We start from the raw sequence: 125,867 nt of genomic DNA on the forward strand, positions 1-125,867 counted from the left end.
ACAGGAACTATGCATATCACGCTACGCGGAAACTTATAGAATGTAACATTAATTTCTTCCTTTACTTTTTTTCCCGCCAAAAGACGAGGAAGCGAGAAAAATGAGTCACATGACTCGTCAACTTCACATCATCATGGAGCTTTAGATTTGCGCTGGACGTTCTCCTCTTTTCCTGCGTCGTACTGAAAAGTAACTTTAGATTTCGCTAGGTCGCAACCAATAAAAAATAAAATGGCGCCCCCATGATCGGTGCATCAAAAGTAGCTCTCTGCGTCGTGAACTGAACCACGGACCTAATACCCATGGACATTCATCACATCGTTAATTAATTCATGCATCCGTACATCTCAAAAGCGCCACAAAGACATTTTAGCATGCTTCACTGCTTTGATCCCATGATCGTCACTGCCAGCAAGCCGAGAGAAGAACAAGACGGAGATTTGAGAAATCTAAAACTATATGCGCAGAAGAAAATAACTGACAAAAATCAGGTAAAGTAAACGTGCAGTTGTGGTGTATGTTTGGAAATCATACCTCAAACAATTTTGCTTGGGAGAAGCAGGCAGTTTTAAAAAGAAGGCTAACATTTCGGAGGAATCATTGTCATTTGTAATCTCAATATTTCACTTTTCTCCAGCTTATTCCAGAGCAAAAGGGGACGGTTATGGTAGAGAACAGATATATGTTGACATTAGGCAAGGTCTTATGTGTGTGCGAAAATGTGCGAATCAGTAGTTACCCATCTTTTGACACAAAATTTGTCGTGATCTCAGGTTTGCTGCTCCTTATCATCTGCATTTATTCAAAGACATTGCTGTCTGAAAAAAGGCACCATCGGCGAAACAAAACTGAAAAGAGGGAAAAGATTCTTTTGTTAGTGACGATACATGATCACAAAATCGTTATTGTCCAGACACCTGAATGCACTCATTAAGATGCACATAATGAGGTGTCGGCGACGATCATTACATCAAAGAAAGACTGTAGTGAACAGTCCATGTATAATAGGTTCAAGATTGAATGGACGTAAAAATAACCCAGAACGAGTAGCGAAAACTAAGACGACGCAAGCAATAAATCGATCAAGGGGTTAGTTTGATAAGCGATTTTGCGCATGCTCAGAACAGTTTTTTTCCCCTCCGAACTTCCCCGTCGCGAAAATCTACAGCTCCCTATTGGTTCGGAAGGCCAGAAAGCAAGATTCTCTTTATTAATATCTGACTTGCTTATTTTACATGTCTGTACAATTCAAGAGTGACTTTAATCAATATTAATAGTCAAATACTTTGCGGAGGAAGAAACCATTTTCACACCAAATTTATTTTCCTGACCTGATGCCACTGACCAAAATTGGCAGCAGTCATCAATTGAGGAAGCTAATTAACAGTTGGTTTGCTGTATTAACCTCGGATTTTATATGCAGACCTTATTTGTTTTCATAAGTTTGAAAATTTATCTTCTCGAAAACTAGTGGGTGGACTTTGCCTACCTAAAAAAGAATCGTTAATATGGAAGGAGGGGGGGGGGGGGAATCGTACAATAATCTATATAAACAGTAGTGGTGTCCACAGGGACTGTAGGGCGATCTCCAAATATCCGAAAGTGATAAAGTAATTATTTCTGCAGGGGGTCTGCAGGAATTACACTGTCTCAAGATGTTTTTTTTTGTTTTGTTTGTTTTTGTGTTTTTGTGGGTTTTTTTTTTGGGGGGGGAGGGGGTCATTGACTTGTCTCAAGTTTAGTGTCATTATTTAGTGCTCTGCTCATCCAGGTAAGCGTAAGAGGCGTAGGTCTCTTGTTCGAAAGTGAGACAGGGACAGACATCAGTCTTTTTCATTAAGATACTTTTGTTTATATTGCAATATTAGTCTCAAAAACCCGCATGAGATTTTCGCCATCAGATTCAATAAAAACAACAAAAATAGCAATTATGTGACAAGCCTACCGGTATTTATTTTATCAAACAGTATGGTTATTATCATATGCAATCCAAATGTCAGGATTTCGATCATGAGAAAACAATAAACAAGTGTATAACGATTGTATTACAAAATCTGTCTCTATATCACCCCCCCCCCCCAAAAAAAAAATATATATATATATCAAAGATATGGAAGATTGACGTTTGTAATGCGCTACAGTTTCAGGAGCAATTTTCCAACACTGTACAGTAATTGGCACACAAATTTTATTTCTGGTATTTTCTCTTTTTTCCTCAGAACGTTTTATTTTCGTAGATTTGCATGTTATTTAAGAATGTCTGCGGTTTCTAGCCTGCATCACGGGGCTTAATGTGTCGACCTCGTGGCTTTTTTTTAATAGTGTCGAACTTGTGGGCCTTGTTTGCCAAGTGTCTGACTCATGGGCCCCATTTGCCTATTGTCGAGGTCATGGGCTTTGTAACTCGTGAGTGTGGAACTCGGGGCGTGCACCTGATGGTTCGTAGCTGAAGTTGATTTTGAATATTTTCATTGGTATATGACTTTGTTATTCTCTCTGTGATAGCACGATAACTATATTGTACAGTAATGAATCATGACCATAACTTTGTTTGTTTGTATATTCATTTCAAAATACGAGTCTTGGCATTATTTCGAGTAAAAGCTACACTCTTTCGAACTTCAGATCAGATCACTTCATGTGTAGGCCTACTGATGGCATAGGGGCTTAAAGGGATAATACACTATTGGTGGAGATGAGAATTGGGCTTTTTACTTTTTGCGAGGTACCAAGAAAACACTTATGATATAGTACAGAGCACACCATTTTAAGAGGAATTCAAACTTAATTTGATGAAAATCGGGTGTGGAATGAATGAAACATCCAAAAACAAAGTAAAACAAAGCGATCGTAATAAAGTGTGGGTCCCACACTTTACTATATTAGAATCGCTCTTTTTTGGATATCTCAGCCATTTCAAAACCAATTTTCATCAAATAACCGTTGAATTCCTCATAAAATTACATGCTCTTTCATATTTCATAAGAGATTTCTCATCTCACCAAAAAATTTTAGAAACCTGAAATTAGGTCTCAACCAAAACCGTACGATTCCTTTAATGAATCGGCATACAAAACCATTCTCAAATTGTCATCTTATCACATGTAATCACTTTTGCTTAATAATATTTGATGCGAACAAGCTTTTTGAGAATAATGAATGGCTCAAGGATGGGATTGATTTCTTTGATACGTAGCTTTCCCTCTTTTTTGACACTTTTCATGTATTCATTATGTTTTTTTTCCAGTAAAAGATGTTTTAACATCCAGCTCCTCTTGTACTGCCTATGAAGTTGCTTATTTATCTCGTATTTGAGCTTGATATTGCATCTCTACTGCACTGATATATCATGTAAATACATCCCTTATGATTTCACGATTGTTATCTTTAGCTGTATTTAGTTTGATTAATTTTTCTTGTAAAAGTATAGTTGATATAATTGTAAATAGATGGCAATTCTGAATAGCGAAATACAAAATATTACTTCTTTCTTCGGCTTTTAGGACAAACAACTTTAGCTGCTTAGGCTTTGTTTACCTTCCGTGATTGGATACTATCAAGGAAATGACACTTTTCTTAGGATTTTTCCTAGTAAAAACACTTTTTAAAAATTTTTTCCCGTGTTTTAGTGCTAGGTGGAGTTGTGATCATGACGAACAAGGCTAGAATTGATTTCAGGGTAAAGTGAGGTAAGTGGAACACTTAAGCCTTTATTCGTAAATCACACGCACACACAAAAATAATAAAACGCGCCAACAAATATTCAGGCATCACAGTTTGACCATTAACACAATACAAGTATGTGATATTGTTTTGGGCAAATATTCATGATTAAGGTCAAGATAACTACTCCATTGTCCCACTTGCCCCGACGTACTGGGGTAAGTGGAACAGCATCGTACGCATAGGATTGTCTACACAAAATGAGGAAGGTGAAAGTACGCGGAACTGATATAGTCACCAAGCCGTCTATTCAATAATACATGCGTTCCACGACTATACCCCAACCCCATGGAGTTAGTGTATCAGGAAATGTTTAAATGCTGCAATTGATGGAATGTAACATTTTTCTCCCCTAATTTTGACACATAATTGAATAAATGGTTCCTTGCAAGAAGTTTTGGTGAAAAAAAAAAAACGATAAATAATTTCCAAACCAATTTTCAGTAGCGTGTGCATCATTTCGATTTTCCAATTTACCGCCCTGACGTCATGGTCTAGACAGGCCAGCAAGATGCCATTTCTATGAGTAATTTAGTCCATAAAATTATCATTAACTAACTAGACTAAAATGAGTCTTTTCGGGATTTTTCGGACCTGTAAACTTGTCAATGAAATATTTTGAAGAAAAATAAGCCTAAAATGAGTCTGAATAAAACAACGCTCTGACAGGCAGCTCTATCATCTCGATGATGACGACGCTCTCAACACGCCGTCGATCAATGTTTCATCTGAGGAGAAAATGCCCGAAATTAAAAAAAAAAAAAATCTACTTACGTTTTGTTGAACGTCTAGTTACCTCTTGTACAATCTTTCAATCACGAGACAAAAATACTATATTTTTTTAATCAAATGGAACACCAAACATTACTACGTCTTATCCACTGTTGTTTATAAAATAGTTATGACGCAAAATCTTGGAGTGAGGCTGTGGGATGTTCAGGATTTTTGACGATTTTAGCTCTGATAATTCTAATTTTTGTCACAATGAAGGCATCCACTTTGTTTCTACGTATATAAATTGTTTGTTCGTAAAAAACTTTACTCCACTAATGCCTTCTCCTAAACAATGTAGGTACCCATAATCCTTCAAGTGTTCAAGTTACCCCAGTGTTCCAGTTACCCCACTTCATCCTACATATTCTAATTCATATTTTGCCAATAGAGAAGCACAACATATTCTTACATGTATCAGGAAAGCATTTAGATGATCAGGCTCAATAAACTTTCCGTGATTTGATACTATTGAGGAAATGACACGTTTCATATCGAAGATCTGTTTTTTTTTTCCTACGATGAAAATAACTTCTTGATTTCCGCCCCCTGTTGTACCTTTAGTAATATTGCTGTTCACGTAGAACAAGGCTGGACTTGATTTTTGCATCTTTTCATTGAAATTTCATGATGCTATTCCCCTTTTGGTTTCACCACGGTGATTAACTTTTGCTTTACAAAGCTTCATTGAAGTGTTGAAATATTGTTGTTTTCTAGATATCTAACTGGAAGTCATGGTAATTTTGCCTGGAGAAATACAATATCCTTTCAAAGTGTTTTCAGGGGAAAAACACTTGATGAGAATGATGCATGTTAGTAACTTTCCGTTAAGATTTGTGCGATGCATGTTGAATTCATTTGTGTTGATCTATAGTTCCCTGATTGTCACTTCTATAGTACAGAGAAAATAATTTGTGCCCCATAAATTATATGATGATGTTTCAGCTATTTTTCTTTAGAGCACTTGGATGTGCCCACAAAACAAAAGAAATCCAAACCGAGATCTTTCGTTTACTTCATTCTCAATAACTGCTGCATTGCCACTTTGATTAACAAAAGATATAAAATACTGTAATGCACAACCCTTCAAATTGAGCACAGCTTGCCTGTTTCCATATGTTACAAAAGCAATTAATAAAGGACACAATGGACACAAGCGGTGCTTGACATTCTGTGTGTGGGTGTTTATATATATATATATATATATATATATATATATATATATATATATATGTGTGTGTGTGTGTGTGTGTGTGTGTGTGTGTGTGTGTGTGTGTGTGGAAAATAGCAAATATATATATATGGGACATATTTATCACCAATTCTGTTTGCCAGGAAAGTGATGATGAATGTACACCGTGTACAATTAAAGGTACTGTTTAAATTTGGAAGCAGTGATTTAGAAATGTTCGCGATATCACATTTGATGCTTATGTGTAGGTTAGTTATATCACAAATCATCTCACATATACATATTTTTCAATGATATACAATATAAGGAGATATATTTTTTCCAGTATATAATATCTGTAGACGGTTTAGTCTAGAAACATTTGTATTATAACTATTGTTCACATTTGCTCAGCCATTTTGTAGATTCAAATTCTTACGTTGGTTGTTTCTATCTTAACTGATATTTAATAACTCAGGCTAATTTGAAGAACTAAAGCTCGGTTTTTGTTTCATCTGCAAATGGTAAGTAATACCTTTAATCAACATAAGTTGACATGCATTTGCATTGCATAGATCTTTTTACCTTCATTCAATATACATGCGCGAGTGGATGTTGAGGAAATAACACTTTATAAAATTTTTGGTTTTTGTTTCCAGTGATATCGATTTCCAGCCCCTGTTGTGCCACTTGTGATATTGCTGGTGATGAATATTGTATGCGTGTATGTAGGCCTATCGTTATTTGATTTGATAAGAAGAACAAATAAATTTGCATATGATGATTTCCATTTGTGTACAATCTGTGACCAACGAAATGTGTTATAATGAAGAAATTTCAATTCCAAGCAGCTGATTATAACGATGTTCTCGTGTATTACATGTTTGTATGTTAGAGTACGCATAATCTAAAACCTTTAATCTTTATGACCAAATGCATTGCCTTAAATGTCTAATATGTCATGTGTTCACTAATTATTAGGCGCATTTTGGGATAAAGAAGTTTAAATGTACACAGGTGAAAAACCTGCAGAACGAATATGGAAAAAAAAATAAAGTGTATCGTAAATATACAATGTCAACCTATTAATACACAATTGACAACTGAAGCAACAAAATAATTATGTACATTAATTCTGAGTCGACTATAAAGCAACTCTCCATTAGCGGAACAAACTTCTCTTCTTCATCACATATTTTCCACATAAACATAACAAGCATAATAAATATAGATTAACATATCGATATGACAATCTCATACAAAAAGTCACATGAAACATGAACACTGCAGCAAAAATGAGTTTCCAATAGGAAAATACCACTTTCTTTATTAAATCACTGTTTCATTTATTTAATTGTAAATAAATCACTTGAAGATGACAAAAAATAATCACAATTATTTTCACACCTGTCGATTAACCGGTTCAAAAGCTAAAAACAAAGTCCAAATATGCATAACAGTAACAGCGGCAGTGTGTGAGGCGTTGTTATAAAAGTTGTATTTGATCTACATAATAGTTGCCGTATAACCCAAAGGTTCTGAACCATGTGCAGCCACATATGTGTGTGCATGTGTGTGTTTATCTGAGTGCTATGGGAATGTTTGTTTTGCTTGTTTGCATCTTCCCAGAATTGCCCTACACTGCAATTTAATTCATTTCCATTTTCAGCTCACTCTTTTTCTTTTCAATTCAATTTTAGGTCAATGCAATTAGTAATCTCCATAACAATACACTCAAATTTTGTAGAAATTAAAACAAATCTTGTGAAATTCATTGCTTTCTTCAGTGAAAAACCTGTTGTGGATATAAGGTTAGACGTTTATACTCACATTTTTCATCTCTGTACCTACAGGTATTTAGAAAGTAATTTTTGACAGGTTGCACATGTCTGTTAAGTATAAAATTTATATGCTCTTCACATTTTGAAGAAGAAAAAAGTTTAGCAGGTTTAACACCATAATTGGCTGCAAAATCTATGCCTTCTGGGAACAGAAATTAGCCCCACGTTGCGATAGAGTATGTGATGTCATAAGAAATACTTTCTTTTTTTTCAAACTTCATTCAATTTCATTCTAAAAAGGAACATAAGTTTACAAAATATATCATGAAAAAATGCATATTCCACATACATCGCAATAGAATAAAGATCCCTTTGTAATAAGAATAAAACATTATATAGTATGTCAAAACAGTCATATAAAGATTAGACTTCTCTCCAGTAGTAACATCTTGCTAAACTGTTAAGATTACAAATCTATGAAAAAAAAAATGATTCCATGCATATCCTCATGAAGTACTCATGAACAATGAAACCAATGTGATTAAATCACATGAAGCACCTTTTTTATTGGAACAAATACATTTGTACCTAACTACAGTAATGTACAGAATATTTACAACATGTAATCATTATCTGAAAACACAAAAGTTCCTGCTTATTTTGGTAAATATATTACTGTACTTAAACCATATTGTACCAGTAACCGCTTCAGCAATACAGTACGTATTTTTCTAAAAACAAAAGAAAAGAAAAGAAATCAATACATGTATATGGTCAGTTATTGAACAAAGAAAAAGAAGAATATAATTATATGAGATCTTATCCAAATATTGCCTTAACTTTGGCTTACATTATGGCCAGGCTTCATTTTTTTTTTCATGACTGGACAATATTCAACACAAATCTGTTCTGAGTGAAAGTATGATGGACTTATGGCAGAACAAATGTAAATACAAGCAAGGTTTAAGTAATTTCCAGTTAGACACTGATTTGAATTCAAAATCTGCTTAAAGATTTTAATAGCTACAGGGCCATGAAATGATGGGTTACCTATACATGTCGCATTTACACAAACTTGTATGTGAGAGTCGCTTTGAACAACAGTCTCATAAACATCAACGGTAGATATGAAATGCGGCGCGTCATCGCATTAGCCGTATAAAGTCAGGGGTCAAAAAAGGAAGAAAATTGCAAATGAAATAGACTGTGGCAGACCTCTACAGTTTTCTACCATTGGAATTGCTTCAAGATATTTTCCTTATAACAAAGCAGAGAAAATTATGTATTACTAAAATTAAAGATTAGCATATGACGAATTCATATCTGAAAAAAAAAAAACAACAAAACAAAACAAAACAAAAGTTATTTTCCCGACATTCGTGACATTATATGGCTTTCATAATGGCAATGGCACATCACAAATAACTGTCCTTTCTCAAACCTTTAAACCTAGGAGTTGATTAGCTTTCAAACAATTTCAGCCATCTTTGAAATTTTTAATTACTTCCAAGGTTCACAATTCATGGATTTACATTAATATATACGGCCATTCAGTACTTCATACTGTGAAAGATGTGATCGTAAGTTTTTATACAGTCTACTATTTCATCGGTCATAATACCATGATCTTTTATGCTTAGAGGCAGCCCGTAACATTTCATACAATTTCCTCTTTCTGCGGATGTCAGCACTTCGCTTAGTTTCCTGTCCTGAACATAATATACAAATAACGCACAAGTGAGAGGGTGGTAGCGGAGATCTGCGCACTCGAGGGTATTTACAATGGTTTGATATGCACGAGGTGCTCGTTGCACAACATTGTGAATACTCGAGAGTGAGCTGCATTTCGACTAATCTCCCGAACATTGACCTGTGCATTATTTGTTCTATAAGATAGTTCTATGAACTTTTTCCTTTACATTTTATGGATAAATAACCTACTTGTAAGCTTCATGTAAAAGGCGCTTTTAAAAAAGCTCAGATGTTCAAAGGATGTTCGAAACACACTGTTTAGAGTAAACAGGTGACTGTGTGTGTACTTATACCGTAACTGAGTGTGCAATGTTAAAGTACGCAATGTACTGTACTGTAATGTCAGTCAGCGTGATTACAGCAAGCCACAAGCCACAAGCCACAATCATGTGCGTATCCCGGAGCGGACATTACATTAGCCTGCAGTCGATGGTAAAAACGTACGCCCGATGGGCATGTTAGGCAAGATGAAAGATTGGTCACGTGATTGCTCCCAGCCAATCATATGACTAGGATCCATATTACCTTTTTATAATATTGTGCATATTACTTTCTGGCGTTGCTATTTCCTGGTGTTGAACACAATATTCAATAAATAATCATTTTCTGAAGTGTCCTCTTGCCACAACTTCGCCGCAAATCTACAAACTGCCCTTACAATAGATTTTCATTCATCTCGAAATTTTAAAATACTGAGTGGACTACGGGAAGACAAAGCTACTATTCATACTTTGAATAAATATCTAATTGGCTTTATAGGTTGACTGTCATTAATGATTTATATACTGTTGATGATCACACATTTCTAGTCTCATAGTTACTTTCAAACTTGAGTCGCCGTCATTCTTTCTTTGCAATCACCAATCCAAAGTTGGTTTGCTAAACACATACCATGATCAGGATTCAAGAACTCAAGCAACCCAAATCTTGTCCATGTTCCATAGGATGACATTAGATCATTGCATCCAATCAGAGGTCCAGATTGGAATATTCCTCAAACTTCTTCATATGTTCAGCCAAGGCATCATAGCAAAGCATATATTGCTCCTATAAATGAGAAATAAAACGTATCATTTATTTTGCTTTTTTTTTCATTTTATGTAATATATAACACTTGCAAACATTTGGATCTATAACTGCATTCTAATTTTTCAAGTTACTCTGATATGACAAAGCACCATGTACAATGTACACACAAAATGCTTTAATCGCACCATGTTTTAAGATATATACTGGTATTCACTCCCTTCTTTTATTTTGTCATTACTTCAGATGTCTGCACAAACAGCAAACTGTGAATGAGTCTCAAAAGACTAGTTTGTACAAACTTCTGTGATTAAAATGGTACAGATACGGAAAACAAAATGCACACAAAACTTACAAAACATACTTTGAAACACCTTAAACTTTTTATGTCATTTGTGTATATATTATGTGTGCTCTGTATATGATTTAAAAAAAAAATGTTGTGTAATAAGAAGGAAGACAGCTTGTGTCTGATTTTCAAAGTAATGTATGAGCATACAATAGTACACATGGACTTTAAAATGGTTCAGGATGTTTGTCCCAAGTAAAACCTTCATAATCATACAAGACAAAGCTTTTTGAAAGCAAACAAGAATGGGATTCTACAAGAAATTTAAGTCACTTTATGCATGAAGGGCAGGGCACGGGGAGGCTTTTGCATTTTGGTACTTAAAGGCATTATTTACCATTTGCAAAAAAAAAAAAAAAAACCAGCTTAAGTGCTTCAAAATTGTTTTCAAATGTGAGTTAGGGATAGAAACAACCACAGTAAAAATGTTGATTAGTGTAATCAATGTGAAGTACTGTTACTATACAAAATGTGAACAATAGTTATAATAAACTTGTTTCTAGACATAACCATCTACAATTATGGTTTAGTGAGAAAAATAGTGATATCTCCGTATATTTTAGGCTTTATTGCAAAATATTACTACTAGTATGGTAGGATGTCTCGTGATACAACTCACCCACACACATGTATCAAATGTAATAACTCGAAATGTTTTTAAATCGCTGCTGCAAATGGTACATAGTACCTTTCTGAATGTGTAATCAATTTTCCCATCCTTCTGGTAAGTATCTGACTGCCTGGTAAAGTAGGAGCTTAAGTGGGTATCAACCCGGTGATTAACTATAAGTAGTCCATAGACATTGACTATTAAAACAACCAAAGAAGATCAATCGAATCCAAATAATCAGTACGGTTTGACCATGTAATTAGAGGAGTTAACATTGAAGTCAACCAGATTGGGGAACTTACCATGTCAGTCAAGATTGACCACTGATTGGACAGTTAAGTTTGAGCAGGTAGCTATAGTCAGGAGAGGTTGACCAATGTAGTCAACAACATAAGATTCTCGATTGTAAAATACTGTTGGGAAGAACTTGGGAGGTATGACATGACAACAGACAAGACATCAGGACATTGTGTACTTACAAGGCTTTCCACCATGTTGGCTCTGTTTGCCCGCAGCCTCATCACAGCCTGGAAGATGTCAATTTTGCTGTCAGAAATCATTTTCTCTGCTGCAGAGCAGACAGCTGCAAACACGCCGCTTCGCCCGACGCCATTCCTGTCCCATGAAAGAAGGAGGAGTGGGGCGGATTATTCTGTAATCCTAGTATCAGGACTATCATCTCACAATGTCATCAACAGAGTAGTTATACAATCCTTTTTCCTTTTTAGGGCTTTACGGAATCCCTGATGCTATCTTTGAAACAAGGCAGTTTCACTGAAGGGCTAAACAAAAAATTATTTGCTTGTTGTTGGATAACTTACGAAAAATTACCTAAACAAAACAAAATGGGACTGCTGATTAGAAAAGACCACTTGACGGTGATATGTGATAACAGACAATGGTCTTTTGAGTATGAGATAAACACACTTGAGACACCTTGAAAAGGCATTTCACTTATGTTGTACCTTTGGCACGTGAACTGTAGTGATTCTCTTATTAATCTCGTTCTTCAGTCTGTGTGTGACATCTTTCTGAAATAAATTGATTTAAGTCACTCAATACTGTCAGAAAAGTCTGACGCCTTGACATAGTTGCAATTCATTGCAACGTTTTTCACTTACATGCAGTGCAAGATGATTGGCCCAGTGGACATTGACCTCTTCACTGATTCACATGCAGCATCCATCACAGCTACAATTGGCTTGACAGATGGGGGTCTGGCCTGCCCAGCCTCCCATCCCAAGAGTTCGTACTGCTTCACCACTACCGCCTGGTGTTGAGAGAACCCAACAGTGAGACATTTTCAAATCGTCAGCTAAATAAGCTTCACAAGCGCAGGTGGGTTTATTTATGAACATTTGGATGAACATTTGAAACTTACTTCTGTTATACATGCAATTTCACTGGACAAACCTCATAAACAGAGGGATAAATACTCTTTCAGTGAGTATCTCCTCATTTCTGTTGCTACTTATTGTCATCTCTCCGCAGATTTGCCTGTAAATTCACTGATTTTATTTATCATAGACACGAACATACTATTATTTTGCTTCTGGGGTATCATCCAAGTACACATCCAATTCCAATCGTTATTTTCAGATTTCACTGTAGGCTTATATCCTCCTTCCGTAGGGATTTTTGCTCATTTGGTTTTTCTTCCAGTCAATCACTGAAGTGTATTATATCGCAGTCTGAGGAATCCAGTTTGTGTTGGTCGACTATGCGGTCAGTGTCAAGGTCAGTGATCTGATGAGGGAAGATTGTCTAACAAAGGAACTAAGCTCAGAGCTTAGTTCACCATCGGATGCCATTTCCAGTCGCAAGTCTTGTCAGATGCGACAGATAAGTGTTGAGTCAGTCCGATGTGTGTCAGATTTATATTGTGCAACTATCAGGTGTGTGCATCTGATATCCTACGACAGTCTGATGATTGTCTGATGATCAACAGTCATCGGATGGGTTAAATTGAGTTCAATTACAGGGGCTCTTCTGGCGCTGGTATCAACCCGGGTGAACCTTGGCGCGAGTCTCTGAGTCGGCTCAGATTTCATCAGAACTAATCGGAGTCCCCAATTTTTGCATTTTGGTGACCAGACGACCCTCTGACGGTTATAGTGGCAGAAGGGGGCATTAGGCATGACTACATTTCGCTGTTTAAGAACTCACGCATCCCAATTTACTTGTTTACCTTTTCGTGAGTTTTGTTCAGTTCAGTGCGCGGCGTCCCACTCTGAATGGAGTGCTTTCTTTTCTATTTGGAATTCATGTCTCGAAACTTATTGTCAATGAACAGAGATTAAGAAATCCCCCTTATCCCTATTGTGTCACCATGGCCTGCCCGTTGGTTTTAGTGGGCTGGCTAACTTTGAATCTATGTCAAGTTTGGATGTATATTTGAATGCTGATGAAAAAACTCAACAATTAAGATAAAAGTAAAGCGCTCGGCAAATGAAAAGTTCATAATTTGTTGGCTGAGGTTAACAACTTCTATCATTTTTCAGTCTCCAAGTATACCTAGCACTGTGGGATTAGCACTTTGGCATTGGCTGAAAATTTGATGTGTACATTAAGTATAACTTGCTCTCTCTACCTATTTACCTATGACAGCACTAATTAACTCTCAGATCCAATCCTAAAGCTGAAAAGTTCAATGCAGGGGTGGATCCAGGAAATCCTTAAAAGGGGGGCGGGGGGTGCAAGGCGCGCGTTGCGCCCGGTGCGCCCCCTTTGGATCCGCCACTGCAATGGGATGTATCCATTGGTTGGTCAATTTCTGTAATCTTGATTACAAATTTGGCAACTGAAGTGAATCTGATGATAATTGTAAGTTCATGCTAATGAATCACATGATCCACGTCATGACATTACCTGATGTACAAAAGCCCCAACTCACCTCCTCCTCATCTCCTTTCACATGAAACTCTCTGACCACGTAGTCCTGTCCTCTCACCTCAGCTGAGGTGATGGTAACACAGAGAGGCCCAAAGTATGCAGAATCCTGATTGGGCCAGTACTGGGCACAAGACTAGCAGAGGGGCAAAAAAGCATAAATTAAGAAGTAATTTTACCCATTTCATCAGGACAGTGACTTCTTGTCGTCGGTAAGTGTCTTGCTTTGCATCCAAATATATCAAATGGGTTGGTATAATACTAGGAAGCGATTGGACAAACATGGTCATGTGATTGTTGATCACTTGTTATTGTACTACACGTATAAGCACAGGATCCTGGCAATACATGAAGAGTTTGTTTTCAAAAACCGATAAGTCCATTTTTGAAGATTTTGAAGTACGATCTCTGTCATAAAGTACAAAATAATACCTTTTAAATGATACATTGGTCACTACATATACAGGTACATTTTTGAAGTTATGGTCAAAAGAAGCAAAAAATTTCTTATTATTCTCTTTATTTTTCTTGACCTTTAATCGCAAATATCTCCATTTGGCAAATATGGACTTATCGGTTGTTGCAAGCAAACTCTTCATATCTTTTTTTCTCATTGAAGAACTTTTCATGTACTACCGATGGGAGTTTACTATCCTTGAGGTGAGATGGCATACCTCGTCATTCTCATCCATCCGATTTAGCATGATAATGGCGGGACACTTCCAGTCGTAGACGAGCCTCCAGATGTCTCCTCTTGTGTGTGGGAGGGGCATCTGTGTTGCCACGAAGACATCTTTCCTCATGAATGTCTGATGGAGAGAGTGACAGATGGGATGTTACAAGCTTGGACAAGATATAGACATGAAGGGATCGAGGGAGGGAAAGGACAGAACAAACTAATGATGAGGAAGATAAAAGACATTACATATTTAAGACAAGAGATTGTGAGAAATTATATTACAAAGTAGACACTACAATGAAAAATACATTTTCAGACAAGGGAAACGTGAAATTACAATCTATAGTCGAGAGAGAGGGAGAGAGAGAGAGAGGCAGGAAAAAGGTTCAGGCAAAACAGAACAATAACACGTACAGATATGAATGCAGAGAAAGAGAACATTGTACATTTAGACAAAAGTTAAACATGTGAAGAAGAAAAAAGACAATATGAAATGGAGAAAAGAAATGGAAAGAACAACAAAGAACAGGAAAGAAAACGAGAGACGAAGACAAAACATTAAAAGTACAATTAACGTAAGATGGAGTCAAGGTATTACAAACTTCAGACGAGATAGAGAGACAGACAGACAGACAGAGAGAGGGCTAGTTCATTACAAACTTCAGACAAGAGAGAGAGAACCCACTACAAAATTTATACGGGAGAGAGACAACTATTACAAACTTTAGGTGAAAGAGAGATAGCCATTTGAAAACTTTAGACAAGGTGAGGCAACCCATTATAAATTAAATACAAGAGGGAGACGACACTTTGCAAACTTTAGACAAGAGAGAAACAACGTATTACAAAGTAAACAAAATATAAAGACAACCCATTATAAATTTGAGACAAGATAGAAAAAAATACAAACTTTATGCAAGAGCGAGACCACCGATTAATTTTTTTAGAAAAGGGAGCGACAGTCTATTACAAACGTTGGAAAAGAGAGGTCAACCATTACAAACTTTGCGCAAACAGAGAGAAGAGTAATAACAAATTTAAAACAAGAGGTGTTCAACCTATTTCAATATTAGACAAAAGAGAGACAAACATTACAAGCTTGAGCCAAAAGGCAGACAACCATTACAAATGTAGACAAGAAAGACAACCCATTTCAAACTTTAGACAAGAGAGAAAATACCCATTACTAATTTAGACAAGAGAAGACAGCCCATTACAAACTTATGACAAGAAAAGACAACCCATTACAAATTTCAAACAAGAAAGAAACAACCCTTTACTAATTTTACACAAGAGAGACATCCAGTTTCAAACACTGGACAAGAGGGACAATCATTACAAACTTCCCACTAGAGAGACAACCTATTACGAACTTTACACAAGAGCACGAAGAGAGACTACCCAATACAACTTTAGGTGAAAGAGAGTCAGCCATTACAATCATTTTTGCAAGAGAGAGAGAAACAACCATATTGCAAACAATAGAAAAGAGAGGGTCAGCTCATTAAAAATCTTACACAGGCATGACAGGAGAGAAACATTAAACATTTCCGAGAGAGAGAGAGAGAGAGAGAGAGAACCCATTACAAACTTTAGGCATGAGAAAGACAGCACACCACAAGAGTCAGACCAGAGAGAAATCCTGTTGAAAACATCAAGAGACTATTAAGAGGGCATTGCAAATATCATACTATATAGACCAGACATAGAATCTAAGCAATGGAGAGTGGGATAGGACACTATCTACAAACACCAAATAAGAGTAACGGAGAATTCAAATTGTATGCAACTATAATTATATAGAAAAGGAACAGGATATACACTCAGTATATACACATGCAGAAGAGAAAGGGGTGAGACAGGACATAACAAACTTCATTCAAGAAAGATTGGACATAGAAACCATATACGAGGAATAGGAAAGACATTAGCCATGTCTACACCTATCCCAAAACTTCAAGTTATACTAACTACGAGCGTAAAGATTCTTTCCCTTAACCACGACAAAACTTCGATGCCGTTCACTCCAACATGCAGTTAGCAACACTTCAAGTTAATGCTAACTACGATAGAAAATAAAGGGCGCCTATTTCGCACCCACGGTCGCGTCTAATTGTGGGAAAATTGAGCGTCGTGGTTAACAAAACTCCGTTCACATTATTTTGTCGTAGTTTTGGCGCTCTGTAGGGGGCATTACCAAAACCACGACGAAACTACGACAAAACCCTAAGAAATCTTATGGTGTTGTCGTGATGTCTTCGCCTTAAGGTTTTGTCGTAGTTTTCAAAACTATGTGCCTCTACATCTACACTAACTTGCAGTTAGGGACTATCGTAGTTTACAAAACTTCAAGTTTTGTAAACCTTATAAGTAAAGGGATCTAGATGTGAACATCACTATTCCAACACAGTTATATGAGTGAAATCAGACAATACAGAGTAACATGTAAAAAATACCTCAAACAGAATGCAAGACAGGCATCCTATATGCTAGGAATCTGGAAGAGTAGGTCAATACAAATCTCAGTCCAAAGAAAGACAACACTTTTTATAAAATGGGTTCAAGAATGTAGCCAATTGGCAGCGCGGAGTGAGTCACGTGTGCGTGCATTAATTTCTTACTAACATGCACGCCGGGCCGGCCCGCCGTGCAAAAAGCGTAAAGTCACTGACGTCACAATGTTTACACTAGCAGTGCACGCTCAATCAGTTGTTACAAGTGCGTCGCGCGCTACTATACGCGCTGTCAATCCTGTGAACAACTTCTAGTTTGGGCTGCCAGCCGGCCTTTCTTGTGCATAACATGTGGCGTACGTATGCTCTTATACGTGCAGTACTTATGTGCGGGATTTCCGAGTGCGACGTGCGTAAATGTTTGGGACGAACATCTTCGGGCATCTTACTTTTGAGCGAGTGCTACATGTAGCTTACTGGTATTGACCCACAATGGTACGTGAAGAACGCTGTTAGTTTTCGACCCATTTTATTAAACAAATGATGCACAGGATTATTTCGTGGCGTTAATAGTGAAGGTGCAGCGCTCGAGAGTATTGACAATGGTGCAACATGCACCATTGTCAATACTCTCGATTGCGCCGCACCTTCACTAACGCACTCTATCCTGTGCATCTATATTTTGTATACTAATCTACAGGCATTGAGGGGGTCTTTTTATTTTGAGTTGTTTATTTCAATGCTTTTGCAGCTTTTACATTGTGTATGACTACCCTCTTCTGTTTTATAATCCATGGAACATATTCAGATATCATAGCTTATGATATTACAACTTGCAGCAAGCATATAAGCCCCTGAGTATATAAGAATTCACAAGGAGATCTTTGTCGTCACAGAAATAATCCACTAGCCTGTGAATACTTACATTGAGGAATGATGCATTGATGTAGTCTGTGCTTCCAGGCTCCCCCTTTGTTACGAGATATGGTCTATTCCTCTCCACTGCGGTCATAAGTTCAGATATATGTTTGCATGACATTAAATATAAATACGAAATGGCATGCAGATGAACGAGACTATTTCTTAGTTGGATTCTACTCATAACATCTAATGAGGTTTTGAACTTTGAAAATTAAGGTGTGTGGTTAATGCGATTGCCCCATGATATCAGGTTTTTATCCATAACGTTTCTACATTAACCCTTCCTGTGGCGTAATTAACCTATTGGCATGCATGGTGAAGTGCTTCTTCCAATTATTGGCACAAATGTCTGAACATAATCGTCAAAGGATAGAAATTACCTAAACCCTGTAATCTCTTTTTGTTCAGACATCCTTTCCTGTTGGATAGAGGAACATACACACACAGTAATCAGGCTCGCTAACATTATAGGTCAAGTTTACATGCAGGCATCACTCAAATGCATGTATATACAAATGTCAAAATAACAACATAAACATGTCACGTTGAGCCATCAAAGGAAACTGAAATTACGATGAAATGTTCCTACAGAAATCTTGGTGGAATCAAGCTGCATCAAACATGATTTATCTTTCTCGTTGGTTTGAAATTATTAGGATGAATTCTCATTGAATTACTTGATAACAAATCGTGATTTTTTTTAACTATCTAGATATAACTAGCAAGCATGGACCCAAAACTGGACAAAATAATTTGAATCGTATTGTTCTTCCTGGGAACACATAGATCGGGAATGAAATGTAAAATATAAACAACAGAGACATCTCTGCTTCGCGAGTGCATTAAAGGATAATTCGTTACGATTGATACAATTCAATATGTAATGAAGGGATAAAATGTGTTGTTACCAGAAGGGCGGCTGGGGGTTTACATTTTCTAATCAAAAAAAAAAACACCAAAAAAAAACTTAAACAGTAACTTTGCATTTCAGTTATTCATGTAAGAGGGCAAAAATCATTGGATTTTTTTTCCATTTGCTGGGGGGTTAATGCCATAAATCATAACATTTTGTGTAATCATGTCGTTTAGGTGATCAATTTGAATGACGTACTTGGCAGGACATTCTGGTACCGGTTCTTATCAATGTTGCAATCTTCCAGGGCAGCCTTGAAAGTTGGTTGACCATTACTGTTGCTTTGTTGGGTCAGTGTGGTCAGCCTCTGGACAACAGAGATTACACAATATTGCAATTTACAACATGAAAACAATAAACTAGACTGATCTAAACAATAGAAGAATTCAGAAATGTTAAGACAATGATTGAAAGATGTTACTTTCTGACACAAGAAGCAGCGCAAGGTATTTGAAGTTTAAAAAAAAAAGTATTATTGTACAAGTACTTGAGCATTCAATCTGGCAAACATTAGTTTCATTGTACAATCAACTCCCATTGTAACAAAGTCCTTTGGACAGGTGTTCTTTTTTTTTTTGTTCCTTTGAACAAAATTTCATTGTAACTAAATAGTATAGTGTAAAAAGATATGGGCTATACCAGTCGACTCCCATTTTAACAAAGTCCTCACAATCAGCAATTTTCTTTCGTTATATCAAGATTTCGCTATAACCGGACAACACTAAACAATAAAAGATAAAGAGCTGTTGAATGTTAGGACTTTTTACTTTGTTGTTAAACTGAAACCACGTTAGTTATTATGGGAGTACACTGTAGAAGATAATTGCGGAACCTGAATATTGATTTCGTTGAAATAAGAATTTTGATATGATTATGTTTCTTATAACAGGAGTGCACTTAACCTTCAAATATCTACAGACATGTACTTTTTTGTTGAATCGGTCTTATTACAACTCACTATTACTCATAATAGTTATATCATACTCCTTGAAATGAGACACCAAATATTATTTGTGAACACGTGCATGTAGTAATATGGTGAATGGCAACCTTTTTTGCTGTTCCAAAGGTAGTTTGAATAGTTTTAAATAATGTTTTCATAATTATCTGTGATTATAGTCAGTTGTGGCAGTTTAGAAATTGCGTAATCACAACTTTTGATAATATAAACTGTTGATATACTTATAATAATTCTTGATTAGTAAGATTATGAATAAAAGAAAAAAAGCATTTGATCAAGAGGGTATTAGAGAATTTTGCAAATGAGTAAACATAGAGATTTTACTGCAGGTCAATATATTTATGTTAAGGTATACTGGTTTTGTGATGGAAATTCATTAGTGCTGTAACTGCAATACCTCAAACTCCAGTTCAACGTTGAGTTTATTTGTCTGTGCATCCCTTTGATGGAGCCACATCAAATGGTCCTGATACTCTCTGACGGGGATCTCAGTGTTCCCACTCAGATAGGATTCTACAAGGGCGGTGTGGAGGAATATGTATTGGTCCTGCAGCAGGTGACACAGATATGGACACAACATTAGTCAACGCCCGCTGCCTGATTTTAGTCCAACAGAATTCTTGCTGCTTATCTTTATTTCTTTCTTTTACTTCGCTGATCTCATTCATCTTCTGGATGATTTTAAGAAAAATTGTAATCTTACAAGGCAGATAGATCGAATTACATGAATATGTAATTGTAGTGAACGTTCAGGGAACATCACAACATATTATGAACGACCAAAAGTTCTTCATCATCCATTTAACACATGATAAGCATGATGCACTTATAACTACGTTGTCTAAACAATGGATGTATTATGGTATTTCCTACAGGCTTGCAACCTGTACTCTGTGCAAAGTAAAAAAGGGCATACCCAGTCATTACATGAGATTGGTTTGCATCAGCTTCCTTTTAGTTTCAAAAATCACAAAGACATGATACAAGAGCTGTGAAATTCCATTTGGTAAAAGGTAAGATTAGACTTCAGAAAATAATGAAGGTATCTGGAGAGCGCCTAGAATATACTCACAGCAGTTTGAACCATCTTTGGTCGATCCTCCCTCATCTGTTTGATGAAGCCAAAGATGTTGATTCTCCCTTCCTCTTGGAGCTGGTCCAGCATGCAGTAAAGGGTGATGAATGTCCCTGTCCTACCAACTCCAGCACTACACAATAACCATGGAAAGCAATTTTAGGCAAATGATATTATCTGCCTCAGAGATCAGGAGTAAACGTTTCATGGGTGTTCAACATAGACGAGGGTGAGGTGCATTACGTAACCTTTACTTTTTGAAGTTTTAAGGATCCTATCTTTAGTCTCTGTGTACTTGTTAGCGAAGGATGTGCTATGTACAAGATGAAGTTGTCACGCGACCATCACAGCTTTTTTTTTGTTACTACTTTTTTATTACTTTTTTATTAGAATCCAACATATTGCTATGCAGCCATATTCATTATAATTCACTCACATCTTCACAGATTTAAGGGTGAAATTGTGTTTCCGTTGCAAAACCATAGTACTGTAGGTAGCAGTACAACCTATAATGTTATATTAACACCCTCAGGTCTAGGACCATGCACTTACAATTCATTTTTCGATATATGTGTATACATACTCCTTTTATCATTGTTGATCTTTCTCCTCCAATGATATATCGTATCATTGCTTTAATACACTTAAAGTACATGATGACTGAGTTTACATAAAAGCATTTCACACACACATAAGCTTCTTTGGGTGCTGACAAATTAGAGCAAACATTATATATATAGAAATTTTGAAGACTGCAACAGTAAGTTGTGTGGATCGGCACTACCATGGGTCATAATGATGTTCCCCTTTTCAGTCCAATTTCCCTGACTCCCAAAATAAAACGTCACATTCATTTTAAGCCTTATTTCATTGTCTTTATAACTTCATTACACCGAAGATGATCTAAACTTACATGACAATACATGAAGTGATAACAAATTCAAATATAGCCACATAGCACTAATGAAAAGAATATGTGTTAGACAGCTGAAAGGGAGTTTGATCATATTTTCCCTTTCACTATTATTCCCTCTGACTCCCAATATACAACCCCACATTCATTTTAAGCCTTATTTCATTTTCTTTACTTCATAAAACTGAAGATGATTTTTAACTGCAATGAAATGGATACAAATAAATTCAGTTATAGCCACATAACATCAAAGAACAAAACTTTTCTTCAGACAATTGAGAAGGATCTGTTTGTTTGTTTTTTCAATTATCTATTTCCAAGAATTTCTTCTCTCTTTTTTAGAGATAATAACGACTTGTCCAGCAGTTCGCCCTGCACAAATAAGCTTTGCCATTACATAATAATTTCATCATCACTGGTATTTCCAAGGATGGAGAATGTGCTAGATGATTTCGCACGTATACTAGTAATCATTATCATCAAAATGCTGAGTTTGATTGGGGGAGGGGCATGGATGATCCTCTTTACTAACCTGCAGTGCACAAGGATAGGTGAAGATCCCCCTGGGCCCCCTTTGAATTTTTGGTGAGCCTGTTTGACCGCGCGGGTGAAGCTAAGGAGAGTGGTGGGTTGCTGAGGTGACCCCATGTCTGGCCACAACAGAAAGTGAAACTGGTGAACCGTGAGTTTTTCACTCCCACCCACCTGCCATGGGTACAAAAACGATTAAAATTAAGAGTTCATTCACTTCTGCGTGTCTTCCTTTTTTTTCACAGATGATAGTAAATGATACCGAGTTACAAGTACGTGTTTTCTTAATTTCATTTCATTTTTGACACTGTATTTCATGATTGAAATGACTTGTACATGTGGTTCAGAAAATTTTAACAATGTAGTGTGCTTTACTATTAACTGTGTACATGAACTTTTTCTATCAATATTGTGATGAAAAATAATCAGATAATTTTAACTTGACCTTGAAACTTACCTTTTCAAATGAGCCTGCAAGGTAGAAATACATCATTTTTTTTCTTAGTAACAATGTTTAAGAAATGATATTATTTCAATATACAGTTATGAAAGCAGTGGTGTGAGAGAAAGGATGGAATGTATGAAATGGATTATGACCATGTATTGTTCGTTTTAAGTTTCATTCTTAGTATAACTATTTTTTGTTAAGTTTTTATTCCTTTATTACGATTATATGTAAGTAGAAAATGCAATCTTAATATAGGTTTTTGTGTTGTAGTAGAGGTCCATTTTCTTGCACAATATATTCAAGATGAATATTCTTTATATTCTTCGTTTTATTCTTTATATCTTTTAATTTTTTGTACACATTACGATGTGTTCGAACTGGTTTCGTGTAAAAATGTATGTAATTCAGTCTGCGGGTTTTAAGCATAATACTTTGGAATCAATCACACAACCAGTCAATCAAGTGATAAATAAATGCATGAACACGAAAGTGGCACAATGTCAAAGGTCAATGCTTCTTGAAAAATGCTTAAACAGATATAACAGAGTCAGCATCCGTGCTTATTTTGTTTTAAGGTACAGGTATTTGTTTGGTTGATTGTTAATACCTTCTCAAACATACATCTCTCTACCAGTGAATACACAGAATGTTTTTGTAACCAAGCACAAAATTAAAAAAACAACAACAACTTGAGATCTGTTTCTATTTTCACAGGAATAATCGGTCTTGACAGTCTCATGCTGGTTTGAGACACACCTGTCGTACATCCAAGACTCTGTGAACGGAGTCAGATCTGTCCATAATCGTCCTGAGAGTCACATCAATCTGTCCAAACCGGACACTGCTACTCATCTTTTCTGGCCAGTACACCGTGCAGCGATCCTACAGGTATGAATACCAAGACAGTGTTAGTTCCAACAAAAAAAAATGCCACACAAAAAATGATGCTAAATTTCAATTCCAGCACAGTAAGCTTTATAATATTAACTCTTAAATTTTGGCAAGGAGGTACATTTATATTCATTTTACTGTTACAGATACCTGTCGTGTTTGCTAAAGGGGTGTAAAACAAAACCTGAACTCTGTTGCATAAAAAAGTGTGATCAAACATAAGTCAGTTATCAGCCAATCACAATTGAGTATTCAGAGACTAATGTTTGATCTAAACTTTAATGCAACATGGCCCAGAAGACAAATTAATGACCCATTGTGAAGGATATAGTTCACACAAGAGTATTATTGACTGAAGAGTACAAAAAAATACACATAATTTCTCTTTGGATAAATCTACCCATTCCTTTGAACGCGAGTATACATTCTTCTACTCTCAACCATTATCACACCAAAATGCAATAGTGTTTGCTTTAAAGGTGCTATATATAATATATTTATATATATATATATATATATATGTGTGTGTGTGTGTGTGTGTGTGTATGTACACTCTCCAGTAGCTATCAAGCAATTATATTTCATCATTTTGTTTTTAAAAACATGCAATGAACATTGAGATCTCCAAGAAATTTTGAATTTTGTGTGTGTGCGTGTGCGTGTGTGTAATTTACACATTTTGAGATAAACAGTAACTAGTCAATCTATCCAATCCTTTAAGAAATATTTCAGTTTCCTGTTTAATATGTATGATGCTGTCGAATGGATTTTCTCATACATTTAAGCCACATGGGATTATTCTTCGTCTGTACACAGTTCCTGCAAAATATTCACTGAATTACCTTTCCAGCCTCTATCGTGTTAGTAACCATGACAACAACGTTCACTCTTTGTTCCCAGATCATGCGCCAGAAATCTTCAATGCTAGCAGTATTGGGGGCTAAATCATAGGGGACAAAAATAAAACAGAGTAATAGTCAGCCAGTTTGATTGCGCATTTTAGTATAAATTTGTACGGAAGCTTTAAAGTGCCATTCGACTTGGAGACTTGGCGAGATAATTTATCTTGTCAAGTCAACATAATAGCTACGGAAGCTTTAAAGTGCCATTCGACTTGGAGACTTGGCGAGATAATTTATCTTGTCAAGTCAACATAATAGCTCTATCATGTCGACTTATCAACTTTATAAGTTGACATAGAGACAAAAATTATCATGTCAAGTTGACATCTAAAAAGTTACATGTCGTCATGGTGAGATAAGGTATTTTGCCAAGTCAACATCGAAAAAAGTTACATGTCGTCATGGTGAGATAAGGTATCTTGCCAAGTCGACATCTAAAAAGTTACATGTCATCACGGTGACATAATGTATCTTGCCAAGTCGACATCTAAAAAGTTACATGTCGTCATGGTGAGATAAGGTATCTTGCCAAGTCAACATCGAAAAAAGTTACATGTCGTCATGGTGACATAATGTATCTTGCCAAGTCGACATCTAAAAAGTTACATGTCATCATGGTGCATAAGGTATCTTGCCAAGTCGACATCTGAAAAAGTTACATGTCGTCTTGCCTACATAACGTATCTTGCCAAGTCGACATCTGAAAAGTTACATGTCATCATGGTGACATAAGTTATCTATCCAAGCTGAATAAATTTGCATGAACTTGCATAATTAATGAATTTCACTATTTCATGCAGAAGTTTGGAAGCCCTCACCAAGCCCTATCAGATAAAACAATCAAAATCAAAATCAGCCATGAAATGACGGAGAAGTAGCATTTTCTAACATTTTTTTGAGCACACACGGACAGACGCACGGACGCACGGACGGACACACACACACACACGCATTCACTTGTTATATTTGATGGTTTTGATTTCATTTTTTTTTTGGCAAAATATATACCATGGTATTAATTTTGATCATCTTCCTCCTCATCCTCTCTCACCCTTTTTATAGGTTCTGATCAAGCAAGAATCACAAGGATTGTGTGGGATATGCTGTGATAGAAAGAAAGACAGCTTTTTCATTCCATGTGGGCACACACTCTGTCTTCCATGCAGCACATTCTTTGAAGAGAATGAAGGAAGAGATTGCCCGTTTTGCAAGCAGAAAATACAGTCTGGTATCAGTTTGTATTATTAGCTACCTTAGACCCTTATAGTTTGTGTCTGAAAGGGGTGCATTAATGCATAATGATCTCCCAATTCATGCCTATGTGGCAGTCCTCGATAAAAGGGGAATTCCACCCAAGTCAGTCCAGTGTTTCTACAGTGTGTTCCTAAAAAAGGGAAACCAAACCTCAAAGGTAAATTATATCACAAATGCATAGTTTTTCTTTTTTGTAATTTGTGTGTTGGATTAAAAAGTAGCTCATTAAGTTAAATTTGACACCTTGCTTGCGTCAACATTGCCATGGGTTTTGTTACAGATCGAGTAAGGTTTCTTTGAAGGAAAATGATACATCTACTTTTTCCAAGTTTCAAAGAACCCTAACTCTCTAACTCATGTCAACATTGACGCAAGCAAGGTGTCAAATTAAAGCTTGAGAGCTACTTTTTATTCCATTATACAAATTACAAAAAAAAAACTATGTATTGTTCAGTTGACTTTTGAACTTGCCTTTCCTTTTTAGGAACACACTGTATGGAAGACGATGAATTAAAAAAAGATAATTGATCCAATCATGAGTAAATAAGGAAACTACAATCATTAACATTATCTATTACTTCATTGTCAGTTATGCAAAATGGCAATGCTGATGAAATCACAGTAATTTTAGTAGTTCTCCATTCACATTTTACACAAAATTTCTCATTTTCCAGAGTATGTATTTTCACATCTTAAACTCTGAGTATATTCAGAACAGTTGTCACTCTTTGTCAAACAACTCTTAGAGTATAGGGTAGAAAAATGTAGCTTTCAAGGAAATTTACAAAATGGGAAATTCTTATGTTCAGAGAATGCAATGGAGACTTGATGACTCATGCACCATGACGACATGTAATTTTTTGTAAGTCAACTTGGCAAGATACCTTATGTCACCATGACGACATGTAACTTTTTAGATGTCGACTTGGCAAGATACCTTATGTCATCATGACGACATGTAACTTTTTAGATATCAGCTTGGATAGATAACTTATGTCGCCATGATGACATGTAACTTTTCAGATGTCGACTTGGCAAGATACGTTATGTAGGCATGACGACATGTAACTTTTTCAGATGTCGACTTGGCAAGATACCTTATGCGCCATGATGACATGTAACTTTTTAGATGTCGACTTGGCAAGATACATTATGTCACTATGACGACATGTAACTTTTTTCGATGTTGACTTGGCAAAATACCTTATCTCACCATGACGACATGTAACTTTTTAGATGTCGACTTGACATGATAATTTTTGTCTCTATGTCAACTTATAAAGTTGATAAGTCGACATGATAGAGCTATCATGTTGACTTGACAAGATAAATTATCTCGCCAAGTCTCCAAGTCGAATGGCACTTTAAAGCTTCCGTAGATTTGTACTTTAGCAAGACGAAAATCTACCTAAAAGACAAAGAAACATCCAATCAAACCAGAGCACTGGGCAGAAAAAAAAAATGTTATTTTCCCCTGTTTAGTCCAAACGAATTTCTCCTTTAGTGCGCATTATCACATAAACAATCACATACATTAATTGCTCTATACATGGAACAAAACCAGAAGTTGCCCTCTCCGTTCATATATTGGAAAATTATTATATTTTCCTCCAAAATGTGCTCACTTTCAAAACCAAAACTCATAGCTTAGCACTAAAATGACTACATCATATTTCAGTGAATGTAAACAGTTTCTGAATGGTTTGAAGAAACGTTTGCATTGCCCATCATACAGTACAGTCAAAAGTAACAAAAAAAAAAGCAAAACATAAAGACACACAAACGAAAAACTGAAGTAATTATAATCTGTGAGAAGTTTGAATCAGCTTGCATACCTTGGGAAGCGATAAACATTTTCTCTCCTTTATGATTCTGAAAACAAGAAATTGGATAGACAGAGTGTTATCATGTTAGATTAACTTCGGTCATTTGAATCATATAAGTTTTTTTCATGATCTACTATAAATATATATTGATCTTTCACATTTAAAGTTTGTTTGTTTTTAGTGTTCCATATTCCACGTTTCAGCAAATAAACTATAAACATTGAACAGTGAATTGTCAAATACAAGTTTTGATTGTAAGGGAGAAAACTGCTGTTAACATTATATATACATATACATATATATGTGTATGTGTGTGTGTGTGTGTGTGTGTCCATGGCTAGGTATTAGCAGCGGCTTGGTGACCGAAGTCAGCTACCAAATCTCTAAAGGGGGTTATTTTTGATATTGTATATATCATTTCATATCAAACCACTGCACTTCTTTTTCGGCCAATAATCTCAAATCTAAACACTGTAGTGGCCTGAACAGGCCACCAGAGAAGAGCCTTATTGGCGAGTCCTGATGTATCATTAATCATTGAATGACACAGGAATAACTTTAGTTCATTATCAGATCAAAACTGGCATAACAATGCTTTGACATTATAAACCAAACAATTAGAATCACATTTCATTTTCCTCTAGTTTTGGAGCAATTTTCAGCTGAGAGGACTTTGTTTCCAGGTTTTGTACATCAGAATGAAGATATGTGGCTTCATGGGGGTTACTCATTGTATGTATTGCTTGCTTCAAGATCAGTTCCTCCGTACTGTCAGTAACTGCATTAAATGGATGCATCCTCACAGAAAAAGCCTCATAAAATAGCTGGGTATTTAATCACATGATCGCTTTCCCTTAATTCTAGCGAACCTATTCTTTCTCGTGTATCTTATTCTACATGACCCGCTACAACTAAAGGATCCTAAAGTCGCTGACGGTTTAGCCGAGAAAAATGACTTTGAAATCACATCATCAAAATTGGTCAAAACTATCGGATTTATGTTTTTTGCGTAATTTTGTAGTCTAATGTTTTGTCTATCATGTGCAAAATTTCCAAGCTAAATGATCAAAGGAAAGGCAAGAAATCAGAGTTTTTCTTGGCCTTGTTTTTCCGACTTTCAGCGTAACAGAAACGTGTCCGAAGATTTGGATTTAGCGCCGCAGCTAGACTCCGCCCGTAGAAACGAGGGAGTGATCTTATTGGTCAGTGCATGGCATCCTGATTACTTATTGGTCGTGCGTAGACCGCTGGCGCTAAGCTTAAATGAATATCGCGGAGGTCGCTAGGAGTATACCTTCTATTGTCACGAAGTGAAAACTGTCTCGCCTCCTCTTAATCGTGATAGCGTCGGGTGGAAAACTTTGAAGGCGTTTTACACGAAACTCTGATTTCCTCAACCACTTGGGTATCTTCGCAACCGAGTACTTTTATGAGTTGTGTTATATATGAAATTAAAGTAGAAGAGTAAGGAAATTATGTCATGCCATTTTCAAAAAAAAAATGTCCTATTCCCGACTTTTGGATCCATTTGTTGTAGCGGGTCACATATCATCTTGTCAGCATAAGGAGATCAAGCAGGCAAATTAATATAATCAACAATTCTACAGTCAAAGCAGCATACTTTATAACATCTAAAAAGTTTTGAACTGCCAGTTCGGATTAATATAAGTTTTTCCCATACTGACATATCAAACTCAATAGATAGATATTGGACGGAGTTTTGCGTGTGTGTGTGTGTGTGTGCGTGTGTGTGTGTGTGTGTTTTAGGGGTGTTGGCTGATGTGTGTGTGTTTTTTAAGGTACTGTGGTACTCTTTGCAGGAAACTCACATAAAAAAGTAAGCTACCATTTACCTCAAAACTTCAAACCCAGTTAACTTCAATAGATCAGTAGATGGTGTCATGAGTACTTCCGTAATTGATATAATGTATCATAACATCACTTTCCATACATAATTGTGTGTTCCATTCAGCTATAATTTCCTCATAATTTTGATGTCAGGTTAGAAATTCCATTTTTCTTACTCGAACGATGCTGGCATTATAGTAATCTGAGTGAGGATCACCCTCCAGGGTTTTCAGGACGACCCGAGAGTGATCATCTGATGCAGTCACAGATAAAGGGGAAAGAAAAGGGGAAGAAACAACAGTGATTACTCCTCAAATCTTCACAAAACATGTATGCATCTTTTAGTGTCTCAGTATCACTGGCAACTGTACTGCATTAGATTTTAGTGGTATCTATCCATTTCTTCATTCATTTAGATTAGTACAAGGAAGGTTAGATTTAATTGTGAGGCGATGTTTCTGTTTTTGTCATATGACAGATACACTACGTAAAAACATAATTCACAACTCATTTCATCTCAAAACTCATACTGCCTCTACAAAAGGAAAACATTTATGCAATCTTTTGCTGTAATATGATAATCTATAACATTAAATAACTAGATGGAATCAAGTTAGTGTCACAAATAAAAAGCTTTTCATGTCTTTTTCAGTACCCATGGCTACTCTTGACTATTCTTCGCCATCACATCTAGAAAACTTTATAATTTGTTGTTGTTTTTGTTGTTGTTGTGATTGAATTCCTGTAAAGCATTCCTGGCTTTATAATACTCACATGTCACAATGTTCTTGAAGCGGTTCTTAGCTTTGTTCTCAGGCTTTGATGCAACAGTCTGTGGTATTGGCTCATCAACAGGAAGCAGCTGAAATAATGAAATGATCAGGAACTTAAGGACATAATGAGAGTGAGAACATACTTCAGTCACAATTTTACTTAAAACAGTGAAGAGATAAGTTATAATATGTTGAGATTGAGTAACTGTGACATTGTCCTATGGTACAAGAAGACAACGATCACCTCAATATTGATGACAATATAAATAGAGAATGGACTCACAGCAAACACAATAGGCATATCATCAGGTTTCAGTCCAATCACATCAACATAAATCTGACTATACGTGCGTATCAATAACATAAATGTATAAGAGTTTTGCAAGGCGATATTAATAGGCCAATGTAAATGACCACACAAAAGTCAATCACAAAAGATCTAGTCCTTCCTCTGGCATGAATAATATGAATCAATCTTATCAGATACACGGTACTGTGTTTTGATCGAAAATAAATTGATACTGAGTGATTCAATTCCATAAATCACTTCCTTTTGCACTTGTATCTCAGCCGGAATGACATAAATTATTTCTTAGCTCGTGTATGGAGTACAGTATAACACTTCCTGTAGGAAAAGCTCTTGGCACTTTTGATGGCTATATGTGGAAGTTATTTACCCCTCTTTATAATCTTAACTTTACCTCTGTAGCACCAATAAGATGACAATTTGTGTACATCAATATTGGTGAGTTCCAGAGAATACTCTGAATTGTAACTGTTGGATGCATGAGTAGATGTGAGCCAAAGATTTGACAAATGTGTCTTAATTATCTCAAATGATGTCTTTTAATGAGCTTTTGAAGAAATTAAGAGAATCTTATTAATTGTAAAACAGATTACCACATGAGCCAGCCTACACTCCCCTCATCACCAAGAAACGACTTGCTTAAAAATAGACTGGTTAGCTTTATTTGAATAGAGCAGATAAAAATACTGGTCTGGATTCTTGGTTTAAATATAATATATCTAAAATTATCAATAGCTAATACTACTTTTTTGAAAAGTCAAATCTTTGACATAAGTCCACATTGTTGAATATATTGGGGAACATTTTATCCACATGTATTTGCTATTCATCCACATGGCTGTTAGTAACATCCACAAACTGTTAGTAACATCCACAAACTGCTAGTAACATAATATTAGCAATGGTATTTTGAATAAAGCATTTTGTATTTCAGCTGAGGCCCTCTTGTGCTAAAACAATTCTTGCCTTGGTTAAAAATGTTTCTGTGCCAATGAGTCAAATATGCACAAATTTTACACATAAACCAATGGGCATATATTATGATGTGGCAAGCAGAGGATGAACCGATATTGTATCAATATGTTTCTCCCTTCATATCTGCAATATCTGTGTTGCATATAGAATAACTAACGATGTAGAATAATGTCCAACTACATTAAAGCTTGGTATATGGGATGTTCTTCTCTTACATGGGCAAAAACATTACTGAAAGAGGGGAGGGAGGTAACTTACCCCAAAATCATGCAAAAAGCCATCTTCTTTCCTGGCTTTTTTGGACTGCACATACTCGACAAGGGTTTCCGCGGTAACGGGCCCTGGAAGACTGACGTTTTCGTAAATGTCTCCATCAGTGAGATTGGAAGTCTCAACCTCTTCAACTAGGGGTGACGTGCAGTGGTGGGACTGCTCCTCTGACCTGTGATTAGGGAAGGCGGCAAAGGGCGCCACATTTGGCCCCGCCCTCAATACCGGGAGGGTCATGCTCTTTTCTGTGGGAGACATTGCTGGAGACGAGGCCTTTTGGAGGGTGACAGCTCGCTCCCTCTGAACAGGTGGTCTTTGGCGTTGACCTACCCCTGATTCTGTTCCATGGAGAAGAGGCTGTGTACTTAGGGTGACTAGGATGAAAATGGATTGCATACACTTTATTTGGACATGGCATAGCATATTGTAACATAAAAACTTAAACTTACCGTGTATGTATGATATAATATTATATAAATAAAGTATACATACAATATATCATACACACACACACACACACATATATATATATATATATATATATATATATATATATATATATATATGAATACACTTATATAGATGTATGTACAGGCAAACACTGGCAAAATCAAAACCAATGACAGGTATCATGATTGGAAGAATATTTTCTTGGAATGGATTTTTTTTTTATATGCATGTCTATGGCACAAGTCATTTGATAAGCGAGCTAATTTTAGAACCAGACAGAATTTTGTTTGCGCGAGAGGAATTTCAATGGCAAAACAATCATTATTTCCTGAACCTCTTTGTTCATTGCAAAAGTGAAAACAGGAAAAGGTGACTTCTAAAGACATGCAACAAGGATTAACAAGCATTATATTGTTCATTGCATAACCAATGACTTTTAAAGACATGCTACAAGAATTAACAATCAGGTGCACATCCTACAAAATATTACCATACACAAACACATGTGTCACAATTTTGAGAAAAAATAATTGATACAACTGTATATCACAATACAACATCACTGTACAGTTTGCCACTAACCTTGACCATTGCCATTCTGTGGAAGGTTGGTCGGGCTTGACTCGTACACGACATTATCCACAAACTCTTCATGAAGCTTCTCTCCTTCCCTCTTCCTTTTCCTGAGGAAAAATAACATATTTCACAGGATCAAGAGCCATATATCATTCTCAAATCATAAGGGAGCTTTAGATTTGTGACGTGTCAATGTTAAGGTTACTGTTGTTTGCGGTGCATTTCTCCTCACTCCCTGTGTCATATTTCAAAGTAGCTTTAGATTTCGTGAAGACGCAGCCTTTTAAAAGGTAAATGGCACCCCCAATGAATTGTCTGCCATCACTGCATTATGTATAGTACTCTGCGTTGTGAATTTGAGTGGATGCGGAAATTGCTCACAACTCGTCATGAAGAAAGATTGCTTTTGATGTGTATACATGGTCTTGTGCATGTGCAGTTCAGTTAATTAACACAAACCTATATTGTCCATTTCCTTCTCGATGTGAATGATTTATTCATTTGTATAATGACTTTATTTGTTGAAGTGGAGAAATAAGTTGAACTGAAACTAAAATGAAGCTTACATGCATAACGCTTGCCTTCAACTCTCAGATCAAGCTTAATTCGTTCGCTTTCACTTCACTGTATTTGATGTTTGTTCATCAGGACTGCCACAATTTCTCAATTATAAACAAAGTCAAAATTTTGCGTATTAATAACAGAAGCAAGAAAAAAACTGGAAATGGCCTAAACTTCCTTCTTCCTCTTCATATTTTCACCAGTTCTATGTTATATTAGTACGAATGCACACAAAGAGATGAGATAGTAGAGTGTAGAGGCTTATTTGATTAACTCGATTTGTCCTGCGGCACTTCTGTCCTGAGGCAAAAGTCAAAGCACTCGGGCATTGACTTGTAAACGTATGTGTGCGACATTCTTAACTTCAGGGTAAGCATACTTTAGAAATGAGCATTTCTCACCAACAGTCTCTTTAGGATAAAGCAGAGACCCATTCAACAAACCACAACTGTAACTTATAAAAATAGTAGCATATAATATTAGCAGTTACATTTGTTTTGCAGCAGCTTTGCAAAATCACTCAGTAAAAGGCAAGTAGGTCCTGGAAAGAATGGCAATAGTTTGTTTAAGGCTAATCTTTACCGTGCAATAAAGAATATGAGAAGAACGATTAGGACAAGAAGAATGATGGTGGCAATAATTGCCCCAGCAATCACAGCTGTGCTTGCTCCACCAGAAGCAGGATCTGAGGAGGAAAAAAAATGCAAGAAAATCTATTCTAGTTGTTACCCTTCCTTCACCCATCAAAAAGAAGTTTGTAAATTGTCTCCATTTCAAATCTAAAATAGCAAAATTTGCCTGAACTAGCTACAGAGATAATGCATCTTAATGAGTATTCTTTTGCACAATATACAGGCAGAGTGTAGAAAAGTTCATAACATTTCAAACTTCCATTGATGTGTTCTACTGATATCACTAACTACACTGCTTTCACTCAATTCACATTGATATGCAGGCTTTGGTTTCCTTTTAATTTTACAGTGCTTTTTTTTCCATCAAGTGGCACGCACATCAGCAAACTTCTCTTTGTCAGTCAACAAAGAGATAATGAAAGTAACCATCACTTAATAAATCAATGTCCTCTATTCACTATTGTATCTCTGCGGCACTAATTAGAAACTTTGGCGTCATTATGCTGAAGTGGGTTTCCTCGCTTTGAATTAGTCAATAGACCTGCTCGGCTCAGAGTGTTTCATGTTTTTGCTGGACTCTTTTATCACAACACCAATGTATATTTGCCCTTAATGCTAGTAATAAAGTTATCCCTCACTGAAAAGATACAAGAAAGTCATACTAAATATTATCATTATGACACACTCACCCTGTTCTGGGGTGAAAGCAACCACACTTTGACCCCTTGGACTCTCTGAATCCTGGTTCCGTGTCACCACATTGATGGTGTACTGTGAGGATGGTTCAAGGCCGGTGAGGGTGTGGCTGGGGGGAGACTCAAATGGTACATCTTCATACATCTCAGGCATATCGGCTGCCCGCTTCCGCACAGACGAAGACCCTCCAGTGATGGCATAGTAGATTCTTATTCCAGTGAATCCACTTCGACAGTTGGATCCATTTGTCGGATTCTAGACCATGACCAAGTTTTCATCGGAAAGTTCACCTTCGCAGGAATTTGCTACTTTAGTCATATAAGGATTTACATTCTACATCTATCATGTCTATAAATCGCTTTTCCTGTGTTTAGCCTCAACGTGCTATTGACTTTACCCATTAGAAAGGTGTCAGACATTTAGTATTGGATGTTGATGACACATATAATGTAACAAATCTATTCCACATATTTTTCCTTTATTTACATCTCCCTTTTTTGCAACATTTGTATTTTCTGTTCTTTGAAAATACTATGTATTCCATTTTAACAATATCAAGGAATGGAATACAGTAAGGCAAAAAGTTTGTAAAGGAAAAATATCTGCTCAAATAGGAGGTAGAGAAAATCTTGAGACTTTTCCATTGCTAGATTGAGTAAAATTATACAAAGTAAGTGTTACAATTACGAGAAATCAGTTACTTGGTAGTTTTCTAAGCTTTAACTCTGTTGAACTTTATAAGCATTAATAAAGTGTAGGGTAAAGATCCAAATGGTCATCTTTTCATAATTATTTTTTCCTTACCTGCCATGTGACTGTTATTTCTCCTGCTCTACTTCCATTCACAGCATCCACTAAAGATGGCCCTTCTGATGGAGCTGAAGAAAATTTATCGTGACAGACTTGTGTTACATGACAGCGGTGAAATATGAACATTTATTCAGATTTTGTTCCTGTTATTCATCCTATCCTTTTTCCAGGAATCCTCCAGGATTGATTTTTTCATTAGGCAGCAAAATTTAAATCCAAATGTCAAATCATCGTCTGAAGAAGTTCATGCATACATATCTTAATCTGATGTCTATATGGGTGAACCACGCGATTTTATTGGTCTATAGTTAAGTGACTAATTGAATTACGAAGGAATAGTGGTGTGCAGGTCTTTTTTTTTTCTGAATCATGAATAATAATCACAAATGCAGAGCTCAAATGATCCACTCCTTTGACTTTCTCTCTCTCTATATATATATATATATAACTCTTCACTATTAAAGGGCCTAGCTGTCTGATTTCATGGATAGAAAATGATGATTTTTAACAAAGCATAGTGACCTTTCAACCTTGACTGGGATTTTGCTCAAAATCTAATCAGTGCATACATTTCCAGCATTGATATCCTGCCTTTTACTTACGGGAGCAGAGTGTCCTGCCTTCTACCTCCACTTTATTCCCGACTCCACCGACACCTGGTCTCTCAGCTGAGACAGCAAAAATGAAGTCTCTGTCTGGTGTCAAATTAGTGATAGTTTCTGAGGGCGCCAGCCTATCTGTTCTCATCTCAAACCGAATGAAGTCCCCAAGGCTGCTCTTCTCTTTGTAGTACACCTGGTATCCAGACAGTGGAGGATCACCAACATCCGTTTCTTCATTCCAGGCATCCCATGCCAGGGTTACCGAGCTGCTGGTGGCTGTATTCACAACGGGGGAACTGGGCAGCTGCGGTAACACTAGCATAGTGTTATCAGAAATGTTAAAAAAAATGACGTTAAGTTTCCAGCTTGTTGTTAGATTTCTTTAAATTTCAACAGAGACAAATGACATACCAAAACAGTACACACGGTAGACCAAGTAAAACACAACGTTGAAGAATTAATACATAAGTATATAAGATATAAGTACAAGACAAAACGGAATATTCAATTCCTCCATTGTAGTTGTGAAATGTGTAACACGCAAACTGAAAGTGGATTTTTTTTTTCTGCAGAACTTAACAACTTCATGTGAGGATCATATCTAATTTACAGACATTCTGTCATCTTCAAACTCAGAAATACATTTCAGATCATGAATTCATTTTATTTATCGTAAACATTCATACACTGGAAAAACTGACCATAAAATCCTTCTTCTCTGACTTCTTGGCTCGTGAAAGTGTTGACGTCTGACATCATACATCGAAATTTTTCCCCACCATGGACATCTGACACGATAAAGCTAGCAGTGTATCCATTTTTGTTACTTGCAGAACTCCATGTAATGCCTGTCTCATGAAACGGCTCATTACTGTGCTTTCTCTGAAGCTTCACAATGGGATCTGCAGTCGACAGAAAACTGCTTCCAGTGATAAAGCAGCTCACCATTACTGGCTGTCCTTGGTTTGGTTTCCTGTAGTTGACTGTTACATTCCCTGAAGAAAAATGGTGCATGGTGGTATAGGGAGAACCATAAAATCATTATTTTGTGCATACCACATTTACACAAAACAATATCATTGATGGAAAAAAATATATCCGATGTTCACAAGCCAGTTGTCAGCATGGGTCAATTGCTTCGACACTTGTAGTTTTTAATATTTTTTTTATTGCAACTTATAAACAACACAGTGCAATGGCAATACAAACTTCGAATGACTTAATACTTGATTATGCTACGAACTGAATACGGAGAAAATGTCAATATGCGCGTAACTTGATATTCCTAGGACTGATGTTCTGAACTTCGAGAGGTTAATTTTGCTTTTTTTTTAAACAACTCTGACAACTGTAGTCGGTTAAAAGAATCGCTCTACAGAATTAAAAAGAAAAAAAAAACACAGACAATTCATATCGAGGAATGATCTCATATATCTTCTCAAGTCTGTCATTATCCATGTTAATCTTCTAGTCCTGTTCATTTTTGTATTGAAGGATCACCTTTAAAAACAATTGAATGTATTATAAAATTATCCAGTCATTATTTGATCAAAAAAAAAAGGAAAATTCAAAAGTGTCTATGTAAGGGCCAAACTAACAAATCATTCAAATAACTTAATTGGAAGATACAGAAATACACTTGCATACCTGCACAGTCTTGTCCATATTTTCCAGTGATGCATTCTTTACGATGGGGCAGAAAATAGATGAATGAGAATATCAAGGATTAAAACAGCATAAAGATATTCGAGAAAGGTTAAGAAACATACTACCATAGAATAAGGAATGGGTAGTGTGTTCCTATAAGACAGAAACAAAACATGTCCTATGTATCTTTCGGCCTTTTGAAGTATTTCAAGAAAGACAGATTTTCCCTAACCTAGCCCAAACATATTTTGTTTATGCTGGCTGATATGACATCGTAGTGATTATATCTATACATTCTTCAAAACTTACACCATGATTGGCTCACACAGCGCTTATTCTTTACTTTGCTATTAGAAAATAAAGTTTTGTTTTGTTTCATAAACGACAGACTACATTTCTTCCGAAACACCAATTGACGCAATACATCAATAATTCACCTGTATGATAACTTTAAAATATGGCTGTGTAGCACTGTCACAAATTTAGGAAAATTGTAAATGTAAGTAAAGGATAAGAGCAGACTCAAAATTACGTGGTAATAGCATAGAAGTATCTGAGTAGAATACGTCCGACTATCGAATGTTCCCTGTCATCGAAAGAGGTTAAAATATGCTGAGTGTAAGGTGTGTTATGCAAGCCTTTGAACTTTACGCTTGAAGTTCTGTGCTGCCATTTAGTTCCTGATCTCGTCTATCAACCCGGAAGTGTTCTTACGAGAGGGGGCAAATATAGCAAGTTAATACATCCCATTTCAGGATATGGTTTTCAACATTAACGGCATTCCTCACCCTGACAATTTGGGCCTGTCCATCCAGGCTGACACTCCGTTGAGCCCCCTGTGCAAGCTCCGGTAAATGAATCACATTCGCCCGACACACAGTGACAGGTTTGAGTACAGCTGGCTCCAAACTCATTGGTATCGCACTCTAATTTTACGACAAAGATACACGGCTGAATTGAAAACATGTATATATGTACTTCCTCTGTATTAGCATAACAATTGAATCAGACCTTTTTTTGTACTTCTGAAACTTGTTAATGGTAAGTTTCGAGTGCCTTTCCCACTCTTTTTTTTGCAAAAGTTTACTTTCATAGACTGACATCTCAGTGAAATGGTTTCAGAAAGCAACTATGTCGCTATGGCGACTGCTAGATGTACAAACGCATTACTCTTCAATATGTTTGTTGTACATCTTGACCGTGTGACAAGTTTTCACTCGAACTTTGATCCTTGCCCTTTGATCCCATGACTCATATATTTCTTCAAATAATATCCATCTGGTATTACCCAATTTTCCTGGCAATATTTCAAGGTATATCAAAATATGGGAAAACAGTGACATTATAACTTTGTCATTTAACCTTGACTCCATGGGCCCAAGTTTTGATTACAGAATCATTGTGCAGTAATTCGTGTATGTATATCTAGTTCAATTAAATGTATGCACTACGATATTTTCAAGGTAGGGAGAAGAAAAAAAATGTAATTTCAGCATTGAATGGCAGATGTTCTGATTTTCTACAAGAGAATTATTATCGGGCAGTACATGCATATAATATCTAATATATATTATACCAAAGTTTCATGAAGATAACACGAGATATTTCACAAGATATAAAGAAAAACAGGAAATTTTGGTATTTTGGCATTGACCTTTGACCTTCGACCCATGTTCTCAAACTTAGATAATTTTTAGAGAATTTTCACCTGGTAATACATGTTTACGTTAAGTTTCATGAAAATGAATCCATTGACACTATTGACTCAATTTAAAAATGTATACCTCTCCGGTACCAATCCATTACACAGCATTCAATGTGTAGTACAAAAATAAAACATCATTTATAGTATACAATAATCACAACCCAGTAAATGTATAATATTGGACGAAGAACTCTTAGAGCTAATTCACCTTGTGATTTTTCTTTGGCTGAAATATATCGCATTTACCATTGTATTGTAGCGATGTTATCTTAGCAAAATTGTAACACTTTTTGCTCTATTGAAATACAATTGTTGAATTTCATTCGATTTCATCTCTCGGATAATTCATGTACTCCTCTTCCTCAATGTATCTTGTTAAACACCACCATATGAATCCATTGCATGAAGTGAAATATTAGCCATAATCATCACCAACCATTTTGCCTTCAAGAACTTGGCTGACCAGCTGTCTCAGCCTATAATTATGTCAGCAATCATTTCAAAACATTTGTTAAAAACTTAAAATCCACACATCCCTGCGTACTTTGCAACTAATTGACAATTTGCCCGACATTGACGTTCAAATCTAACCCGAGTATTGTATTCCCATGATTGTTATCGTGGCCGCTACTTAACACTAATTAATTCAATGCTCACTTACATCCATATACGGTAACCTTGCAAACAGTTGCAATAAAGCAAATGTCTGTCTATTTCTGCAAAACTTCCGAATTAATCTCACCTTCTGTACAGTGAATGCCTTTGTATCCAGGTGTACAAGAGCACCCATAGGGGTCTGGAACACACACCTGAAGACCACTGCATGCTCTCTGGTTATCAACGTTGTAGTTGCAGCGATACTCACAACCTTGCCCATGGCGATTACCTCCACACACTGTATGTTCACAACAGAATCAAATTGGCAAGCCTGTATTTTCAAACGGGTGCTGTTCGTTATTCCGAAGGTTCGATATTCCTAAGGTTCGTTTTTCCGAAGGTTCGTTAATCCGAAACACGCAATTTCCCTATACCTAGAGGTTCGTTAATCCGAGCATTTGTGGCGTTATTCCGAAGGTTCGTTATTCCGAAGATTTGTTTATCCGAAAATGAAATTCGGAAAAACGAACCTTCGGAATAAGGAATCTTCGGACTGAAGAGCCTTCGGAATAACGAACCTTCGAAATAACGAGCTGTATTCTTTCAAACTACTACAAGAGATGATCCAGAGTAATAAATGTTTAATAGCCTACAATTATTAGCAAGAAGGTTATATAAAATATTAAATGTTAAATCTGTTAGAAAATTCCTATCAAAAAGAGGAGAAATTATTTCTTGTAATTTATATCATTCAAGAATTATGAAGTAATGAATACATTCGACAGAAAAATAAAGCCGCATGCACTGAAATTAATTTTCATGATTTCACTGAAAAATATATCCACTCCGCAAAAAAAAAATAAAAGAACTTAAATACTTTTCGAGTTCGTACTTTTTATAGAAGATTTTGATGAAAATCATTGTATTGTATATCATATCATATCATATCATATCAATATCATATTTGCAAATACCCTTCAAGATAGACCAGCTTTACTCTATAAGAGATATGAATAAAATAACAAAAGATAAGTTGCCGTTCTCTTTATCTCTTTATAACTTCAATTAAAATCAAAGTGGGGAAACTAAAGGAGGAAAATATGAATTTTCTTTCAACTCAAACTTCAGATGACATAGGGAGCAAGGGCACTAAAGATGATTACATGAACAGAATACCTTTCTTTCATTCTTTTAATTTAGTAATCTGGGAATTCATGAGACTAATTCAAGAACCAACTAACATTTATGATTTCTTAAAGTAAGAAGTCAATTCAAATTCCTACCATTTTTATAGATTGCTTCTTCTCTAATTTCATTTGAATTTGGATTTGACAGAAAAATCCGCATATTCCTCCATTATTTCTAGCCTTTATTGATTTTTTTTTTTTTTGGCTTCAAAAATATTATTGAGATCATAGGTTTATTTTACATTTTAATTCATGTTTTTTATTGTGTTGAATTAGTCTTTAGTTCATATTGTTACACGGAAGAACACTTATGCATGAATGACAATTTGTTTATTTTTGCAAGTTTTACTTTTGTACTTCGGAAGATGAAAAAAATAAGGTTCTCCTTATGCTGGTGGTCTTCTGTGTTATTCTTTAATTTCTATGTGTATGCATAGTGAGCAATTTGTTTTCCTGATTTTTTTTTTTTTTTTTTGCGAATGGATAGTACAGTATCTCATGGCCGCTTTAATGTCATGATCATGATAATTTAAATATCCTGCAACTCATGGTTACCTTTGCCAAATATTATGTTCGTGTACTTTACAACACTTACAACACGATTACAACACTTCAAGCAGAAAAAAAATGAATATATAAAATCAATCAGTCAATGAGTAAATCAACCTTTCAGTAATGCAAATACCCAAACCACATGTAATTCAAGATTTCTACAGCATAAACAGTATAAAAATCATGCTACTGCAATGTCCCAAGGATTGAATTGTGTAGTGACAACAACATATCTTAACAAGACAAAGTCACAAGTGCCTGTCTATCTTCCACAGAAGAAGAGATAAAAAGGCCCCAGTAATTCCGAGTGAGTAAAAAGCTTTAGCATTTTACTTACCTTGCTCACACTGATCTCCCATGAAACCAGGGGGACAAACACACTCTCCCGTTTGACTGTGACAGATGCCTCCATTGTAGCACGACTGACAGGCCTGAAGGCATCCACCAAGTACATCGTAGCGACCAGCTGGACAATCTGTTGAAGATAGAGCACACTGTCAACCCTTTCATATCGTATCATTCCCATATGGGAAGATTTCTTGTTTTCCTTTTGGCACAAGGTAAATATTATTGGGAAAACATACTATGAGTATACAGCCAATGTTTTTCATCTCCAATTTTAGTAAATGCCTCATTATTATTATCATAAAATTATGCAGAGTAGACATGACGTATGTTACATTGTTGTACCCAACCTTTCTTTTACACTAGTCTTTGTGATGATGACAATGCAGTATAAAGATTGTCTCATAAATGTCGATTCTCATACTTGTAAACGACAGGGTAGATAAGCCAATGCTCATTTGAATGATCTGTTATATTCTTATGTCGTGTAATACTAGTATGTTCTGTTGAAGAAAACAATTCAAAATGAAATAATTTAAATTAAAAACTCAGATATTGCAGTCATGATAGGCCTTTACCTCTCACAATGAGTCGCAACAAGCCAGCTCTAGCCGAAGCTCTCTCGCCTGCCAGATGGAGTTCATACACCCCTCCATTTGCTGGTGTGACTTCTCCCGCAATGGTATAACTCGATGATGCTCCAGTGTATTTTGACAGGAGGTCATTGATATCGTACGTTCCATTATGTCTCCAATTTCTCTCCTCTTCATCACTGATAGGCTGCACTGGTGAGAAGTCCACTGTCACATTCACATCTCCAGCATTCACAGTCTTTGAAAATCTGCCTTCTGCTGGAACAAACCTAGCTGTAACGATTAAAGCATGCATTTGACAAATAAGGAACTAGTGATTCCACGGATACGGGGATGCTTCAACTAATACACCTGCAGGTGTTGCATCCACTTTCACAAGCAGTTACTTTTCCAATTCGAGCACAATTCCCTTCATTAACAGTAAGTTCAATAACCTTGACCATGGCCTCATGGACTGACCTAACCCTAGCATTTGAATGAATAAAACTTCTTGGATTTTTCTAGTATATGTTATGGTTGAAAAGGACATTTAAGGATCCTTTAGGACTACTGTTTGGTTTTGGTGACCTCTAAACTTGAGCATAAATTATATCCTAGTAACTTTTAGGTAATTCATTCATTTTTGTATTTATACCTTCTCAACAGTCATTGGACATTTCTAGCTTATGGTTTGGCTTTAAAATCGAATTTGAAACTAACAATGCACAGAGACCTTTGATGTCGTGATGTTGACCTTTGCCCATCACCATAACATGTTCTTAAAAGTTTCCTGTCTCCCATTTCCACCAACTTAGAATGCTTTCTGCACCATGATATTCCTACTATGATTCAGCGTTCTCACTGTTATAAAACAAAATCTTGAAACTTTTTAGAACATGATTATATAATTATGGACCTAATATACAAGGACATTCGTCATATCGTTAATTAATTCATGCACCTGTACATATCAAAAGCGCCACAATGACATTTTTAGCATGCTTCACTGCTTTGATCCCATGATCGATATACGGTATAACATTTTACATTTTTTGTTGTTGTTTTTTTTTTGTCACAGCTGTCTCACTGTTTACTTTGTGTCTATTAAAAAAAAACAATGCACAAAGTATCACGACTTGAAATAATGCATTATTTCTGTCAAACACAAAAAAAAAAAAATCGAAAAAGTGGTCACGATCATGATTTCCAACCAAAATAATGCATTATTTGAATGCAATGACATCAAAACACTTATGCATCTGGAACCATCTTAGCGTATAAAAAGCTGAGACCTTTGAACTGTTCTGAACAGTTACAAAACATCTTGCCTCATCATTCCTGTCCTTGATCATTAAGCATTAACATCCCTGAGGTTATTGTATCAATAATATTATATACATTAGGCCCATAGAGATGCTAGATCAGGCAAAAAAACAAAAAAAAAAATGTGTCGGCATAACTCACCCCACCCTACCCTGCATTTGATTTGTTTGCTTGTTAACCTCTCTCTGTTTGTGTGCACGTCCAATGCCGCTTCCTTGGGTGATATCAGCCTGCATATCGCCTGCATCACGTACTACGTATGTTACTCAATGAAACAAATCCATGCATGCTCCAGAAAAAAGTCCTATGTTATTAGTTGTTCATATTTTGACGTCAATCAAAAGATATGAATTGCATTTTCTCTTCTTGTATTCCTTTCGGCTCTTTTTTTTTCCCCTCTGAATATTCACTATTGAGACAGAAAATCTTACCCTTCTATAAAGAGTGTTAACAGCCAGACCTGTCTATAAAACATGACTGAATACACTTGAACAAGGTGTGATTCATTAGTGTACATAAATATGACATCATTTGTCAACATTAGAGAATATGACGACTTCTTCACACTTACCATCAGACCGCAGAAATATTGTTGGCACCACCGTGAACTGTCCATCTTTGGTGGCTGAACAATAAAATACTCCAAATGCCTCGTTATTAGTGGTAGCTGAGAGAACTGTTATATAAAATTTTATTGAAGGGTAACTACTATGAGAATGGGACTGTGCAGCAGGAGGATTGGGGTTGTTATTTTGAGAATTCATTGTGTAGACATAGCGACCAGTAGAAATAGTTGCATTAAGATCCGGTGCACTTCGAAAACAGGCAAAGAATGAGTCTCCATTCTCTGCACTTGTGAACTTTCGGCTAGTTGTTGATACGAAAGGTGACTGACCTGCAAGGGGAGAGATGTATTCAAATCAGTTTGAGGTGTCTTTTTTGTGACATTTATTTTGACCAACATGAATTGTGACTTATAAACTATATTTATAAGAAGATGGGGGAAATTATTATAAATGTGATAATGTGATATATGTGATATTGATTAAAATAAAATGACAGAACTGTGAATATATCTTTAGAAGCAAGAGTTTATTTCACAACTGCCCAAATGAATACATGATCATTTTAAAAGAAGTGATTCAAAGAAAAAAAATGATAATATGAAGAAAACCTATATGGCGGTAGATTTTTTTAAGATTGCATGCATAATGTGATCATGCAATACAGAAATTAAACTGTTCATGCACACCAAAGATGCATTGTAGTGTACGAATCTAATCAGAAACAAATGAGAAAAAACTGACAATCTAATCAATTCAACCATAAATTCTATCCCTAAAAATGATCACATTGGTCAATTTAAATTACCATGATCACTGTTTCTGGTGTTAGAGTTCAAGATAAAGGAATCAATCCCTCCCATACTCCACCTTTGGAACAGCCGATCACCACAGTGCACATTGAGGAGCATAACACACACACACACACACACACACATACGAACAATTTGACAGACACATACATGCCATTGATGCCACTGACACAAACACAAATGTACTTTAAGTGTATGAGGCAGGATAAAAAAAAATGAAGATTAAAAAGAGAGAGTAAGTTTTCAGGTTCAATTTGATATCTTTTCATGGATTTATACCTTGTCATTTCTTGTTTTTAAATTGCTCCTGAAATATGAAATTTGTGATTTCTCTCCCATACACCTGTACAATGCAGCGTGGGTTTCAAAATACACTGAAGCAATGTTAGGACATTGCAGTCAAGGTTTTGTAGTTTAGTGCTTTAATATTTCCTGTCAGGAAATATGCACTCTCGTCCGCTGATGTGTAAAACAAATAGCATTCAGCTTGAACTGTGAAAACGATCCACAAACCAAAAGACACATGTGCCTTCTCTAACTGTACAGGTGCATGGGAAATATAGCAATTATAAATCTTCTTACAAGTATTTGTCGGTCGACTAGCATGTTCTGTCAGCCCATATCCCATATTCTTTGAGCAATCACCTATCAAGAATCTTTCTTTTTTTTTCAAATTTCTATCCTAAAATCATTTTGCTTGGTTTTTTTTTTCTGACTACTCAACAGGTAAATTTCAGAATTTGCTTCAGATTTTTTATCATTTTTTATCATTTAAATCACGTTTCCATACTTTTCTTACATGATCTTCACATAAAACCTTCCTATTAATCTCCAACACCTTTGATTAATGATTTCCTTCCAATCATAGCTGCATCTCCCGCTCTTCATCAATCATAAAACAAACAAAAATAAGGCATTTCTGGAAGTCTGAAATAGTCTAAAACAGCATTGTAAGCGCTGAAATTATTCTTGCGGGATTTGAGCTACTAGAATTTTAATTCGCAGAAAGATTCGAAGAGCTGTCTAGGCTGTGGTAGAAAGTTGTGACTCTAATACTCATACTGTATATAGTGAAGCCATCGAAGTGGATGATTTCAAATTCACAATCCCGCCATTATTTTGTATGCTTATGTTTGACTTTAATTTCAGTCATACCTAAGGGAGAGCATTGCTTAAGATCTATAAGCTCTTAAATGCAAACTGTAGATCTGACACACAGCTAGCTATAGATGGTGGTATCAGATCCTCTTTTAGAATTAGTCTGACTAAACAACTCTATAGTTAAGGCTGAAGAATTGCCTTTTTCTGAATTAATATGTCGTGTCTGAAAATATTGTAGATGGTGCATACTCGGCAGATGAAACTCACCATGAAAATCACCATGTTTGACAAACAAGTAACAGTGAATAAATTGGCGCAGAAAAGCAACACTGTAAAAAGGAAAGAATCATTTCCATGATTGTATAGGTGTAATATTTTGAGACAATATATACCCAAAAATCAGTCAATGGGAAGCGCTAAAATCAGAGCACAGGTCTTATACCATCCCAAGATATTAAACATTGTATGACACAAAAACTAAAAACAGAAGCGTATAGTTTGACACACCTTTTTCAGTGTATTTCTGGTCTGGCTAGAAATGGTTGTTATCTGTACTTTTTCTGTTTCTTGTTTTAGTTCGAAGGAAATTCTTCCTTGAACATGAGCTGATTACATTGGGAGTGTTCTTTACCTCGTCATTGGGTCTACCATTAATCTCATGACTGGAACTATCTATGTAGTAATAGGAGACAAAGCTGACAAAAAAAAAAATGATAATAATAATAAAACCGAACACGAAGTTTGCCTAGCAGCCAACATTGCATTTTGTTAAATCTGCAAGAAGTAGATCATTTCCTCTTTTGAAGGCTCCTCGTGAAAGGATGTTTTCGTTTTTATGAGGAAATGCACAATGCCATTTAGGACAAAGCAAATTTACGGATACTGTATCGTTTCAATGAACACGTCGCTATTGTCTGTACAGGTAACTGTACTTTTGATACAGTCGGGGGAAAACTAAACAAACGTGGTGGCAGATAAACTACACACATTTGTTACAAACACAACTGAAATCGGTTCGCCGAGTCTGAAAATGCGGAGTTTCAGTTTCATGCTTCTGCTCCATTTTGAGCTTATATAGGCATATACTTCAGCCCTCACAATATATACCACCTGTATGTTAGTTGTTTTAGACATTGTTCAAAATGCGGGTATCTAAAAAAAAGAAAAACAAAGAAAAAAACGATCAAACATTGTTCACTGAGTGGCATGACAATCACAAATATCTATAAAAAATGCACATGTTTTCACTATGAATATGAGTAGGTTGATTCCCTTACCGTGTACTACAGATACACACAAAACTGCAGTCGTAGCAATCATCGCGTGCAGTGTTAAAGCCTTGACAGAGAAGTCGGGAAAGTTTCGATGCAACATTTTGTTTTGCTCAATAGCTTGCTCGAGAGAAATCTCACCCACCGCACTGCTTGGTAGACTGAGGAAGTGGAAAGAATCAGGTAGCTCTTCGAAGTTAAAACACAGTATCATGAATCGATAAAGCTGAAATCATAAACTCATGCTGTTCTCGTCTTGTCGTTCATCACGGTGGACAATGCAGATTTACCAAGAGGCTGAGCAAGTTAATGATCATCTCATGAAACTTCAAGAAGGCACATGCTCCGTCAAATACACTCCGACACCCCTGCACGTGCGTGACACCGTCAATTGCATCCGAGCATTACTGTATTTTGTTCCGAGCAAGTATGCAGGCGCAGGCTGAACAGAACCGGTTATCGGCTCAAATCTGTGGTGGGCAGTAAAACCGCCGCGGCGTCACAGCTCGGTTTCCTCTTTCGCGTGAGACACTCGACACCGATCGAAACACAGCGATGCGATGCGCTCCAGAGCTGAGGAATTAGAAAGGACAAACAATTCTCATCAAAATAAGGGGTTTTATTATGGTTTTTTCCCGAACTACGGCCGGTAAAGCAAAATAGAAGTGCAATTAATTCCTTAAAAAAAATGTTTCCATCAAATGCAGAGTTAGATATACGCTTATGATGTTGCGTGTTGGACACTTTCGTCATGTTCGTGCAGCAAATACGAAGCAACACGACACGATCACGAGCAGTCTAAATGAACTAATAATGAACTTCGCGACAGGGTGAAAACAGTGCACGTAATAATTAAACAAATATTCAATGGATTGGCGTGGTGTTGGTGGGTGGGGGTGCCTCAAAGCGGCTGCATCGAATGTCTATTGACCTCGAAGAGCTCTGGTAGTGATACGATGAGCCAAGTTGGCCATATATCAGCGTGCGAACAGAGGTATTTAATTGGCCTTGGCTTCGGAGCACAGCTTCGGAGGCAAAACGCATTGAAGGGAAATCCCCTTCACATATTGGTAGGGCTATTAAACGCACACAGCCAAATCTTTCATTGGAGGAAAGTACTTTTGACCGCGCGAAGTGCGTCATTGCAGCTAGACTATCTTTCAGACCTTATCAATGCACCAAAATCCCTATCCCGCATGAGTGTGTATCATGCCCCGTATAAAAATTTTATATTTTTTACATTTAATGTATAAATCCAAATGCTCGTCAATACAATAGATAAAGAAAGCATGTTAAATATTCTACGAGTTTCTTCATGTCGCTTTCCTATAATGCAAAAGCTCGAATTGCTTCAGTCTTCTTATTATCAAGCAATGGTGTTACCGAAAGTTAGAGAATTATTTTTTTTTTCTGAACTTCCCTAATGTATTAAACGTATATTTCTTCATTACCTAGATACATGTATGGAGATATATCACTTGGGTTTCATTCCGATTTGACAACTGCTCATAAGATATCAGGAGTAAGCTACGTGAGTGTATCGAGTCAAACAGTTGCAAGTCATGGTTGGATTTAACGCTTCAAATAATTTCAGCCACCAGCTTCACAGCAGCTTAGTGTGATGAACTTTCCCTCCCACCACCATTTTTGTTCCGTAACCGTACTCGTTGATTATGACGTCACGTATTTCATAGTTTCAACGATGTCAACAACGAATACTGGTAATAAGGGTGGCTGTTTAGCACTTTAAAGATTATTACGCAAGTATTGGGCGGACGCTTGGACCTGCGATGCGCAACGAGAAACTTTTATCATCTCAAAAGCTGATTAGACGTAACCGGAAGTGACCTCGTTCGTGTAGATTCTTTCCCCCTCTTTCCGGTTCTTCCACATCCTGGATCATCTATAATCTACGTATATAGTATATAACCGATATATCACATCTCGGTATAGGTATTCCGGGTCATCATTGCATCACGCACTGATACTCAAGTGCACAGAGACACACATGCCTAAAGTGTATCATTAAGTGTGTCTATATTATTGTATTCAACACTTGTTGTGAATTTCTTTTCATTTATGGTCTTTCTTTGATTGTTTTGTACTGTATAATTATGTTTCACGTTCTTGTCGAGTGTCTCTGTTTTGATGTTTGATCCTTGTTTGTATAATTATTGCTACTAATGACTTGAATAAACCTTATATTGAAACTATTTTTTTCTGAAACGTTATACCATACTTGAATTCTGTTTTTTATGTTCAGTCCTTGCTCAAAACCACAAGTAATGGCATCATACTATTTTGTAACATATATTCAAATCAACATTTTTTGAAGTGCAATTAATGTTTTGATTACAATATTTGACAGTGACAATGTTTGACATTGTTTTTCCCCGTGTCACCCAAACATAGGGTATTGGAGGAGATCCCTCCCCCCCCCCCACAAAAAAAAAAAAATCAAGATACAGTGTAATATCACGAATTGAGAAAAAATATACAATCTATAATATCATAAACCTATATTTTTCACAGACGCGCGAGGGTGCGCGGGCGCACATACACACATAAAGCACACACAAAGCACACACACAGTGCAAAACAACTTAACAGTCAACATAGTAATCGTTGCGTAGGATAACAACCCGTGATGGAAGAGAGGAGTTATTTCGGTGGTAACTTCCGGAAATGGAGCTATACTTCCTGTTCTTCGTTTCCGTCCTTATCTAGTAAGCGTTACAATGATGTAGTGCTTTCTTTGTTGTGTTGCCATAATATTGTTCAGTATTGATATATACTTGGAGAAAAGGTTCCGTGTTTTCGGTTGTATATTATTGCAAAAGATAGCTTGAACTCCATAATACATTTATATGTAATATGTCCCTAACTTATGCGCTTTTTTCTCTTTTTTTTTCTCTCTTTTTGTTTCTATATTCTATCATTACAGATATATCTATCTCTTTCTCTCAGCGGTGGCCCGGTGACCAAGTGGCCCGGGGCCACTAAAGATTGACGTCAGGGCGTGCCACATTTAAAAGAAAAGGTAATCTTTTCGTGGCTCGATTGGGCAACTAATGTTCGAAATTGATTATTCTGTTGCTTCCTTTTATTTCGGAGCAATCTATTTCTTATCCGAGTCACCCAAATTCCAAGTGTAAAGATATTGATGGTCCAAACGGCCGAGCAGAACGGGCCACCAGAAAGAGACAAAATAAAACAAAATAAAAAAATGGCGTCGCGCCCTGATGATACCTAGGCCCCTATATGTATAATATCCGCATTCGTGCACGCAAATATACACACACATATGCAATACAGCGACCATTTGAGGAGATGCATCTCTTTGTATTCTTAATGAGTCAATGTGGCTTTCTCAATTTCTGCTGCCATATCCTTCTTTTTAATGACCAGTGAAGGCATAACGTGTATGATTTCACAACTTATTTTCAACGGCATTCATTTTCTCTGGGCAGATAACAGTTACAAGATTTTTCTTGGTCCAGTGACTGATGTTTACATAGAAATGACAATAAGGTATACGCGATTTACAATATCACGGCGACACAATAACAATAACAATGGTGTGTGCATTCAGTAAATCTAGTTTGCCATCCACGCACCAATTATGGATACAATGAATTTATTTGAAATTCCAGCAGCGCTTGCGTTATTTCTGCCAATATTGACATTCTTGATTGGTTGTTTTGAGAGTGTCTTTCCATTGCATTTGTGTCAGGGAGAGAAATGGACAAAGAACATGTCATTCTTCTGTGCGTAATTTCCGTCCAAGTAAAACACATGATTGATCAAAAACGATACACCGTCGCTTGCGGTTGGAGACTTATTCATGAACAGTGGCGATATTCCCGGTCAAGTTTCGTCGTTGGTTACTAACGAGGATGACTGCACTCTGCTCAGAGAAAAATAAGTCGGGTAAATATTAGTTTCGTGTTTGGCCAAGGTCTCTTTTTTTTCATGCAAAACTGAAATCACAAATACATTATACCAACATTACTCTCACACAAAAACTTGCGGTCTGGCGTGGGTAGGACGTTGTTTCTGTAGGCCCTATTATTATCAACACAAGGATGCATCGTGTAATGTAGTTGCCTCCTGATATTTGATGGTGACGAATCATAATTGTAACAATGATATTTTTCTAGATTTGCCCACCCTTGTTTGTTTGATACTTTTCAAATATTTGTTTCGTACCAAGCTGTTTTCAAACAAAAGAAAAGGGAGAGTAAAAAAGTATCAAACTCATGGTTTGATTTCCATTATCAGGAATATTTGGTGGTTGTTCCTAATTTTGTGTTTCTTCGAAATGAAGCGCTAATACAAGAGTAAAATTCCAGTCAGTTCATACACGTGTGCCGCAAAAGTCTTCCAAAGTCTCGAATAAAGAGTGTATAGTCGGTATAGTGGGAAACCATTTATGATTTCCCTTTGGATGAGAGAGGGAGAGAGGGAAAGAAATAAAAATTTTCACATTAACTATATAGTTTAGTGCCCATGACACTAACAGGAACTCCCGTCGCTTCTCGGACTTTTGCCCGCGATCATGATTTTATAGTAACATTTCAATCTATCAAGTTCCTCTCCGCAGATACGTTGTTGTTGCCATGCGTCCCATGTTTATTTTCAGAATATAAGCATATATATAAATAAGTAAATATATATATATATAAATATATAGATATATGTATATATATATATATATATATATATATATATATATATATTACACCATTACAACCTAATTTTGATTACACTGTTTAGACATGGAATTGAGTTCCTCTTCATGTAGACTTTACTTTATAGGATAGCGAACCAAGCTCAAAATGTCCCTGACTTTTTTTTAACCCCAAAGCCAAACTATTTAAAAAAATGAACACGAACTGGCTTTTATAGACTCATGGCATTTATCATGAACATGGCCAATAAAAGAGGAAAAACAGTCAAAAGATGAACTTCACTGAAAGACGCTACAAACAGTGAAAGATATTTGGCGTCATGAAGAAAGTGAAGTCATGCATTGCATACTAAGTCTTCAACACCTCCAGCGAGATGTATCCCTGTAGTTGTAACACTCCAATGACTGTGACATACCTTGAAATTAAGTGCCATTTTCAGAGTTAGAATATAGATACAGTATTTTCATCCAAAAGGGTTTACAACAGACGGTTTTATAGGCCTACTCTCAAGTTCAAACTGGCTTGTAAGCAAAATATTGTAAATTGTCATTTTAGAATTCAATTCTAGGTTGCTGGGAGCCTGATGTTTTTATAATAACAACGATAATTGGTAGATCCCAGATTAGATTAAATGTATATATTATTCATGTATATCACCTTTTTTCCCTTTGTATATACAAACCAACTGCATAGTGGTAGTGCAGCGATAACATCGCCTCGCAGAGCTTACGGACTATAACATGCTTTTCCACATTGTTACATGGTATTAATGCTATAAATATTTATATCTAAGCATGAAAAAAAAAATTCATGACAGTACATTAGCATAATTACTATTCGAAAACAAAGAGTTTTGTCTATCACCGAAAACAGCCATAAAATAAAATGAGGAAACGGTGCTAAGAACGTCCGCTCTCCGTGCTCACAGCGAGGATTTCCTCCTGTGGCAAGTGGGATGAAGAGATCTCGTTCGCTTGCCAAATTCTTACGCTGCAATTTTCAGATGTATTGCATGTACTTTTTTCATTCTTTTCGAACAGTTTTTTTTTTTTTTTTTTTGTCTGCTAGTTCCTTTTACGGAGATAGTTTTGGGGGAATTTGTCAGCTTATCAAATCCAGCTTTTGAATGAGCGCAAATGTCAAAGGTGAAAGAATAAAAAAAGAACGCCTTCCTGCCGATGCGTCAAGGTTTTACGTTACCATTAAACCGATCCACTTTACAATCAGCACTCACGCCTATATTGCAAACGAAGGTCACTTCCTTCCTTAATCCTTTCTTTGCCAATGAGTAAAATGTACTCAAATTTTACACACATGTCTATGGACATGATATCAATGTGGCACACACAGAGAGAGAGAGAGAGAGAGAGAGAGAGAGTTGATGACATACCTGACATAATTCATACATACATGGAAACATAATGTGTACGTGACCAACATAACTTTGGTTTTTTGAAACTAAGCGTGAACGGCTGAAATGGTCATTCTCGTATAGACATAATGGCTCCGGTCGAATGGCATTACTTTCAGTTTCTGTGTTGCATAGTCTAGATTAAAGGAAGCACATGTCTCACAAAGAGAGTTAATGTCAGACCTGACATAATTCACACATCTAAAAAATGGAAACAATAATGTGTACGGGACCTACATAACTTTGGTTTTTTGAAACTAAGCGTGAACGGCTGAAATGGTCATTCTCGTATAGACATAATGGCTCCGGTCGAATGGCATTACTTTCAGTTTCTGTGTTGCATGGTCTAGATTAAAGGAAGCACATGTCTCACAAAGAGAGTTAATGTCAGACCTGACATAATTCACACATCTAAAAAATGGAAACAATAATGTGTACGTGACCAACATAACTTTGGTTTTTTGAAACTAAGCGTGAACGGCTGAAATGGTCATTCTCGTATAGACATAATGGCTCCGGTCGAATGGCATTACTTTCAGTTTCTGTGTTGCATAGTCTAGATTAAAGGAAGCACATGTCTCACAAAGAGAGTTAATGTCAGACCTGACATAATTCACACATCTAAAAAATGGAAACAATAATGTGTACGGGACCTACATAACTTTGGTTTTTTGAAACTAAGCGTGAACGGCTGAAATGGTCATTCTCGTATAGACATAATGGCTCCGGTCGAATGGCATTACTTTCAGTTTCTGTGTTGCATGGTCTAGATTAAAGGAAGCACATGTCTCACAGAGAGAGTTAATGTCAGACCTGACATAATTCACACATCTAAAAAATGGAAACAATAATGTGTACGGGACCTACATAACTTTGGTTTTTGAAACTAAGCTTGAATGGCTGAAATGGTCATTCTCATATAGACATGATGACTCCGGTCGAATGGTATTACTTTCAGTTTCATGTTGCACGGTCTAAACTAAAGGAAGCACATTAAAATTCGTGAAGACGAAATAACTTTCATTCATCAAGGCCCTAATTTAAGTATATTCCGCCCCATTTTCTCAATGATTTTACAAATTGAATAAGATCAAACATGCATAGCGGTAAATGTTGAAGTAATCGGCGTATACTATTGTACAACAAACCTAAATGTAATTCTATTATAGTTATGCATACTATCTAACGGTGATATCGATCAAAATTTCACAGGCAAATTGAATTAAGATCCCGCTTCATTTATTCATCAATGCAAAGAACAGGGTCTTTAACCCGGTGAAGTGGTCCCGCCTTACATCCAACTAGACCCATGGAAGACGAAGTTTTGCAGTAGAATAGGACTATTAAGCCATCCTCTCAGATGACATAAAACAAACAAATGAGATTCGAATACATAAGTAACCAATTTTTATGGCTGCCGTATAATCGATACAGAAATGAATGTACATCTAATATGTTTAGAAAAAGGCACACTGAATGAAATAGATTACACAAGAAGACAGCTTCATGAAATTCTGAGCAAAATGGAATAAGTGATTAGATAATTTGAGCTACCCATCTTAATGCAGCAGATCATCTCATTGTTTCCTTGTATTAGCTCATTAGAGCCATTTTGTCCATAGGCCCTATCATATCAAGATAGTCTTGCTTGCAAGAAACTCTATACAAGCTTTGCTCACGTATATCTTGATCACGGCGTACATAATAGATTGTTATCAAGTGTCACGTGTTTTAATATAGAATGTTGGCACCCTTCCATGCAAATCATTTGAAAAGTACTGTAGGCCCTACCTATTTGACATCATGTAAAACAAAAATGTAAAATGAAAGGGAAAGTGATGTTTTGCCTCGTTTCAGAAGATAAGGTCTATTGAAATAAGGTTATCGTCATCATATGATCCGTTGATAATGATGTGAAAATGAATATGAGTAATAATGATGTTTAAACAGTTACATCGATGGTATGATTTCGCTAATACTAGGTTATGTAATAATCTGTTTATGTACTTACGGCCTTCTCACTTTTAGGAACTTTTTTATTGTATCCAATTTCATCTGATTCACACAGCATCCCGAGATTCTGGCCCTTGACGTCACACACATGATTCAAGATTTCAGAACACTGTAGACATAATTCATCATTACAGAAATGCTCACATCCATCACGCTTTGCTTCATCTACTGCATGAATATTCGTGGAGATTAAAAACCTGAAATTGTAGTCTGCCTTGAGCAAGTTTTTATTCCTATAGACGCTCGCATAAAATATGTCATTATTTTCTTCTTTTGTATGTGTGGGGGGGGGGGTCTTTTCTGCAATCAAACATGAACACTTTCAACTCAAAATCTAAATGAAGTGTACAAATACTGACAAATGCAATGATTGAAATTATAATTTTACTCAAATATATATATTGCCAAAGTTCAATAACCTTCCACCATAGTTCTTCAGAGTTTTATAATTGCCCAAAATCTGATCAGTGCATCTGCATCACATGCAGTACACCTGGGTAAGACAATGTGTTAAATATTTCTATGCCCTGATATCATTCTGGTGCGGCTGTATATGGGAGAATGAGCGCACTGAAAGAGCACGCCTTGGCATCTTTCAGAGGAATACAAATTACAGCTGCTATACACTCAGTACTATAATAATGATGATGCTAACACTTATGGAAAAGATAACAATAGTATTGTATGATTGATATTAATCAAATCAAAAATAGTGATATAGTTAGCATTATCATCACAAAGAAAACTTGATAGGATTTATTTTTTTCCTTTGTGCAAGGCCGTCTCTGCATATAGGAAGCAAATTCTTCTGTAGGGCCTTGACCACTTCCAGTCTTGACCAATTTTATACACCTTGGTCCAGACGGACATATTATAGCGAGCAAGACATCATATCAGTGACAGTATACAGTGCATATGTACATGCTGGACAGGGCTAGAACCAACGATCATTTGTTGTACAACCCACCTGACCGCTACCTGTGACATAAGTAATCTGACATTCATTATAGCACTCATAATCATATTCAAATTTTCTCGAAACGGTTTGCGTTGATTGGCAAGGACGCAGGAAGGCTAGCATAGTAGCATGTGGGAAATCCCGCACACGTGTTTAGGCAATCAGAAAAACAAAGCTCTTCATTTCCGATCACGATTGAACACAATAGAACAGGAAATCACCATCGGTCGTCCCTTTCAATATAACTAGATCTCACCTCCCATTTCTCTCTGTGAGACAAAGAGCAATGGAGGCAGCAGCTAAAGTTTGCTTGTGTGGTTTTGGCAACAGCCTTTGTTTGCTCTGAAGGCATACATTTCAAAATAGTGTAATATCTTTAAATGCATGAACAACAAGTTTATAGATTGCCATATTCAACTCAGTTCCGAATGCATTCTTCGCACTTGAAATATAAGCTAAAGCTTGCTGGTGTGGTTATGGCTACTGCATGCCTGTATTTATTTATTTATTCCGTCATATTTAAACAGGGTAGTCCCCTCAGTTTCACAACTGCTTTCCAGGGGAGCCCTGTGTACATATACATGATAAAAACATTGGATTACAATAGACTTCATTTTTTAAAAAAAACATATACAAGTATAACACATATACACAAAACAATACAAACTTTAAAAGATACTTTAGACCATGGAGACTGACTTCAAATATATTCTGAATTCGGCATAAACAAAATGTATTATTTAAAAAAAAAAAAAAAAAAAAACCTGTGTAATAGAAATTACTGTAATGACACACCAAAAATATAAAACTGAGTTTAAAATACCATAATAGGGATTAATGGAACCAAAGAAGAAATCATAAAAAAAACCAATACAAACAGTAAAAAAAAATACAAAATTGTTAAAACATTCAATAAATAATCATTATACCATAATCAATATTTATTTAAAACGTGTAACTCAATTGACGGCATAATTTTCTAAATCTTTCAAAAGAGGGGCAAGTTTGTAAGAATACTGGTAAGGTGTTGAATATTGCACTTCCCTGGTAAGAAAAAGATGTTCGCATGTATTCTGTCCATGGTGTAGGCACAAAGAGGGGGCTGTTGACTGCGTATCTTGTGAGGTAGTACACTGGTCTAATGGCAATGAGTGGTTTTAGATAAGCCGGCACTCTGTCATTTAAGATCTTGTAAACCATTATACATTGTTGGTATTTAAGTCTTTGTTCGATTGATTGCCACCGAAGCGTTTTCAACAGAGGAGAAGAAGAGGAAAATTTGTCGGCATTTAAGGCCAGCCGAGCAAACTTATTCTGGCATCTCTGCAATCGTTGCGTACATGTTTTAGTCTTGTTGCCCCAGACCGTACAGCAATAATCCAGATAAGGAACAACTAAAGAAAAATACAAATCAATCAATATTTTCTGGTTAACATAGGGCTTGATTTTCAGAAGACATGCATATGTTTTAGATACTTTTTTTACAATGTTATCCACGTGACTAGACCAACTTAAATAAGGGTCTAAAATTACACCTAAATACTTCATCGTTACCACTCTTTCCAAACTCTCATTTTCACAAATGATATTAAGTTGTTTATTTCTTACTTTATTTCTCGCCCCAAACAGCATAACCTTTGTTTTACCAACATTAATAAACATATCATTAACATACAGCCAGTTAACAATGTGATTAAATTGGCTTTGTAACGAAGATTCTATTTCTTGTAATGACTTTCCCCTGTTGAACATAACCGTGTCATCAGCATACAGTGATAGTTTGGTGGATGAAGAAAATTGGACATGACAAAGATCATTGATGAACATTGTGAACAACAAAGGTCCTAAGGTAGATCCCTGTGGTACACCTGACTTCATTGTCAGGAGATCACTAATTTTGCCGTCTATTGAAACACACTGTTTTCTTTCTGTTATATATGAGTGAAACCACAAATACTCTTTTCCGGTTATGCCAAATCGTTTAAGTTTCTCCAAAAGTTTATCATGTGGAATAACATCGAATGCCTTGCGAAGTCTAGAAATATGGCACCTGTCATGTAACCTGAACTCATATTCGCCAGTAAATACTCGGTAACATCAAGAAGACTTGTGTGCGTAGAGTGCAGTGGTCGAAAACCTGACTGACTTTGTGCTAGTAAATTGTGTTCTTTCAAATGATTATAAAGCTGGCTGTGGATTCCTTTTTCAAATACCTTGCTTACAGTAGACAAGACCGAAATGGGCCGATAATTAACAGGATCTGTTTTTGTACCGTTTTTATGTACAGGGATAATCTTAGCTATTTTAAAATCAGTTGGTAATTTTCCGATTTGCAAAGAGTAGTTAAACATAAAAGCTAAAGGTTTAGCAATCACTTTAGCGGCTGCTTTGAGCAGTCTGGGGTGCATTCCATCAATACCATAGCTTTTATTTTGCTCAAGTGATTCAAGTTCCCTCTGTACAAAATTTTCAGCAATTTCTTTAAATTCAAACACCTGTTTCGTTACGTCCAGCGGAACCACAATTCTATCATTCATCACAACCTTATCTTTTTCCCGCAGTTTATCACAAATACAATTAAAATATGAGTTAAAAACATTGCTTACTTCATATCTATCATCTATCATTTCACCATCAATTTCTAATTTCAGTATGTTACTTTCTTTCTTACGGGGTAATAACTCTTTCACCTTTTTCCATTTGGCTTTAAAATCATTCCTTCCAAATTTTTGAAAAACATTACTATAATATTCTCTCTTTAATTTCTTATTCAAATTATTAACTTTATTACATAACTTTTTATATTCATTCCATAATGTTTCTGATCTAATCTTATTAAATTTTGATTTAACATAATCACGTTGACGCGCAATCAATAAATACTCATCATTTATCCAAGGAGCCGGGTTTAATTTTTGTCTTACACTTATATAAGGTGCATGTTTGTCACAAATAGACAAAAACATTTCTTTAAACTTTCCCCATAAACTTTCAATATCCGTTTCAGACTCCAAAAGGTGCCATCGTTCATTTTCTATATTAGTAAAGAAATCTTCCTCTTTGTATAGACGGAATGACCTCGTATATGAAATTTTCGGAACTGACTTAGGCGTACACTCTTTCAATATCACATAAATCAAAGAATGGTCAGATATGGCCATGGAGTATACATCTGAAAAAAGATCACCTAATGTTTCAGATACCAAAATCAAATCTATCAATGTTTCACTACATCGAGTTATCCTCGTTGGCTTGGATACAATCTGTGACATATGGAGAGTATTGCATATTTGCACAATTTTACGTGAAAAATTATTTTCAGTTAACATATTACAATTCATATCTCCAATCACTACGATCTTATCACTGAAATTACATACATTTTCAAGATTTTGCTCAAGATTTTCAAAAAATGTTACATCCGTGCTCGGTGGGCGATATACTATTCCCACAAAATATGACTTACTGTTTGGTATTTTGATTTCCAACCACATTAGTTCTAATGAATCTTTTTCCAAATCTGTCCTTCTTTTATATGTGATGGCGGTACTTATGAAAACACCAACTCCGCCTCCTGTTCTTTCTACACGGTCATATCTTTCCAGATGGTATCCGTCAACAACAAGGGAAGCAGAGGGATAATCTGCATTCAACCATGTCTCCGACATCGTGAATATATCATATGGATTGTTTTTCAGGAAAATGCGTAATTCGTCAAACTTGTTACGAATACTACGTACATTAAGATGGGCTATTTTTAACCCCTTTTGTTTAGAGAAGTGAACAGTTGCTGATCTATCCTTGGCTATTTCAGTTTGTGAACTTATGCACACATTGTCATCAACCTCATCATTATTTACTGATTTTTCGGAGTGAAATGGTAGTTCAGATATTATACATTTCCAGCAAATCCAGTTAACGTTTGAATAAAAGATATCATCAGAAACTTCACCACATTTAACATGCGCCCATTTATCACAGTTAGTACATAGTATAGATTTTTGATTCCTCTTAACACATTTTGCACAATATATGCATGGGTATTTATAGTTCATAATTATTGAAACAGTCTAACATATCAAACTACTGCTATTTAGTTCTTAGTCAAATTTTTCAATGTCTCTTTCACTGTTAATGTGTACCTTCTTCTTTGATTTCAGGAAAGCCGTGATGCGACCGTCGTTTGTCCAGACTTTGAGAACTTGGGCCGATCGTCGTGTTTTGTTGAGAAGTTCTTGTCGTGATTTGGTCAGGTCCTCGTGAACGTAGATGTTTGTACCTTTCAATTTTGATCGACTGTCGTAGATTTCCTGGCGCATTTCCTGGCTCCAAAAGGTGAAATTTTAGACGTGAAAACGCCGGACCTTACGTGACGTTCGTTCAGTCCGCGGCGCCATAGAAAAAAATGCCTTTGCTCGCTCAGCAGGTACATTTCAAATAGTTTAGTATCCTTGAATGCGGGAACAACAAGTTTATAGGTTGCCATGTTCAACTCAGCTCCAAATGCATTCTGTGCACTTGAAATATAAGTTAAAGTTTGCTGGTGTGGTTAATTTGGCAACTGCCTTTGTTTGCTCATCAAAATAGTTTAGTATCCTTGAAAGCGGGAACAACAAGTTTATAGGTTGCCATATACAACTCAGCTCCGAATGCATTTAATGCACTTTAGATATAAGAGGAATGAAACTCAAATGTACATGTGGATTAAGTGAATGCAGCAATGATAGTAGAACACATCAGTGAAAGTGTAATGAAAATCGCACAATCCATTCAAAAGTCATGAATTTCTGAAGTTTTGGTGTCGTCATCACGTGATGAGAAGACTACTACGAATCATGACGTCACACATGGAAAATGATAAAAAAGAAAATACAAGGAAAAATCCCACTAAGTATAATTCTTTATGAAAAGCACACATTCCCTCCACTTGTTATTGACATATGCCAAGAGTAATCATATCCCCGTGCTTTCTAAAAGAGGTGAGTCTAGTACTCTCTCATTGTGCCAGAAAAATGAGAACATGTTAGATTTTTTTTTTCTCTATATCGTTTTCCATATGTGACATCATGATCTGTAGAAGTCCTCTTATCCAGTGGTGGCGGCACCAAAATAATAACAATTATATTACTTTTGAACGGATTGTTTGATTTCCTCAAGCTTGCACTTCTGTGTTCTAGCAATATTGTTGCATTCAATCAAGCCACATGTATATTTGGCTTTTACTCCCGTGATTACCTCTAGTAGCTCGAAACTTACTTTCTATCAAAAAGGAAATTGGACTTGATCAAAACAAAATATGATTATTAGTGTATCAACATTTGACAGATGTCTCTACCTAATGGGAGGGTCCATTCTTTGTATGTGATCCAATGGTACTGTGACGCAGTGTAATTTTGGAAAGTGAACTATGACCTTTGATTCTTCATGGTTACAGCCACCATTAGATGTAAACCAGTGTGTCAGTATTCAAAACAGATCACTTCTTCTGTCGGCACCGTATCCTTCTGTCCTACTGGTACTCCTTATGACTGTATTGTCTGCACTGTCTGTCCTTCTGTCTGTATCTGCTCTTTATACTCTAAAAGCCGTTAGATTGTTTTCATGTACAGATATTTTTGTGATTGCCGATGTCACAGACATTTTTGTGAGATGTTGTTTTCTCGATTTAATTCGAATGCTATCATAAGTGTACACAATTTAACAGGATACTTAGTGTTCGTTACTTCGAAAATGGAATAGGGTTCGTTAGTATGAACATTTGTGGCGTCATTCCTAAGATTCGATGTTCATAAGTAACGTTCTTTAAACCGAAAATGATAGGAGTCACCGGTACACTGAAGGTTCGTTAATCATGTTAATTGCATCCCCCAAACACACTTCGGAGGATACTATAGATTTGCGCCGCCGCCGCCTCAGAGATTTTATTGTGATATTGGCTTGAAGGTGTATTATCCCTGCTGGAAAGAACACCTGTGTCCCATAGTGTGAAGCACAATGTGAAACACAGCGTGAACACAGTGTGAAATCTCTTCACACCGTTAAATTCAAGCGTTTTAACATTGTAAACACGATGTGAATCATCAATTTATAAGTGTGAAACAGAACATTACTATGTCAGTATGTGAACACCCTGTCAAAAGACACAACACAGTGTGAAATCATCTTCACAATGTTAAAATTCGAGCGTTTTTACATAGTCGACTGTGTGAACACATTGTGAATACATTGTGGGACACAGTCTTCTTTCCAGCAGGAATAGTAAAATGATCGAAGGAGCCTATTGTTTTTCGTAATGGCGCCCTCTCGTGTTCCGCCTTTACACACAAAAAGTTACATTATTTTTGAGGGTCTGCGACTTTGTGTGTGCGATTCTGACCGTATTTCTTGACGGATTTTTCTTCTTTTCTATAAGTTTGGCATATAAGTGTATCATAGTAAAGTCTAGACACCTATATACCTATTGGTATAATGCTGCCCCAACTGTTCCACCTTTTACAGGGTCATTGCTTGTGCTGGCCTTTAGTTTGAATCCGTACGCATAAAAACAAGCAACTGCTTGTGAGAAAAAAATGGCTAGCAAGCGCAAGCAGTTTAGAAACCAAGCATTTGCTTAAAGGGAATGGCTAGTAACTGATCAGTGGGTATCAGTGGGAATGCTGGGGGATGATTGTTCCAATCCTTGCGGGATTCATTTAAGAGTACATTATACTGTATATCTATTGTTGTGCGAAAAGTATCTGCTTCAGAATGGTCTTATATCTAAGTAATGCGCAGTTCAATGTTTCCTGGTTAGCATGCCTGTACAGTCGGGGTGATCGAACAGCCCAGCAGACACGCTCCAGCTATAAGCAAATGCCTTCTGCAAAATATATACCAATATTAAGGTGTGTGTGTGTGATATTGCCATGTTAAGGATGATTTAAGAGAAGCTGTGCTACTCTACAAATGTGAATCTACTACCATATGTCAAACCAACACACACACACACACACACACACATTCAGGTCCTGTTCCATCAAGCACTTTGTTATTGCAATTTTACTCAGTAAAATTGCAATGTAATACAATAATTACAATATTATATCAACACATTTTTGAAATGGAGGTCATCATTTTAATAATTGCTTTATCTTTCCTCTCCTTTCAGACATCTCTGATCATTATCCTATATTTACACAAGATTCAAGGAAGTTAACGCCCAAGCAAAGTAGTAATCAGAAACGTCGTAAGATCACGACAGATAATTATTTTGTCAATTTTCAAAATAGCTGGAAGATATTGAGTGGTCTTTTGTATAAAACAGTCCCGATCTTATTTTGTCCTATACAACTATGTTATGAACACCAATATTCTGAAAAGACGATCACATTCCGTTATGCAACAGGAAAAAAAATGATTATAAAAGAACTCCAAGACTCAAGTGGGTAACCCATTCTTTTTCAATTAGATGAAAAAAAAATGATTTGTTTCATAAGTACAGATGCAACTCCTCTTTAAATAGAAAACGTCTGACTTACAAGAAAACGCTTACTAATTCCTTGCGAATACAAAAGAGAAAATTTTATGTGAACCAGAAAAAAGAACAGAAAATGATATAAAAAAACCTGGAAAACAACTTAAAAAAATGAACTGCTGTGTGTGTGTTGTGTGTGTGTGTGTGTGTGTGTGTGTGTGTGTGTGTGTGTGTGTGTGTGTGTGTGTGTGTGTGTGTGGTAACTAGACGCTTAGATGTACACTAGAAGAATAACGGACGCATGACTGCATCGTCTTGGAGTCAGAATGCGAGTGTTTTCTTTATTCATGGTTCTCCACTATATACTGCAACACATCTACCCTGTACATCAGGTGGTTACATAATACTTCTTGGTACTTTTTTCACATAATGAGACGGGGATAAGATGGGATAGCAGGTCCAGGAACAGAAAGGAAGTGGGAATAGGTTGTCAGCATGTATAGGGGGCTTGGTGGAGCTTGACGTGAAAAAGAAGCTAGAGAGCTGCTTAGGAGCGTGACAGCTCGAAGGGTGGTTGTGAGATGGATGTGGTCAACGGCGTAGCCAGGATTTCATCTTAGGGGGGGCGGTTAGTCTGCGAGGGAGCGAAGCGACCGAGCCCGAGCGAGCGGAGCGAGCGAGGGGGGGGGGGAGGGTGTGGGAGGGGATTGTCCCGCCTCCCACGGTAAGAACTTTTTTGCATTTGGATGTTGTAAATGGTGCAATTTGATGCATGTTTTTGTGCGTTTTATCGACGTGAAACAGTCCCACTTGTTTATGGTAGCAGTTTATTTTGATGTAGATTATTATTGAACAATTTGCCTATAAAAGGGTATAATTTAGATACACTTCTTGTATTAATTCTTTTCACTGAATATCATGAACGCGACTGAACCCGAGCGAGCGGAGCGAGCGAGGGGGGAGGGGAGGGTGTGGGAGGGGGGTGTCCCCCCTCCCACGATAAGAACTTTTTGCATTTGGATGTTGTAAATGGTGCAATTTGATGCATGTTTTTGCGCGTTTTATCGACGTGAAACAGTCCCACTTGTTTATGGTAGCAGTTTATTTTGATGTAGATTATTATTGAACAATTTGCCTATAAAAGGGTATAATTTAGATACACTTCTTGTATTAATTCTTTTCACTGAATATCATGAACGCGACTGAACCCGAGCGAGCGGAGCGAGCGAGGGGGGAGGGGAGGGTGTGGGAGGGGGGTGTCCCCCCTCCCACGATAAGAACTTTTTGCATTTGGATGTTGCAAATGGTGCAATTTGATGCATGTTTTTGCGCGTTTTATCGACGTGAAACAGTCCCACTTGTTTAAGATAGCAGTATATTTTAGTGTAGATTATTATTGAACAATTTGCCTATAAAATGGTATAATTCAAATATTCTTTTCACTGAATATCATGAACGCGACTGAACCCGAGCGAGCGGAGGGAGCGAGGGGGTAGGGGAGGGTGTGGGAGGGGGGTTTCCCCCCTCCCACGGTGAGAACTTTTTACATTTTGATTTTGCAAATGGTGCAATTTGATGCATGTATTTGCGTGTTTTAACGACGTGAAACAGTCCCACTTGTTTAAGATTGCAGTATATTTTAGAATAGATTATCATTGAACAATTTGCCTATAAAATGGTATAATTCCAATACACTTCTTGTATTAATTCTTTTCACTGAATATCATGAACGCGACTGAACCCGAGCGAGCGGAGCGAGCGAGGGGGTAGGGGAGGGTGTGGGAGGGGGGTGTCCCCCCTCCCACGATAAGAACTTTTTGCATTTGGATGTTGTAAATTGTGCAATTTGATGCATGTTTTTGCGCGTTTTATTGACGTGAAACAGTCCCTCTTGTTTAAGGTAGCAGTATATTTTTGTGTAGATTATTATTGAACAATTTGCCTATAAAATGGTATAATTCAAATACACTTCTTGTATTAATTCTTTTCACTGAATATCATGGACGCGACTGAACCCGAGCGAGCGGAGCGAGCGGAGTGAGCGAGGGGGTAGGGGAGGGTGAGAGGGGAACCCCCCTCCCACGATGAGAACTTTTTACATTTTGATTTTGCAAATGGTGCAATTTGATGCATGTTTTAACGACGTGAAACAGTCCCACTTGTTTAAGATTGCAGTATATTTTATATCATGAACGCGACTGAACCCGAGCGAGCGGAGCGAGCGAGGGGGAGGGGAGGGTGTGGGAGGGGGGTGTCCCCCCTCCCACGATAAGAACTTTTTGCATTTTGATGTTGCAAATGGTGCAATTTGATGCATGTTTTTGCGCGTTTTATTGACGTGAAACAGTCCCTCTTGTTTAAGGTAGCAGTATATTTTTGTGTAGATTATTATTGAATAATTTGCCTATAAAATGGTATAATTCAAATACACTTCTTGTATTAATTCTTTTCACTGAATATCATGGACGCGACTGAACCCGAGCGAGCGGAGCGAGCGGAGTGAGCGAGGGGGTAGGGGAGGGTGAGAGGGGAACCCCCCTCCCACGATGAGAACTTTTTACATTTTGATTTTGCAAATGGTGCAATTTGATGCATGTTTTAACGACGTGAAACAGTCCCACTTGTTTAAGATTGCAGTATATTTTATATCATGAACGCGACTGAACCCGAGCGAGCGGAGCGAGCGAGGGGGAGGGGAGGGTGTGGGAGGGGGGTGTCCCCCCTCCCACGATAAGAACTTTTTGCATTTTGATGTTGCAAATGGTGCAATTTGATGCATGTTTTTGCGCGTTTTATTGACGTGAAACAGTCCCTCTTGTTTAAGGTAGCAGTATATTTTTGTGTAGATTATTATTGAACAATTTGCCTATAAAATGGTATAATTCAAATACACTTCTTGTATTAATTCTTTTCACTGAATATCATGGACGCGACTGAACCCGAGCGAGCGGAGCGAGCGGAGTGAGCGAGGGGGTAGGGGAGGGTGAGAGGGGAACCCCCCCTCCCACGGTGAGAACTTTTTACATTTTGATTTTGCAAATGGTGCAATTTGATGCATGTATTTGCGTGTTTTAACGACGTGAAATAGTCCCACTTGTTTAAGATTGCAGTATATTTTAGTGTAGATTATTATTGAACAATTTGCCTATGAAATGGTATAATTCCAATACACTTCTTGTATTAATTCTTTTCACTGAATATCATGAACGCGACTGAACCCGAGCGAGCGGAGCGAGCGAGGGGGTAGGGGAGGGTGTGGGAGGGGGGTTTCCCCCCTCCCACGGTGAGAAGTTTTTACATTTTGGTTTTGCAAATGGTGCAATTTGATGCATGTTTTTGCGTGTTTTAACGACGTGAAACAGTCCCACTTGTTTTAGATTGCAGTATATTTTAGTGTAGATTATTATTGAACAATTTGCCTATAAAATGGTATAATTCCAATACACTTCTTGTATTAATTCTTTTCACTGAATATCATGAACGCGACTGAACCCGAGCGAGCGGAGCCAACGAGGGGGGAGGGGAGGGTGTGGGAGGGGGGTGTCCCCCCTCCCACGGTAAGAACTTTTTGCATTTTGATTTTGCAAATGGTGCAATTTGATGCATGTTTTTGCGCGTTTTATCGACATGAAACAGTCCCACTTGTTTAAGGTAGCAGTATATTTTAGTGTAGATTATTATTGAACAATTTGCCTATAAAATGGTATAATTTAGATACACTTCTTGTATTAATTCTTTTCACTGTATATCACGAACTCGACTGAACCCGAGCGAGCGGAGCGAGCGAGGGGGTAGGGGAGGGTGTGGGAGGGGGTGTCCCCCCTCCTACGGTGAGAACTTTTTGCATTTTGATGTTGCAAATGGTGCAATTTGATGCATGTTTTTGCGTGTTTTAACAGTTGAAACAGTCCCACTTGTTTAAGGTTGCCGTATATTTTATTGTAGATTATTATTGAACAATTTGCCTATAAAACAGTATAATTCAAACACACTAGTCTTCTTGTATATTCTTACACTGAATATCATGAACGCTGTCTGTTCAGCAATCAAACAGAAAAAGCATGCACACGAGGGTGTAGATAGGGGCATATCCCCTCCCACACGAAGGTGATTTTGCGTTTTCAGACCTGAAATTCAGCGATCTGGTGCAAATTTTTGGTGCAACACTTTTTCATCGAAGTGTTAAAATCACGGAATTTAGCTCTTATTCCGAATGTGCACCATCTGTGCGTATGTATAAAGTCTAGTGAGGTAGAACTTAGGGGAAGGGGGATTCCCCCTCCCGCTCGCGGAGCTTTTGCGTTTTTAGAATTGAAATAAAGCGATCTTGGTATAGCCACAGTCTACTTCTTTGCATGGCGGGGGGGGGGGGGAACAGGAAGAAGGCGTTGGCGAGTGTTATCTCCACTCTTCCCTTCCGATGGAGCTTGTATCTTTTTAAGGCTGAAATTGAGATATCTCGTATACGCATAATAAGCATATTTGATGGAATCAACATTTGGGTAATCAAAAAAAAAATGATGGGGGGGGGGCTGAGGGAGGAAAGGGTCGATTAAAAGGGGAAATTCCCCTTATACATGAGGGAACCTTCAGTTTTCGGAATATTAGTGAAAAGTCTTGTGCACTCAGAATTATTCAGATTTTTTTTTAATCTAAAAAGTGTACTTAGCTAGGGAAAGCGGCAAAGAGGGGGAGGGTTTGGGAGGGGGTATCCCCCTCCCAAGCACGAGAGATTTTGCATATTTTGAATTGAAATTCAACGATCTGGTGCACACTTTGAGTGAAATATTCAAAAAAATATATCTTATTTGATGAAAGGTTGCAAAGGAGACCCGCTTCATGTGCATGCATACAGTGTACACGCATTTTTTTTTTCCGCCTCCCAACTCCTCGGTCCAAATCTTAGGGGGGGGGGGCGACCGCCCCCATCGCCCCCCCCCCCCCCCTGGCTACGCCAGTGGATGTGGTGTGTAGGAAGGGTGACTATCGAATGAAAATGAATGATACATTCATATACCGCACTTATTCACAGCTACATCGTTTATAGGCACATAATACTTCTTTGTATACATACAATGCACATCTATCGGTGCGTTTATAGTATTTCAGAAATACGACCAGATAATACCTCCAGTAATCAGTACCCGTTGGCATGAAATAAGTATTCTTTTTTTTTTCATTGATTGGGGGAAAAAGTTTTCCAAGAATACCCCTTCATTTAGTACTGTGTTACTTATTTCTTTGTTTTTTTAATAAACTTAATCTTCAAACCACACTTTTTGACCCCACATAATGAAAACTAAAGACTGTTCATAATGTGAAAGAAGGAAAAGGCCATGGTTGTGAAAATCGACAATTATTTGTTAAAAAAACATAATTCCCCAAACAGTTGATGTCTAATATTCATACCCATTATAAATCTATCGCTCACAACTTGACTTGTGCCAGATGATGTGAAGACTGCCAAAGTTATTCCTATTTACAATACAAGGGAAAAAAGCGATGTCAATGATTACAGACCTATATCCTCTATAAAATTCGATCTCTATAATTTTTGCAAGTATTATTACATCCGAACAAAGAAATTTATTAGAATTAAGTGATACATTTACAAATTTCTTTTTTTGACTTAGAGGAAATCATTATACCACACATGCGTTACTTACCTTTCTTGCGAAGGTTACGCATGTACGTTCTATACATTTTCGCACATAATAGGCATCAATCTGGGCCCTGTTTCATAAAGTTGTTCGTAAAGTTACGAACAACTTACGAGCGACTGGTGATCAGTTCTGATGTGCTATACTTAATCAGTATTTCCATAATTCATCACAAGAACTGATCACCAGTCGCTCGTAAGTTGTTCGTAACTTTACGAACAGCTTTATGAAACACCCCTGGTCTTTTCCAGGGATTATACACGACCCTCTCTAAATCATCCCATTATGCCATTATACGTAGTAAAGCCTTGCAATGGTCCACGAATTACCTAACAGATTACAATAAGTACATGTCAACGACTTTGATTCCCTAATGAAAATCAATTAGATTAAATGTGACGTTCCACAAGGAAGCTTGTTCGGCTCACTGTGATTCATGATTTATGTCACTTATTATACTAGGTTCTCAGATAAACTCTCTTTTCTATTATTTGCGGATGACTCCAGCCAATTCTATTCTCATCCTTACCCTAATATTTTGATAAGTAACCGACGCAGAAAAGAATGAATCTTTTTTTTTAAATCGCACAATGGATTATTTTATGCAAATTTGCTGTTATTTTATATTTAAAATGCCACATGCATGTTTTTCTTTTTTTTAATTCTTTATATAGATTTCCAGGCAATATCCAATCAATATTCTTTGAATAGTGATGAATTCTATAACACAGTAAGGCACTCTGAATCTGATCATGTAAATATTATTTCCAGTGTATATGAAGATTACATATCCGATAAATACAATACCTCAGCACAAGAATTTGAATATAACTTTGACTCAAATGATCCAGTCCAGAGTCCATCGTGTGTTTATTTGACCGAAAATCAGTATAAAAATCGGATCACGAATACAGTTGGTGAAAAATTTTTGTTAGCTCACTTTAACATACGCAGTATCAACAAAAATTTTGATAAGTTGCGCTTACTCTTAGAAAACCCAGATCATAAATCTTGCTCCATCATAGGGTTAACAGAAACATGGCTGAACTCTAATATCAGTCATTTATTTTCTTTACCCGGATTCGAATTTGTATTTAGAAATAGAAGCGAGAGAGTTGGTGGTGGAGTTGGTTTGTACATCTCGAAAAAATTTAAATATATCATACATGAGGAGATTAGTGTTATGAGCGATGTACTTGAATCCCTTTTTATTGAATTGATAAATCCACATGGAAAAAATATTATGATTGGCGTAATTTACAGGCCCCCTCGTTCGAATTTAAATGATTTTTTGACTGTTTTGCAGGATTTAGTACAAAATCCCATGATACTTAATAAAGATACATTTTTGATGGGCGATTTTAATATCGATCTCATGAAATGTAACTCCCAAAACACTTCAAAAGAATTTGTAGAAACATTAATGTCTGCTTCGTTTTTACCATTAATCTCCAAGCCTACCCGTGTCGCCAGCCAATCGGCTACCCTCATAGACAACATCTTTTGTAATGTTTTTCCACTTCCTGAGTCTGGTATCGTCCTCTCAGACATCACTGACCATTTTCCTATATTTGCTCAGGTACCAATTAAACTGAATAAACAAAATAATTATTATAAGCGTCGTAAGATTACTGCAGATAATCTTATAAGTCTTCAAAACAGTTTAAAAGAAATCGACTGGTCTTCTGTATACAACACTACAGATGTCAACTTGTCTTATGACTATTTCATATCTACTCTTACCTCCGAAATCGATAACCATATTCCCCTGCGTAATATAAAAAATAGATATAAGCAAATTCCAAGACTCCCGTGGATAACCCAGTCTATATTACGATCTATAAACAGGAAAAATAATTTGTTTTATAAATATAGATGTAATCCCACTGAAAAAAATAAGAAAAAATATGTTTCATACAAAAACACACTCACCAAATTATTACGTACGCAGAAGAAAATGTTCTATGTGAATCAGATAAGCAAATACAAAAATGATATTAAAAACACATGGAAAACATTAAAGAATGCTATGAATATATCTAACAATTCATCTAATATTTCTGAAATTCGGTGGGGCAATGCCTCCAGCAACACTCCCGCTGGCATGGCGGAAATTTTCAATGACTTTTTCTCTTCAATTGGAAAAAATCTTTCTCAAAATATTCCTCTTTCTAGTAAATCTTTTAATGATTTTTTAGATACACCTAACTCCAAAACTATATTTTTTGACCCAACATATAAAGAAGAAATAATAAAGATTGTTGCTAATTTGAAAGAAGGAAAAAGTCCTGGCCATGACGGAATTGACAACTATTTGATAAAAAACATAATTCCTCAAATAGTGGATCCCTTAGTACACATTATCAACTCATCACTTACAACTGGCCATGTGCCAAATAGCATGAAAATTGCGAAAGTAATTCCTATTTACAAGAAAGGGGAGAAGGATGATGTCAATAACTATAGACCCATATCTCTATTATCTTCTATTTCTAAGATTCTTGAAAGAATAGTTTATATCAGGACAGTACGTTTTCTTAAAACCTGCGACATATTCTCACACTTTCAATTTGGATTCAAGGAAAATCACAGCACAACACACGCACTACTTGCCCTCATCGACAAAGTCACACAAGCACTCGACACACATTCACACACAATAGGTATCTTCTTGGACTTCTCCAAGGCCTTTGACACGATTAACCACGGAATACTTCTCGCCAAACTGTCTCATTATGGAATACGTGGAAAGGCCTTGGAGTGGTTCAGGAGTTACCTATCAGAAAGATCCCAATTTGTATATGTTAACGGCTTTGACTCTCAAAGTAAAACAATTGCATCTGGTGTTCCACAAGGGAGTTTATTAGGCCCATTGTTATTCATTATTTATATTAATGATTTTCATAGATCCTCGGAGAAACTATCATTCATATTATTCGCGGATGACTCTAACCTTTTTTTTTTCTCACCCTGACCCAAACATTTTAATAAGAACAGTCAATGAAGAACTGAAAAAGGTTATACAATGGATATACGCAAATAAATTGTCATTAAATATTCAAAAAACAAAAGTTATGCTTTTTAGTAATTCTTTAGATAGCCTCCCAGGCAAAATAACATTTGATACTACTCCCTTAGAAGAAGTTTCTTCCTTTAAATTTCTTGGTGTTTGCGTCGATAACAAGCTTTCATGGAGGAATCATATTGATAACATATGTACAATTATATCACGTAACATTGGCGTAATGAATAGATTAAAATATTATCTTCCTTCATCTGCATTATTAACTCTTTATTCTAGTTTGATACTACCTTATTTAAACTACGGGATTCTTGCTTGGGGTAATACATATCAGATGTTACTTGATAAACTTCTTTTACTGCAAAAGAAAGCGCTTAGAATTGTTTTTAATTTACATACCCGAGAACATACAGATGCTTTGTTTTCTGACCATAAAATATTAAAAGTAAATGATTTGTATGTGTTTCAACTTGGCCAGTTTATGTTTAATTACAACAGTAACTTTTTACCTAAAATATTCCATGATTCATTTCATCGAAATAGTCATGTTCATAACTATCCCACGCGACGATCCGACGAATTTCATCTTCCACTAATGAGAACCGCACATGCCCAAAATACATTTCTTTATACCGGACCCAGACTTTGGAATAACTTAGATAATAGTTTAAAAGATTCCCCCAAATTTGTTACATTTAAATACAAACTCAGAAAATATTTACTTTCTACCTATAATCTTAGATAATTTAAATTGTTTTGATTCATGCTTGAGCCTTCACCTGTCCTGATGTCGCAGCACTTGGCGTGTTCTGTGTGCAGACTTCTCTTCTTTCTTCTCTCCTCTTCCTTTCCTGTCTTTTGTTCCTCGTAGACTTGTATTGTTACCGTCTTCTCTCCTCTCGGTACTGTCTCGCGTCTTACAGTGTATACGTGTGGGTAATCGAATGTGTGTACGAACGTGTTGTCCTTGTCATATTTTCCCGGTACACGTGGTTCAGTGAGCAGTGTCCGGGCACTAGCATTGGTATTCTATATTTTTTTCCCAACCGGTGTATCTCAAAATAATTACATGTATATTGTTATAGAATAGTATATAATTTACTCATTATTTGTCTAGCGATCCACGTCCGACAAGCTATGCTTTTTAGTGGATCACTATTTTCCATAATCGAATTCATTTTCCGCTCTCCCACGAAGTATTTATACAGTGTTTTCCTAAATATTGTACATGTTATATGTTGTTCTATAACTTGTCTCGTATATATATTACATGAATCTTTTGCAAACGTTTGAACAATATTTCATGACATGTATACTTTGTACTATGTTGTTTTTTTTTTTTTTTGGATTTTCGTTGATTGGAAATAAACTATGATTGATTGATTGATTGATTGATTGATTGATATCGTATTTGATACTATACTCCTGTAGAGGGAGTCTCTTCTTAGGTGTTTGTGTAGACAATATGCTTTCACAGAAGTATCATATCAATGATATCGGTAAAATTATTTCGCGCGACATAGGTAGAATGAATAAACAGAGTGAGATATTCTTTCTTCATCTGCTTTGATGACGCTTTATTAAAGTTTAGTGTAATACCGTATTTAGATTTTTGAATTCTTGCTTGGAGAAATGAATACTTGACAGTGCTGAACAAACTTCTATTTTTTATTTTTTTTTTTTGCAAAAGATGGCACTCAAAACATTTCTAAGCGAGCACTTAAGATGATTTGTTCTCTGAACATAAGAATGTGAAAATAAGAGATTTGTATTTATTTCAACTTGGTCGGTTTATGTTTCATTACAACTGTAATCATCTACCCAAAATATATCACGCTTTATTTTGTCCTACATAAATAGTGACGTACATAATCATCCCACTTGAAGATGCAATGAATTCCATCTGCCATTAATGAAAACTGTACATACCAAAAATGCATTTGCTTATACTGGACCAACATTTTGGAATAGCTTAGATAATATTGTAAAAGAATCTGCTATCAAAATTTATAACACTCAAATGTAAACTGAAAAATATTTGCTGTCAACATATACCAGATAATCAAATTTCTTAACCTCCATACTTTCACCTTTTCTTGAGACTGAGAAGCGTGTTCACAGACCTCTTTTCCTTTCTTCTTTGCTCCTCTTTCCTCGTTCTTCTCTGCGCAGCAACTGCGTATTGCGTATTTTGCGTGCCTTTCTGTGTTTTGATGTTACTCTTGTTTTGCGTGACCAACTGTGCGTCTTCTGATTTGGTCACCATACCTGGTCAACACGGCCCAATGCATAGTATAATATTCTATAACATTGTCATGTAATCTTGAGCTTCTGTTTTAAAACAAAAAACAAGAACTATTCATGACGTGTTTTGTATTACCAGCATCTAATACACTCAGCAAACAAAGAAAGTAAACACTTTTTCGAGTTCAAAATGTTCATAGAAGATTTTCATGAAAATCAATATATTTTATACCATATCAAAGGTAATTTCATTGGCTATCAATCTAGTAGGTCAATATAGAGGGAAATTTTACGCATAAGTGAACACATTTGTTTATGTCCTCCAAGGCACAAAAGTAAAAATTGCAAAAATTGACATATTGTCTTTCATTTGCAAATGCCCTCTAAGACAACAATAATAACAAAAGACCAGTTTAACACAATGAGAGACACACAGAAATGGTATTACATTCTCTTTATCTCTTTATAACCTCAAATAAGATAAAAGTGGGAAACTTCAGGGCGGAAAATAAAAATTTTCTCTGAACTCAAACTTCAAGTGACATAGGCAGTAAGGACATGAAGATGATTAAATGAACAGAATATCTTTATTTCATTCATTTAATTTAGTAATTTAAGAATTCATAAGACAAATTTAAGAACCAAATATAATTTACAATTTTCCCTATTTAAATATTTAATTCAAAATTCTATCATTTTTGTTAATGTTGCTTCTCTCATTTCATGTGAATTTGGATTTGACAGTATATTCTTCATTTCCCTCCATTATTTTTAGCATTTATTGATCTCTTGGGCTTTAAAGATATAATAGAGATCATAGGTATATTTTTGCAACTGAATCCATGTTCATTATTGTGTTAAATTTGTCTTTTGTTCATATTGTTGCATTAACACATGAATGACAACTTGATCATTATGCAATTTTCACTTTTGTGCCTTGGAAGAGAAAAAGGAAGGTGTTCATGCAATCATGCGTAAAGTTTCCTTTTTTATTGACTTAAGTTGATAGCTAATTAAATTACCTTTCATATGGTATATAATACGTTAACATTTCACCAAAAATTTTATGAGAAATATAGACTTGAAAAAATGTTTACTTTCTTTTTTTTTCTTTTTTTGAGTGTATATCAATAATCAATGATCAAATGTTCCAATGGTATACAGATCAATTTAGCATAAACACGCTATTAATTAGTACATTTTTATAGCAATGCATAGTGTCTGTTCCGTAACATTGTTATGTTATCTTGAGCGTGTGTTTCATAACTAAAAACGAGTACTGTTCATGACATATTTTGTATCATCAGCATCATATGTATTTATGAATGATCAAATGTTCCAATGGTCACTGATGGTGCATAGATAAATTTAGCATAAACACGCTGTATCAGTATTGGTGTAGCTGTTTCTATTCTTTTCGAGTGATCCACGTTATACAACTTTTGCTTTTTAGTGGAACACTCTTTTCCATCACCATATTCATTTTCTTTTTGTTACAATGGCAAAAAAAAAAAGAGTGCACTGTCTTTTTCTTTTTGGTACAATTTAATTCTCACATAGATCTGTATTATATTCCATGATTCGTCCTTCCAAATTGTTTCATAGTTGAATCGATAAAAGTATCACTTTGTATTATATATGTTTTTCTTCATTGGTGGAAACAAATAAATTAATTGAAATAAATAACAACTGAATTGTATTGAACTGAATTGAATTGAATTGAACTGAATTAGATTGAAATGAAATGAATTTAATTTAATTGAAGTGAATTGAATTAGACTGAAATGAACTGAATAGAATTTATCTTAAATCTTTCCAGAAAGACTGCAAAATATTGTTCATTCCTTCTGAAGAATGAAAAATATCACAAGAATGATTATCACAAGAACAAACGTGGCGGCCAAAAAGGCTCCTGCAGTCAGAGCCACGATTACCCAACACGAAGCAGCATCTGAGGACAAACAAAAAGAAAAAGAAGATATGTAGTCTAGACTGGCTGTGTCTTCGTTTACACACATAATAAGAAAGTATGTGAAATGTCATTTTCAGGGTGTTATATTACAAAACTAAGATAAACTAGTTACATCTTGTAAAGACAAATAAATTATTATGGGAGGTATGAGACATTCAAAGAAACTCTGCTCACATATATAGAAATAAAAAGTTCAAGGGATATAATCACAGTTGCCATCATTTTGCTGACAGTCATTAAAGAGCTTCAAAAACACCAATTGATGGTGCATACTACCGGGCAGACAAAGGAAATTGAGAAGGGATCAATATAGATGCATGATAAAAATCCTGCCGTACGAGTAATATTCACGTATTTTCACGTACACTGTAATAGGGCACTAAAGTCGATAGGCTTCATTTTCTTAAGTGGTAACTATCTTTTTAATTTCACTCAAAAAGAGCTTTCTGTGTTGTCTCTGAAGACCATGCAGTGTATAACCAGCACTGTTAATGAACATGCACCTACACCATGCACATTGATTTAACTATTGGTAGGAGTACATCCGCAGGTTTGTCCTTTCAATCAGCACTGATTATGCACTGAAACCAACCATCGGCAAAAGGAAAAAAAAAAAAGTGCATTTGACTAATCTTGACCCATATTTCCTTGAGAATTGATGAGAAACCGTGGCAAATACCTGAGATGGCTTCCAAATTTTGTATTGCGATCCACTTGGTTTAACCAAGGAGGTACGAGAAAACCTCCTTGGTTTAACTTGGCTCAAAATTTTGATGAACTCTATACCTTTAGCACACCACCAATTAATGCACAATTTACCTTAATACACCTTCCTATATCAATCATGCTCTCAATGAAGAGATACATGAAAAGTAAAACTATGAGACGACACACTCACCCTGTTCTGGGGTGAAGGCAACCACACTTTGACCTCTTGGACTCTCTGAATCCTGGTTCCGTGCCACCACATCGATGGTGTACTGTGAGGATGGTTTAAGGCCAGTTAGGATGTGGTTGGGTGGAGACGCAAATGGTACATCTTCGTACATCTCAGGCATATCAGCTGCCCGCTTAAGTACGGACGAAGACCCTCCAGTGATGGCATAGTAGATTCTTATTCCAGTGAATCCACTTCGACAGTTGGATCCATTTGTAGGATTCTAGACAACGGCCAAGTTTTAAGAAGAAAATTTCAGTCTAATTTCCAATTTTGTTTTTAGAATATTACAGTCTATACAAATTTACTGATCACGTGTATGACATATTCTGTGTTTAGTTTTCTTAGTGATGTTTATTAATTTATCCATTAAAAAGTGGCAGATATCTAAGGTTGGATGTTTAAGGCATATAACAATACAAACAGCATTACACCTAATTCTCACAGTATTTCTTCATTTACATTTCCTGTCTAATTACATTTGTATTTTCTGTTCTTTGATGATACATTTGATCAAAATTTCAGAACTGTAATTCAACTGAATATCCGCAAAATGTGCCAAAACAAAACTTATATGTGTTCAACTTTGAATAGAAGCAACGAAAAATCTTGCCCTTGCCATTACCAATTTTTCATCAACCAGGCAACCACATACACGGCAGCTTTCTAAGCTTTTATTCCATATGACTTCATTAGTGCAACACGGCAAGACGGCAATGAAACACATTCTGAATGTGACCATGCATGCACAAAACCAACAAAAATACGCAGGACTAGCTATTTGTGAGTAGCCAAAATAGATGAAATGTATCGACCAAACAAATTTTTAACATCTTACATTTTCCGAAAGAACAAATCTGCTACTATATGATACTGAAATTGGGGATCATAAAACCAACGGGATATTGTCTTTCTTTCTCAATAGTTAAGTTCTTAATAGTCTGATGTAATTTTTTCAAATCTACAGAATCGGAGCACATGAAACTCTTTACACCCTCTTCATGATTTTTGAAAGGATAAGATAATGACATTGTAAGTTAGCTTTAGTCATGAATACTTATATAGAATATGTGCACAATATAAGCATAATGTGAAAGTCCGTTCATAGTGGTTGCTTTGGAGTCTCGTTATATCCTGTTTATCCTCCAATTCATGACGGAAATTAAGCACTTGAAATGACCCGAAACTTCAAAGCCTCTTCTCTTTCAAGGAGACACTTTATCGGAGAGTGCACTTTCTTTCTGTTGTTTAGTTGGCTCAGACAAGTCCGTTGTACCGAGTTATCATGTCATTGTAAAGGTTATAGTCTGCTCTTTCAGAATCAGCCCTTAAAGGAGAAAGCTAGTAACTGATCAGTGGGAATCAGTGGAAATGCTTGGAGATGATTGTTCCAATCCTTATGGGATTCATTCAAGAGTTCATTGTATATCTATTGTTGTGTGAAAATGATTTGCTTCAGAATGGTCTCATATTCAAGTAATGTGCAGTTTAATGCTTCGAGGTTAGCGTCCCTGGTCAGTGACGGAGCATTAATCTGCACATTACTTGAATATGAGACCGTTCTGAAGCAAATCATTTTCACACAACAATAGATATACAATGAACTCTTGAATGAATCCCATGAGGATTGGAACAATCATCTCCCAGCATTTCCACTGATTCCCACTATCAGTTACTAGCCTTCCCCTTTAACAACATATTATGTCTATCAGATGGCGACGTTATGGTGGTTTTGTCATGTAGGGTCACATATATTAATTATTTTTTCTTAATTACCTGCCATGTGACTGTTATCTGTCCATCCCTACTTCCATTCATGGCTTCCACTGAAGAAGGCCCTTCTAGTGGAGCTAAAGAAAATTTATCATGAGAGACAATTGCTATGACTAAAGTGAAATGTAGACAGTTTTCTTTTTCCTGTAATTTCATCCTATCTGTTTCACAAATTTTCGTAGAGTCCTTTCAACCTGGTCAGTTTAAAAAATAAATAAATAAAAATCACAATGAACTCCTTTTTGTGCCTCTTGATGCAATAAGAGTGGTAAGAGTGATAAGAGCTACTTATCTACCAGTGGACATACCCGTTTAAACTCATGGCTGGAGAATGATAACTAGCCAACACATGATAACCTTTCAACTTTGACAGGACTTTGCTCAAATTTAATCAGTGCGTGCATCTCCAGAATTTCTGACTTTGACTCACGGGAGCAGAGTGTCCTGCCTTCTACCTCCATTTTATTCCCGATTCCACCGACACCTGGTCTCTCAGCTGAGACAGCGAAAATGAAGTCTGTGTCTGGTGTCAAATTAGTGATAGTTTCTGAGGGCGCCAGCCTATCTGTTCTCATCTCACGCCGAATGAAGTCCCCAGGATTGCTCTTCTCTTTGTAGTACACCTGGTATCCAAACAGTGGAGGATCACCAACATCTGTCTCTTCATTCCATGCATCCCAGGCGAGGGTTACCGAGCTGCTGGTGGCTGTATCCACAACGGGGGAACTTGGCAGCTGTGGTAACACTAGTATAGTGTTATCAGAAATGTAAAAACAAATGACTTTAAGTTTCCAGCTTGTTGTTTGATTCCTTTAAATTTCAACAGAGACAAATGACAGCCAAAAACAGTACACACGGTAGAACGAGTAAAAACACAACGTTGAAGAATTAATACTTAAGTATAAGATATAAGTATAACAAGTAATACACAGAATTGAAGAATTACTACAAAAGTATATAAGCTATGTGAAGTACAAGACAAAACGGAAAAATGTGTAGCACGCAAACTGAAAGTGGAACTTTTTTTTTCTACAGAACTGAACAACAGCTTCATGTGAGGATCATCTCCAATTTACAGACATTCTGTCATCTTCAAACTCAGGAACATATTTTAGATCATGAATTCATGATTTATTTCTCGTTAACATTTTATACATTGAGAATACTGACCATAAAATCCTCCTGTGACTTCTTGGCTCATGAAAGTGGTGACGTCTGACATCATACATCGAAATTTTTCCCCACCTTGGATATCTGCTACGATAAAGCTAGCAGTGTATCCATTTGCGGTACTTGCAGAACTCCGTGTAATGCCTGTCTCATGGAACGGCTCATTACTGTGCTTTCTCTGAAGCTTCACAATAGGGTCTGCAGTCGACAGAAACCTGCTTCCAGTGGAGGAGCAGCTCACCATTACTGGCTGCCCTTGGTTTGGTTTCCTGTAGTTGACTGTTACAGTCCCTGAAGAAAAAATGGTGGTGTGGGGAGAACCATGAAGTCATTATTTTGTGCATAACACCCAAGATAATATTATTGATGGGAAATATATACATATATATATATATATATATATATATCTAATGTTCACAAGCCAGTTGTAACAAGGAAAAGTAGAAATTACGCGGTGCGTAATATATGTCCCCGCCGGAAGTAGCATTTTGTAGCAAAATGTACAATATAGGTAAAAAATCAAGGTCAAAGGTCAAAGAAGTCAAAAGTCAAAATTCTGTGTAGAAGTTTTGAAGCCCTCACCTAGTGCCATCACATAAAGCAAACGGAATCGAAATCGGGTTAGAAATGGCGAAGGAGTAGCATTTTGTAGCCAATGTACAATATAGGTCAAAAATCAAGGTCAAAGGTCAAAGAAGTCAAAGGTCAAAATTCTGTGTAGAAGTTTTGAAGCCCTCACCTAATGCCATCACATAAAGCAAACGGAATCGAAATCGGGTTAGAAATCGCGAAGGAGTAGCATTTTGTAGCAAAATGTACAATACAGGTCAAAAATCAAGGTCAAAGGTCAAAGAAGTCAAAGGTCAAAAATATGTGTAGAAGTTTTGAAGCCCTCACCTAGTGCCATCACATAAAGCAAACGGAATCGAAATCGGGTTAGAAATCGCGGAGTAGCATTTTGTAGCCAATGTATAATATTGGTCAAAAATCAAGGTCAAAGGTCAAAGAAGTCAAAGGTCAAAATTCTGTGTAGAAGTTTTGAAGCCCTCACCTAGTACCATCACATAAAGCAAACGGAATCGAAATCGGGTTAGAAATCGCGAAGGAGAAGCATTTTGTAGCAAAATGTACAATACAGGTCAAAAATCAAGGTCAAAGGTCATTTTGTACCCAATGTATAATGTAGGTCAAAAATCAAGGTCAAAGGTCAAAGAAGTCAAAGGTCAAAATTCTGTGTAGAAGTTTTGAAGCCTTCACCTAGTGCCATCACATAAAGCAAACGGAATCGAAATCGCGTTAGAAATGGCGAAGCAGTAGCATTTTGTAGCAAAATGTACAATATAGGTCAAAAATCAAGGTCAAAGGTCAAAGAAGTCAAAGGTCAAAATTCTGTCTACAAGTTTTGAAGCCCTCACCTAGTGCCATCACATAAAGCAAACAAATCGAAATCGGGTTAGAAATGGCGAAGGATTTGCATTTTGTAGCCAATGTACAATATAGGTCAAAAATCAAGGTCAAAGGTCAAAGAAGTCAAAGGTCAAAATTTTGTGTAGCAGTTTTGAAGCCCTCACCTAGTGCCATCACATAAAGCAAACGGAATCGAAATCGGGTTAAAAATGGCAAAGGAGTAGCATTTTGTAGCAAAATGTACAATATAGGTCAAAAATCAAGGTCAAAGGTCAAAGAAGTCAAAGGTCAAAATTCTGTCTACAAGTTTTGAAGCCCTCACCTAGTGCCATCACATAAAGCAAACAGAATCGAAATCGGGTTAGAAATGGCAAAGGAGTAGCATTTTGTAGCTAATGTACAATATAGGTCAAAAATCAAGGTCAAAGGTCAAAGAAGTCAAAGGTCAAAATTCTGTGTAGAAGTTTTGAAGCCCTCACCTAGTGCCATCACATAAAGCAAACGGAATCGAAATCGGGTTAGAAATGGCGAAGGAGTAGCATTTTGTAGCAAAATGTACAATATAGGTCAAAGGTCAATGTCAAAGGTCACAACTGAAATTCTGTGTAGAAGTTTCAAAGCTCCCATGTAGTGCTCTCATATAAAGCAAACAGAATCAAAATCGGCTCATAAATGACAGAGAAGTAGCAAATTGAACATTTTGATCACACACGGACGCACACACGGACAGACGCACACACGGACACACACACGGACACACACACGTACGGAGCCCGTTTCATAGTCCCCTGCTCGTTACTCGTTCGACGGGGACAACAATTGGTCGATTGAGGTTTTTAACAACATAGTTCAATTTTAATACAAACTTTGAATGACTTAATACTTGATTCTGTTAAGAATAACAACTGAAAAGGAGAAAATGTCCTGTCATGATTAAAATGTCAATATGCGCGTAACTTAATATTCCGAGGACTGGTGTCCTGAACTACCAGATGTTAATCTTGTTATTTGAAACAATTTTGGCAAATAGTCAATTAAAAGAATCTTTCTACAAAATTGAAAAGAGAGAACATAGACAATCCAAAGGCACGATTTAATACAGCTTCTAAAGTCTGTCATCCATGATTTATGTTGTAGTCCCCTTCAATTTGGCGTTGAAAGATTACCTTTGAAATAATTGCTAGAATATATCATAACAAGACACACAACTTCATTATTCAGTCATTATTTGATCGAAGAAAAAAAATCAAAATTCAAAAGTATCTATAGGACCTAAACGACAAATCACTCACATAACTTAGGAAGATACAGAAATACACCTGCATACCTGCACAATCTTGTCCATATTTCCCAGTGATACATTCTTTACGATGGGGCAGAAAATGGACAAATGCATGAAAATATCGAGGATTAAAACAGTATAAAGATATTTGAGAAAGGTTAAACATACTACCATTTAATAAGGAATGGGTTGTGTGTTCCTTTAAGACAGGTATATATCTTTTGGCCTTTTGAAGTAATTCAACAAAGACAGAATTTCCCTAACATAACTCAAGCATCTTATGTTTATGTTGGCTGATATTGCATTGTAGTGATCATATCAATACATTCTTGAAAACTGGCACCATGATTGGCTCACACTTATTCTGTACTTCGCTAAAATAAAGTTTTGTTTTGTCAAATAGACTACATTCCTTCCAAATATTACAGCTATTGACGTAAAACATTAAAAATTCACCGGCATGATAAGCTTTCGCTATGTATCACTGCCACAAATTAAGGAACGTTGTTAATGTAAGTAAAGGATAGGAGCATACTCAAAATCACATGGTGATAGCATAGAAGTATCTTGGTAAAATAGGTCCGACTATCAATGAATGTTCCCTGGCAAGATACACTGCGCGTATAAGGTGTTTTATTGCAAGCCTGTGAACTTTACGCTGGTAGTTCTGTGCTGCCATTAAATTCCTGGTCTCGTTTATCAACCCGGAAGTGTTCTAACAAGAGGGGGAAAATATATCAAGTTAATACATCGCATTTCAGGAAAGAGACTTCTACATAAATAGCAATCCTCACCCTGACAGTTTGGGCCTTTCCATCCTGGCAGACACTCAGCTGAACTCCCTTTGCAAGCTCCAGTATATGAATCACATTCGCCCGACAAACAGTGACAGGTCTGGGTACAGCTGGCTCCAAACTCATTGGCACCGCACTCTAATTTTACGACAAAGATACACGACTGAATTGAAAACATGTATGCACTTCCTCTGTATTACCATACCAATTGAATCAGACCCTTTGTTGTACTTCTGAAACTTGTAAATGGTAAGTTTCGAGTGCCTTTCCCACTCTTTTTCGCAAGGGTTTACTTTCTTAGACTGACAACTCAGTGTCAAATGGTTTCAGAAGGCAACTCAGAAGGCAACTCAGAAGGCAACTTAGGCCTATGCCTGTGCCGTAACGCATTACTCTCCAATATGTTTGTTGTATATCTTGACCGTGTGACCAGTTTCACCTGAACTTTGACCGTTGCCCTTTGACCCCCTGGCTCATATCTTTCTTTAGATAATATCTGTCTGGTATTACCCAATTTTCATGGCAGTATTACGAGCTATTTTCAAAATATGGGAAAAAACAGTGACATATAACTTTGTCATTTAACTTTTGACTCAATGGCCCAAAATTTTGATTACAGAATCATTGTGAAGTAATATGTGTATGTATACCAAGTTTAATTAAATGTGTACACTAAGAAATTTTCAAGGTATGGAAAAAAATGTGTAATTACAGTATTAAATAGCACATTTTCTGATTTTCATCTGACCTTTGAACCCCGACATTTGACTCCATAACACATGAATTTTCAAGAGAAATATTCTCAGGCAGTACATGCATATACATCAAATATAATCATACACTATAAGTTTCATGAAGACAACATGAAACATTTGGCATTTTCACACTGAACTTTGAACTTTGACCTTTGACCCCTGTTCCAAAACTTAGAGAATTCTTAGAGAATCTTTATCTGGTGATACATATATGCACTAAGTTTCATGAAAATATCTTCATACATAATTATTGCATAAATATGGGGGGAAATGGCAGGATTTTGAAGCATTTGACATTGACCTTTCAATTTTGACCTTAAGCGTGCACATCCAAAGATTGACAGATGCAACTTTGTCCACTCATGCCACTTGTGCATACATATGCCCCAAGTTTCATCCGGGTACCTCAAACTCTTCTTATGCTGTCCACAAAATTGATTACGGATGGAAGGACGGGCAAACAGACGGACGGACAACCCACAACCATATCTCCGGCAACACGTCGTTGCAAAGGCATGAAGAACACATCAGATTACATGGCCCATTCTGAAGTCATCAACACTTGTAACCACTGTGGTAAGCCTTACCCACCTGTTGATCTTATGTCTTACTAAGATTTGTATACAGTAACATGTGGATAAAGACAAGTGATATTTCTTTAGAGTATACCCTTGCTACTTCTTGTAATGTCATGCTTTGATAGGTGCAGAAAATGTAATGTATTTCTTTGTTCATTATGTAGATGTATTTCTTCATCAAAGGTGATCTCATGTAGTATCTTTTGTCTCTTTTTCCGAAGTAATCTTCCAACCTGTGATATCAAACAAATTGTTGACATTTTACTATGACGTCAGTAATGTAAAGTATAGTATACACATTTACTTACAGTAAACACATTTCTTACATGACCATTTTGACTCAATTCAGAATTGTATGGCTCTACAAGCTTCCTGTACTGGTATAGATAGAACATCACAGGCATAAATCTATCACATTCATTTGATTTTGATTTTAGTTGGAAGATTACCTAACCACAACTTATTGAATGTACGGTATAGATATATGGGCCACAAAACGCTGCGAGTTACTTTATTTTGTGATATTTCTTTGGCTCAATGTTAGGTTGCATTCAAGCGCGCCGGAACACTATGTTTTTGTTTTTTGTTTTGTTTTGTTTTGTTTTGTTTTGTTTTGTGTTGTTGTTGTTGGTTTTTTTTTTTTTTTTTTGGGGGGGGAGGCAAAATCTCGACGGTGGAACATTTTATGTGACTATGTAAGATTTTCGACGAGGAAGCGAGGAACCGAGCCGATGGGGGGGGGGGGATACCCTCATCCCACGGTAGGGACTTTAAATTGTAAAAACAGAGTATAAAAGTCGCGTTTATAGAGCATTTTGAATTAGTTTTCTAGGGAATTAAACATAGTAAAAGAAATCACTGCGAAGGACTACGATCATAACTTATGAAAACTATTCATTTTACTATAAATACGTGCAGAGAGAGAGCGAGCTACTTTCACTCGTTTTGCCCCCTCCCCCCCCCCCCCCACACACACATATTTTATGGGGGGGGGGGCAAGTACCCCCCCCCCCCCCCCGCGCCCTTGGTTGCATTTACAAGTATAATTGTAACGATGTTATCCTAGCAGAACTGTAACATTTTGTAATCTATTAGAATACAATTGTTTAATGTTAAATCAATTTCATCTCTCATAGAATGTAGATATTCCTCTACCTCAACGTATCCCGTGAACTTAATTATAGTGATGAATCAACTGATGTGGGGAAACATTATGCCGATCATCACCAACCATATTGTCTTCAAGAATTTGGCTGACTAGTTGTCCCAGCCTATGCATATGTCAGGAATCATTTCAAAACATTTGTTAAGAACTTGAATTTCATGTGATTGATTGACAAATTGCCCTACATTAACGTTCAAATCCAGCCTGAGTAGGTGTATGTATACCCATGATTGAATATCATGTCTACTATTAAAACACTGATTAATTTGGTGTTTATTTTCACGTAGGTCAATGTAGGGCAACTATGTCAATCAACTGCAATAAAAACAAATATCAGTCTAAACTAGAAATATCGCTTTGGCGACTGGTCTGCTTGCGTCACAATGCATGGTTCTCGTATTGTAGGTCTGTAGTGCAATGTCTTGACAATGTGTGATGACAGTTTCACATTTATTGGCAAAATATTAAAATGACAGGTTTGTCTCAAATGTGTTGAATATTCACTTTCCTTGAACTAGGTTTAATTGGATGAATGGCTGTATTGTCTATAAGAATGCAAGAATTTGGGGATTCGATTATTTGTACTTGACTTTTGACCCTTTCATGCATCATGCATTCAGTAATTTTCATGGTATGGAGAAAAAGTGTAAATTCAGTATCAAATAATAAAATCTTAGTATTTACCCTGGCATTTGACCCTCGACCTTTGACCCTAGAGGACCCTAAAATCCCCAAGAGAATCATTGTCATGTACTAAGTATCATGATGATACCATGAGTTATTTTCGAGATATCGAAGAAGTGAAATTTATACTTTCACTTGACCTTTGACCCTTTGGGAAGAAACTTCCCAGAGAATCTCAACTGAGTAATACATGTATATACTAAATTCCAAGATAATCGGGCAAAATGCATAATGGTGAGGGAAATAGTAAGATTTTGAGGAGTTGACCTTGACCTTTCATCCCTGACCGTTGAACCCTGACCTTTGACCTATGAACCCAAATTCCGTAGGTAATGCATATGTGATAAGTTCTATGAAGATACCTGTGAACCATTTGCGAGAAATTTGTGAAACTCTGTGGAGAATCTTTATTTGGTACTACATGTGTGCATTAAGTTCCAAGAAAATACCTTTAGGCATTACATAGATATGGAGGAAAAAGTGAAATTTTTAGCATTTGACCTTGACCCTTTGACCGTGTGACCTTGAGCATGTGCACCCAAAAATGAATAGGAACAACTTCGCCTATTCCTACATTAAGGTCTACTTTTTTTTTTTAGTTATGCTGTCTACAAAATTGATTACGAACAGAAGGACGGACATCCCGAACACATAATATGCCTCCGGCGACACTTCGTGACAGAGGCATAAAAAAGCGGCTGTAAAAATTCTGTATCAACCTCACCTTCCGTACAGTGTATGCCTTTGTATCCAGGCGTACAAGAGCATCCATAGGGGTCTGGAACACACACCTGTAGACCACTGCATGCTGTCTGGTCATCGGTTATATAATTGCAGCGATACTCGCAACCACGTCCATAGCGATTACCACCACACCCTGTATAAACAGAAGACCAGTACATTGTATTACCAAACCTATATTTTACTACTTCAACATATGACCAACTCCATCCGCATATTGGCTTTGACAAAGAAAAAAAGAATAAGAAAAAAGAATATTCTATACAGTCACACAACTGGCAATAAATGTTTATAGAATTTAAATGTTTACATAAAAGTAATCTTTTAATGTAAGAAGTCATTCTTATCCGAAAGAAAACAAAATCTTCTTAATAAATGAAATAATGTCCGAGTTGTGAAGCCATGAATATTATAACACTCAGCAAACAAGAAAGTAAACACAATGTTCAAGTTCATATTTCTCACAGCATTTTTAGCGAAATATTTATGTTTTATATGCCATGTTAAAGGGAATTTAATTGGCTATCAGCGTGGTTGTTCGAAAAATAGGGAGACTTTACGCATGAGTGAACATATTCATTTCTCTTTTCCAAGGCACAAAAGTAGAAATTGCAAAAATGGGCAAGATGTCATTCATGCGTACATACTCTTCCATATAGCAATAAGAACAAAAGACAAACTTAACAAAATAAGAAACACATATCAATTTTCAAAAATCAACCTTTGATCTGAATAATATCTTTGTAGCCCCAAAACGTGCCAAAGATTTAAAAAAGGCAAAAAAGCAGGAAAATAAAGAATTTTCAGTCAAATTCGAATTCAAATGATATCAGGGAAGAAACAATATTAACAAAAATAGTAGAAATCTGAAATGTTATTTCAAATTAAAGAAATTAAAAATAACATTTGGGTCTTGAATTTGTCTCGTGGATTCACAAATTCCTAAATTAAAAGAATGAAATAAATAAATTCTGTTCATTTCGTTATCAACTTTGCGGCTTACTCCCTATGTCATTTCAAGTTATGATTTGACAGAAAATCCCCTTTAGTTTCCCACTTTGTGTTTGTTTGAGGATATAAAGCGATACAAGGGCACGAAAACTTATTTTGGCTTTTTCATCTATGTGTGTTATTGTGCAAAATTGATCTTTTGTTGTCATTGCCATCTTGAAGGGCATTTGCAAATGAATGATAAAATGCCAATTTCTGCAATTTTACTCTTGTGCCTTGAAGGACAAAAACGAATGGGTTTACTCATGAGTAAAATTTCCCTTTGTACTAATCTACCAGGTTGATAGCCAACAGAATAGAATTTAATATGTTATATGACACAAGGATTTTTACCAAAATCTTCTATGAAAAATATTTACTGGAAAAGTGTTTACTTTCTTTTTTGGCTGAATGTACACCAGAGACTGAAGGTGCGATGGACTAAAATCAATTTTCAAGAATTGTGTCGCACAAAAACAAATGACAGACTCATCTTATTTAAGTTGCTTTCGCGATTGTACGTATACTATTGACTGTTGTGCGAAATTAGTACTGTCATACTCATTTTTTTAATTGGAATTTCATTTTTTATTCATGTGTATCATAGTCATTAAAGTCAACTTTCATATGGATGAAAATTCTCCAGACAGCTAAGAAGTCTCAGACCACAGCACTGAATTGATAAATTATCAAACAGAGGTGGTGAGGGTCGAGCACAAGACTGGAACTTCAGCCTATAGTGTCTACCTTCTTCCTTTCTGATTGCCAATGCTCTGATTATGCCAGAAACTTTATGTATTATCTTTCAGTTTATAAATGTATGCATGACATACAATCTTCTCCTGCTGGTTAAATTGCTAAATGCATATCACTTTATTACTTCTGCAGTATTATGATCTCCCACGGTTGGCTCATCTTGTATCCTTGGCAATGGGTTAACACGAAGCTAGAACATATCCAACATTCTTGTCACAATGCTTGTATGCTTCAATACTTTGTAATTACCATAGGGCCCTACTTCTACCATGGGCGTAAATTCCCAGGGGATGGGGGATATATCCCCCCCCCCCCCCGAAATGGAGATGGGGGGATGGCCTGTACAATCATTTCCCCCCCCCCCCCCTGAAATTTGAGGGGAAAAAATGGAGGAAGCAGAAATCTGATTAGTTTTGGCATATTGCATGACGTTCGTACGTCCGCCTCCAGACAGGTAACAGAGCTGAACAGTCTTGTAGGATAATGTATACATAATTTTCTCAAGCGCTCGCTCGCTTCGCTCGCTCGCAAAGACAGTAATATCGACATTAAGGTATGGCCCAGACGTTGACAACGTCAAATACATCTCTTTGATATATCTTTTAATAATATAGCATTTTTGTTATTCAAACACTGCGAGATTTGTATGCAGTCTGGTTTGTGCGATATCTATGTGGTTCATTAGTTTATTACTCATCGATTTTTTGTACTTGTGTAATTTTAGTTGGTCAAGACAAACATATCCGTTCTCCGTGTAAAATTATATGCCTATGAACTCGGGAACCTACAGTTTTACAAGCTTTAAAGCTTTTATGTAGGCCCCATCATATTTCTTATACTTACTAGTGACATTTTCACACAATATGACCTTGTACATTTGTGTCAAGTATATTTTCTTTTTCTTTTCTTCTACGATCAAAAGACATGATTGTATATATTTTGTATTCTTGTTTTGTTGTCAATAATTTTGTAATGTCATCATTGAGAAATGGAAATATGAAATAAATTTGAACTTTGAACTTAAATAGTATAGACCTACATTATAAGCATGTAAATCCAAAATTTCACCGAAAGTATGCACCAGATCGCTTAATTTCAGGTCTGAAAATGCAAAATCTTCCTCGTCTGAGAGGGGGGTATCCCCCCTCCCACACCCTCCCCCCACTTGGTCGCTCCGCTCCCTCGCACAGATATTCCAACTCCATGTCCCTCCCCCACCCACCATCATTAAAACAGAACGATGCCCCTGGGATGATTGCTTTATTGACTTAAATCAAGAAAATGGAAAAATACAATACCTACAGGAAGATAATACCGGTACGTTATTACATACAAAGAAATGGAGATCCATATTAACATTTTTTTGAATATATTTGGGAATTATTCAGGGCTATGCTACGTTTTTAAAGGGGGGTCAAAATCACCTGTCAGACAAGAAGAAAGAAAATCAAAAGATAAGAGAAACAACAACAAAAATTCTTCGTTCTTTCAAGGTCTGATTTTCCGCCAGAAGTCGGCTGACAAGCAAAAAGAAAAATAAACAAACAAACAAAACCAACCAAACAAAAACAAAAAGTCTTCATGTTTTTGCTGCCACTTCCCTCATACTTTATATTTCATGCAAAAGAGTGGTACATTCGATCCCTGTGAAGTGGGGGGGGGTGCCAAGCTCCCCCCCCCCCCATCCGCTGGTTAAAAAAAAAAAAATAAAAAACTTACCAAAATAGTAATTCAAGGGTTAGTAAACTGCTTTTGAAATCGACATGAAGGGGGATCAAGAAATAAAATATTTTTATAAGATTTCTTTTCACCATAATTAAAGAGGTATATAGCGTGAAACATTGTTCAAAAAGTCCGGAGCCGACAAAATATTGCGATTCAGCGTGATTCCTGGTTGGCATTCTGAATATAAGCAGGATGTACGCAGTGTACTCAGAACATCCGAACGGCAACAAGAGTCGCTGCAATGTTGCGCAATGTGATGTAGAATGTACACCTTTGTACCTTGCGCTTCGTTATATCAAAGCTAGATCATTAATGATTTTGCAGTGTTGCTTTACACACTAGTCTATATCAAAATGCCTTGCATTGCCAATAACAAAACTTGACCTGGGCTATTTCCTAACTTTTTCATATATATAGAACACACAAACACACACAAACACAAACAATAATATTAGAGGATGTTCTAAAGTGCAGATTTTGGATATCCTTCCCCCATTTGGTCACTTCGACGCCCCCTCGCTGGTCATACCTCCCCAAATCATGAACATAAACCGACACCATTGACTACCAGTGGCGGATCCGCCCCCCCCCCCTTAATTTCCAAAGCGAAAAAATATAGCTTCAAAAGGCAGTTTTTGGACTGCAAAATGTCAAAATTTTCGAGCTCGCTCGCTCCGCTCGATCGCATTTAATCGCTATGCCATTCTCCTGATGTTGGTTCCAGTAATTGCCAGCAGTTGCGCCCGATGCACCCCCCCCCTCTTAATTTCCAAAGTGAAAAAAATACAGCTACACAAACGGCAGTTTTGGGACTGTAAAATGTCAAAATTTTCAAGCTCACTCGCTGCGCTCGCTCGCATATTATCGTTATGTCAATCTCCTAATGTCGCTGCCAGTAATTGCCAGCAGTTGCGTCCGGTACCCTCCCCCCCCCCCTTACTTAATTTTCAAAGCAAAGAAATATAGCTACAACCGGCAGTTTTGGGACTGTAAAATGTCAAAATTTCCAAGCTCGCTTGCTTCGCTCGCTCGCATATAATCGTTATGTCATTCTCCTGATGTCGCTGCCAGTAATTGCCAGCAGTTGCGTCCGGTGCCCCCCCCCCCCCCTTAATTTTCAAAGCGAAAAAATATAGCTACAACCGGTAGTTGGGGGACAGTAAAATGTCGAAATTTTCATGCTCGCTCGCTTCGCTCCCTCGCATTAATCGTGATGCCATTCTCCTGATGTTGCTACCAGTAATTGCCAGCAGTTGCGCCCGGTGCGCCCCCCTTAATTTCCAAAGCGAAGAAATAAATATCTATAAAAGGCAGTTTTGGGACTGTAAAATGTCAAAATTTTGAAGCTCGCTCGCATTTTAATTGTTATGCCATTCTCCTGATGTTGCTGCCAGCAATAATTGTCAGCAGCAGTTGCGCCCGGTGCGTCCCACCCCCCCCCCCTTCACTTCCAAAGCGAAAAAATATAGCTACAAACGGAAGTTTAGGAATTATGAAATGTCAAAATTTTCAAGCTCGCTCGCTTCGCTCGCTCGCATTTAATCGTTATGCCATTCTACTAGGATGATGCTGCCAGTAATTGCCAGCACTTGCGCCCGGTGCGCCCCCTTAATTTCCAAAGCGAAAAAATATAGCTACAAACGGCAGTTTGGGGACTGTAAAATAATGTCAAAATTTTGAAGCTCGCTCGCATTTAATCGTTATGCCATTCTCCTGATGTTGCTGCCAGTAATTGTCAGCAACAGTTGAGCCCGGTGGGTTCCCCCCCCCCCTTCATTTCCAAAGCGAAAAAATATATCTACAAACGGTAGTTTTGGAATTGTAAATGTCAAAATTTTCAAGCTCGCTCGTTTCGCTCGCTCGCATTTAATCGTTATGCCATTATGTTGCTGCCAGTAATTGCCAGCAGTTGCGCCCGGTGCGCTACCTTAATTTCCAAAGCGAAAAAATATACCTACAACCGGCAGTTTGGGGACTGTAAAATGTCAAAATTTCCAAGCTCGCTCGCATTTAATTGTTATGCAATTCTCCTGATGTTGCTGCTAGTAATTTGTCGTTTCACACCGTCATTCCATAATCCATAAGGGAAAAAATGACTGCACAGTGGAATGTATCACTTTCCGTTATGTATTGCAGTCCCCATTACAGTTTCCAAACTGACAGCACACGCACATACGCGCACACACATACACACGCACGCACAAGCATGCATACACACCCTCAAAATCACTTTTCCACGAGGTGCCCCCCCCCCCCCCCATGTCTTGACCAACCCGCCACGTTACGCCACTGGCTGCACCCGTCCGGTTACGGGTTTGTAATCGTGGTGATGGTGACTATCGCCGACGTTGACTTCTACCAATACAAGATGCAACAAACCAAATCACTTTGTCAGTTATCTAACACTCTAGAAAATTTCAAACAACCCCCATAAATTTGAGTTTTCTAGCCGCAAGAACTTTGTAGAAATCATGTTAGTGCATTATTACACAGTTCGAATAATTAATTGGCAAGTCACACGAAAGTGTTCATCTATCTTCTACAGCAGAAAAAAAAAATGGAAAGGGTCCCCGTAATCATGAAAAGGTACATGTTACTAACTTTACTTACTTTGCTCACACTGATCTCCCATGAAACCAGGGGGACAAACACACTCTCCCGTCTCACTGTGACAGATGCCTCCATTGTAGCATGACTGACAGGCCTGAAGGCATCCACCAAGTACATCGTAGCGACCAGCTGGACAATCTATAAAGTTAGAGAACGTAGTCAACCTTTTCACATTATTCCCAAATGGGGAAATTCTTTGCTTTCTTTAACTTAAAATGGAAAATTTATCATAGTGGGATTATGATTAAAATGTTAAAAGACTCACATCTTTCTTCATCTTTCATATCAGTTATTCCATCATCATTTCAATTTACATCATTTTGTCCATCAAGCTTCTCCATACATACTCTATTGTCCAATGATAAATGTGGTAAAGTGTTTCATAAATGTTATTTTTAAACTTAATAACCAGCGAATGTTGATATATTAGGCATTACAGTCGTGATCAGCTTACCTCTCACAATGAGTCGCAACAAGCCAGCTCTGGCCATACCTCTCTCGCTTTTCAGGTGTAGTTCATACACTCCACCATCTGCTGGTGTGACATTTCTCTCAATGGTATAACTTGCTCCTGCTCCAGTGGATCTATAAATGAGATCAGATGGCTCGACCGTCCCATTGTGTCTCCAATTTCTTTCTATGTCATCACTGATAGGCTGCACTGGTAAGAAGTCCACTGTCACATCCACATCTCCAGCATTAACAGTCTTTGAAAATCTTCCTTCAGCTGGTACAAACCTAGCTGCAATAATTCAAGGACATGCATTAATAATGGTTTTGACAAAGATTTAATGAATAACGGAACTAGTGATTCCACCGATACGAGGATGCTTCCACTTTCACATTCACTTTTCCAATGCTATTAAAGGCCCTTCATTAAGAGTTTGATTAAGTTCATTGATCTTGACCATTGGCCCCATGGACTGACCTCTAATCCTACCCATATACATGAAATCATTTTAACCTTAGTTTTATCTATTTCAATAAATAACACTATTGTATATTTCTAGTACAAAAATGATATTTAGGGGTCCTGTACTGCTTCATTTTGGTGGCCTCTGATCTTGAATAATCCTTGTAATTTAAAGGTAATTCAATCACTTCTATCCCTACTCAGTAGATATAGTCATTGGACATTTTTAGCTTATGTTTTGGCATGAAAATCAAAATCAAATTTTAAACCAATACAACGCGACCTTTGACCTTGACATTTGCACATCACCATAGCATGTTCATAGTACAGTTTTCTGTCTCTCCTTTCCACCAACTTACGCTAAGGATGCTTCGGCACCACTGGACATTCCTAGCCGATGGAGTTATAGCTGGAATTTGTCTTCTGCTCTTTTTAAAACGTTTATTGCACAAAAATACCTGTATTTATTTCCACTCTTCCTTTCTCACTATAGTCACATCATAGTTACAGCTGAAAGTTTGGGGACCTTTCACCTTGACTTCCAAAATTTAATCTGATTGTATCTACACTTAATGTATCATACCTTGGCATGATACTTGAAAATATAAATCCGCTGGACTGCAATAATGAGGATCAGAGTGTGATTGACAGAATAGTGTCATTCTCACTGCAAAAATGTCGAAACTTTGGTCGCGACCCAGGGGCGGATCCAGGAATTCCGTAAAATTATAGAGGGGCGCACGCACCCTCCCCCATTTTTCCCATTTTCTTCTTGTTTTAACAATCAATAAAGAGGGCCCCGCCTGGATCCGACACTGCGAACCAGGGTTGAGTCTTTTTGATTCAGTGTTCTCTCTGCAAAAATAGAAAATGAAAATAAAAATGAATAAATTAATTAATAAACAAATAAATAAATAAATAGATATATAAAAAATGTCGAAACGTTTTAGAACATGATTGTATGCGAAGAGCTGACCTGCGCATACATGCACATGAATGGAATGTTTATTACGTCACAATGCCACCGTGGCAGGCCACAGCTGGTAAAAATAGTGCTCAAGGAACGACAAATAAGCAGTGCATTGTGGGATATTACATTTTACAGTTTTATTTTTTGTTACTGTTCTCACTGTACAACTTTGTGCCTATCAAAAAAAAAAAAAAAAAAACTCACACACACACACACAGAAACCCCAAGAAGTGTTACAATGCATTATTTCTGTTCTTATAGAAAAAAAAAAATCTCAACCAAAACTATACCATCCCTTTAACATCTCTAAGGTTATTGTATCAAGTAATCTTGGCATATCCCTACATAATCTAGAGGCCCTAGGTTATGCAACAAGAAAAAAAAAAGAAATGTGTTGGCAAATCAATTAAAACTCACCTAATGCAATTTGTTTATTTGGCTGTCTGTTTGTTTGTTTGTTTGTTTGTTTGTTTGTTTGTTTGTTTGTTTGTTTGTTTTTTCTGTTTTGCTATTGCTTATGATAATGATACAAGAGAATTTGCTGTGCAGAAAATATGGAAGTGTTTAAGACAGTGTCAATATTCTTTCCGGTGCAAGGCAATCAAAAGATATTTCTGGATTGCAGTCTCTCTCCTTACATTGCTTTTGGCAATTTTTTTTTCTTATTATCACTATTAAGACAGAAGATCTTGCCCTTCTATAGGTCTAAAGAGTGTTAACAGCCAGACATGTCTGTAAAATAACAAAATACATTTGAAAAAGGTGTGATTTATTAGTGTATTATAAACATGACATCATTTGTCAATATTAGAGAACATAACGACTTCTTCACACTTACCATCAGACCGCAAAAATATTGTAGGCACCACCGTGGACTGTCCATCTTCAGTGGCTGAACAATAAAATGCACCAAATGCCTCGTTATCAGCGGTATCTGAAAAAACTGTTTGAAGAAATTGTATTGAAGGATCACCATTAAGAGAATAAGCCAGTGGAGCAGGAGGATCGGGGTTGTTCCGCAGATAATTCATCGTGTAGACATAGCGACCAGTAGAAACAGTGGCATCAAGATCCGGTGCACTTCGAAAACAGGCAAAGAACGAGTTTCCACTCTCTGCACTTGTGAACAGCCGGCTGGTTGTTGATATGAAAGGTGACTGACCTGCAAAGGGGGAGATATATTCAATTCATTTTGAGACGTCTTTTTTGTGTGTGACATTTATTTTTACCAACATGAATTGTAATAGGTCTATATTTAATAAGAAGATGGGGAAATGATTATAAATGTGATAATGAGATATATGTGGTAATGACTAAAATAACATTACAGAACTGTGGATATGCTCTTTTGTAGCAAGATTTTATTTCACAACTGTCCAAATGAAAAGAAAAAGACTGAAAAATAGAAAAATCTTTAATCATGCTATATATCAAATACAATTCCTTACTCTATTTCCACATGATTTCATCATCATTTTAACATCAAAATGACACTAAAAGGTAAAGAAGTGATTCAAAGAAAAACAAATGATAATACGAAGAAAACCTATGTGGCAATAGATTTTTCAAGATGGCATGCATAATGTGATCATGCAATACATAAATTAAACTGTTCATGCACACCAAAGGTGCATTATGATGTACGAATCGAATTGGAAAAAAAATGAGAATAAAATGACAATTTGATCAATTCAGCCGTAAATTCTCTCCTTAAAAATGAGGGTGGTCCGCATAAATCACCATGAAAGCTGTTTCTTGATGGTGTTGATAGAGATCAAGATAAAGAAATCAATTCCTCCCATACCCCGCCTTTGGAACAGCCGATTGCCACAGTGCTAGTTGAGGAGCATAACACACACACACACACATACACAAACAATTTGTCACACATATACATGCCATTGATGCCATTGATGCCATTGATGCCATTGACACAAATACCAAATGTACTTTAAGTGTAATAGGCAGGATTAATGAAGATGAAAAAGAGAGAGCAAGTTTTCAGGTTCAATTTGATATCTTTTCATGCATTTACCTGTCATTTCTTGTTTTTAAATTACTCCTGAAATATGAAATATGTGATTTCTTTCCCATATACCTGTACAATGACAGCGTGGGTTTCAAAATGCACTGAAGCAATGTTAGGCCATTGCAGTCAAGGTTTTGTAGTTAGGGTCCGGACAAAACATCAATGGCCGCTTTGATGTTTCCGTTCAGGAAATATGCACTCTCGTCCGCTGATGTGTGAAACAAATAGCATTCAGCTTGAACTGTGAAAATGATCCACAAGCCAAGAGAAACATGTGTCTACTCTAATTGTACAGGTGCATGGGAAATGTAGCAATCATAATCTTCTTACAAATATTTGTCTGTCGACTAACACGTACTGTCAGAACAGCCCATATGCCATATTCTTTGAGCAATTAGCTATATAGATTTTTTTTTCAAATTTCTATCCCAAAATCATTTTGCCTTTTTTTTTCTGAATGCTCAACAGGTATATTTCAGAATTTGCTTCAGACTAATGCACTAATGCACTTGTTCTTTACATTTCTTTTAATATAATTCACACCGCCATACTTTTGATAACATGATCTTTACACAGGCCATCCTATTAATCCCCTCACCTTTGATTAATGATCTCCTAATATCGCAGCCACTTTAAAATTGTCTCCTTCAAATTACAGCTGCATCTCCCGCTTTTCATCAATCTTAAAGCAAAAAAATTTAAGACATCTCTGGGAGTCTCAAAAAGTCTTAATCAGCAATGTAAGCTTTAAAATTATTCCTGCAGGATTTGAGCTACTAGAATTTTAATTCGGAAAAAGATTCGAAGAGCTGTCTAGGCTATAATAGAAAGTTGTGACTCTAATATACTGTATACAGTGAAGTCATCGAATGGGATGATTTCAAATTCACAATCCTGCCATTATTTTGTATGCTTATATTTGACTTTAATTTCAGTCATACCTAAGGGAGAGTATTGTTTGAGATCTATAAGCTCTTAAATGCAAATTGTAGATCTCACACACAGCTAGCTATCGATGGTGGTATCAGATCCTGTTTTAGAATTAGTCTGACTGAACAATTCTATAGTTATGGCTAAGAATTGTTTTTTTTTTTCTGAATTAATACCTCGTGTCTGAAAGAGTTGTAAATGGTGCATCCTCGGCAGATGAAAGTCGAATCAGCAATTTTGACAAACAAGTTACACTTAATAAGTTGGCACAGAAAAGCAACACTGTAAAAAGAAAAGAATCATTTCCATGACTGTATAAGCCCCTTTTACACTTTCACAGATTGCTACACGGATGACCACGGATCGTCGTCCGTGGTGTTCCGGCATGCAAAATAGTCGATTTTCATCTCAATGACGGTGTGAACACGATCCAAACTGGGTGTCTACACGGACAAGTACGGAGGCTACACGGACAAGTACGGTGCGTACACGGACAGACAAGGGGTGTACGCGGACCACAGCGGAAACGATACGGAAGCAACAAGGATATCAAGGAAGAGCACGGATGCAACTGGGTTCCTTCGAGGTCATTACACAGATATCCCTAAAATGTTGACAGATGACATTTGCTTTTGCTTTTGATACTTTATCATTCTCGGGCGACATGTCTCCAGAGCTAAATATAACAAGCACGCCAGAAATCTGCAGCAGCGTACATACTTCTCTTCTTGTCGACACCATAATCCCATTAAGACATATATCTCTTTGTTTCAAACTCTCATTTTTCTGGAAAATCAAGGCATAAATAAAGCAAAACAAAACAAATCAAAACACACACAAAGAAGAAAAAACAGCAAGGAGGTATGTGTGGGTCACTTAAGCTTCTCCGGCGACCACTAAACGAACAGTATGAGGGGTTGATGGCTGTACTGATGGGGGAAGATGCGAGCAAATTTCACGGACTTTATGAGCTTGTATTGGCAAAATACACGAATATTTCATCCCGGATGGCGCCGATGCTAATACGGACGTCCCGATGTCTTCACGGATTGTCCTAGAATGAGTACGGAGGCAACACGGAGTAGCCGATGCCTACGAGGAAGGAATACGGAGGCAGCACGGAGTAGACGGTGCCAACAAGGAAGAGTTTTTATTGATTTTCATCCGTGATGTCCGGGATGAAAAATTAAGCTAGCTTAATTTTTTCCGCGGACATGCCGGATAATCAAGGATAATGCCGGTTGACTTCACGGAGTCAATACGGTCATGCCGGAAACAGTACGAATGATCCCGGATCGACGATCCGTGGTCATCCGTGATGCGATCCGTGAAAGTGGAAAAGGGGCTATAGGTGTAATATTTTGAGACAATGTATATCCAAAAATCAATCAATGGGAAGCGCTAAAATCACAGCACAGGTCTTGTACAATCCCAAGATATTACACATTGTATGACATAAAAACCAAAAACAGAACCGTATAATTTGACACGTTTTTCCTTTTTAGGTGTATTTCTGGTCTGGCTAGAAATGGCAAGTGTTATCTTAACTTTTTCTGTTTCTTGTTTTAGTTCGCAGGAAATTCTTCCTTGAACAGAAGCTGATAACATTGGGGGTGTTCTTTACCTCGTCATTGGGGCTATCGTTAATCTCATGACTGGAACTATCTATGTAGTAATAGGAGACAAAACTAACAAAAAAAAATAATAATAATGAAACCGAACACCAAGCTTGCCTAGCAGCAAACGTTGTGTTTTGTCTAATATGTCCACAAGAAGTAGATCGTTTCCTGTTTTGATGGCTCCTCGTGAAAGAAACATTTTCGTTTTTTTATGAGGAAATGCACAATGCCATTTAGGACAAAGCAAATTTATGGATACTGCATCGTTTCAATGAACACGTCGCTATTGTCTGTACAGGTAACTGTACTTTTGCCACAATCGGGAGAAAACTAAACAAACGTGGTGGCAGATAACTACACAGATTTGTTACAAGCACAACTGAAATCAGTGTGCCGAGTTCGAACGTGAGGAGTTTCAGTATGCTTCTAGGCCTATATCTCATAATATACCACCTGTGTGTTGGTCAGTTGTTTTTGACATTGGTCAAAATGTGGCTGTCTCAATAAAAAGAAGCAACAACAACAAAGAGAAAAAACGATCAAACTTGGTTCACAGAGTGGCATAACAATCACATATAGCTAGAAAAAAGACACGTGATTTCACTATGAAGATGGATTGGTTGATTCCCTTACCGTGTACTACAGATACACACAAAACTGCAGTCGTAGCAATCATCGCGTGCAATGCCAAAGCCTTGGAAGAGTAGTCGGGAAAGTTTCGATGCAGCATTTTGTTTTCTTGCGAGTGAGAGATCTCACCCACCGCACTGCTTGGCAGACTGAGGAAGTGGAAAGAATCGGGTATCTCTTCGAAGTTAAAAACACAGTATCATGAATCGATACAGCTGAAATCATAAACTCATGCTGTTCTCGTCTTGTCGTTCATCACGGTGGACAATTCAGATTTACCAAGAGGCTGAGCAAGTTAATGATCATCTCATGAAACTTCAAGAAGGCACATGCTCCGTCAAATACACTCCGACACCCTTGCACATGCGTGACACCGTCAATCGCATCCGAGCATTATTTTGTTCCGAGCAAGTATGCAGGCGCTCGCTGAACAGGACCGGTTATCGGCTCAAATCTGTGGTGGGCAGTAAAACCGCTGCGGCGTCACAGCTCGGTTTCCTCTTTCGCGTGAGACACTCGACACCGATCGAAACACGTCGATGCGATGCGCTCAAGAGTTGAGGAATTAGAAAGGACACACAATTCTCATCAAAATTAGGGATTTCATTAGGGTTTTTTTCCCGAACTACGGCCGGTAAAGCAAAATAGAAGTACACTTAATTCCTTAAAGAATGTTTCCTTCAAATGCAGAGTTGATTACGCGCTAATGATGTTGCGTATTAGGCACTTTCGTAATGTTCGTGCAGCAAATGGAGTAACACGACAAGATTAAGAGCAGCCCAAATGAACTCCTAATGAACTTTGCGACAGGATGAAAACAGTACACGTAATAATTAAACAAACATATAATTGTGGTGTGGGTGGGTGGGTGGGGGTGCTTCAGAGCGGCTGCATCGAATGTCGATTGACCTCGAAGAGCTCTGGTAGTGATATGATGAGCCAAGTTGGCCATATCAGTGTACGAACAGAGGTACTGTATTGGCCTTTGCTTCAGAACACAGCTTTGGAGGCAAAACGCATTGAAGGGAAATCCCCTTCACATATTGGTAGGACTAACGCGCACAGCCAAATCTTTCATTGGAGGAAAGTATTTTTGACTGCGCGAAGTGCGTCATTGCAGCTAGACTTTCTTTCAGACCTTATCAATGCGTCAAAATCCCTATCCGGCATGACTGTGATATCATTCCCCGTATAAAATGTATAAATCCAAGTGCTCGTCAATACAATAGATAAAGAAAGTGTGTTATACATTCTACGAGTTTCTTCATGTCGCTTTCCTATAATGCAAAAGCTCGAATTGTTTCAGTCTTCTTATTATCAAGCAATGGCGTTACCGAAAGTTAGATTTTTTTTCTGAGCTTCCCTAATGTGTTAAACGCATCTTCATTACCTAGATACATGTATGGAGATACCACCACTTGGATTTCATTCCGATTTGACAACTGCTCATAAGATATCAGGAGTAAGCTACGTGAGCTTATCGAGTCAAACAGTTGCAAGTCATGGTTGAATTTAACGCTTCAAATAATTTCAGCCACCAGCTTCACAGCAGCTTAGTGTGATGAACTTTCCCTCCCACCACCATTTTTGTTCCGTAACCGTACTCGTTGATTATGACGTCACGTATTTCATAGTTTCAACGATGTCAACAACGAATACTGGTAATAAGGGCGGCTGTTTAGCACTTTAAAGATTAATACGCAAGTATTGGGCGGACGCTTGGACCTGCGATGCACAACGAGAAACTTTTATCATCTGAAAAGCTGATTAGACGTAACCGGAAGTGACCTCGTTCGTGTAGATTCTTTCCCCTCTTTCCGGTTCTTCCACATCCTGGATCATCTATTATCTACGTATATAGTATATAACCGATATATCACATCTCGGTATAGGTATTCCGGGTCATCATTGCATCACGCACTGATACACAAGTACACAGACACACACATGCCTAAAGTGTATCCTTAAATGTGTCTACTTATTGTATTCAACACTTGTTGTGAACTTCTTTTCATTTATGGTCTTTCTTTAGTTGTATACTGTATAATTATGTTTCACGTTCTTGTCGAGTGTCTCTGTTTTGATGTTTGATCCTTGGTTGTATAATTATTGCTAGTAATGACTTGAATAAACCTTACATTGAAACTTTTTTCTGAAACGTTATACCATACTTTAATTGTTTTTTTAATGTTCAGTCCATGCTCAAAACCACAAGTAATGGCATCATACTATTTTGTAACATGATTCAAATCAACATCATTTGATGGGCGATTAATGCTTTGATCACACTATTTGACAATGACAATGTTTGACAGTGTTTTTTCACCGTGTCACCCAAATGTACGGTATTGGAGGAGATCCCCCCCCCCCAAAAAAAAAAAAAAAAAAAAAAATCAAGATACAGTGTAATATCACGAATTAATAAAAAATATACAATTTATAATATCATAAACCTATAATTTTCACAGACGCACGAGGGTGCGAACGCGCACATACACACAGAAACCACACACAAAGCACACACACGGTGCACAACAACTGAACAGTCAACGTAGTAATCGTTGCGTAGGATAACAACCCGTGATGGAAGAGAGGACCTATTTCGATGGTAACTTCCGGAAATGGAGCTATACTTCCTGTTCTACGTTTCCGTCCTTATCTAAGCGTTACAATGATGTAGTGCTTTCATTTTGTGTTGTATTGTCATAATTGTTCTGTGTTGATACTTTGGGAAGGTTCCTCGTTTTCAGTTGTATATTACCTCAAAAGATGGCTTGAACTCAATAATACATGTAATAATATGGCCCTAACTTATGCACTTTTTGATTCTCTTTTTTTTTCTCTCTCTCTCTCTCTTTTCTATCTATCTATCTCTTTCTCTCTAGCGGTGGCCCGGTGACCCAGTGGCCCGGGACTACTAAAGATTGACGTCAGGGCGCGCCACATTTAAAAAAAAAAAAAAAAAGGAATCTTTTGATGGCTCGATTTGGGCAACTAAGATGCGAAATTGATTATTAATTTGTTTCCTTTTATTTCGGAGCAATGTATTTCTTATCCGAGTCATCAAAGTGTCAAGTGTAAAGATATCGGTGGTCCAAATGGCCGGGCCGATCGGGCCACCAGAACGAGACCAAAAAAAAAAAAAAAAAGCGTCGCGCCCTGATGATACGTAGGACCATATTTATAATTTCCATATTCGTGCAAGCAAATACACACACACATGCGATAAATCTCATATCCCGTTGTCTTCTTTGCTGACGTTGAATTTTTCATTAATATTACCTTATTTGAATTATGGAATCTTAGCATGGGGTAGTGGTCATCAAACTTTATTAGATAAACTATTGTTATTACAAAAAAGGCACTTCGTATTATTTGTGGCGTTTCTCTCCGTTCTCATGCAGATCCATTATTTGTTAGATATAAGATTTCAAAAATCAAAGATTTGTTTTTCTTTCAGCTGGGTCAGTTTATGTTTAATCATAGCACAAATGCACTTCCCAGCATTTTTGATTCAATGTTTCCACAAAATCAATCTTTTCATAATTATCCCACCAGGCGATCAAATGAGTTTCATTTACCCCTTCTGAGAACGTTATTGGCTAAAAATACATTTATATACACTGGCCCTAGATTTTGGAATTCTTTAGGTTGTGATATTAAAAATTCTTTATCTTTGAATACCTCGTTTAAGCGTAAGTTAAATTTTTTTTTTTTTGTTGAACTCATATCAAGATATATACGATTCATTACTTAGCTGGTCTTTACAGCCTAAGGATTCATCGACAATCATTGATTTCCTCATTGTGTATTTTTTACATTATCTTATTTGTACAAACTTTGCTCGGCTGATCGAGCTGAAACACCTCAATTCCCTCTTCTGATCCCGATATTCAGCACCTCAATTCCCTCTTCTGATCCCGATGTTCAGCGTGTTGGCTTTTCCTTTCATTTCCTTTTCTTTCTCTCCTTTCTTTCCATTATTCTTTTGTGTTTTATTACTGTCATGGTATACCCTACTGTAAAGTCATGTAATGTCGTTGTGTTTCTACTGTCTTGTTCTGTCCTGTCTTTAAAAAAAAAAAAAAAAAAAAAAAAGTTTAATGTATTCACAAGAATCCTTTGAGTGGTTCACAATTTACAAGCATGCTTCTCAGTGAACCTCTCAGTTCTTTCTTTTTTTTTCTCCAAACATAACTTTGTATTTTGCCGGTATGCATGTATAATTTCTTATTGGTTAACCATTATCTACCATGTAAAGTCGAATACATGCCTATGTTATATCTTCTGATTCATTTCGTGTTATGTTTGCCGAAAAAGAAAGAAGGAATGAAATAAATGAAATGAAATGAAATGAAAGCGACCATTTAAGGAGATGCATTTCTTTCTATTCTTAATGAGTCAATCTGGCTTTCTCAATTTCTGCTGCCACATCCTTCTCTTGAATGACCAATGAAGGCATAAGGTGTATGATTTCATAACTTGTTTTCAATGGCATTCATTTTCTCTCTGCAGATAACAGCTACACATGATTTTTCTTGGTCCAATGACTGATGTTTACATAGAAATGACAAAAAGGTACGCGATTTACAATATCACGGCGACACAATAACAATAACAATGGTGTGTGCAATCCGTAAATCTAGTTTGCCATCCACGCACCAATTGTTATGGATACAATGGATTTATTTGAAATTCCAGCAGCGCTTGAGTTATTTCAGGCAATATTGACATTCTTGATTGGTTGCTTTGAGGGTGTCTTTTTCTATTGCATCTGTATCAGGGAGAGAAATGGACGAAGAACATGCCATTCTTCTACGTCTAATTTCCATCCAAGCAAAGCACATGATTGATCAAAAATGAAACACTGCCGTTTGCGGTTGGAAACTTATTCATGAACAGTGGCGATATTCCCGGTCAAGTTTCGTCGTTGGCTACTATAAACGAGGATGACTGCACTCTTCTCAGAGAAAAATAAGTCGTGTAAATATTAGTTTCGCGTTCGGCCAAGGCCGTTTTTGGTTTGTTGGTTTTGTTTTTTTCATGCGAAACCGAAATCACCAAATACATTGTACCAAACATTACTCTCACACAAAAAGGTCCAACCCACGGTCTGGCGTGGGTTGGACCTTGTTTCTATAGGCCCTATTAACAACGCAAGGATGCATCGAGCAATAAGTTGCCTACTGATATTTGATGGTGACGAATCATAATTATAACAATGATATTTTTCTCAATTTGCCCACCCTTGTTTGTTTGATACTTTTCAAATATTTGTTTAGTACCAAGCTGTTTTCAAACAAAAGAAAAAGGAGAGCAATAAAGTATCAAACTTATTATTTGATTTCAATTATCAGGAGTATTTGGTGGCTGTTCTTGAAATTTGTTTTTCTCCGACCTGAAGCGCTAACTAGTACAAGAGTAAAATTCCAGTCAATTCATACACGTGTGCCGCAAAAGTCTTCCAAAGTCTCGAATAAAGAGTGTATGTTATAGTCGGTATAGTGGGAAACCATTTATAGTTTCTCTTTGGATTAGAGAGCTAGAGAGAGACAGAAAGAAATAAAAACGTCCACGTTAACTGTAGTTTAGTGCCCATGACACTAACAGGAACTCCCGTCGCTTCTCGGACTTTTGCCCGAGATCATGATTGTATAGTAACATTTCAATCTATCAAGTTCCTCTCCGCAGACACGTTGTTGTTGCCATACGTCCCATGTTTGTTTTCAGAATATATATATATGTGTGTGTGTATATATATATATATATATATATGTATACAATATATATATATATATATATATCATTACAACCTAGATTTAATTAATCCATCAATATTAATACAATTCAGGATTTGAGAGGAAAATTATCAGAGACTTGAGGGCAAACCAATAGTGGCTATACATTGTTGGACATGGAATGGAGTTCCTCTTCGTGTAGACTTTACTTAGGATAGCGAGCCAAACTCAAACTGTCCCTCACCAGTATACGTGTACGAGTACTTTTTTTTTTAACTCACAGCCAAACTAAAAAAGAATGAACACGAACTGGCTTTTATAAACTCATGGCATTCAACATGAACATGGCCAGCAAAAGAGGAAAAAAAAAGTCAGAAGATGAACATCACTGAAAGACGCTACAAACAGTGGAAGATACTTGGCATCATGAAGAAAGTGAAGTCATGCATTGCATATTAAGTCTTCAACACCTCCAACGAGTTGGTATTTAGTTGTAACACTCCATGACTGATCATGCTACCTTGAAATTAAGTGCCATTTTCAGAGTTAGAATATAGATACAGTATTTTCATCCAAAAGGGTTTACAACAGACGGTTCTATAGGCCTACTTTCGAGTTCAAACTGGCTTGTAAGCAAAATATTGTAATTTGTCATATTAGAATTCAGTTCTGAGTTGCTGGGAGCCTGATGTTTTTATAATAACAACTACAACTACAACTGGTAGTTTAAATGTATCTATTCATGTATATCATCTTTTTTCCTTTGTATATACAAACCAACTGCATAGTGGTTGTGCAGCGATAACATCGCCTCGCAGAGCTTACGGACTATAACATGCTTTTCTACATTGTTACATGATATTAATTAAATAAATATTCATATCTAAGCATGAAAACAAAAATGTTCATGACAGTACATGTAGCATACTAACTGTCTGAAAATAAAGAGCTTTGTCTATCACCTAAAACAACCATAAAATAAAATGCGGAAACGGTGCTATAAGAACGTCCGCTATCCGTGCTCACAGCGAGGATTTCCTCCTGCTTATGTGGCAAGTGGGATGAAGAGACCTAGTTCGCTTGCCAAATTCTTACGCTGCAAATTTCAGAAGTATTTCATATGTTTTTTTAATTCTTTTAGAACAGTTTTTTTTTTTCTTGTCTGCTAGTTCCTTTTACGGAGATAGTTTTGGGGGAATTTGTCAGCTTATCAAAGCCAGCTTTTTGAATGAGCGCAAAGGTGAAAGAATAAAAAAAAAAAAAAAACATAATACGTCCTGCATGCCTGCCTGTCATATTTTACATCACAATTATGCCAATCTACTGTACAATCAACACTCACGCCCATATTGCACACGAAGGTAACTTTCTTTCTTAATCCTTGCTGTGTTAATGAGTTAAATGTGCTCATAATTTTACAAACATATCTATGGACAGGAAATCAATTTAGCACAGAGAGAGAATTAATGTCATACCTGACATAATTCATACATGTATGGAAACATAATGTGTACGTGACCAACATGACTTTGGTTTTTGAAACTAAGCGTGAACGGCTGAAATGGTCATTCTCGTATAGACATAATGGCTCCGATCGGGTGAAATTACTTTCATTTTCATGTGTTGCATGGCCTAAATTAAAGGAAGCACATGTCTCACAGAGAGAGTTAATGTCAGACCTGACATAATTCACACATACATGGAAACATAATGTGTACGTGACCTACATAACTCTGGTCTTTGAAACTAAGCGTGAACGGCTAAAATGGTCATTCTCATATAGACATGATGGCTCCGGTCGAGTGGCATTACTTTCAGTTTCATCATGTTGCATGGTCTAAATTAAAGGAAGCACATTCAAATTCGTGAAGACGAAATAGATTTAATTCATCAAGGCCCCAATCTAAGGTAAATTACCGACACATTTTCTCAATAATTTTACAAATTCAATAAAATGAAACATACATGCATAACGGTAAATGTTGGGTTAGTACACTGGCGTATAGTTATAACAAACCTAAATGTAATTATTTTATAGTTGGGCTTACTTTGTCTATTTAAGAGTGATATCGATCAAAATCACCACAGGCAAATTGAATATAATTGAGACGAAAATGCGCCAGTGTCTCCAGTATAACTACACGTAGACATTTTCACAATACTAGGCATCATTACCTATACATGTACGCGAAAGGTAAAGACCAAAAAAAAAAACAAAAAAAAAATCCTATCTGTCATATCATAGATAGACTAGTAGATAATATGACAATATCAATCACCATTAAATCCTCCACTGCTGGAATGAAATGATAATCACAAAATCATAGGGAAAAAAGAGCAATTCTAATGGAAGCCCTACAAGCCAATGGACCCATGGAGAGGTGACTAAACTTTCAATGTTTGTTTGTTTTTTTCAGATTTTCTGTTTTTCTCACTTCATTTTTTTTTTTTTTTAGTTCTGCACAACCTAGCAACAATTATTCCGTCATGAGGTCTAGACTTACTGCTTTCCATTTCATGAAATCTAGGCTTCACGGACAACATCAAAAGATAAAGAAAAACACAAGATTTGAATACAGCAGTAACCTATTTTCATGGTTGCCGTATAAGTGATACAGAAATATAACCGTAATTGGGTCTATCGAGATATGCTAAGAAAGAGTCATAATGAACGAAAAATGAAACAAGAAGACAGCTTCGTGAAAGTCTGTGCAAAATGGAATATCAAAGTGATTAGATAATTTGAGGTACCCATCTGAATGCAGCAAATCATCTTATTGTTTCTTTGTATTTACATCATCAAAGCCATTTTGTCCATAGGCCCTATTATAGAATTATTTAGGTAGTCTTGCTTGCAAGAAACTCTATACGAGTTTTGCTCGTGTAAGCTTATATATCTTCATAACGACGTATACAATAGATTATTATCAAGTGTCATGTGCTATAGAATGTTGGCATCCTTCCATGCATTTTATTTTAAACGTTAGCTTTACCTGTTTGACATCATGCAAAATGAAAGGGAAAGATGTCCTGGGTCGTTTCGGAAGATTATTCAGGTCTATTGAAACAACGTCATCGTAATCATATGATCTGCTGATAATGATATGAAAGTAAGCATGAGCAATAATGACGTTTAAACAGTCACATCGATTGCATGAATTCGCTAATACTAGGTTACCTGGCTATTTATGTATACTGGGGTCTACTCACTTTTAAGAACTTTATTGTATCCAATGTCATCTGATTCACACAGCATCCCGAGATTCTAGCCCTTGACGTCACACACATGATTCAAGATTAAAGAACACTGCAGACATAATTCAACATTACAGAAATGCTTACAGCCCAGTTTTGTTTCATTTACTGCAATACTCATAATGATTCAAAATCTGAAATTGTAGTCTGCCTTGAGCAAATTTTTTATTCCTATAGACGCTCGCATAAATATGTCATTATTTTCTTCTTCTGTGTGTGTGGGGGGGGGCTTATTTCTGCAATCAAACACGAACACTTTCAACTCAAAATCTAAATGTAGTGTACAAATACTGACAAATGTAATGATTGACATTATAATTTTACTCAAATATACTTATTGCCAAAGTTGAATGTACTTCCACAATTGTTCTTCAGAGTTTTATAATTGCCCAAAATCTGATCACTGCATCTGCATCGCACGCAGTACACCTGGGGCCCGTTGCATAAAACTTACCGTTGAATTTCAACGGTAACTATACCGTCAAAATTAGGCGTCACAGCCAATCAGCATCAAGGATTATAAAATTTACCGCTAATTTGAAGACTTACCGCTAGAAAGGAGCGGTAAGTCCAGCGGTAAGGGTTTTATGCAACAGGGCCCTGGGCAAGACAATTAGTGCATTGAATCTTTCTATGCCCTATGTCTGGTGCGGCTGGGAGAATGAGCGCCCTGAAAGACTATAATGATGCCGTGGCATTTATCAGAGGAATAAAAATTACAGGTGCCACTACTGTTTTACACTCAGTACCATAGTAATGATGATGCCAACAACTATAATAAAGATAACAATATTATTGTATTATCAATATTAATCAAATCAACAATACCGATCTTAAACAACATTATCATCACAAAGAAAACAACATCGGATTTATTATTTTCTTTGTGCAAGGCATTGTAGGGCCTTGACCACTTTCAGTCTTGACCAATTTTATACATCTTACTACAGACGGACATCTAATGAGCAAAACATCCTATCAGTGACAGTATGTACGTAATCATGCTGGACAGGACAAAATATCATTTGTTCTACAACCCACCTGAACGTTACCTGTGACAAAAGTAATCTGAATGGGTTGATTTTCATTACATAGCATTCAGATAAACAATTCAAATTTTCTTGGCACGGTTTGCGTTGCTTGACAAGGACGCAGGAAGGCTAGCATAGTGGCATGTGGGAAATCCCGCACACGTGTTTAGGCAATCAGAAAAACAAAGCTCTTCATTTCCGATCACGATTGAACACAATAGAACAGGAAATCACCATCGGTCGTCGCTTTCAATATAACTAGATCTCACCTCCCATTTCTCTCTGTGAGACAAAGAGCAATGGAGGCAGCAGCTAAAGTTTGCTGGTGTGGTTTTGGCAACAGCCTTTGTTTGCTCTTCATGTACATTTCAAAATAGTTTCGGGTCTTTAAATGCAGAAACAACAAATTTATAGATTGGCATGTTCTACTCAGCTCTGAATGCACTCTGTGCACTTGAAATGTAAGCTAAAGTTTGCTGAGGTAGTTTTGACAACTGCCTTTGTTTGCTCTGCAGGTAGGCCTACATTTCAAAATAATTTAGCACCTTTAAATTGAGGAAAACAAGTTTATAGATTTAAATATTCAACTTGGTTCCGAATGCATTTTGTGCACTTAAAATGTAAGGGGGATGAAACCCAAATATACATGTGGATTAACTGAATGCAGCAATAATAGTACAACACATAAGTGAAAGTTTGCGGAAATTCGGACAATCCATTCAAAGGTCGTGAATTTCTAAAGTTTTTCGTGGCCATCAAAATGAGAAGACTTCATTATGCCATCACATATGGAAAATGCTATACAGAAAACGCAAAGAGAAATTCCACAATTATTCTTTATGATGATGATGATGATGATAACGGCTTATTTATCCAGGGTAGCCTCTTCAGTGCTGCCACTGTTCTACCAGAGGGCCCTGCCATTATAATTACCCCAGAGTTGCCAGGTACCCATTTATACACCTGGGTCGAGAGGGACATTGTGGGTAAAAACATTTTGTCCAAGGACGTAAGCGCTGGGCGGGATTCGAACTCGGGTCCTCCGATTGGGAGTCGAATGTCATATCCACTATGCCACAGCGCCCCCATTTCCTTGACTTGCATTCCCTTGACTTGCTATTGATATCATTATGACGAGTAATTTCATTCCCCCTGTTAAGAGAGAAAGGTCTAGTGCCCTTTCATTGTGCTAGAACAGTGAGAATGTTAGATTTTCTTCACATTTTCTTTATATTGTGTTTCATATATGACACCATGATCTGTAGTAGTCCTCTCATCCAGTGGTGGCGGCACCAAAACTTTAAAAATTCATAACTTTTGAACGGATTTTCCGATTTTCTTTAAACTTTGACTTATGTGTTATAGCAGTATTGCTGCATTCAATATCAGACAACATGTACACATTGTATTTGGCGTTCACTCCCCTCATTACCTGAGGTATAGCTCACACTCGCTTTCTATCAAAAGGGAATTGGGCTTGATGCAAAAACAAAATATTATCAGTGTAATCAACATTTGAGAGATATCTGTTGCCTAAATGGGAGGGTCCATTTTTTATGTAATCCAGTGGCGCAGTGATGCAGTGTAATTTTGGTAAGTGAACTTTGACCTTTGCTTCTCCATGGTTACAGTGATCATTAGATGTTTACAGACCAGTGTGTCAGTATTCCAAGTAGATCACTCCTTCTGTCGGTACTGTATCGTTCTGTCCTGCTGTACTCCTTATGTCTGTACTGTCTGTCCTTCTGTGTGTGTATTATCTCTTACTATGTATAAAAGCCGTTTTCACCTTCAAATATTTCTGTGATTGCGGATGTCACAGACATTTTTGCAAGATGTCGTTTTTGTGATTTGACACAGAGGCTATCATAGTGCACACCACTTTACAGTACATGGTGATATTTTTGCATGTTAAATGTTTAACAGTTACGGCCCAGCAGTGATTCTTGAAAATATCAGCTGTTTAATGTATCAACATCATCTCAACTTCTTTTAAAGGACAAATCCACCTTTCATATACATAACGGTTGAGTGAATGCAGCAATATTAGTAGAACACATCAGTCAGTGAGAGTTTGAGGAAAATTGTACAATCTGTTCAAAAGTTATAAATTTTTATAGTTTCTGCTCAGTTACTTCTGGATGAGATACGGAAGACTAATACAGTGTATGATATCACGTGTAGAATAATATATGGAAAATACATTGTATACAGAGAATTCCACAAAATTTCATTTTTGAAAAAAGTGCACGTTCCCTTGACTCGCTAGTGATATATGTCGAGGGTAACATTATTTCTCCTGCCCTCTGAAAGAGGCAAGTCAAGTGCTCTTAATATGCAAGAAAAGTGAAAATATGTCGAATTTTCTTTATACTTTCCTTAAAGGCATAATTTACCTTTTGCAGATGAAACAAAAACCCAGCATTAGTGCTTTAAGATAGTTCTAAAATGTGAGTTAGGGATAGAAACAACCACTGTAAAAATTTGAATCAGTAAGAGCAACGTTAAGTATTGTTAAATATACAAAATGTGAACAATAGTTATCATAAAAATGTTTCCAGACTAAACCGTATACAGTTACGGTTTATTGAGAAAAATACTTATATCTCCTCATATTTTAGGCTTTATTGTGAAAATTTTATATGGTAGGATGTTTTGTGGCACAGCAGACCTACTCATATGCATCAAAAGTGATATCTTGCACATTTTTAAAATCACTGCTCCCAAAGGTAAACTGGACCTTTAAATCATTCTACGCACGTAACATCACAAGGTGTAGTAATCTTCTCATCCAGTGATGGCGGCACTAAAACTTCAAAAAAATCATAACTTTGAATGGATTGTCCAATTTTCCTTAAACTTTCACTGATGTGTTCTACTGATATTGCTGCATTCTCTCAATCCTGTACATATGAAGATGGACTTGTCCTTTAAACCCTTGTGGCTCAGTGGCAAAGACCACAGACTTTTCATCTTGACTTCCCTGGTTTCAGTCCACTGGAGGCAGAAGTAACGTAGTGCCCTTGGCCGAGATACTTCATCCTTTAAAGGACAAGTTCACCTTCACAGACATGTGGATTGAGTGAATGCAGCAACATCACTAGACCACAGCAATGAAAGTTTAAGAAAAATTGAACAATCCGTTCAAAAGTTACAAATTTCTGAAGTTTCTGCTCAGTCACTGCTGGATGAGAATTGAGAAGACTACTACAGCTTGCGATGTCACATGTGTAGAACAATACAGTAAAAAAAAGACAATATTAAGAAAATTGAATATATTTTCACTTTTCTCGCATAATAAAAGAACACTTGACTTGCCTCTTTCAGAAGGCAGGGGAATAATATTACCCTTAACGTATACATCAGTGACAAGTCAAAGAAATGTGCACTTTTTCCAAAAAAAAATCAATATTTGTGAAATTCTTTTTGATATTTTCCTTTTATCGCTCTATGCATGACACCATACACTGTAGTAGTCTTCTCATCCAACAATGACGGCATACATATTTTAAAATTCATAACTTTTGAACGGACTGTCTGATTTTCCCCAAACTTTCACTGATAAGTCCTACTAATATTGCTGCATTCATTCAATCCACATGTATATGAAGGTGGACTTGTCCTTTAACCCGTTGAGGACGGGCTGATTTTGCTACAACACGCATTTCCCATAGACACCTGCCCGAGTATACTCGGGACTCGTCCTCAACGGGTTAATACCGCCCATTCCTCTGGAGCTTCAGTCCCATAATTTCTTGCTTGTAAGCATTCCATTGCTTCCACAGTGACCACAAACTCAAACTCACACTCATTCTGAAATTTCAAAGCATCATTTACATTCATGGACACTTGCACACCTTTTTTTTCTTTTTCTTATGACTTTTATGTATTTCATCATATTTGTATTACACACTCATCCTTTAAACGTAGCTGACCTTTGTACACAAATGGGTAAGGCATGATTCCTTTCAGTTAAAATACTGTTATACATTCTAAAAATTGTTGCACACTTGAATCTGATGCCCACTAAGTGACGCTTGAAAGAAAATCCGATGGTGAATACATCATAAATTAAAGACAACAAACTATAATACTACTTCACACACAGTCAACCTTGCCTATGTTGAATCCATTTGAACTGAAGAAACAGATTTGACTAAAAGAAAATTCGACTAATGAAAGATTAAAATCAATAGAATATAAAGAGAAGAGGACTTGAAAAGACCTTCAACTTTATTTGACTTATCTGGGGTTGACTTAAACAAGGTTTACTGTACTTACTGCAAAACTAGAACATGTCTGAATGCTCATGATTGTTGTGTTAAATCAGTGCAGAAAGAAGAGTACTTCCAAGATTTGTTGTGGGATGCTGTGGCATAGTGGATAAGACTCCCGACTCCCGATCAGAGGACCCGGGTTCAAATCCCGCCAGTGCTTATGTCCTTGGACAAGATGTTTTTACCCACTGTGTCCTTCTCGACCCGGGTGTATAAATGGGTACCTGGTAACGCTAGGGTAATAATAATAGCAGGGCCCTCTGGTAGAGCAGTGGCAACACTGAAGAGGCTACCCTGGATAATAAGACTTTATTATCATATTATTATTATTTCAGTATTAACAAGAACAGAAAACTAGCAAAATTATTTTTGACAGCATCTTGGGTTAAAAGAGGAAAATGAGTATGCATATCGGTATATGTACAGCCAAATCCTGTGATGAACAACATGCATACAAATATTGCTGGTAAAACTGTCATTATTTCCTTTCCTGTCCTTTTAATCTTGCATTAATAGCATTCACCAATACTAGTACATTGTTTACGCAAGTACATCTAGGTAGGCCTTTGTAATTTTAGCAACTTGTCCTATATACCACCTGCAGCACTGAAGTAGGTAACCTTTGAGTTAAGATGTTAAAATTTGTCATGAAAAATTTGATGGTATTATGAAACACACATCAAGATCATTTCTTAAAGTTAAGCAATATTGACAAAGCATGGAAGAATCATTTTGTTTCATGCGACCATTTCACTGAATTCTTTCTAATATTAAGTGCTATTCTGCATGGAATTTGTCCAAATTAGAGTTTAGTAGCATGCAAGTCATTACATTCTACATGTATATCAATTCCTGAATAAGACATGGTATCGCAACATACACTCGTATCTCATTTTGCCCATTGTTCATGAGCAAATTTGCTCTGGTTCCAGTGCACGCATCTTGATTTCTATATCTGTCCAAGGCACACACCAAACAAGTTTGACATTTTGTGACTTTGGCCAATCAACTAATCAAGGGACACACTTGCACCAATCCACACACCTGCATTGAATCCTTAAAAACATATCATTTCTCTACATGATATTCTCAGTTGCATAAAAAAATAAACATCTACACATGAATACCTTTCATTTGGGGCCCTTGCCACTTCCTACATAAATCTTATCTCCCTTTTTCTTCGCTACTTCCGGCAAAAATTTTTTTTAAAAGTCTTTATTCCATCAGGATTTCCTGTACTGATAAACCAGCACTTATTGTATATTTCTTTGCAAGTTCCTTTATTGCCTCCAGTTGCTATGGCAACCTTATGATCATTGCCGTACAAGTAGGTGCAAATGCGAGGGACATGTGTTTGGTGGCTCTCACAACAAAAGCCGAAATACAGCGGAACCTCATTAAAACAAGGTCAGATAAACCAAGATAACAGATACAATGAGGAAATTTCTCAGGTCTCATTCCTTTCATTTTCTTTGGTTTTTATCCTTGATACAGTATAAGGAAATACAAGATAAAACAAGGAAATTTCAGTGGTCCTAAATAGGTCATTATAACGAGTTATCCCTGTGCTGTCCCCATAAATGAGACTGCTAGAACGTTATTGTTAGGCAGTTTAGCACGAAATTCCCTTCAGAAGTATAAAATGTAAACTCTGAGTGCAGCATTTGAAACTTATCCACAGAACTGGACTAAAAACTGTAAAAACACAAGACACACACATTGCCATTTCAATACGGTAGTATAATCTCGATCTGATCAATATGTAGTTCATTTCACAAATTTCATTAAATGCCTGAAAGTTTGAATTGCTGGGAAGAAGTCCTTAAGATATAAATTTTCATTGCCTGGAAGAACTTCTCAAGTTAAAAATCTTCACTGCCTGTGAGAAAACCTCCAAATTAAGTACGCACATTGCAATCCATGAGGAAGGTTTCAAAGACAAAGCATTGCTGACTATTGTATATGTCAAATATTTCACTAGGTTTTTATTTTCACAAATTTCACACGTCCGGTGCTATTTGCGAATTTAAAAACACACAAAAATATCAATTCTGACCCCGACATGAATTTGACATGCACACACACACACTTCTCCATCCAGCTCAAGACTCAACAATCGCGATTTAACAACTCGCAAAATTGTGGGGAAGTCACAATTCGTGAAATATTTTACTCACTACATATAAGGCGTATACAGTATATGTGCACACAGTGCACTCCCGTTATAACAAACACGGTTATAACGAAATTTCGGTTACAAGAAGATAAAGATTCAGGCCACAACATTATCATCTCTATGTTTTTTTATTGCTCATTTGTTCGGTTACAACGAAATTTCGATATAATGACAGAAAAATGCCAGTCCCGAGGACTTCATTATAACAGGAGTTCACTGTACAAATTGTACTCATAAACTTCCAGCTGCACAGTTTACATCATACTTCAGCGATTGCGAGAGTTCTACTTGGTGGGTCTGGCGTGCATCCACCTTCTAGCAGCCATCATGCACCGGCCACCTCTACTGCTGCTGATGCTGGGTGAGCCCGGATCGCCGCTCTGGCTTTGCCCGATATCCTCATTGGGAGCGGAGGGCAGTTGCAGTACTGTCTCACTTGCAGGGCCTGGTATGGCACACAAAGTGAGGAACACATCTCATTACAATGTCTCAACTTGTCACCGCAGTCATCAGATATTGCTCACTTGAATACACCACGACAGTCAATATACTGTCACAATGAAATAAACAGAAACTTGCAGATGTTATTTCAAATATTCATTCATGAATTACAACCAGTGAATGAGAGTGTATTTGGATCAGTGGTATTGCTGGTCCTAGGGCAACTTCCCATTCAAACCCCCCCCCCCCCCTTCATTACTCCAACTTGTACTTCTACACTCTCACACAATATTACTCTCAAAATAAATTCATCAGAGACAACTGACATTCCTTGCTCCACACCCACACTGAAAGAGAATCACTCTTGTCAAATTTTATTCTGCACTCCACAACAATATATCTTCCCCCACCCTAATCACCCAAAAAATTAGCAATGGGCAATTTACCCAGGGCCATAACAATCTAGTAAAATGCCTAACTATGAATACTACATATACTATAATATAACTGTCCAAGTATGAATACTACACAGAAATGGCCCTCTATCTAATTCTACTCTCTGGGATGCCCTTTTGTCCCACTGGCAATTGTCTTCGGAGTTAACTGTATGAGTTTAATGTCCCACTGGAGAATGTTTGTCCTGGTATTAGGTAATTGGTAGTTTTGCAGGCAGTTGGGTAGATACTGGTAGTTTTCTAGGCAGTTTGGGTGGATACCAGTACTTCCAACCTTTGGCAATAGGGAAGTACATTTTGTGTTACTGAGGTGATGATTGCTAATGTAAATTGAAATCATCCAACACATGTATCATTTAAGGGGGATCCCCCATCCCCCCCCCCCCCCCATACATACATGTGGATTCAATGAATGCAGAAAAATTAATATTATGCGAGAAGGAGGTTTGAAGGTATTGGACAATCCATTCCAATAGATTTTTAAAGTTTGGGTGAGATTTGAGTGCTGTCGTTGCTAGATGAGATGACTACAACAATTTGTGATGTCAGAGGAGGGCAATGACAAAGAAGAAAATATAAAGGGAAGTCAAATATTCAATATCTAATTGCCAAGAAAAAAGCTGTTCTGAAGCCAATATTCTTGGGGTAAAAATTGGAACTGATTTCATACCAGAGGAACATATAATTCTTTTAGTCAGGAAAAAAAATGCAAGAGCTGAAAAAAGGCTAAATCTATTTCAATGTATAGCATACGATAATAGCAGCAGCAGTTAAAAAAGAAAAAAAAAAGAAAAAAAAAGCAGCATTTGTTCTAGTATTGGCTGCATAAAATGTAAAGAAAAGTCATGGCTACAAAATCAATTGTATTTTTGTTTTTACAAGTTGTCAAGGCACTAACAATGTAGCAATCATTGACATTGTCACAACAATACCAAATAAGTACATGGAACCCTAATCACTCTGAAACCATTTCGGTACTACACCCCTCCTCCCCCCCTCCCTCCCCCCCCCCCCCCAATCCTTAATGATTAACATCATGGCTTTCAGTTTGCAGACAGGAGCCACCATATAAGCCTTTACAGCATACCACATCCGCAAACCTATCACAGTTTGGTTTGCTTTTTTTTGCTCACCTTTGGCAGTAATGTCTGTATGTGTGCTGCCCTCTTGAGGTGAGATGGATGCGTGCTGAGGAACTCAAGAGGTTCTGCCTCCCCCATGGCCGTCTGCTTGGCTTCTACTGTTTCCCAAAATTGCTGGCACTCTCGCACATCAAAGCAGCTCTGGAACGGATAAGGTATAAGATGACTCTGACCTATAATCATGTAACAACTCCTGTAAAAGTGGATATTTTCGCGCAACTAATTTTTCCCGCTCGGCTGGGTAAGAAGAGTTTCGCGTGTTTTTAATTCCGCGGAATCAAGACATCAACTACGGGAACACATGGCAAGCAAAAATGTTCACATGATTATATTTTCGTGCTAGTTTCTGGTTGCGCGAAATGCGCGAAAATTTCAACACCGCGAAAATTTCCACTTTTCAGTACTAATTTTAAGAGGCATGTTAACATTGCAAGAGTTGTGGCTCTTGCACACCTTAGTTCCACTTATGCTTCATTTTGGATAAAATCAAAGGTTTGTAGAACCATACCATTCAGTCTCCAATTAAAGGTTATCTGCACATTATAATCTAAATATTTCTTGTTGTGCATCATCTTGCTTTCAAATTTCTTTTCACCCACACTTGAAAGTAGTTGAGAGAATCTATTTTAGGGAAAAGCTAAAAAGACTGGCACTGATTTCACAATCAATATTTACTTCTGATTCCTCACCCTCTGTCTTTAAAATAATCTCATAAATGAATGACTTTGTCATCGATTATCATGTGTTTGTGAGAAAAATTGTTACAATTATTTTCTTATTCCCTTGTGAACTGTTCAGAATTAATGATGGTACAATATTCCCTCTAAAAGAATAATAATAATGATAATGACGATGACAAAGATAATAATAATAATAATAATAATAATAATAATAATAATAATAATAATAATAATAATAATAATAATGGTAATAATAATAATGATAATAATACAGTGTAATAAAAAAAATGGCTTACCTTTGCAGCTAACATCAGTCCAACTTCATCTGCTTCTGTCTCCAATACTCTGTTGTATGGCATCTGGATCAGTAGCTACAAGTGGCAGAAGAAGAGAAGAGGCTTGCACATAGGAATCATTAAGTGATGGCAAGAAATACATAGACATAAAGGCAAGGAACAGAAATAAAGAAAAGGAGATGTAGAATCATCCCACATTTCATTTGCAATGAGGCACAGTGAGAACAAACAAACAAAAACTGAAAATCAAAGTGCAGCCTTTGAAACTGGATCATTCTACATTGCGCTCCCATTTTAACGAACACGGTTATAACGAAATTCTGGTTACAACGAAGTAAAAATTCAGGTTGCAACATATCCACTCTATGCATCTTTATTGTTTGTTTGATTTATAATGAAATTCTGAAATAACGAAAGAAAACTGCCAGTCCTGAGGACTTTGTTATAATGGGAGTCTATTGTATATCACAATGATATCGGATGTAGATTCACTAGCTCCTCTTCATTTCATGAAGTCAAACTTCACCTATGCTCGGTAAAGCTGAAACATGTGTGATATATGACAAAGGAAATGCAGCAAAGAGAATGATAGGTTAGTATTGGTAAGATTTTCTGTTATATTTCAGCGCAGTGTGTAATGATAAAACTACAATATCAACAACAGAACAACGAAGAACAGCATGATATAGAACAAAGCATTCTCAAGTGTTAAGACTGACTACTGTATACGGCAAATATTTCGCAAGGTTTTAATTTTTATGACTTTCACAAGTCAGGTGCTTGTTCGCGAAATTACAGACACGCGAAAATATTGACTCTGATCCCAATATGAATGTGACATACACGTATACATTTCTCCATTCAGAAAAGTACTCCAAGATCACAAATTTAACCACTCACGAAATCGTCGGAAGTCCCGATTCACAAAAATTTAGACTCACTAAATATATGGCGTATACAATATCTTGACTGTCCTGTCACAATTTAAAGTCACATATTATATACTCAATAAAATAAAGGCACTATAGAAGTAAAGCCAAATAATTCAAAGCACAATAAAACTGATTATGATTTAACTTGGTATACTGGCTGTCCATGAAATTCAGTGCCATACCTTTCCAATAATTAAATAATGTTGATAATCAAGAAGGTAGGCACAAAACACAGACAAAACAATTGCATACCTGAATGACTTTCTGTTTGAACCACGTTGCCACGAGAGCGATACCATCATTAGGGAGGAAAGTCCAGAGGGCGGTCAGAACAGCGATCATGAAGAAATCAAACAACTCCATGAAGCTTACCATCTCAGCCTGCAAAATACCAACAGGTATGGCATATAGTAAGTACACACATAGATCTCTCACAGTGAAATATATCACTATGCAAGTATGGTAGATACATGATATCAATATAACTATAGATCTCTCATAGTGAAATACACTTTGTATATCACTGTGACTTCGCAAGTATGGCAGATGCATAATATAAATACTGAGTATAACTTATATACCAGGTATATATATTACACATTAATTACATTGTATGAGATTACATGCTATTAAAGATACATCATACATACTGTATCACCATTACTACTAGAGCCCCACTGCACAACAGTTGGATTGGCTGCTATTGTTAAATTATTGAATTTTCAGTGGCAATTACAAGAAATAATGTGATTTTTGTTCCTATTTCTTGACATTCCTTATTTTTTTTTATTACATAATGATCTGGGGAGCTACATGCAGATAGAACCAATCAACACACTCAGGTTTTAAGTTCTAATATCATCAAATTTTCTATTCATTTCCTCATGTGCACTTGTGGCATGTGAGATATTTACATGACATTTATATGTTATCGTGTATCGTGAAAGGTGCACGAAAATGCCATAATATAAAGCATATGAGCTTGGGAGTCAATGCCATCTTAAAGCAGTTTAAAAACCAGCAATAGAGAACATTCCTCTTTACAGAGCTCTAGAAGCCAGCCAGGCAGGACTTACAGCGTGGCTAAGTACCACATGTGCCATTTCGTGAGCCAGAACTGTGCCCAGCTGCTCCAGGTTATCCGTCATCTCCAAAACGCCAGCAAAGACAAAGATGTGACCATTCTGTGACAAAAGGGCAAACAAAACCAAGCTGTGACAAATCTCCTTCAAGGACAAGTATAAAGACTGTGATTGGTCATCCACAAAACAAGTGATTTTTTAAGTACTCTGCTGGCACCACGGTGATTTCCTTATGGCAATAGTATGAATCAATGAGAAGCCTGGGAAAAAGATGAGTACAAAGCAGCTTTTGAAAAAAACAAAAAAAAACATTATTCCTGCTGTCACAATATCACATCTATTTTTTTTTTTCTCAAACAGTTAACTACAACTCAACAAAGTGAATTATGTATTGTATACAATCCAAGAAAACGGTTGCAGCATGGCTAGAAAACAGAGCAAATATTGGGAAGCCTATCATTAACCATAGCTCGATCCCCAGGTAGTTTTAAACTTTAATTTCCCACCTGCTAATCTCATACTGAATGATATACGTAGATGAATAAAGTTTGTGAAAATTTGGGGGCCTAGCAAATGGTCACTGAAGAGTTTGTTCGCAAAAACTGATAAGTCCATTTTTGAAGATTTTGAAGTATGGTCTCTGTCATAAAGTACAAAATAATACCTTTTAAATGATATATTGGTCACTACATATAAAGGTACACTTTTGAAGTTATGGTCAAAAGAAGCAAAAATCTTCTTATTATTCTCTTTATTTTTCTTGACCTTTAATCGCAAATATCTCCATTTGGCAAATATGGACTTATCGGTTTTTGCAAACAAACTCTTCATATATATGGCATCATCAAGAATTGATTGGCTTTAACAGAAAACAAAAACAAAATGTGCATAATCTACTTCTTCAAGAAACAGACCCAGATATGACAACACATTCTGGGTCTCTAGGGGCCCTTCAATAGCCCTGGGCAAGTAAAACTGTCAATCTCGATTTACAACAAAACCTTTGGACTGACCGGTAGGACAAAGGCATTGCCATTCTTGCTGTTGACCACATGGATTGTCCAGGTCTGGTTGCGGATCTGGGCCACGTCCTGATTGCCCTGGATCAGTCTCATGACGACGTCGGTGATGACCCCGTAAATTGGGTGACTCGTCGGCACAAAGTCGTCTTTGTGCTGCTCGCAGTGCTGCTCGAAAACCAGCCACAAGACAACATTATATGGGGTCAAGCTCAACACTTTTATTTGCTGCCTCTGAAATGTACTATTTCCCTTCAGATTTGGCACGCAGTAAACCTGGCTCCTTAGATGTCAGGCAGTTCGAATGGCTTACAGATTTTTCTCTGCAAAAGTATAATCCAATCATATTTAAGCATGAACAAGAACATACAATTGCTGATAAAACCAGCTGCTGCCAAGAAAGCAGACTCAGGCTCTGATTCTCTCTGAGAGAGAAGACTTAATTATTTTGATATCATTGATATCATTTGATTTGATATCCAAAGACATTACTGTCTACGCAACTTGGGACTGCTCAACAATTTTGCAAGTGGTTAAACTCATGATCGTGGAGTACAGCAATGGATGAAAAACTCTACTTGTCACTTCATATTCACACTGGGATAAGAATGAATACTTTTGTGTGCATTAAAATTTGCGAAGAGCACATTCACAAAAATTAAACTTCTTGAAATATATGGCATATACAGTTCTTTGCATGATTATCTCGTCGATATCTCCTCATTTTTGACGTGCCTGATCTTTCTGAAATGATTTGCCTTCAACTGTACCACGGTTTGAAACTACTGTAAAACGAGGAATGTTCGCGTGCATTTTAATTTCATGAATTTCGCGAGTGCCAAGATTTGCGAAATTAATAAAATGCACGCGAAAGTTCTTGTCTACACTATATGCACTGAATGCTAGTGGCAATTCGCGAAAATTTCATGCCGCGAAACAGGTTGTCGGCTCCAATTCGCGAAAATTGCATGCCGCGAATATATCGTGTTTTACAGTAATCTGTTTTTCTCGTGGCCGTATAGGGTCACCTTAGATTTGAAATGTTGGTAGCCGAAAAAGAAATGTTGTGGCCCGGAATAAAAGAAAACATAACAATCCATTTTGATTCTCAGCTACTAGATGGGACAACCAAAAGATAGCTGGTATGGAAGTTTGGTTGCCCGACATTAACTTTCAGTGATCCCGGGAAACCGGGTCACGAGGCTACCAGGCCAGCATTAATGTCAAGCTCTGCCTGTATTAATATGCCAAGGATTTCTGAAGATACATATGCACACACAAAAAGGGAATGAAAATGCTGCGATCTTATCTAAGCTTTGACTTGTTCATGGCCGTCAGCATCACTCTGGCAAATTTTGCATCAGACTTCTCCTGAATTTTAGGCAGTGAGACATGAGAACTTGCCCTGATAATTTCCTAGTCACCGCGTACGCTCACGGGAAAGTAT

The 125,867-nt window shown here is 36.8% G+C and overlaps 3 protein-coding genes across 3 annotated transcripts in view; all 3 read right to left on the reverse strand.

Annotated features, from left to right (window-relative positions):
- Positions 1 to 10,167: 10,167 nt before the first annotated feature.
- Positions 10,168 to 61,406, reverse strand: LOC140237167 (uncharacterized). The gene is made up of 30 exons (XM_072317109.1): positions 61,230 to 61,406; positions 57,344 to 57,356; positions 44,839 to 45,162; positions 42,951 to 43,238; positions 42,365 to 42,502; positions 40,434 to 40,586; positions 38,775 to 38,912; positions 37,987 to 38,022; positions 37,041 to 37,334; positions 36,340 to 36,615; positions 35,732 to 35,805; positions 34,921 to 35,182; positions 34,182 to 34,284; positions 33,045 to 33,145; positions 32,001 to 32,350; positions 30,462 to 30,549; positions 29,864 to 29,940; positions 27,849 to 27,885; positions 24,700 to 24,797; positions 23,723 to 23,848; positions 22,520 to 22,692; positions 21,072 to 21,207; positions 20,395 to 20,546; positions 19,237 to 19,334; positions 18,130 to 18,206; positions 14,747 to 14,881; positions 14,077 to 14,208; positions 12,305 to 12,453; positions 11,663 to 11,798; positions 10,168 to 10,245 (listed from the first exon to the last, which is right to left on the reverse strand). Exons 1-30 carry the CDS (start codon positions 61,404 to 61,406, stop codon positions 10,168 to 10,170), a joined length of 4,419 nt encoding a protein of 1,472 aa, XP_072173210.1.
- A 19,080-nt stretch (positions 61,407 to 80,486) lies between these two features.
- LOC140237168 (tyrosine-protein kinase receptor Tie-1-like) lies at positions 80,487 to 98,730 on the reverse strand. The gene is made up of 9 exons (XM_072317110.1): positions 98,724 to 98,730; positions 97,527 to 97,850; positions 95,260 to 95,547; positions 94,806 to 94,943; positions 88,708 to 88,860; positions 84,802 to 84,939; positions 84,053 to 84,088; positions 81,394 to 81,609; positions 80,487 to 80,893 (listed from the first exon to the last, which is right to left on the reverse strand). The coding sequence occupies exons 1-9, from the start codon at positions 98,728 to 98,730 to the stop codon at positions 80,487 to 80,489; spliced, it is 1,707 nt and encodes a 568-aa protein (XP_072173211.1).
- A 19,950-nt stretch (positions 98,731 to 118,680) lies between these two features.
- LOC140237169 (metalloendopeptidase OMA1, mitochondrial-like) overlaps positions 118,681 to 125,867 on the reverse strand; it is a 13,449-nt gene continuing 6,262 nt past the window's right edge. Inside the window, exons 2-7 of the mRNA XM_072317111.1 lie at positions 124,415 to 124,591; positions 123,396 to 123,503; positions 122,572 to 122,700; positions 121,388 to 121,462; positions 120,403 to 120,552; positions 118,681 to 118,818 (exon numbers count right to left, since the gene is read on the reverse strand). Of these exons, the coding sequence (XP_072173212.1) occupies positions 118,699 to 118,818; positions 120,403 to 120,552; positions 121,388 to 121,462; positions 122,572 to 122,700; positions 123,396 to 123,503; positions 124,415 to 124,591 (759 nt within the window). The 3' untranslated portion in view covers positions 118,681 to 118,698. The remainder of the gene's footprint in view (positions 118,819 to 120,402; positions 120,553 to 121,387; positions 121,463 to 122,571; positions 122,701 to 123,395; positions 123,504 to 124,414; positions 124,592 to 125,867) is intronic.

This window comes from Diadema setosum, chromosome 13, assembly GCF_964275005.1.
Source record: "Diadema setosum chromosome 13, eeDiaSeto1, whole genome shotgun sequence".
Taxonomy (NCBI): Eukaryota; Metazoa; Echinodermata; class Echinoidea; order Diadematoida; family Diadematidae; genus Diadema; species Diadema setosum.

Coding starts and splice junctions, on each gene's coding strand:
- LOC140237168 (XM_072317110.1), bottom strand. Junction 95,548..97,526: donor AATATTTTTGCGGTCTGATG/GTAAGTGTGAAG, acceptor GAATTATTGCAG/CTAGGTTTGTACCAGCTGAA. Junction 84,089..84,801: donor GAAAGGCCCAAACTGTCAGG/GTGAGGATTGCT, acceptor CCCATCGTAAAG/AATGTATCACTGGGAAATAT.
- LOC140237167 (XM_072317109.1), bottom strand. CDS start 61,406: ATGCGCCAGGAAATCTACGACAGTCGATCAAAATTGAAAGGTACAAAC. Junction 30,550..32,000: donor GCTTTTTGCATGATTTTGGG/GTAAGTTACCTC, acceptor TCATTATTTCAG/CTGCTTCCTGTTGATGAGCC. Junction 27,886..29,863: donor ATAATGCCAGCATCGTTCGA/GTAAGAAAAATG, acceptor TCTTGTTTTCAG/AATCATAAAGGAGAGAAAAT.